Below are 144,179 nucleotides of genomic sequence, written 5' to 3'. Positions count from 1 at the left end.
GACCACTCACTCCATGGCCACCACCGAAAGTCGGCAATTGCCAATATTAGGATCAAAGTCAGTGTCCTGGAGAGATAGATCCAATACTAAACACACAAGAAAAACTCCAAGACGTGGAAAATATTGAGAGGATAGAGGAACTACTATGTTCTGAATGATCAAGCTTAAATGTTACTTTTTCAGCGTGCTATGAAGTCAAAAAGTGCCTCAGAGCAAGTTACAGAAGATGTGGCCTCATCTGAAATTGGGAACAAGATGGGCAGTGATCAACAAAGCAGTTTATCAGGTAAATACAGGAATAATACCTTTAATGTTAAATGTATTATTGATGTTATTAATGACCTCGGAAGATGATTGCTAATTTCAACAAAATGTAGTTGAATATTGAACATATATAGTGGAAAGATCTGACATGTTAATTGTGTTTGATTCTGAAAAAATGTTTGTCCTGTTTTTTAAATCTTTAAGTCTTGTTAATAAAAGGGCAGTGCGGTGGCCATGCTAAATTGCCCCTTAATTTGAAAAAATGAATCGGGTACGCTAAATTTATTTTTTAAAAGCCTTGTTAAAAAAAGATTTTTCCAGGAATTATGAAGATGCTTTTTGAGGTATCTCTTTAATCCTCCTTTTCCTTTCTGCTGGGTTCTTCCATTTCAATTTTTGTCTGATTTCACTTTTTTGAAGTGCTTTGGTATGATATAAGAACAGTGGCAGGCAGAGAAAGACCTTCTGTTCCACTTCAACCAGACAATCAGAAGGAGTGTAGCAATTTGGCATTCAATGCATATCACAACAGCTTCATCCCAAAATCTACTATTCTCTGGGGAAAAGATGGTGTCCTGGCTGCTAACCTTGATCTGGCCTTATGCAAAAATTGTGACCTTTGGTCCTCTCCAACCCATTTAAATAGAACAAACTGTCAACTGGAACAGACTATGTTCCCTGCATCACCATATAAATCTCAATTGGATCACGCTGAAGGCTACACTTTTCTAAAGTGTAGAAACTCAACTCTTCAAACCTATATTTATAACTAATATACATAATATTGGAAATTAGTCTACTGGGCTCCATCTGCACCCTTTGCAAAGTCTCAAAATTACCCAGCATGCGAGGAGGCCTGACCAAGTCCTTGTACCAAGATAAAATAATGTACTTAATACATATTCGGTTGTCCTTTGAATGCACCCCAATACCCTATTTGACGTAGCTATCACTAAATAGCATTTCTTACATGACTTTTGAGATGTATGCATTGGAACACCCAGATTGCTTTTTTTTCTCCACCTTCGGCCTTTAAATGCAAATTGTATTTGCACTGTTGAAGAAGTTACAGTATTATATTATTGTGTTGTCTGATGCAGCAGAAACTGACCGAAGGCCATGAAACATGTTATGTTCTTAACGGAAGTGTTTTAATTGAATGTAACTTAGGGTTATGTCAACAAACAGCTATTGAAGAGCGGCATGGTGGCACGGTGGTTAGCATTGCTGCCTCACGGCACCGAGGCCCCAGGTTCAATCCCAGCCCACGGTCACTGTCTGTGTGGAGTTAGTACATTCTCCCTGTGTCTGTGTGGGCCTCACCCCTTCAACCCAAAGATGTGCAGGGAAGGTGGTTTAACCACACTAAATTGCCCCTTAATTGGAAAAAAAATGAATTGGGTACTTTAAATTAAAAAAAAACAAACAGCTATTGAAACTAATAGAACAGATTTTGCCCACTCTCAGACACAGGCAGGAATTTTTATTTTCAATTTTTAAAGGGCTGGTGGTTTAAACAACTTGAAAGCTGGATAATTTTACAGACCATATCCACCTTTCCAAGCCTTCATAACTTCTCTAAAGATTCGTAAGTCACACTGTGGGATAAGGCTCTTGCTGAAGTGAAAATGGAAGACTGTTGGAATTGTGCACTGACTTCAGGGTCTCCCAAATGTGAGTTCTAGTGTATCACCGGTAGGAGATCTGGATTAGGCAGTTGTAGGGCCGGAAGTGTTGTTCGCAGGTCCCTGTTCATCATCAGTTGAGCCGGTAACATACCAGATGCTAAGGGAGCAGCACAATACGAGAGTAGTGCTAGATGAATGTCGGATGCAAAATCCAAGGCTTTGTTGATGAGCTGTTTGACTATGTACACCCCCTTTTCCACCTTGCCATTGGACTGGCAAGTCTCACAGCTCAAGACCATGTCCGTGATATCCTGATTGATGCCAGGCCAGTAGACGGCTTGTCGACCCCTTCGTCTGCATTTTTCTATGCCCAGGTGGCCCGCGTGGATCTGACGAAGTATCCTGGGCCTGAGACGCAGCAGAATCAGTATTCAGTCCATTCTCAGCAGTATACCAATGATGACTGTCAGGTCGTCTTTGATGTTGTAGAATTGTAGGCATTGCCCTTTCTGCCACCCATGGTTTAGGTTGTGAATTACTCGTTGCAGCAAGGGATCTGCGCCGGTCTCTGCTCGGATGAAAATTATCTTTTCGTCCTTTGCAGGAAGGTTGTCTGCGTACATTTGTACCTGGGCTTCAATTTGTCAGATCACCACTCGTGGTTCATTTGGTGAAGTGACTGAGCGAGACAACGCGTCGGCAATGATGAGATCCTTACCAGGCGTGTATATAAAATTTAAGTCATACCTTCTAAGTTTAAGTAGAATTCGCTGTAGCCGAGGCGTCATGTTATTGAGGTTCTTCTGTATGATGTGTACCGTCTGATCTGTTTCAACGGTGAATGTTGGTAGGCCCAGGATGTAATCATGACATTTCAAAATGCCTGTGAGAAGGCCTAGACACTCCTTTTTAATTTGAGCGTGGACATTTCAAAGCTACATTTGGATCCTGTACCAGCCTCCCCGGACAGGCGCCGTAATGTGACGACTAGGGGCTTTTCACAGTAACTTCATTGAAGCCTACTCGTGACAATAAGCGATTTTCATTTCATTTCATTCATTCATTTTCATTTCATTCATTTCATTTCATCTACTTAACCTGAGGCCATGCTCTTGTATGCATCTGAATAACCTCTCCAGTCGCGGCACATGTTCCTCTGGAGTCAAGGACCGGATGATAACATCATCCACGTAGACACGAACTCCGTCTATCCCTTCCATCATCTGTTCCATGATGTGGTGGAAGATTTCAGATGCCGAGATGATCCCAAATGGCATTCAATTGTAGCAGAATCTGCCGAAGGGCGTGTTGGAGGTGCAGAGCTTTCTGCTGGATTCTTCTAGTTGAATTTGCCAGAATCCTTGGCTTGCATCTAGCTTGGTAAAGAAACGCGCGTGTGCCATTTCGCTTATGATCTCTTCTCTTTTTAGGATCAGGTAGTGTTCCCTCATGATGTTTTTGTTGAGAGCCTTGGGATCGATGCAGATTCTTAAGTCCCCCGAGGGCTTTGTGATGCACATCATCGAACCGACCCAGTCAGTTGGTTCAGTGACTTTGGAGATGATGCCTTTCTTCTGAAGACTTGCAAGTTCTGATTTTAACCATTCCCTCAGGGGAGCTGGCACTCTCCTGGGTGGGTGAACCACTGGTTTCGCATTAGCACGCAGCAGAATCTGATATTGAAATGGAAGTGTGCCCATGCCACTGAAGACATCTGAGTATTCTTTCAGTATTCCGTCAATGCTGGCTGGAGAACGTGATGAGAAGACGTCATGGTGTGGACTCTTCGAATGAGGTTCAGTTGCTTGTAGGCTTGCGCACCTAACAGCGATGACTTGTCAGGTTGAACAATCTCAAACGTCAGGCTCGCCTCCCTGTCTTTGTTGGATACAGCTAAATGGCATGATCCCAGTGAGGAGATTGCGTTGCCATTGCAGTCCTGGAGTTGGCAGGCAGCTGGAAGGATTTTGGGAATGTTCTTGATCTTCGTAATGTCGAGCTTCGAGATCAGGTTAGCGGAGGCACCAGTGTCCAGTTTGAACTTAATGGGGCAGTTGTTTACAGTTAACACTGTGTTCCATTCAGCTTCAGCGTCAATGGCATGGATTGACTTCACTTTCGAAGAGTTCTGTGCGGAGGTTTCAAACTTGGTGATGATTCCCACTTGGAATGGTTTATCCAGGTATTCCTCGTCTGGATCCATTGCACTACCTTGATCAGACTCATCCGTTTGAAATTGCACACTTCTGATGCGACTCTGCTTTCAGAGTAGTCTTTGATATCTGGATTGAGGTGCAGATCTGCACTGGGCTGCATAATGATTAAGTTTCCTGCAGTTGAGACAGTGTTTGCCGGTTGCAGGACATTTTTTTCTAAAGTGGGTGGTTCCACAGTTTGTGCACGTCATCGTCATGACATTCCGTGCGTCTTCGCGCATGCGCGATGCGGTTTTCGGCTGTTTCATACCTTCGTTCGTGGTGTGCCTGCGCGGCATGTGCGGGGCCCGAATTCGCGCACGCAAGATGGCTGCCGTCAGAAATGGGAACGCTGCAATCGGAAGATGGCCTGGACACACTCGACCTCGAGGGAGGTTTATTCCACCATGTTCAGCGCTCTTATACTGTAGGTAGCGATGTTTAGAGTGTTCATGCACCGTGCACGTTTCTATGGCGATATCTAAAGTCATTTGTTTGAGCTTTAGTAGTTACTCTCTGAGCGGATCAGAGTGGATTCCAAAAGCTATCTGGGGTCTCTGATCATCAAGTCAGTTAGTGCACCAAAGTTACAAGATTGGGCTAGCTGTCTGAGGTTAGTGAAAAAACTGTTGAAGGATTCATCTGTTCCTTGCATCCTTTTCTTAAAAATGTAGCGCTCAAAGATTTCATTTTCCTGGACCTCGCAATGGCTATCAATTTTTTTAAGGATGGTTTCATGGTTTTGTCCTGCCCATCTGTATAGTTAAACGGTATTGTAGATCTGTAATGCGTGATCACCAGCTGTATTCAATAAGAGAGCTAATTTCCGAGCATTGGTCGCGTTTGTTAAATCAGACGCCTCTACATACAGTTGGAATTTTTGTTTAAACAAGCGCCAGTTAACACTAAGGTTGCCGTTGGTCCTGAGATGATGAGGAGCTTGTGGTTTGTCCATCGTGCCTGGATTCTACAGGGTCGTTCCGGATGCCTCTGTTGTCGAATAGCTGTCGATTGTTTCCATAAACGTACTGAATTTACCTAGGTAGATACAGCAGCCACTACCGGTACCATGTTTTTTTTTGTTTTTTTTTATAAATTTAGATTACCCAATTATTTTTTCCAATTAAGGGGCAATTTAGCGTGGCCAATCCACCTACTCTGCACATTTTTGGGTTGTGGGGGCGAAACCCACGCAGACACGGGGAGAATGTGCAAAGTCCACACGGACAGTGACCCAGAGCCGGGATCGAACCTGGGACCTCAGCGCCGTGAGGCGGTTGTGCTAACCACTAGGCCACCGTGCTGCCCTACCGGTACCATGTTATGGTATGCTGTTTGATTAACATAAGTTGCCACTGACCATAGACGACATTGAAAGATACTCCAGTCCTTGAAGTAAGTTGAAAGGATTTATTCTGTAATAACAACTAGATAAATGAGTTTGACACTCTGCTGATCTAACTAGTGATAATGACTAACTGTACAATTGGGATCTAGGCCACCTGTAGTGGCCCAGCCTGAGATCTAAACTATTCTGGTGCTAATCCTACAGTCCCTGCCAGGAGTGAGAGGGAGGGGCTAGTGTGTGCCTGGTGTTATAATGAGTTGTGTAGTACCCTCTAGTGGTCGTGCCACAGCCTGGTATTGTGATGAACCCCTTAGTTTCATGTCAGTCTACATATCATTACAGTGGTTAGCACAGTTGCTTCACAGCTCTAGGGTCCCAGGTTTGATTCCCGGCTTAGGTCACGGTCTGTGCGGAGTTTTCACGCTCTCCCCATGTCTGCGTGGGTTTCGGTTTCGCTCCACAGTCCAAAGATGTGCAGGTTAAGTGGATTGGCTATGCTAAATTGCCCTTAGGTTAGGTTAGGTGGAGTTACTGGGTTACGGGGATGGGGTGGAGGTGTGGGCTTAAGTGGGTGCTCTTTCCAAGAGCCGTTGCAGCATCGATGGGCTGAATGACCTCCTTCTGCACTGCAAATTCTATGATTCTATGAAACTCCGTGTTACTGGTCATGGGTCCTTGCATGGCTGATGAGTCAGATCCTAGAGCAACATCTTTTTTTTTTAAAATAATTTTTATTGAAATTTTTACAAAATATAAACATCTTAACTCTATTAACAACCACCCGCGGTAACACCCCATGAACAATACCCCCCCCCCCCCCCCAGCTTCAAGAGCAACTTCAAACAAAAGGAAAGAACAAAGACAAAAACAAAAAAAAACAAAAGAGCACCCAGACAACGAAAGGGAAAGATATATCACCCTCCACAAACCCATGTGCACAGTTCTCCATCCCCCCAATCCTTACCCCCCCCCCGTCCGGTTGCTGCTGCTGTCGGCCTATTTCCCTACCGTTCCGCCAGGAAGTCCAGAAAAGGCTGCCACCGCCTGAAAAACCCTTGTACTGATCCCCTCAGGGCAAATTTCACCCTCTCCAATTTAATGAACCCCGCCATATCAGAGATCCAGGCCTCCACGCTTGGGGGCCTCGCATCCTTCCATTGGAGCAAAATCCTCCGCCGGGCTATGAGGGACGCGAAGGCCAGAACACCGGCCTCTATCGCCTCCTGCACTCCCGGCTCCACTGCAACCCCAAAAATTGCGAATCCCCAGCCTGGTTCGACCCTGGATCCCACCACCCTCGACACCGTCCTTGCTACCCCCTTCCAAAACTCCCCCAATGCTGGGCACGCACAAAACATATATGGGCTTGGTTCGCTGGACTCCCCGAGCACCTAGCACACCTGTCCTCTCCCCCGAAAAACCTGCTCATCCTCGACCCAGTCATGTGGGCCCTATGCAGCACCTTGAACTGTATGAGGCTAAGCCTCGCACAGGAAGAGGAGGATTTCACTCTCTCCAGGGCATCCGCCCACGTCCCCTCCTCAATCTCCTCACCCAGCTCCTCTTCCCATTTACCCTTCAGTTCCTCCACCAAGGCCTCGTCTACCTCCTGCATTACCCGGTATATGTCCGAAATCCTCCCTCCTCCGACCCACACCCCCAAGAGCACCCTGTCCCGTACCCCCCTTGGGGGACACAAGGGGAACCCCTCCATCTGCCGCCTGGCAAACGCCCTAACCTGCATGTACCGAAACATGTTCCCCGGGGGGAGCCCAAACTTCCCCTCTAACGCCCCAAACTCGCGAACCTCCCCTCCACAAACAGGTCCCTCAACCTCCTAACCCCTGCCCTATGCCAGCCCAGAAATCCGCCATCAATGCTCCCTGGGACAAACCGATGGTTCCCCGTACCGCCAGTGACAGCGGTAACATATCCCACCTCTTAAACGCTTCCTCCATCTGCTCCACCAACCTTGTGAGGTTGAGCTTGTGCAGGGCCCCCCAGCTCCCTGCCACCTGGACCCTTAGGTACCTGAAGTTCTTCCCTGCCTGCTTCAATGGGAGCCTACCAATCCCCTCCTCTTGATCCCCCGGATGCACCACAAACACCTCACTCTTGCCCAGGTTCAACTTATACCCCGCGAAACCCCCGAATTCTCTAAGAATCCTCATCACCTCCGGCATCCCCCCCACCGGGTCCGCCACATACAGCAACAGGTCGTCCACGTACAGCGACACTCGATGCTCCTCCCCACCCTGCACCAGGCCCCTCCAGTTCCCCGACTCCCTCAATGCCATGGCCAGGGGCTCAATCGCCAAGGCGAAGAGCAAGGGGGACAGGGGGCACCACTGCCTCGTCCCCCGGTACAGCCGAAAGTACTCCGACCTCCTCCTATTTGTGGCTACACTCGCCATCGGGGCCTCGTAGAGCAGCCTCACCCACCGGATAAACCCCTCCCCAAACCCAAACCTCTCCAACACCTCCCACAAATACTCCCACTCAACCCTATCGAAGGCCTTCTCCGCATCTAATGCCACCACTATCTCCGCCTCCCCTTCCACAGCCGGCATCATAATGACGTTGAGGAGCCTTCGAACATTTGTGTTCAGCTGCCTTCCCTTCACAAACCCCGTCTGGTCCTCATGAATGACCCCAGGCACACAATCCTCTATTCTAGTGGCAAGGATCTTTGCCAGCAGCTTTGCATCGGCGTTCAGCAGCGAAATCGGCCTATATGATCCACACTGCAGGTCCTTGACCCGCTTCAGGATCAAGGAAATCAGCGTCCATGACATAGTTGGGGGCAGAGCCCCCCCCCCCCCCCCCCTCCCCCCCCTTCCCTCGTTAAAGGTCCGCACCAACAGGGGGCCCAACAGGTCCAAATACTTTTTATAGAATTTCGCCGGAAACCCGTCCGGCCCCGGCGCCTTCCCCTACTGCATGCTCCCTATCCCTTTGACCACCTCCTCCAGCTCGATCCAGCCCCGAGTCCCTCCATCTGCTCCTCTTCCACCCTCGGGAATCGCAGCTTGTCCAAGAAGCGCCCCATTCCACCCCCCTCCACCGGGGGTTCAGACCGGTACAATTCCCCATAGAAGTCCCTGAAGACCCCATTGACATCTACCCCCCTCCGCACCACCTTCCCAGCTCTATCCATCATTCCCCCAATCTTCCTGGCCGCGTCTCGCTTCCGGAGCTGGTGCGCCAACATCCTGTTCGCCTTCTCTCCGTATTCATACACCGCCCCCTGTGGTTTCCTCCACTGAGCTTCCGCCTTTCTGGTCGTCAGTAGGTCAAATCTGGCCTGAAGGCTACGTCTCTCCCCCAGCAATCCCTCCTCTGGGGCCTCCGCATATCTCCTATCCACCTGCACCATCTCCCCTATCAGTCTCTCCCTCTCCCTCTGCTCCCCCCTCTCCCTATGGGTTCGGATGGAGATCAATTCCCCCCTCACACCACCTTCAATGCCTCCCAGACCGTCCCTACTCGAACCTCCCCGTTATCATTGGCCTCGAGGTACCTCTCGATACACCCCCGAACCCTCCCGGCCACCTCCTCATCTGCCAACAGCCCCACCTCCATGCGCCAGAGCGGACGTTGGTCCCTCTCCTCCCCCAGCCCGAGGTCCATCCAGTGCGGGGCATGATCCGAAATGGCAATGGCGGAGTATTCAGCATCCTCCACCCTCGACACCAGCCCCCTGCTCGGACAAAAAAAATCAATCCTCGAGTAGGCCTTCTGTACATGGGAGAAAAACGAGTATTCCCTGGCCCTTGGCCTCGCAAACCTCCAGGGGTCCACCCCCCCCCATCTGGTCCATGAATCCCCTCAGCACCTTAGCCGCCGCCGACCTCCTACGCGTCCAGGACTTGGATCGATCCAATGGGGGATCCAGTACTGTGTTAAAGTCCCCCCCCATGATCAGGCCCCCCGCCTCCAGGTCCGGAATGCGGCCCAACATACGCCGCATGAACCCCGCATCGTCCCAATTTGGGGCATAGACATTCACCAACACCACCCGCTCCCCCTGCAGCTTGCCACTGACCATCACGTACCTCCCGCCACTGTCAGCCACCACCTTCAACGCCTCAAACGACACCTTCTTCCCCACCAGGATCGCCACCCCCTTACTCTTCTCATCCAGCCCTGAGTGGAACACTTGGCCCACACACCCCTTCCTCAGCCGGACCCGGTCCGCCACTCTCAGATGTGTCCCCTGGAGCATGGCCACATCCGCCTTCAGTTCCTTCAGGTGCACAAATACTCGGGCCTGTTTGACCGGCCCATTCAGCCCCCTCACATTCCAAGTTATCAGCCGGATCCGAGGGCTCTCTGCCCCCTTCCCCTGCCGATTAGCCATACCCCATCCCTTGCCCACCCCCGGCCAGCGTCCCACGCTCTGCCCATTTCCCACGGGGGGCAACTCCCCTCCCTCCAGCACCCCCTGCGTCCTCCAGCTCCTTCCTGACCGTTTCAGCAGCAACCCGGTACCCCCCCCCCCCCCCCAAAGGCTAGGACCCCTCCTAGCCGCGCCCCCCCCTCCTGCGCGGGAAAAGAAAACACGCCCCCACCCTCTCACAGCGCGGGAACCCCGTAGAAAGCCCGCGCTTTTGCCCTGCCAGGCCCCGCCTCCTCCAGGGCCACTCCCATTGTCAGTCCCCCCCACCAGCTTCCCGAACTCCCCGTTTACCCCTCTGCCCGAACCCGTCCACCTGACCCCTGCTTAAAAACCCATATAGAAAAAAACCGTACGACATCACCCCACCCACCCTAAAGCCACCCCAGATCTTAAACTAAACCAAGCAAATACAAATACAGTATTATACAGCACCCCCATCAAGGGGACCCTCAGTTTGAGTCCAGCTTCTCGGCTTGCACAAAGGCCCACGCCTCCTCCGGGGACTCAAAATAATGGTGCCGATCCTTATAGGTGACCCACAGACGCGCCGGCTGCAACATTGGGGCAGCACAGTAGCATGGTGGTTAGCATAAATGCTTCACAGCTCCAGGGTCCCAGGTTCGATTCCCGGCTGGGTCACTGTCTGTGCGGAGTCTGCATCTCCTCCTTGTGTGTGCGTGGGTTTCCTCCGGGTGCTCCGGTTTCCTCCCACAGTCCAAAGATGTGCGGGTTAGGTGGATTGGCCATGCTAAATTGCTCGTAGTGTCCTAAAAAGTAAGGTTAAGGGGGGGTTGTTGGGTTACGGGTATAGGTTGGATACGTGGGTTTGAGTAGGGTGATCATTGCTCGGCACAACATCGAGGGCCGAAGGGCCTGTTCTGTGCTGTACTGTTCTGTATTCTGTATTCCAAACTTCATCCTCCGTCTGTGTAGCACCGCCTTCGTCCGGTTAAACCCGGCCCTCCGTCTCGCCACCTCCGCACTCCAGTCCTGGAAGATCCGTACCTCCGTGTTCTCCCATTTGCTGCTCCGCTCCTTCTTGGTCCACCGGAGCACACACTCACGATTCACGAACCGGTGGAACCTCACCAACACCGCCCGCGGTGGCCCGTTCGGCTTGGGCCTCCTAGCCATAATTCTGTGGGCCCCCTCCAACTCCAGGGGCCCCTGGAAGGACCCAGCCCCCATCAGCGAGTTTAGCATCATCACCACATAGGCCGCTAGGTCCGACCCCTCCGTGAGGCCCAGGATCCGCAAATTCTTCCTCCTCGACCGGTTGTCCAGCTCCTCGAACCGCTCCTGCCATCTTTTATGGAGCGCCTCGTGCATCTCCACCTTCCCCGCCACGGCCACGACCTCGCCTCCCTTTCGGAGGCATGCTGCTGCAGCTCCCGGATCGCAGCCCCCTGGGCTGTCTGGGTCTCCATCAGTTCCCTGTTGGTCACCTTGATGGACTCCAGCAGCTCCAACCTCAGCTCCTGGAAGCAGCGCAGCAGAATCGTCTGCTGCTCCTGGACCCACTTCCTCAGCTCCTCGAAGCCTTCGCCGACCGCCATTTTGTTTTTCTGTCCCCGATTTTTCCTAGCTGTTTCCGACGGTTTTCTCGCTGCCCCACTTCTGGTCTGGACCATGGGACCGTTGGGGTCGACTCCTGGGCTCTTCCCCCGTTGGAATTCGCCGCCTCAGCTCCGTTGGGGGCCCTGAAAAGAGCCCCAAAGTCCGTTATTCGCGGGAGCCGCCAAATGTGCGGCTCAACTGCGCATCGCCGCCACCGGAAGTCCTAGAGCAACATCTTCAACCAGAAACTTAGCAGGTGTTTCTGCAAGGTGGGATTGGTGCTTGGACTCTAGGTTGCCAGTTCCTTCCTCAGGCTCCTTTTCCGGGCCTCCCCTTGCAGTCCGGTGTCATAGATGTCAAAGCATGGGAGATCTTTGCTCAGAAGAGATCTACTTGGAGGAACCTCCTGATTCAAAGAATAAGGGCTATTCCATATTTTTCCATGGTAATTTACTATTTTTATTGATTTATTGGTTACTTACTTACTAGGGCAGACGAATGGAACTACCAGAAAAGTGTTAGGACCACTGCGAGTGCCAGTGAGAGGAGAAGAAAAACCTTTGCCTTCAGAAATGGGAGAAAAGACGGGACACCAAAGTGATGCAGCGGAGACTTGGCTACAGCAGGCAAAAAAAGAAGCAGGAATTTCAGGTTCTGTTCTGGTAAGTGCAGGATAACTGAATTCCATTTGAAGTAAAATCTAAAAATCAGAAATCAGGCAAGAATCAATTCACTGAATTTATTTTTCTGTTTCCAATAACAATCTCAATTACTCCCTTCTTCACATCCTATTCTCTGTACAATGGGTAGCTTGAATCGCTGGCTTTTAAAGCAGACCAAGGCAGGCCAGCAGCACGGTTCAATTCCCGTACCAGCCTCCCCGAACAGACGCCGGAATGTGGCGACTAGGGGCTTTTCACAGTAACGTCATTGAAGTCTACTCATGACAATAAGTGATTTTCATTTTCAAATGGGGGAGAATCAGAGCAAAGCTGTTTTGACCAGAGCTACATGGTGTTACATGGCAGCTGCCTTACTATGCATCACCCCCCACATCATTAATACCTTTCTCCGTTTCAGGCTCCATTTTCAGGTATTTTATCTACATCAGTCACAATTGTGTGCTGTTCCAATATCCTATCAAATAATGAGGTCCAGGCAATTATTGCCAGTTTTTGTTTTTTCTAAACTTTTAGCAATTTTTATTCAGAGATTTAGGAAATCTTGACTAAAAGCTAATATTTGCCTGGTATAATCTCGGTAGAGACCAGTAATGTTTTAAATATTTTTTGTTTGGAAAGCTAAAAACCCAAGCATTCAGTAAACAAATGAAGCCATACGGATCATGGTTTGAAACGTAAAAATTTTACGACACAATCAAAGAACATGAATAATAACTACGATCTATCTTAACTATTCATAGAATGATCATGACACAGAAGGAGGCCATGCAGCCTGTTGCGTCTGTGCTGGTCCCTGAAGGAGCAATTCACATGGTTCTGTTCCCCTGTGGCTCAGTAAATCTTTCCCTTTCGGATAATGATCCAATTCTCCTTTGAAAACCTCAAATTGATCCTGCCTCCACAACTTTCCGAGACAATGCATTCCAGAGTCTCAGCACTTGCTTCGAACAGAAGTTTTCCTTCATGTTCCTCTTGCTTCTTTTGCCAATTATCTTAAATCGTGTCCTCTGGTTCTCAGTCCTTCCACTAATGGGAGCAGTTTCAAACAATCTACTTTGTCCTGATCCCTTATGATTTTGAATACCTCTATCAAATCTCTCAACCTTCTCATCTCCAGGGAGAACAGTCTCAACCTCTCCGATCTTTCCACGTAATTGAAGCACCTCACCCCTGAAACAATTCTCAAAAATCTTTTTTGCATCCTCAAATGCCTTCACATCCTTCCTAAAGTGTGGTGCTCAAAACTGGGCACAGTATTCCAGTTGAGGCCAAACCATTGTTTTATGCAAGTTCAAAATGACTTCCTTGCTTTTGTACTTTATGCCCTTATTGAAAAAGCCCAGGATGCTGTATGCATTATTAACCACTCTCAACCTGACCTACCACCTTCAATGATTTTTGAACATAGGCACCGCAGCTTCACCTGCTCCTGCATCCCTTTTAGAATTGTACCCTTTATTTTATATTGCCTCTCTACTTCCAACTAAAATTAATAATTTCACACTTCTCTGCATTGAATTTCATCTGCTACATTTCTCCCATTCCACCAACCTTTCAAGCTCAACACTCTCCTCACGGTTCACAATACTTCCAAGTTTTCTTTCAGCTGCAGTTTTTGAGAATTTGTCCTGTGTATCAGGAACAGCAGGGGTCCTGACAATAATCCCTGAGAAACCCCACTATAAACTTTCTTTCAGTTTAAAAATTAACCGTTAACCACTCTTTGTTTCCTGACACTCAGCCAATTTCCATGTTGCTACTGTTCCTTTTATTCCATGGTCTCCGTCTTTGCTCGCAGGTCTGTTGCACTGCACTTTATCAAATGCCTTTTGAAAATCCATGTATATCACATCAACAGCATTACCCACATCAACCCTTTCTGTGACCTCATCAAAAAACTCAAGCAAGTTAGTTAAAATTAACAAATCTGTGCTAGCTTTCCTCAATTAACTTGCATTTGCCCAAATGACTATAATTTTGATTGATTGATTGATTAGTTTATTGTTATATGTAACGAAGTACAGTGAAAAGTATTTTTCTGCAGCCAAGGGAATGTACACTACTTACTTACACAGGAGACAAAAAGAATAATCGACAAAGTAGATCGACAAATAGTGATTGTTTGTATTGCGGAAAAAAGGCCAAACAAAACAAATACGTGAGCAAGAGCAGAGGGGCTGGTTTAGCTCAGTGGGCTAAATAGCTGGCTTGCAATGCAGAACAATGCCAGCAGCGTGGATTCAATTCCCATACCGGCCTCCTTGAACAGGCGGCGGAATGTGACGACTAGGGGCGTTTCAGAGTAACTTCATTGAAACCTACTTGTGACAATAAGCGATTATTATTATAGTGCATCATGAATAGCGTTCTTACAGGGAACAGATCAGTCTGAGGGAGTGTCGTTGAGGAGTCTAGTAGCTGTGGGAAATAAGCTGTTCCTTTGTCTGGATTTGGGGGTCTTCAGACTTCTGTATCTTCTGCCTGGTGGAAGGGTCTGGAAGAGGTCAAAGCCTGGTTGGGAGGGGCCTCTGACAATGCTGTCAGCCTTCCTGAGGCAGCGGGAGGCAGACAGAATCAATGAGGGTGGCAAGCTTGTATGATGCGTTGGACTGAGTTCACCACACTGCAATTTCTTGTGATCTTGGACTCAGCAGTTGCCATTCCAAGATGTGATGCAGCCGGATAGGATGCACTCTATGGCAAATCTGTAGATGTTTGTGAGAGTTGATGCAGAGATATCAAATTCCTTTAGCTTCCATAGGAAGCTCTCTTGACTGTTGCATCAACGTAGGTGGACCAGGACAGACTGTTGGTGATGGCGACCCCCAGGAACTTAAAGCTATCGAGCATCTCCACTTCGGAGCCATTGATGTAAAGGGGGGGGGGTGCTACACTTCCTGAAGTCCATGATCAGTTCCTATGTCTTGCCGACATTTAAAGAGAGGTTGTTTTCGGTACACCATGCAACCAAGTGATCTATCTCCCTTCCGTAGTCTGATTCGTCATTGTTTGAGATGCAACCCATCACAGTCGTATCATCAGCAAACTTATAGATCGAATTAGAGTTAAATCTTGCCACACAGTCGTGTGTGTATAAGAAGTACAGTAGAGGACTATATTTTATCCCCAATAATTACTGCTCCCCTGCAGCAAAGCCTCAACAATCCTAGTATCTATTGGAGAAGAGATTGCACGAATGCTGTGACATCCTTCAAGCGCCTTTGGACAGGATAAGCCACAAGCCTGTTGACGACAGTCTCTGCTTACATGGTAGCACTCCGACATTGGGTGGTTGCTGTGTGTGCTGCAATGAAAGCTGCAACACCAGACGACAGATGCTGCAATATGGTTCAGCCCACAAGTGTATAGAGTTGGGCATCACTCCCATGCTGGAAAGGATGTGGTAAAAAATCTGCCTAAAGCTGGGGCGACACTGTGGTGCAGTGGTTAGCACTGCTGCCTCACAACACCGAGGACCCGATTCGATCTCGACCGGTTCACTGTCCGTGTGGAGTTTGCACTTTCTCCCCGTGTCTGTATGGGTCTCACTCCCACAACCCAAAGATGTGCAGGGTAGGTGGACTGGCCACACTTAAATAACCCCTTAATTGGAAAAATAAAAAAAATAAAAGAAGTAAATATAAATTTGCCTAAAGCCTAGTGCCTACTTGGTGCTGAAATAATTCATGCTCCTCGACTTTGGCAACAGGCTTCCCAATGTGTCAAACATTTAGTTGTGCATGAATTTTATTTTAGCTGCCCTATCAGAGTGCTCATCTAAATCCATTGCTGCCCGTGTATTATCTCGCCCTCCAATGAGCTGGCACTTACATTATCATTACCTACTGCTCTGGCTGCAGCCCACTGTTGCCTGATGTCTCACCAAATGCAGATCCCACCTCTAAGGCAGGATTGTCCAACCATTTCACTCAGGGTCGACATTTGCATTATCTTCTCAATAAAGGGGCTGAATGAGCAGATTTAAAAACAGTGGGTGTGATTATCCGGCTTCGTTATGCTCTCGCACAAGCGAAACAAGACCAGTGAATAGCGAAAGAGGCAGAAAATGAGAACTGCGCCAGGTGCCAAACAGTTTGCGAAGCAACTGGCCCGCTCCCGTAAACAAAATCCGGATCTCGCTGTAGCGTGGGGAGAAACCAGTTATCACCACTTAAGCCCTATTTCCATAGAATTAACAGGAGCCACCCCATATCTAACGGCCTCCCATTATTCAGCAGCCTTCCCAGCAAGTGGTCATGCTGGCACCGATTAGTACTCCTTTTGAAAAACGTGAACCTGGCAGAAGGGCTTCTGTGGGGAGCTGAGGAGGCGAGTAGCTATCTTTGTTCACAGGCAAAGAACTGGGGGGCGTTGGGCTTGCCACCTTAGTGCTGGGGGGGGGGGGGGGGGGAAACGGGACACCGCATGCAGCACTACCACGCCAACCCCTGGACAGTGTGTACCCGTTCCAGGGGCAACTCCTGTTTCTGCCCCACTGAGCACCCATAACCCCACCCACTGCTGAGGCCACTGGCAGTGCGGCTGAAGGTGATTGCCAATAGGGAATTGGCAATGGTGGTTAAGTGAGTACCACACAACCCAAGTGGATTCCTATTGGTGGCTGGGCCATGTAGCATTTGAGAGCCATTGCCGAGCATCCCAATCATAACTTGATGCTTGGACATTGTGCCTGAACACTGCGGGAGGCAACACCACACACGCAAGAGCCAACATCCGAACACCCAGGGAATGGGACACATCTCCAGGGATATGTTCATGGCCAGAGTATGGGTGAGTACCTCGGGGACAGGGGGTGGGCCACGGATTCGGCACTCATTGAGGAAGTAAGTGACAGAGGCATCATACTAGTTGTACACAAATGTGTTCTTTGTGTTTTACAATTCTTCACCCTCCCAATGGCGCTCCTCTAAGCGGCTATGGATCTGCTGGAGTGGTGCTGACATTTTCCCTCTGAATGATCTGGCTGCACCCTACTGTCTTTATCAGCTCCAGGATGACCTCTTCCACAGGCTCGGCATCGGGCTGGGACCCAACTGGGTCCTGGGATCATCAGACCTCCGACGACTGTCTCACCTGGGGGTTCCTGCCTCCTCCTGATGTGCATCAGCAGCAGTGTGGTGCTCGCCAGATTGTGTCCCAGAAGCCTGACCACTAACATTTCCCACTGAGGTGCATGTATCTGCGCTGGTGGAGGCTGGGGATGAAAGCTGTGACTCGACTATTACGATGGCATCCACAGAGCTCTCGTCCGAGGTGGCCTCATGAGAGTCTGGAGAGGGGGCCACCCGTGATGGGCGGCGCCTCCGGCTGGAGGACGTGGGAGAATGGACATGTGGTCAGTGGGAGGAATGAGGCAGTCAGTAAGGCAATAATGACTCCCGTTTGACAGGTTCCCTGGGTGGGGCCTGGTGTTTCCTCACCTCTGCGGCATCAGCCAGCCTCCACGTTGGTAACTGTCCTTTCCTCTGCCTCACCGGTCACCTCCAGCACAAGCTTGTCGAAGGTGGTGAGGATTCTGATGTATAACACACCACCGCCAATCTGGGCCCTCTCCCAGCGATTGTGAGAGAGCATTTCCTGAGGAGACACAGAGAGGGCATCGTTAGCCACGCGCGTGGTTTACAGTGGTGGGAGGTGTGAAGGAAGGGTGGGGGAGGGGGTTGAAGGGAGAGGGAGGATTGGGGGTAGATGCTCCCGTGGGGGCGGAAAGGTCTGTGGGGGTGGGGAGGGGGGGGGGGGGGTGCTCATTGGTATCTACTCACAGTGTAAGTCATTGAGCTATTTCCTGCACTGGAGGCCAGTCCTCCTGGTCACACTCACAGCTGCCGCCGCCTTGTCCCAAGTACCACTCGCTGCCTATGGCGGACCCTCGGAGGAACAGGACATCCCTCCTGGTCTCCACAGCATCTAGCAGCCTCCCCATACTGCATCCCCGAATCTTGGGGCCGGTCTCCTGGGTGCCATTGTTGCGAACTGGCTGGAGTTGGCTGAGCAAGTGCTGCTTAAGTTCTGCTTGATCTTATTAGCGGAGGCTGGCGAGCACAATGCCCCAAATCAACTGGCGAGCCTTCATTTGTGACAAGAAGCCAGTGAGGCCTCATTATGTGGACCAATTAACATTGAATGGCGTTGCTGGGCCGAGCGTCGGGAAGCTCACGGCAGTTCCTACTCGCTACCACACTTAGAAATTGTTCCGAAGAATCCCGCCCAATAACATTTGGCCCAACAATTAACTGAATTTCAAAGAAAGGTTGAGGTATTAAGAAAAGTTAAAAATTGCTGAGCATAAGTAAAACAATGTCATAACATTAATTTGATAAGTTTAAAAGATTAACTGATCAGGTGATTGTTTGCGTGTCTGTCTCACTCACAATCTCAGTGTGCACACTCACCCACACTTACCCACTGTGAGTTGCTGCATTTGTATATGTTGGTGTAGGGTGGTGAGAGTGAGAGAGTCCTGAGACTGGGAATAAGGCTCACTCGCTGTCCCACACAGTTGCTCAGTCACTCTTATTGCACCACACACTTGCTCACTTACTCTCATTTCACAGACTCGTTCACTCACTCAACACACTGTCTCACTCACTCTCACTGCCTCACATACACACTCACTCACGCACTCAACTCACAATCTCTCACTGCCCCACACAGCTTCTCCTTTCACGTGCCCGCCACAACTTTTCTCTCCCCAGGCCCATGTAACCTCTGGTCATTACCAGGCCCGCCGATCTGACCATCCCGTCTTGCCCTCCTGGAGTTTATTAAAGTAGAGGGTGTCTGAAACCTCCTGCGGTCTGGCTAGGCCAGGTGAGCTCTCTGCCACACCCCTCACACCCCCAGTCTGCTGCAGGTGCAGCTGTTGCTCTCACACTGAAACCAAGAATTTATACCAGTTATTTTCAAACTCGAGGTCGCGACAAGTGGAGTGAGCAAATCCCTTATCGTTAAGACTAAGTGCCCAATGGCCACAACCAGCTTTTAAAAATGCCGGCCGCGACCGGCTTTCAGAATGCTGGCCGTCCAGCGCATGCATGCTTCTTTATCAGTGCGCAGGCTCGGAGCCCAGCAAGGCACACCGCCTCCTCCTGACGTCAGGGTGCTGACCCAGGAGCAGATTGTTTTTTTTTAAAATTGATGGAGTCTTCTCTCCAGAAGCAGCGGCAGAGAGCAGGTAAGCTGGTGTCACTCTGGAACAAAGTGGTGTTGAGATGATTCCTTAGGTATGGGTTTGGTTTATTAATTGTGCCAGTGCAAATGAGGATGCAAAGTTCATGTATGTTATATGCAGAGAAGTACTGGCAAATGAAATATTAAAACCCTCAAAACCTCAACGGCATTTGAAGATTAAGCATGGCATGTTCGAGGACAAACCTTTGATTTTTTTTGAATGGATGCAGTGAGAACTTAAATCATCAGCTGAAGTCCTTCGCAGAAATGCAACATTGAATGACAAAGCAAGTGATGTTGTGAGGACCAAACAGACTCACCTGTCACATTAAAGGGAAGCGAAAATGGTGGGTTGCACATTTTGTGCATGGGTCGCAAAGTTCAGACAGCATGGCTCGTGAAGGTAGGCCGGCATCGGTCTTGAAGGTCAGCTGTCATGGGCCCTGAAGGATGGCTGGTTGGTAAAAATGGCTCCAGGGCAAAAATGTTTGAAAAACACTGATTTAAACCAATCCAGCAACTGACTAAGTTGTTTATCCAATCACAGACTGATTATTCCCTGCATTGGTTGCTAATAGGCTCACTGGTAATATTAAGTACAGAAGGCTGTAACGCCTAATTAGAAGATGAGGTGTTGTCTTCCAGTTTCCTTTGGACATCACTGGAGTAGTAGCAGGCCTAGAATGGGCATGTGGGCATGAGAGCAAATTGAAAGGGCAAGCGAGCGGAAGGTTGGGATCATGCTTACTCAGCACGTCACAGCCTTTGGGCTCAACATTGAGTTCAACAACTTTAGTGTGACACCACCCCCCCCCCCCCCCCCCCCCCCCCCCACACCTACACACACACTCTCTCTTTTGAAGTTTGTTGTTTTTCAGTTCCCTTGGCCTGCCCAAACATAACCCAACCCTGCCCTACATGGCCACCTGTCCCTTGTTCAATTTTGCTCTCAGTATTACATTCTGCTATCTTATCTTTTGGCTAAGATCAAGAGTCAGACCAAGCGCAAGATGGAGGTGCAATGCCTTTTCTTGTCAGTTTGGATCTTGTCTGTATCTCTTTTGGAGATCATGAATTGGATTCAATTTGATTTTGAATTGGTGGTTTTGGAGCAAGCAATGAGATAGATTAAGGACTTGCCCTGTCCACTCTGTGTATTGGCAATGTAATTTTAAGGATGGGATTAAAAAAAAACACTCTTCAACTCTTAATGGCACCATGCCATAGTCCATGACACCGTTGTCAATCTCTCCTTTGCCCGGATCTGTCCCTGTTCTTCTATTCTGCCCCACCTCCTCCATCCACCTCTCCTACGATATAACTCATTACAATTCTACTTTTCTTCAGTTCTTTGGAAAGATCATTTGGACTTTAAACGTTAATCTGTTTCTCTCCACAGACCTGCTGAATTTATCCAGCATTTTCTCTTTTTATTTCAGATTTCCAGTATCCAGTGGGCAGCACGGTAGCATTGTGGATAGCACAATTGCTTCACAGCTCCACGGTCCCAGGTTCGATTCCGGCTTGGGTCACTGTACGGAGTCTGCACATCCTCCCCGTGTCTGCGTGGGTTTCCTCCGGGTGCTCCGGTTTCCTCCCACAGTCCAAAGATGTACAGGTTAGGTGGATTGGTCATGATAAATTGCCCTTAGTGTCGGGTGGGGTTACTGGGTTATGGGGATACGGTGGAGGTGTTGACCTTTGGTAGGGTGCTCTTTCCAGGAGCCGGTGCAGACTCGATGGGCGAAATGGCCTCCTTCTACACTGTAAATTCTATGATAATCCACAGTATTTGCTTTTATTAGAGGATGAGCACAGTCTGGGATGCAGGAAGGGGTGAACATCCTCAGGGGTGGGAAGGAAGCACTGTCTGTTGGTTGGGAGTGAGCAATGTTCCGGGCATGGGAGAGGATGCGCACTACCTGTGCAGGGGCGGGGATGAAAATTGCCAGGACAGGGAAGGGGAATGATTAATATTGTCTGGTGGTCGAGAAGAGGCTGAACATTACCGGGATGGGGAGGGGAAAATGGTTAACATTGTCTAGTCTTGAGGGAGGGGTGAACTTTTCCTGGAAGGGGGTGGAACATTGCTATGGGTTCTGGAATGCTTTGACCCTCCAGCTGATTTACTTAGATTTTCACTGGTTTTGTACCTGCTATTAAGTGAATCCATATAAAAACACAGGGTAAATGTAGCTTGGAGAGCCCAAGTTTCTGGTGTTCTGGTCACCTGATCCTACTGTCATTGGAATGACAGAGCTATTTGGGCAAGGTAAAACGAGCAATCAGAAGGTGCATGCTGGGACATCTCGGGATCCAGATGGTCAGGCCTTGCCCCATATCAGAAGATAATCACTAAACAATTGGGGGATTTCTCAATATTGAAGCTTTCAGATGTGGGCTCTTTAAGATATGGAAATATTATTTCCACATGGTAGCATAGTGGGTAGCACTGTTGCTTCACAGTTACAAGGTCCCAGGTTCGATTCCCGGCACTGTCTGTGCGGAGTCCACACATTCTCCCTGTATCTGTGTGGGTTTCCTCCGGGTGCTTCGGTTTCCTCCCACAAGTCCCGAAAGACGTGCTGTTAGGTGAATTGGACATTCTGAATTCTCTGTGTACCCGAACAGGCATCAGAATGTGACAACTAGAGGCTTTTCACAGTAACTTCATTGCAGTGTTAATGTAAGACTACTTGTGACAATAAAGATTATTCTTATTATCCTTATTCTTATCTGTGAATATGTACAAACTGAATTCATTGATTGATTTTGCACCTTTTACAAGAAGGCTTTTTCAAAACAGAAAGAACTTATCAATTTATTTATTTCCTGCCTAAATCTTTATGGAAAACATTACTGTTGTTTTTTTTCTGTAAAATATAGATGGTTTCCAGTTTATAAAAAAAAGAATAGGTTTTACACCGATTCCAAAATGATTAGATTTGTATTTGAACAATTATGTGGGTTAATTTATAACTTTTTTTAAAATAATTTTATTGAAATTTTTACAAAATACAAAATATAAACATCTTAACTCTATTAACAACCACCCGCGGTAACACCCCATGAACAATACCCCCCCAGCTTCAAGAGCAACTTCAAACAAAAGGAAAGAACAAAAACAAAAACAAAAGAGCACCCAGACAACGAAAGGGAAAGAGATATCACCCTCCACAAACCCATGTGCACAGTTCTCTTTCTCCTCCTTCCCCCCTCCCCCCGGGTTGCTGCTGCTGTCGGCCTATTTCCCTACCGTTCCGCCAGGAAGTCCAGAAAAGGCTGCCACCGCCTGAAAAACCCTTGTACTGATCCCCTCAGGGCAAATTTCACCCTCTCCAATTTAATGAACCCCGCCATATCAGAGATCCAGGCCTCCACGCTTGGGGGCCTCGCATCCTTCCATTGGAGCAAGATCCTCCGCCGGGCTACTAGGGACGCAAAGGCCAGAACACCGGCCTCTTATCGCCTCCTGCACTCCCAGCTCCACTGCAACCCCAAAAATTGCGAGTCCCCAGCCTTGTTCGACCCTGGATCCCACCACCCTCGACACCGTCCTTGCTACCCCCTTCCAAAACTCCCCCAATGCTGGGCACGCACAAAACATATGGGCGTGGTTCGCTGGACTCCCCGAGCACCTAGCACACCTGTCCTCTCCCCCGAAAAACTTGCTCATCCTCGACCCAGTCACGTGGGCCCTATGCAGCACCTTGAACTGTATGAGGCTAAGCCTCGCACAGGAAGAGGAGGAATTCACTCTCTTCAGGGCATCCGCCCACGTCCCCTCCTCAATCTCCTCACCCAGCTCCTCTTCCCATTTACCCTTCAGTTCCTCCACCGAGGCCTCGTCTACCTCCTGCATTACCCGGTATATGTCCGAAATCCTCCCTCCTCCGAAACACACCCCCGAGAGCACCCTGTCCCGTACCCCCCATGGGGGCAACAAGGGGAACCCCTCCATCTGCCGCCTGGCAAACGCCCTAACCTGCATGTACCGAAACATGTTCCCCGGGGGGGAGCCCAAACTTCCCCTCTAACTCCCCCAAACTCGCGAACCTCCCCTCCACAAACAGGTCCCTCAACCTCCTAACCCCTGCCCTGTGCCAGCCCAGAAATCCGCCATCAATTCTCCCTGGAACAAACCGATGGTTCCCCCGTGTCGGGGCCTCCATCGAGCCCCCCATTTCTCCCCTGTGCCGTCTCCATTGCCCCCAAATTTTGAGGGTAGCCGCCACCACCGGGCTTGTGGTATACCTCGTTGGAGGGAGTTGCAACGGCGCCGTTACTAGCGCTTCCAAGCTCGTGCCCACACGAGACGCCGCCTCCATCCTCTTCCATGCTGCCCCATCCTTGTCCATTACCCACTTACGCACCATCGCTGCGTTGGCAGCCCAATAGTACCCACAGAGGTTGGGCAACGCCCCCCCCCGGACTATATAGGAAAAAACCGTACGACATCACCCCACCCACCCTAAAGCCACCCCACATCTTACACTAAACCAAGCAAATACAAATACAGTATTATACAGCATCCCCCATCAGGGGGACCCTCAGTTTGAGTCCAGCTTCTCGGCTTGCACAAAGGCCCACGCCTCCTCCAGGGACTCATCCTTATAGGTGACCCACAGACGCGCCGGCTGCAACATTCCAAACTTCACCCTCCGTCTGTGTAGCACCGCCTTCGTCCGGTTAAACCCGGCTCTCCGTCTCGCCACCTCCGCACTCCAGTCCTGGAAGATCCGCACCTCCGTGTTCTCCCATTTGCTGCTCCGCTCCGCTCCTTGGACCACCGGAGCACACACTCACGATCCACGAACCGGTGGAACCTCACCAACACCGCCCGCGGCGGCTCGTTCGGCTTGGGCCTCCTAGCCAGAATTCTGTGGGCCCCCTCCAACTCCAGGGGGCCCTGGAAGGACCCAGCCCCCATCAGCGAGTTTAGCATCATCACCACATAGGCCGCTAGGTCCGACCCCTCCATGAGGCCCAGGATCCGCAAATTCTTCCGCCTCGACCGGTTGTCCAGCTCCTCGAACCGCTCCTGCCATCGTTTATGGAGCGCCTCGTGCATCTCCACCTTCCCCGCCACGGCCACGTCCTCCCTTTCGGAGGCCTGCTGCTGCAGCTCCCGGATCGCAGCCCCCTGGGCTGTCTGGGGTCTCCATCAGTTCCCTGTTGGTTACCTTGATGGACTCCAGCAGCTCTAACTTCAGCTCCTGGAAGCAGCGCAGCAGAATCGTCTGCTGCTCCTGGACCCACTTCCTCAGCTCCTCGAAGCCTTCGCCGGCCGCCATTTTGTTTTTTCTGCCCCCGATTTTTCCTAGCTGTTTCCGACGGTTTTCTCGCTGCCCCACTCCTGGTCCGGACCATTGGGGTCGACTCCTGGGCTCTTCCCCCGTTGGAATTCGCCGCCTCAGCTCCGTTGGGGGCCCTGAAAAGAGCCCCAAAGTCCGTTATTCGCGGGAGCCGCCGAATGTGCGGCTCAACTGCGCATCGCCGCCACCGGAAGTCGGTTAATTTATAACTTAATGATCACTGCATACTGTGGACCAAATTGTGAATTTGCTCTTATTTATTTAAGGAGATTTTGGTTACCTTACCCAAATGTTCAGAGTAGACACTTTTATTAATCCATGCAAACTATTTTTGCAGGCTATCACTTATTAGTGACTTTAACAAAATAATTTACTACTTTCTCTCGAGCAATGAGAACTACATTGTTGATGCAGAGGATTGTATAAAAAAGATAGGAAACATTTACCTTTTAACCATAGGCTAATAGTCAAAATGTTTTGAGGAGCCTTTTTTAGACCATTTATTTATGATGTATGTTCATTTATATTAATTGAGCTGCCTCACAGCACTGAGGACCCAGGGTCGATCCCAGCCCCGGGTCACTGTTTGTGGGGAGTTTGCCATGTCTGCATGGGTCTCACCCCCACAACCCAAAAAAAGATGTGCAGGGTAGGTGGATTGGCCAAACTAATGCCCACACCCCACCGCAGATGCCATGTTGACTCAACAATGGAGACTACAATTACTAAATATTCTGTTTATTCTTCATTGACAGGAACTTTCTGAGAGTGAGAGGAGGCAGCTTCATGATCGAGCAACATATCTTAAGGAACAGAGAGATAAATTAGTGGCTATGAAGAAAGAACAAAGGGAGAAACATCTAACAAAAAATCCAGAAAACCAGAAACCACAACCCCCACTAGAAACCAAAGAGGTACTCTTAGTAGATAATGCTGCCAAGCAAATTCATTTACAGTCTGCAATGTGCTTCATTGTCATGCACATGCATCCCCTAAATGTAAAGTTTTCATATTCAGCATCAATCTCTATTAGGATCTTCCCAATTTTAAAATAAAGACTCTACATAATCCAAGCTTTGACCAGCATAAACATTTCACAAAGCCTGAGAGAAACTAAGTAATGGGTCCACATAAATTCCCCTTAAGAGTTAATTGCTGAACAAAATAGGGGTGAACATTAAATTGTACAGTTCATTTTACTTCTTCTCCGTAACATTTAGCAGCTGCACTAAAACTATATTTAATTTCCCTGACTTTTAGGGTGGAATTCAGAGCCGGGGCCAAGGATCTTAAGGCATAGCCACCAATGCTCCATATCATGGAACAATTATAATTGGAAATGGACAAGATGCCAGAAGTAGAGGAGCACACACATCTTGGAGGGTTGTGAGGTTGGAGGCGATTACAGAGATGCTGAGAGACAAGCTACAGAGGGATTTGAAAATAAGGATGAGAATTTTAAAATCAAGATTTGTTCAGCCAGAGCCAATGAGTGAGCACAGGAGTGAAAGGAGAATAGTAATTGCTGTGAATTAAGACATTGATAGCAGAATTTCCCATGATCTCAAGTTTTTATAGAGGGTAGAATGTGGGAGACCAGCCAGGTGTGTGTTGGTAAAGTGAAGTCTAAAGTAACCACGGTGAAGGTTTCAAAAGCACATAAGTGGAGATGGGTGAAGCCACAGGGATGGAATAGGCACACTTAGTAATGGCACTAATATAAGACCAGAAGTTCACATTGGAATCAGATGCGGTGGCACAGCACCAGAGACTGGGGTTCAATTCCGGCCTTGAAAAACTGTCTGTGTAGAGTTTGCACTCTCCCCACGTCTGCATGGGTTTCCTCCGAGTGCTCTGGTTTCCTCCCACAGTACAAAGATATGCAGATGTTAGGTGGATTGGCTATGCTAAATTGCCCCTTAGTGTCCAAAGATGTGCAGGCTAAGTGGGGTTATGGGGATAAGGCTGGGGAATGTACCCGAGTAGGGTCTTTCTGAGGTTTGGTGCAGACTTGATGGGCCGATTGGCCTGCTTCTACACTAGGAATTCTATGTTTCTATGTGTAACCAAGATGACACAGTCAAGGGAGTGGCAATGAAAAGGGAATAGGGAGTTTACATCAAGGGAGAGATTTAATTGAGGGTAAGAGGGAAGCGGACCCAATGGAGAAGGAACTTGATGAGTTGTGATAGAGATTGAAATTCTAGTTCAAGGTTAATATCGCTGCCAAGGGGTCTGCTCTCTAATTACAAGAGAGATTTGAGCGAGAAGATTGAATGCACTAAGAGCAGCTTGAAGTAAAGTCTAACAGACTGCCCCAGACATGTCAGGTTTTGGACAGACTTCTTTGAGGTGATTTCCAAGGTTGTGCGGCTAAGGGTGGAGCCAGGCTCAAGAGTTGCAGTCTTCGGGGTTTCGGACCATCCAGAACTAGATATTGGGAAAGAGGGCCGACACCATGGCTTTTGCTTTCTTAATTGCTCACTGGAGAATCCTGCTCGGCTGGCAATCAGCAGCACCACCCACTGCTGCAGACTTTTCGGCGTCAAATTAGTTATAGTCGCAAAATGTTTGTGCAGCCCATTTCTTGTATCTTTTCCTTCCAGCCGCCTCAGGTATCGTGTTTGTGCACCAAACCGGGTCTCTTAAAGAAAGGCACCAACATTAAACTCTTAAAGAAAGCCGGTGTTACTGAAAGTATTGAAGCAGCTGCCCAGTGATCTACACTGCTGTCTGACTTAACACATTGTGTAAAGTCACAATATCTTCAGTAACACCGGCTGTATAAAGTCAGACCCGGTTTGGTGCTCCGCGGAGGAGCTTATGGACCCCAACTGTCAGTTGTGTCAATTTCAGCGGCCGGCTCACTTTGATCCGGAGAGGGAAGCTGCTCTCTCACTGAAGCAATCAGCGGCCGCTGAAATTGACACTGCCGGCTGCTCTCTCCCTCCAATCAGAAACATTAAAACTTAAAAGTTGGATTGGAGAGAGAGAGCAGCAGGCAGTGTCAATTTCAGCGGCCGCTGATTGCTTCAGTGAGAGAGCAGCTTCCCTCTCCGGCCGCTGAAATTGACACTGGTTTAATTAGATCCACGATGGGGGTTTTAAATTTATTTAAAAATCTATGCTAGTGCTTCCCATTGAGAGTCTACGGGGGTCTGACCTCTCCCCCCGCCCCCAGTAGACTCTCAATGGGAAGCGCTAGCATAGATTTTAAAATAAATTTCCGTCCCTCCGCCGAAAAACTCCTCCGCCGAATCGGCCACGCCGGAACGTCCCATTCCAATCGGCTACGCCGAACTGGCCCCGCCGAATCGGCCACGCCGAAACGTCCCATCCCCTGGTAGTGTTGAGGCAGTTTTCAGGGTAATGCCTTGACCAATCAGAGTCAAATCTACTTGGTTTAAATTTCAAACAATGCCTAGCAGTTAATATTTTTTTTAATAAATGTTTTTATTCTCCATTTTCAAATTTTCCTTAAAAATTTACACCCCACCCACAGACAGTACACGGTAACAAATACAAAATCAATCCCCTTAACAATGACAATGATCCCATCCTCCCACCACCCCACACAAAAGGCCCACCTGTCAATATACACATCTAATAAAACAAACCCTCCCACGGTGGAAACAAAAAACAAAGGAGAAAAAGAAAAAGGGAGTCCGGGGCCGCCCATGGTCACCATTAACCTATAGCATCCACTCCTCTTCTTCCCCCCCCCCCCACTCAATGCCATCCAACCTCTGAAAGAGTACCGTACATGATACCCAAGAGTTGTAAACACCGTGTCCCCCCCTCTCCAACCCCTCCCTTCCACTGCCTCTTGTAAAGCTCTTCCCCTTTCCCCCCAAACCTCGGTTCCTTCCCCCAACTTTCCACCCCGGCTAGACCCCTCGGACCCTGTTCTGCCAGGCTCCGATGGCCACAGACCCTCCCCCCACCTCACCCGTTCACTGGCCGGCTTAAACCGGCCAGCGTGGAGGCCCCCGCTCAGGTCCCTTTCCCCCTTGCCCGGCCCTAGGGAAGCCCAGAAATCCCCTTTTAGCACACAGACCCCGCATATCCATCTACACCCCAAAGAGCCCTCATTTCGAGTGAAAGTCCCATCACTTCCCTTGTCCAAATATATACAACCTTGGCTCCTTTAGCCCATACACCCGCACGCAGTGAAACAAAAATGGAAGAAAATACAGTCATGCAGTTACATCGGCACGTGGCCATTTCTCAGTTCTGCCACAGTCCTTCTGCTTTCGCAAACTCCTCTGCTGCTTCCGCCGTTCCAAAATAAAAGTCCTGAGCTTGTAAGTCACCCTCAGCTTTGCTGGATATACAATGCCGCACTGCACCTTGCTAATATACAGTGTCCTCTTCACCCGGTTGAAGGCAGCCCGCCTCCTCGCCAGCTCCACCGTAAAGTCCTGGTATACGCGTATACCAGCTCCAGCCCACTGCACCACCCGCTTCTGCTTAGCCCAGCAAAGGACCTTCTCCTTCACACTACCTACGGAAGCACAGAGTCACTATCCTTGGCGGCTCACTCGCCTTTGGTACAGGCCTCCACGACCGATGAGCCCGATCCAGCTCATATCGGGAGGGATCCTCCCCCTACCCCAATAGTTTTGCCAACATCGTGGCAAAATACAGTCGGCCTCGGTCCTTCAACTCCTTCGGGCAGCCCCACAATCCTCAAATTCTGTCGCCTGGATCTGTTTTCCAGGTCTTCCATTTTTCCTCACAGATCCTTGTTAATCTCCATCACCTTCCGCATCTCCTTCCCCATCGAGGTAAGTTGATCACCGTGCTGTCTCCTCCACTTCCTTCAGCGCCTCCCCTTGCTCCCGCACCTCCGCCACTGCGCTCACCGCCACCGTCGTCCCCGGGGAAATCGCCTCCTCCACCAGCACACTCAAAACCTCCCTCATCTCCTTCCTCATTGTCTCCATGTATTTTGCAAACTGCCTTTCAAATTCTGCAGCCATTACCTTAGTAATTTCTTCAGCCGTAAGCAATGCGGCCTTCCCTGATGTTCCAGCCTCCATTTTCCTTGGTGACCCCATGGTGACCTTTCCACTCCCCGACGGACCTTCAGCTGTTTTTTTTACGGCCGTTTTTTTGCTCACCCTCGACATTTTCCTTCACTGTGTCTCCTCTGTGCCTTCTCCCTGCTTTTGCCGCCTCCGTGGACCCTGGGACCGGGCTTAAAGCCCCGAAAATGCCGTTCCCGAACGGGAGCCCTCCATTGTGCGGCTGCCTCCCGCCCGCCGTCACCGAAAGTCCCGCCTAGCAGTTAATTGTCAGTCACCATCAACTGGTGCATTCTCCATGTCAACACCTCTACCAATCAGAGTCCACTTGCCAAGCAATCAGCACTCTCTTCTCAGTTACATTTGTTGATATCCCTTATATTGTATTCTTATGAATGTCCTGATAAGTGCAAGATGAAAAGCTTTGTCAGAAAATGTTTTTTTTTGAGCAATGCTCAAGTTCTGTATTACTAAATAACTATATTTAGGAATAGTGTACCTTCAAGCCATGAAACTAGTGATCAAAATACATATGTTAATTTTTTGTAGGTCAGTTTTAACATGTCATGTAAACTTTGACTTGTCAGTTTCAGGCTAGGTTGTTATATGGAACACTTTGCAAAGCAGTATTATTGTTGGTGATGGAGATGGTTGGTGGTGGGAAGAAAAGGCGTATTTCATAGCTTACCCCAATCAGCTTGCCAAATGCCTTCAGTTGCACAGATTTCACTGGAGGAAATTATTGAGTGACTGATGCATGTGAAGAAGATATCTTCATATAACAGGGAAAACAATTCATATAACAGGGAAAACAATTTATTTATATTGTTATGGAATCGCATCATAGCAGTCTTGTGGAGAGTCTAATTACGCTTTATAAATAATACAAAATAAAATGGAACATTAATTTACATTCTTGTTTTTTTTTTAATTGAAGAGTCTTTCTGAAGAAGAAAAGCAGAAAATTCAGAAAAGGAAACATTTGGCAGAAAAACTTAAACAGGAAGTTATCAAAAAATAAAATGTTGCAGACGGCACACTTAAAAGAAGGATCCAAAACCTGATATTCTGACTCCGAGTTCTTTGATTCAACTGCTTTAAAGTATAAGCACTACTGTATTACTCGCAACTGTGACCATTTACAAATATTTACAGGCTACAAAAGCAAAATTAAATTCTTTACAACTTAATATGTGATGGTAGTTGAATTTTGTACCGTCAGCCTTATACTCAAAATAGTTCAAAAATATTGCCTGTAAAACACCAGAAATTACAGCCATCTCATTATTTACTATGCGCTTGTATAATAAACCGATTTGTTCAGACTCTTTGATCTAGTTTAGGACTGATGTGTAAAGTGTTAACAGGTGTAAACATAGAATGCTTACATGTTCATGGAATCCAGATGCTTTGACAAACAGTCATCCAGACTCAAAACGTTAGCTCCGTTCTCTCTCCACAGATGCTGTCAGACCTGCTGAGATTGCTGCCAAAACTGTAATGTGCAAATACTGGGAAGTTGACAATTCTAATTGACAGAATGAGTTTTGGGGGGAAATAAATCACTTTTAAAAAATGGAATTCTGTTAAATTGAAAATATCTTTTAATCAAATTCTTAAGTATAAGGGAACCATCAGATCTAATAGTCAAAGTATTATTTTATTTCAACTGTAAAAGTTAGCCTGTCATTTGTTCCATCCAGTGTCCATCTGAAGCAGATTCCAGAACCAAAGTACCCTTGTAGAGTGTTACCATGAAACATTTAGTCAGGGTTTGTTTTAAAGATATTGAATGAAGTCATCTGGATAATGAAATGAAAATCGCTCATTGTCACAAGGAGGCGTCAAATGAAGTTACTGTGAAAAGCCCCTAGTCGCCACATTCTAGCGCCTGTTCGGGGAGGCTGGTACAGGAATTGAACCCACGCTGCTGGCCTGCCTTGGTCTGCTTTAAAAGCTAGCAATTTAGCCCTGTGTTAAACCAGCCCCCAACAGCTAAATATTATGAGCACTTAATGAATTGAATACCCAAATATGTTGAAGGCTGCCCATTGTTGCCCTCTTTAAATGTACTGATTTAATAATAATAATCTTTATTAGTGTCACAAGTGGGCTTACATTAACACTGCAATGAAGTTACCGTGAAAATCCCCAAGTCGCCACACTACGGCACCTGTTCGGGTATACGGAGGGAGAATTCAGAATATTGCTCCTTTAATGGAGTAGAGTTTTTGTCTGCTGCAGTGACAGCCCATCTCACTCCTTCACGTTGACTATAAATTTTAGTTAAATAGCAAGTAGGTGATATATTTGGCTAGCACACAACCCTTTTTCCTTTAGGGAGATGGATTTGAATTCAGTGCATTCCAAAATCTACTGTTTCTATTTATTGTTAAGTGCAATTAATGTGATCACTCCTCGGCTCTTATTTGGAGCTTAACAAAAAACCACCTAGAATTTGACAAATTGCCAATTTAGTGTTGTAGGCGTTCTTTGTTTATGGCTAAAGCACTAACCAAGGACAAATGGAATTTACATCCCTCAGTTCCATCAGACCAAGCAGCCACAGAATTAAACTTCTGATTTAGACATGGGGATAGTTTCAGAGAAGCAAGTCTATTTTTTCAAACTCATGATGTCTAACATAACCAATTTAATTGGACCAGTAGAGGTGATTTACATAAGAAATCAGTACCTTATTCCTTGGATGGGGAGAATATATTTTGAGGGATGTTGACATACTTCATTATGTCATACAAGACTTGATTTTAGGCTAGGTTTTTGTAAACGATTGAGGAAGTTATGGTCTGCATCTCTTTAATCAGTTGTTTGAACAACTTGTGGTATATATGTTACTCACTTGTCTCTCTCTAGATTGTAATGCTTGAAACAGAGATTAATACACTTGGGATGAGTAGAAAGACCCCAGGCTCTAGAGGAAAGAAGATGACTTCTGAACTAAGTCCTTGTTTTTTATATTACTTTAGTTGAATGATTAGAAATGATTGCAGCATACAAGATGACCGTTGTTAAATTAATTGGTTCAGACGATGAACTACAATTCACTTAATTGTTTCCTGAATTTAAAAATAACCTGTGGAGAAGTTAGTGGTTCAAATCAATTTTAAAAGGTACATTATGAGAGTTGGAGAGAGGGAGTCAGGATGTGTAGTTGTAAGAGGGAGAATTGTTTGCAAGAGGAAGGAATATCCAGGAACCCACAAAATTTGGCATGGTCTTATTAGCATATGGTACTTTTCCTGCCCAGTAGTTGGCCAGAATGAGAAGCTGGCTAACAACCACAGTGGAAAAGAAGAATTAGGAGGCAATTGGAAAAAAAATCAAGCCATGATACGGACTCCTAAGAGCAAGGCAGCAAAGTGGGGGGGGGGGGGGGGGGTTGCCAGTAACAACTCACCCAACAGATAGATTCATAGAATTTACAGTGCAGAAGGAAGCCATTCGGCCCATCGAGTCTGCACCGGCTCTTTGAAAGAGCACCCTACCCAAGCCCACACCTCCACCCTATCCCCACAACCTAGTAACCCGACCCAACCGAAGGGCAATTTTCGACACTAAGGGCAATTTAGCATGACCAATCCACCTAATCTGCACATCTTTGGACTGTGGGAGGAAACCGGAGCACCCGGAGGAAACCCACGCAGACACAGGGAGAACGTGCAGACTCCGCACAGACAGTGAACCAAGCCGGGAATCGAACCTGGGACCCTGGAGCTGTGAAGCAATTGTGCTAACCACCATGCTATCGTGAACGTAGATTGCAAGTGTCTCTTAGTTGAATTAACAGAGGAATCTTGTGCTGAATCAGGGATTTGACACTAAATATTAATATATCAAGGACAGGGTCCTTAAGATTCTATTCTGTATCCCAGATCTCTTATGTAGTATACATAGTGAATTCATGAAATGTATTTGTGACAAAAAGGTGACCCTTGAACAGATTTGCTAGAATTACATAATAGGAGAAATTCCAATTCCTAACTGTGCCAAAATGTAGGATGGAGACAGCCACCACTCATTTTACCGTTGTGACAGAACAGAGTGCAGGGATTGTTGGGCTGCTCCATATGATAATTAAAATGTTTCAGTTAATTTGAGCTTTGAAACTAAGATTGCTTTGGATTATTCTTGACAGCAAACCTGCAGTTCAGGAAACAGCAGCTGGCTGATGGATGCTTCTCATGCTGATGGATGTTTCGAGCTTCTAATTCCTTTGATTGTTTCCTAAATACAAGATAGTCATTCCAATTTTTACAATTTAAATGACAGAGAATTCAGCATGATGGAAAAGGAAATGTTTACTCCCAATGACATCAACGCTTTAAAAATTATTGTATTTCTTTGTGTTGTATGTTTTCATATTAACTGGACCCTTTAGCACAGAACAAATTAGGAACTCAGGATGCAGAGGAATAAGGTATTCAGGCTCTATGGAAACCTTGCAGTTTTGCCTGATATTGTGGTGTGTACCTTTCCTAGGAACATGGCACTGTACAGGTCTAGAGATGACTCTCTGGTCCAAGTTCAAAACATAATTCATGGTTTACTAGCTATAATACTACAATTGATTTTCTCACCAAGAGCCTGTCCAACTCTTAAAATTACTGGTGACATCAGCCTCAATTAACTTCCTGGGCAATCTCTTTCAAACATTCACCACCTTTGGTAAATTAGTTGTATCTGATCCAGACATTCAAATTCCCTCTTCCCCAGTCTCCGGGCCTACAGTAAACAGTTACTCCATGTTCATCTTGTCCATATTTTGAAGTCCTCTTTTCTAGTGTAAACAAATTCAGCTTTCTCTACTTTCTCCTCATTTGATATTTGATGTCAGGCATCAGGAAAGTTGCATTTTGCACTTTGTCTTGCACCATGATGCTTCTTTTCCTGTAAGGACTGAACAAGGGGTGAAACAAAGCCTTGTTAGATTGCATTGAACTGCATACCTGATCAGGCAGTTATGGTGAGAAATGACTTTTGCAACAGCTTCGATCCACAAGTTGAAATGAATGTAAAATTGAAGTCTGCAGGACCATAACTTCTTGTCACTGCTGTTCTTCACTGGGAGCATCTGAAGGGAAATTAGCTTTGATTGCACCCAATTCCTGTTCTATACTGTTAACTACATGACCCAAGATCCTATTTGCTATTTTTAAACATCATTGCCTGCCGCACTTCAACATCCACAGTTGTCTTCTGCACTGCATCCTGTGGACTTACACAATTTATTTAATAGTTCCATTTACTCTCTTGGATTCATCTCATAATTTTACCATTGGCAAAATTAAAAAGTAATTTGCCATTTCTTAATCCAACTACCCAAATCTCTTCATATATTATCTGCTTTATCTTGATTGTTTGCAGCTCTCCCCACCGTTGTGTAATCAGTAAATTGATGCAGTTGTCTTAATTTCAACTTCTGAATTATTAATGTACATTCTGACTAGAAAAAGTTTCAATTTAGGCAATTTAAATTAATTTATAGAGCATAAATTCTAAACGGAGGTACACATTGTAACATACTGGAAACCGAAGGAGAGAAAATATGTATAATGTTTATTCCACCTTATGTGCTGGAAAGCAGTTAAAGACATTGGAAGATGCTTCAGCACAGTTAGACTGAATAGTCTTAATTCGCACTTCCCAGAATACAAACTGGAGCAACATTTTAACTATTTATAACTGATTGAGAAAGGAGAAGAAATTGCTGTGGTAGCATTCCCAACCCTATTTTAATAGCTGAATGCCACAATATACACCAATTGTATTTGCCTGCTTGTGATTTGTAAGTATATTGTATTTCACACAACTTTCTTTATACACAGTAATTGTATTTTACTGTAATGCATCTTGATGGTAAATTAAAAATGGCTCTCTAAAAAGCTACAAAGCACTCACCTTTACTGACACGTTATTTTGTTAGTATCTTCACTGTTCCAGATTTCATGAAATGTTGGACAGGATTCTTTCTATAAAAGCAACTGGTAACATATATTTTCCACATTCAATTCTATGGCATGTATTAGGTAGGAGAGGCATACCTCATACGGACCGACTAGCAATCTTGCAATCATTTAATAGATTTTCACTTAATGTTCAAGCAAATTGTTTCAATCAAAATATAATTGATAAGAAAATATAGTATCTATGATCAGCCGGGGAGGGGGGGGGGGGGGGGGAGTGTACTGTAGGCACCGCCAGAGTGGTCCAGGCATCAGAATCACCTTTTGTATCTGGAAGGAATTGAAGGGAAGACCGACAATCAGGGTTCTATCCTGGGACCCTCAAATCCCCCAGGCTCTCCTCGCCATGACGGTTGCCTCAGCATGCCATCCAGCGAGCCAGTTGTGCTAGCAAACCGTGCTCTACCCACTCAGTACTGGCCACAGCAGAAGCCCCTAGACCTCAGACCTCTGCTGGGAACATTAGGGTGGCTGTGCTCAGCTGCCCTCTGATCATCCAGACACTTACCCTTTGGCCACGAGAGAGTCCTCAGTGGTGAAGCCCTGCTCTTTAGTATTTGATTGTTGGCAGCTGTCTCTACAGTGATGATGTTCCTTGAGCTCAGGCACACTTTTCAGGCATCAAAGATTGCTAGGCAAGCAGTCCACAAATCATCCTCCAAGACATGGCACCTGTGCCTTAGAGGAGGCAATTGAGGAACACGAAGTGCTGTCCCAACTAACAAGGCTAATTCCTCATTTGAAATAATCTTCAGCTGTGAAGCTAGAGGTTGCTCACAATCAAAGGAGGTGAAATTGACTTTCAGGAGAGAAGCTTCTGCATGGCTCAGTCCTTTGGTAGTTCAGACAGGCTGCAGGTGTGGTTGCACCTGTCATGAATCTCCACGATATTTAAATATGGTTTGAAGGCCTCATAGATGCTTAGCGCCTCCCACCCCTGCCCAGGGACAACTTCTGACCTGGAATGCTCCAGTACCCCAAATAACACCTCTCTTCTCCGCCCCCGCCTTCCCCTTCCCTTCAGGGCACCAGCTTTGGCACCCTTGAGATGCATGTCAGTAAATGGAGAGGGCTGCTCACCTCTTCACTTCCCCTCAGTAGCCATTGCATCAACTTCACGTTTTTGAAAAGGAGCACTAAACAACACCCGTGTAACTTCCCATCTGGGGAGTCAGGAAATGAATGCAAATTAGGCTTAATGAGATTCTTACCATTTCTGGCGAGGTCTGGAACTCGCCATCAGGAACAGGTTGAGTGCATCATAAAATGGTTTGTGACGAGCGCGTACCTCTCCCGCTATTCACCCAGCATGCCTGGAGCCCCTGGTGGCTGAATTGCGCCCTAGATATTCAGAATTCAAACTACTTATGATAAAAACTCTCAAAAATATTTCCCATTTATGTGGAAAAAAACCAAAATATATTGCTAATGAGAGGATTATAAAAAATAGACAACATCTGTCGTGCTGATAATTAATGACCCTTTGAGTGGCTCACTTTACAAAGTTGAATTAAGAATGGGGGAGGGGCACAAGACTTTCTTGCACATCACTGATTGGTTGGTTAATTGAATAAATAGGTATAGGGAGGAACAGGGTCCACATCTACATAAACAAGTGCAGAAATAGGTGAATAATCGGCAACGAATAGCCAACCTATAGCAAAGCAGCTTGCGTAGATTCTGCATACTTTAAGAGGGCTGGACCACTTCCAGGTTGGGCCAAAGATCAAATTATACAAAAGCTTGCTGTAATACTGTAGCAATATAACTCACAGGCAATGTGATCTGCTGCACTAATTTTGATCCCAAAATATTGATTAGGTTTTTATAAATTTTCTTCAATTGAGATAGCAACTTGATGAGTTGGACTGTAAAACATGCTGCTTAGGGCATCACTGTATACACAATGGCAAAATTGATCATTCAGTGTCCATTTTCAATGTTTGTGAATGCAAATATCAGTTTAACCTTTTAAATGCTCATCATCTGGCAACTCGAGGAAATTTTGGAGTAGAGATTAAGCCTGATTAGCATGGTTTCATATAAATTGCTGAATATGGATCAAGAGTCATATAATGGTCTGTAATGAATACTTTCCATCACGTCTTCACCAAAAAGAGGGGAAATGATGCAAACATTGAATGAGGAATATTCAATTTGATAAACAGTGAGGGAAAAGATCAAAGGGCTTAGTATCTTTTAAAAAGTGGATAAACTGCCAGGTTCTGTGAAATTTGTCTCACGCTAAAAGGGAGGAAAGAGTAGAAAGCTTTGTCCAACACTTTTTGAGTTCCCTCTACATAGATTCTGAATAAATTCTCTTTTGTCAAATCCGCTCATGAATTTTATATGCTTCAATGAGATCACCTCCAGTTCTTCAAACTCTTTGTAGTGTAGACCTATCTAATCTCTCATGGGGCAGCTGTCTCGTCTCAAAAATCAACCTAATGACATTTTCCTTCCTGAATCCTAAAACTTTGTTTTAACCAATGGAACAATGCCACAAAGTTTCACTTTTAAAATCAAATTTTATTTAAAATAAAATTGGAACAACACACTATGGTCTATATCTATGTATGCTACGTACTCAGGTTTCTTTCTTACACCCCCAATAATTATTTTATAAGCCACATCAATCTCAGCTACTTCCTTCTGTAGGAAACACACATAGTATGCCACAGTCCTCTGAAAACTATCTTTAACCCTGCTCTGCTCCAGCTATTCCTGAAGGTAAAGCTATCATTTGCCATCCCGTAATGGAATGTCTCAGACCCTTGTTTTGGTTACTTTTTTTAATACTCCCAGTTAATTCAACTGAGTCCAAAAATGTGCAAGTTAGGTGGACTGGCCACACTAAATTGCCCCTCAGTGTCCAAAGGTTAGGTGGGGTTACTGGGGTAGGGTGGCTTAAGTAGGGTGCTCTTTCAAGGGCTGTGTAGACTCGATGGGCTGAATGGCCTCCTTGTGCACTATAAATTCAATAAATTCTATGATTATCATGCAATAAAACAGATCTATTGTAGATTCTCCCACTCATTTCAATAGATTCTCCCACTAGTCTCAAACGTGGCAATCATAAAACTTCTGTTAACCCACAGAATTCAAACTGAGATTAAACCTTACTCGCATTCCACACAAAGTAGCAGTTAGATTTTTTAAAATATTGCTTCTATGCAGATCTGCATAGATCCAAACTGCAACTCCCAGCAAACATCCAGATAAATTGAGACCAAGAATATCCCTAAACTCACCCATTTCCATGACAGCATGGCAGGCTCTAGGATTTACTCAAACTGATCTTTAGGCTAATTATTCCCAATTTACAATTTCTTCTTTGGTCTGGTAATGCAAATAGGTTTTCACAACCATGCAGAATTCACTTTAAACTAATCTAGTTCTAACTCTCAACAACAAAAAGCCCACCTGATCTTTTATCACTCTCTCTGTTCTAACTTTATTAATCAAACATGGATCAATCATCTTTTGAACTCCCATTTCTCAGGGTGTTCTGGCAATCTCCAATGCCCAGAAATTTAATTATCTTCCCTTTGCAATTTTAATCTGCCCAGACCATAGATCTCGGACACCCTCCCCTCCATCAACCACGGAGATAACTACATACATGGGCGAAGCACAAAAGGGAGAAAGCAGCCTTCTTGCGCAAAAGGTTTACCAGCCCAATAGCAGTTTACCAGCACGGTAGCAGAGTGATTAGCATTGTTGCTTCACAGCGCCAGGGTTCCAGGTTCGATTCCCAGCCTGGGTCACCGTCTGTGCAGAGTCTGCACGTTCTCCGTGTCTGCGTGGGTTTCCTCCAGGTGCTCCCGTTTCCTCCCACAGGTCCCGAAAGACGTGTTGTTAGGTGATTTGGACATTGAATTCTCCCTCTGTGTACCCAAACAGGCGCTAGAATGTGGTGACTTGGGGTTTTTCCACAGTAACTTTATTGCAGTGTTGATGTAAGCCTACTTGTGACAATAAAGATTATCATCAAGTCTCGCACCTGATAGTACCAAAACTGGTGACCTCTTGGGGGCTGATACTTCTCTAGCCACTCCTCAAAACTAGCAAACTTACTACCAACAAACAAGCCACCAAACTACTCAAACCTTTCATCCTTCCAAGCTCCAAAGGACAAATCTCTGGTTTTGTCGGCCCTGAGTCCCTCCATGCCAATTAGATTCGTCTCCAGGCTACCAGGTAGGTAAAAACCAAGACGTTGGCCTCTCTCACGCCCTGGACTTCCGGGTCTTCTGACACTCCTAAGATTTCCACAGAACATAGAACATTACAGCGCAGTACAGGCCCTTCGGCCCTCGATGTTGCGCAGACATGTGAAACCACTCTAAAGCTCATCTACACTATTCCCTTATCATCCATATGTCTATCCAATGACCATTTGAATGCGTTTAGTGTTGGCGAGTCCACTACTGTTGCAGACAGGGCAATCCACGCCCTTACTACTCTGAGTAAAGAACCTACCTCTGACATCTGTCCTATATCTATCTCCCCACAATTTAAAGCTACGTCCCCTCGTGCTAGACATCACCATCCGAGGAAAAAGGCTCTCAATGTCCACCTTATCTAATCCTCTGATCATCTTGTATGCCTCAATTAAGTCACCTCTTAACCTTTTCCCTAGCGAAAACAGCCTCAAGTCTCTCAGCCTTTCCTCATAAGATCTTCCCTCCATACCAGGAAACATCCTTGTAAATCTCCTCTGCACCCTTTCCAATGCTTCCACATCCTTCCTATAATGCAGCGACCAGAACTGCACGCAATACTCCAAATGCAGCCGCACCAAAGTTTTGTACAGCTGCAACATGACCTTATGGCTCCGAAACTCAATCACTCTACCAATAAAAGCTAACACACCGTACGCCTTCTTAACAACCCTATCAACCTAGGGGGCAACTTTCAGGTATCTATGTACATGGACACCGATATCTCTCTGCTCATCCACACTACCAAGAATCTTACCATTAGCCCAGTACTCTGTCTTCCTATTACTCCTTCCAAAATGAATCAACTCACACATTTCTGCTTGAACCTTCATTTGCCACCTCTCAGCCCAGCTCTGAATCTTATCTATGTCCGTCTGTAACCTGCAACATCCTTCCGCACTGTCCACAACTCCACCGACTTTAGTGTCATCTGCAAAATTACTCACCCATCCTTCTACGCTCTCCTCCAGGTCATTTGTAAAAATGACAAACAGCAGTGGCCCCAAACCAGATCCTTGTAGTACACCACTAGTAACTGAACTCCAGGCTGAACATTTCCCATCAACTATACCCTCTGTCTTCTTACAGCGAGCCAATTTCTGATCCAAACTGCTAAATCACCCTGAATCCCATGCCTCCGTATTTTCTGCAATAGCCTACCATGGGGAACCTTATCAAACGCTTTACTGAAATCCATGTACACCACATCAACTGCTTTACCCTCGTCCACCTGTTTGGTCACCTTCTCAAAGAACTCAATAAGATTTGTGAGGCACGACCTACCCTTCACAAAACTGTGTTGACTATCCCTAATCAAATTATTCCTTTCTAGATAATTATAAATCCTATCTCTTATAAACCTTTACAAGACTTTGCCCACAACAGAAGTAAGGCTCACTGGTCTATAGTTACCGGGGTTGTCTCTACTCCCCTTCTTGAACAAGGGGACAACATTTGCTATCCTCCAGTCTTCTGGCACTACTCCTGTAGACAATGATGTCATAAAGATCAAAGCCAAAAGCTCAGCAATCTCTTCCCTAGCTTCCCAGAGAATCCCAGGATATATCGCATCCGGCCCAGGGGACTTATCTATTTTCACACTTTCCAGAATTGCTAACACCTCCTCCTTATGAACCTCACACCCTTCTAGTCTAGTAGCCTGTATCTCAGTATTCTCCTCGACAACATAGTTTCACGCAGGAAAAAGACAGATGAAAAATATTCATTTAGCACCTCCTATTTCCTTGGACTCCACACACAACTTCCCACTACTGTCCTTGACTGGCCCTACTCTTACCCTAGTCATTCTTTTATTCCTGACATACCTTAAGAAAGCTTTAGGGTTATCCTTGATCCTACCTGCCGAAGACTTCTCATGTCTCCTCCTGGCTCTTCTCAAGGTCCTTCCTAGCTAACTTGTAACTCTCGAGCGCCCCAACTGAACCTTCACATCTCATCCTTACATAAGCCTCCTTCTTCCTCTTGACAAGTGATTCAACTACTTCAGTAAACCACAGTTCCCTCACTCAACCACTTCCTCCCTGCCCGACAGGTACATACTTATCAAGGACACGCAGTAGCTGTTCCTTGAACGAGCTCCACATTTCAATTGTGCCCATTCCATGTAGTTTCCTTCCCCATCCTATGCATCCTAAGTCTTGCCTCATCACATCATAATTGCCTTTCCCCCAGCTATAACTCTTGCCCTGCGGTATATACTTATCCCTTTCCATCACTAAAGTAAGCTTAACTAAATTGTGGTCACTATCACCAAAGTGCTCACCTACCTCCAAATCTAGCACCTGTCCTGGTTCATTACCCAGTACCAAATCCAATGTGGCTTCGCCTCTTGTTGGCCTATCTACATACTGTGTCAGGAAACCCTCCTGCACACATTGGACAAAAACGGACCCATCTAAAGTACTCGATCTATAGCGTTTCCAGTCAATATTTGGAAAATTAAAGTCCCCCATAACAACTACCCTGTTACTTTCGCTCCTATCCAGAATCATCTTTGCAATCCTTTCCTCAGCATCTCTGGAACTTTCCGGAGGCCCATAGAAAACTCCCAACAGGGTGACCTCTCCTTTCCTATTTCTAACCTCAGCCCATATTACCTCAGTAGACGAGTCCTCATCAAACGTCCTTTCTGCTACCGTAATACTGTCCTTGACTAACAATGCCACCCCTCCCCTTCTTTTACCACCTTCCGTGAGCTTACTGAAATATCCAAACCCCGGAACCTATAACAACCATTCCTGTCCCTGCTCTAGCCATGTCTCCGAAATGGCCACAACATCGAAGTCCCAGGTACCAACCCATGCTGCAAGTTCACCCACCTTATTCCAGATGCTCCTGGCGTTGAAGTAGACACACTTTAAACCACCTTCCTGCCTGCACACTCGTGCAACCTTGAAACCTTACTCATGACCTCACTACTCTCAACTTCCTGTATACTGGAGCTACAATTCAGGTTCCCAACCCTCTACTGAATTAGCTTAAACCCTCCCGAAAAGCATTAGCAAATTTCTCCCCCACTTCTGGACTCGGGACCATCTACACCTCAAACATAACGTCAGCGAAACCCTGCCAGAATCCTTTCAGATTCGGACAGGCCCAAAACATGTGGACATGATTTGCGGGCCCACCTGCGTTCTGCCCACACCTATCCTCCACCCCTACAAAAAACCTACTCATCCTGGCCACAGGCATATGTGCCTGGTTGACCATCTTGAACTGAATAAGGCATATGTAGAGGACACGGTCACCCTCCTCAGAGCCTCCTCCCACAGCTCAGCCTCCAACTCCCTTGTCAGCTCCCACTTACACTTCACTACCCCTACCAGGGCTCCCTCCCACTCCATTAGCTCTTTATAGATTTTCAACACTCTGCCCTCACCCACCCCCAACTGTCTTCCCTTAACAAACCCTGTCTGCGCCTCTGATTATTATGACCCCTGGGAGGCAAGGTTCCATGCACCTTGCCCAAATCTTCGCCAACAGCTTTACATCCGCATTCAATTATGAAATGGGGTGGTATGATCCACACTCCGTCGGGTCCTTAACCTTGGTTGCCTACGTCAATGAGGATGGCAACGCCCCCCCCCCCCCCCCGGAGCCATAGAATCCTCAAAATCTCAAAGCAGCTCGGTCCAGCAACCCAGCAACCTTCTTATAAAATTCAGAGACCCTGGCGCCTTCCCTGACTGCATCAGATCCACACACTCCTCCAAAGTCAGAGGAGCCTCGGATTCTTCTGTTTTCACCACCGCCCTAGCCAAACAGTCTAAAAGCTCTAACATTGAGGATCCATCCTTCTGGGGCTCAGATTCATACAGGTTCAGGTAAAACATCTCGAACACCTCATTAACCTTGACTGGGACAGAGACCAGTCCATCCCCTACGTTCCTGACCCGGGCAATTTTCAGAGAGGTCACTTGTCACCTCAACTGGTGTGCCAACAAGTGACTAGCCTTTTTCCCATGCTCATACAAAACCCTCCTTGAATGTCGCAATAAGCGCACCGCACTATCCAGAGAGCAGCCCAAACGCCATCTGCAAGTTCTTCCTACTGGTCAGCAATCCGGGTGTCTGATTGAGCAAGCATTGTCCACCTCCAAGATGGCATCCGCAAACCTCTGCCTCTCTTCCCTTTCATTCCTCTCCTTGTGCGCCTTGAAAGAAATCTGCCCTCTAACAACCGCCTTCAACGTCTCCCACAATGTTGAAGGAGAAATCTCCTCACACTTAATAAATCTCAAATACTCCTCAATGGCAGTGGAGACCCTCTCACAAAAGCTCTTATCTGCCAATAGCGAAGTATCAAATCTCCATTGGGGGGTGCCGACCCAACCACAACGTCCACACAATGCGGAGTATGATCAGGGATCAGTATCGCCGAGTATCCCGACTCCACCAAGCCCCAGTAGCAGGGCTACCTACAATCAATCCTGAAACAGACCTGGTGGACCTGGGAAAAGAACAAAAAATCCTTGTCCGGAGGGTCTGGAAATCTTCAAGGTTCAGCACTCCCATCTTGCTCCAGGAAGGTCAACAGAGCCTTTGCCATCCCAGAAACCTCCAACACCTGAGGCTTCAACTTATCCAGTTGGGGATCTAATACGCAATTAAAGTACCCACTCATGATTAGCTGGTGCAAATCCAGGATCAAAGCCAACACCTTGTTAAAACGGCTTATACTTTGACTAGCGCAACTGGCGCACCCACTAGCAAACCACTAACCACTAGATACCTCTATCCAGATCCGTCAAAATCATTCCCGCTGAAAAGGCTGCCATCTCATTAATCAGCATTGTTGCTCCCCCAGCCCTACCATCAAACCCTGAATGAAACACTGCCCCACCCAGCCCTTCTGCAACCTTATCTGATCTCTAACCCGCAAAAAGGTCTCGTGCAGCAGCAGCACACCAGCCTTCAAATTCTTACGGTGCGTAAACACCCTGGATCTCTTTACCAGGCCACATTACATATGACCAGCCGGATGGGGGATTATTTACCTCCCCCTTCTTACCAGAGTCAGCCATTCTCACCTTGTGGGGCAGTCCAGCAACCGTCCAAAAGCCAACACCAGGCCTACCCAAGCTGGCTTCAGATTCCCCCCATATAACCAAAGAAAAGCCCACAGCCACCATCAGAAAGCTGACCGAGCACCCCCTTCCCACCATCACACCCAAACAATCAAGTAAACCACAACCAAATCCCCCCATCTCCCACCCCACCCCCCCCAACCCACACCAAACTACACCCACCCAATACCTTTAACCCCCACGCTCATACCAATAAACCGCCCATCACATGAACCGCAGATAACCCCATCACTTCACTTAGGCTAACTAATCTACTTAGCGGGGTAGCTCCCGTACAGAGAACTCTCAACAAACCAAAAGTCCTAAAACACCAAACCAACCATCCCTGCCCAAAACCAACTTTATTAATTTCAAAGGAGAAAACATTAACAGTAAACATCTGTCCCACTACCCCCACAGAACAATTCTACATGTAAAGTTATGAACAGCCCCATCTACACTTTTCCCACTATTAACAAGGAAAGACAAATAGAAAACTTGAGCAACTCCCACCCACCTCTAAACATCCCTTAACCCATACAAAATACAATTATTTCGATCCCAGTCCATTTCTTTGGATGAACACCTCAGCTTCCTCTGGAGTCTCAAACTAGTGGTCCTTATTTTCTAAGTCATAGCCTCAAAATAAGGGGAAGTAGATTTAGGACTGAGTTTAGGAGGAACTTCTTCACCCAAAGGGTTGTGAATCTATGGAATTCCTTGCCCAGTGAAGCAGTTGCGGCTCCTTCATTAAATGTTTTTAAGGTAAAGATAGATAGTTTTTTGAAGAATAAAGGGATTAAGGGTTATGGTGTTCAGGTTGGAAAGTGGAGCTGAGTCCACAAAAGATCAACCATGATCTCATTGGTAATGTCCAAAGTGGTGGGAGTGAGGGTGGAGCCATGCCCGATAGTGGCGGTCTTCGGGGTTTCAGAACAGCCAGATCTATTCCTGGGGAGGAGGGCGGATGCCCTTGCCTTTGCCTCCCTGATCGCCCGCCGTAGAATCCTGTTTGGCTGGCGGTCAGCAGCACCGCCCAGAGCTGCGGACTGGCTGTCCGACCTCTCGGAATCTCTCCAAATGGAGAAAATCAAATTTGCCATCCGAGGGTCGGACGACGGCTTCCACAGAACGTGGGAGCCATTCATGCAACTGTTCCGGGACCTATTTGTGGCCAATGTACAAGAGGAAGAATAGTCGGGGGAAGGTAGCGGGAGGGGCTACAGGTTCGGTACGGGGGTTCGATGGCTAGCTAAGGCCCAAAACCAAACTAAATAAACATGTTGGGGGGGGGGGGGGGGGCGGGCGCAGTTACTACTACGAAGATGCTTACCTGTAAATATGTATGTTAATTTTTGCGTGTTTGTTTGTTGTGTTTTTTTTTTTTTTTTTTTTTTTTTTTTTGTTCTTTTTCTCTCCTAACAATTTGTAATTTGTTCAATATAAAATATGAAAACTGAATAAAAACATTTATAAAAAAAAAAAACCATGATCTCATTGAATGGTGGAGCAGGCTCGAGGGGCCAGATGGCCTACTCCTGCTCCTAGTTCTTATGTTCTTATTAAGTCACCCAAAGACCTGCGGGGAAAATCACACTTAACCAATTTTGGTCGTTTTGCCTTGGCCTTGTTAAAAGCTGCACGACTCCTGGTCAGCTCCGTGCCAGCATCCTGGTATCTTCTCACCTTGTGGCCTTCCCAACTGCCACTCCGATGCTCCTTTGCCCACTGCAAAATTCTCTCAATCTAGCTGCGGAATCATACACTAAACACGCGAGATGGCTCCCCAGCCTGAGGCCTCTGCCTCAGCGACCTGTGGGGGCGGGCGAAGGGGGGTTGCCATTTCCCCTCCCCCATTCCCCCACCACCTTCCAGAGTAACTGCACCATAAATATTGCCCTCCAGCACTGCCTGCAACCAAACCACCCTCAGTTTTTGCCTTTCTGCCCGATTTTCAAGGTTGTCCACCTTGGCCCTCAAGCTCATATTGTTGACCACTGTCTTTGCCATTTCCACCTCCAGAGAAACAATCTGGCCTCAACCGATCAACCTCTACCTCCTGTAGCTCAGCGCCCTGCTGCTTCATCACCTCACCCGCCTTCGCCAGGGCACCACGGTTCGAGATCACTACCTCGATCGCTTTCACGTCGTCTGCAGAGACCTCTCGATGCAATTCTGTAGTTCTACAGCCAGAATTTCTGTGGTTAGTGAAATTGCCTTCGCCATTTTCTTTTCCTCTGGTTCACAGGAAGCCTCCACTTGTGAAGCCATTTCCCTTTTCTTTTGATGTCTAGTTTGCATCCCTTTACTCTGGGGGATATTGTTGTATTTATCCAATCACCTTTGACCAGTTTACTTACTCAAAGGTTTTACTTACATGTCTTAATAAAAAGAGCAAACACAAGTACAAGTTCAACAGTCTTTCTTAAAGTTAACCTGTAAATTAACCCAAATATATATACACAAGAAACACCCAAGATTCTGTTATACTACATGCAAAGATGGTTTGGTTGAAGGGTACGTCCTATTCCAGAGTCTCTCGTCACAAAGATGGGTCTTGTTGGCAGCTTCTTCCGGTCAGTTCTTCGGATGGTCAAGGTCACCTTCCACGTCAAGTGTCCACTCCCCATGTGCCACAAGTGTCCATTTTTATTCCATTTTCCTTTGCATCCTTTTGTCACTTGCCCTGGCTCCCTGCCACTGAGACCTTGGGAGAGGGTCCCAGCAGCCAATGGTCCGGTTTAGACCTGTTCACAGGAAACCTGGACCCACCGCAGGTGTACATTTTCGATAAGTGTGGCCTGCACATACCCTTTGCCAAATAAGGTAACAGCGTGAACTTTGGGCACCCAGGAGTCTGGCTCAGTCTAGGCTGCGGACAATAGGCCGGTGCACATCAATAGAGTGCAATGATCTCTTATTCGAACTTGGCCAAGTCCGAATTCCCAGCAGGCCATTTTCTGGAGCTGACATGGCTTAAGTTAAAATGTCCAATATTTTTTATTTTGGATATTCAATTTCGTTTGGGCTCAAAACTAGGCCGCTAGGTCACCGCAACTTAAACCATCAAGTTAAACAATTTTTGGTACGGTGGAAAGGGTTTTAAATGCGATGTCTGGCAGGAGCTCCCATGTGTGCTGCCGCTCCATTACATGCTGCACCAGAAGTCCCACTCAGTTGTATGCAACCGCTACAAAAGACCAATAGAAGTGGTTTTTGAATCTATTGGTGCATGTTCGCAAACTTTTGCATCTTCTGCCTGATGGGAGGGGTTGGAAGAGAGAATAACCAGGGTGGGAAGGGTCTTTGATTATGCTGCCCACTTTCCAAGGCAGCGGGAGGTGTACACAGTCAACGGATGGGAGGCGGGTTTGCATAACAGACTGGGCTGTGTTCACAATTCTCTCTAGTTTTTTGTGGTCTTGGCCGGGCAGTTGACATACCAAGCTGTGATGCACCCATAGGATGCTTTCCTTGGAACATCTATAGAAACTGGTAAGTGTGGTTGTGGACAGGCCAAATTTCCTAAGGATAGGCGCAGTTGTCCTTTCTTGTTCGCAGCGATAAATAAGTTGAGGATGCAATTACAGAGGGAGGAGCCGAGTCCTAGGTTTTGGAATTTTGATATGACCGTGGCTGTGATTATGGTGTTGAAAGAAGAGCTGTAGTCAATAAAGAGAGGTCTGATCTAGGTGTCCTTGCTCCAGGAATGAGTGTAGAGCCAGGGAGATGGGTGAATTGCAGTGGATCAAGATCCAGATCTCTTATTTAAAAAAAACATTTGATTAGGGTATTTGTTGTTTTTATAATAATAACGATAACAGCAACATAAACATGGTACATAAAACATTTCCATCAATTAAGCAATAGCCTAGACCCCCCCCCCCCCCTCTAGATTTCTGCCTCTGCTGACATTTTTATTTTCTCTGAGAAAGTCAACGAACGGCTGCCACCTCCCGATGAACCCTAACATTGACCCTCTTACAGCAAACTTTATTTGCTCGAGACAGAAACCCAGCCATTTCACTGACCCAGGTCTCTAATTTCAGGGGCTTTGAGTCCCTCCACATTAACAGTATCCGTCTCCGGGCTACCAGGAACGCAAAGGCCAAAATATCAGCCTCTCTCTTCCCCTGTACTCCCGGCTCTTCACTCCAAAGATCACTACCGCTGGATTTGGCACCACCCTTGTTTTAGTCCCGTAGACAGAACCTTAGCAAAACCCTGCCCAAACCCTCTAAGCTTCGGGCATGCCCAAAACAAGTGGACATGATTTGCTGAACCTCCCGCACACCTATCCTCTACCCCAAAAAATTTGCTCATCCCGGCCACTGTCATGTGCGCCCGGTGGACTACCTTAAATTGTATCAGGCTGAGCCTGGCACATGATGAGGATTTGTTAACCCTGCTTAAGGCATCCGCCCATAAACACGCCTCTGTCTCTCCCCCCTAGCTCATCTTTCCACTTGCCCTTTAGTTCCTCTATCCGAGTTTCCTCCGACTCCATAAGTTCTTTGTAGATATCTGATACTCTCTCACCTGTTCTGGAAACTACCCTGTCCTGGAAACTACCCTGTCCTGTACCTCCGGTGGTGGCAGGAGCTGAAAGGTCGGAACCTGCCTTCTTAGAAAATCCCGTACCTGCAGATATCTAAACCTGCTGGCTGTTCAAATTTCTCCTCTTACTTCTTCAAGCAAGGGAAGCTCCAGTCTATAAATAGATCTCTCTCCTCTCAATTCCTACTCTCTGCCAACTCAGAAACACCCCATCCATTCTTCCCAGCACAAACCGATGGTTGTTGTAAATCGGCCCAGGCCGATGCTCCCTCCGCTCTCCTATATTTCCTCCACTGCCCCCAGACTCTCAGAGCCGCCACTACCACCAGGCCGCCGAGAACAGCAGAGGTGTCGCTGTTAGTGCCCCCAAACTTGTGTTCTTACACGATGCCGCCTCTACTCGCTCCCACACCGAATCCCCCCCGCTCCACCCCCTCCCCACTTCTAATCATGACTATATTAGCCGCCCAGTAGTAGTTACAAAAGTTTGGCAGTGCCAACCCACCCTCCAACAACACTTTCTTCACTTGCAGGGTTCTACCCGCCCACACAAAGCCCAAAATCACCTTATTCACCTGTTTAAAAAAGGCTCTCGGCATAAAGCTGAGGAGACACTGAAAGACAAACAGAAATCTGGGGAGGACCGCCACTTTCACGGTCTGTACCCTCCCCGCCAGTGACAGCGGGAGCATGTCCTATCTCTTAAAGTCCTCCTTCATTTGTTCTACAAGCCAGGACAAGTTTAACTTGTGCATTGCCTCCCATTCCCGGGCCACCTGGATTCCCAGATAGCGAAAGCTTCTTCCTACCATTCTAAACAGCAGCTCTCCTAGTCTCCTCTCCTGGATCGCGAACATCTCGCTTTTCCCCATATTCAATTTATACTCCGAAAACTTTCCAAATTCCCCCAAGTTCCGCATAATCTCCCCCATCCCCTCTAACGGGTCAAAATGTACAGGAGCAGGTCATCCGCGTAAAGCGAGACCCCGTGCTCCAAACCCCTCCAGCTCCCCAGACCAGCCCGTTCCAGTTCCTAGATGCCCTTAACGCTCTAGCCAATGGCTCTATGGCCAGAGCAAACAACAGCAGGGAGAGGGGACACCCTTGCCCTTACCCTCAGTGCAGTTTAAAATAGCCAGACATGCGCCAATTCGTATGCACACTTGCTACTGGTGCCTGATACAGCAACCGCACCCAATCAATGAAGCCCCGACCAAACTCGAACCTTCCTAATACCTCCCACAAATAATTCCACTCCACCCAAAGGCCATCTCCGCATCCATCGCAGCCACCATCTCCACACCCCCCCCCCCCTCCCCCTCCCACAAGAGGGCATCATGATAATGTTTAAGAGCCTTCTAACATTGGCCGTGAGTTGCCTGCCCTTTACAAACCCAGTCTGGTCTTCCCCTATCACTCCCGGGACATAGTCCTCTATCCTTGTGGCCAATATCTTAGCAAGCAGTTTGGTATCTGGCGTCGACATTCAATAGGGAGATCGGCCTGTTTGACCCGCATTGCTCAGGGTACTTCTCTCGCTTCAGAACCAATGAGATTGAGGCCTGCGACATTGTTGGAAGAAGGACTTCCCTCTCTCTTGCCTCATCAAATATCCTCACCAGCAGCGGGCCCAATATCTCCACGAACCTCTTGTAGAATTCCACCCAGTAGCCATCTGGCCCTGGGGCCTTGCCCGGCTGCATGACCTCCAGCCCCTCAATTATTTCCTCAATTTCAATTTGGGCTCCCAGCCCTTCCACCAGTTCTTCCTCCACCCTCGGGAACCTCAGCTGACCCAAGACCTGCCTCATCCCCTCCACCCCAGCCAGGGGTTCCGACTCGTATAACTTGCTATAAAAATCCTTATGCACCTCATTCACCCTCACTGGGTCCAGGACCGCATTCCCACTTCTGTTCTTTACTCTCTCTCCCTGGCCGCCTCCCTTTTCCTCAGCTGGTGTGCTAGCATTCTACTGGCCTTTTCCCCATATTCATACACCGCTCCCCTTCTCTTCCTCAGTTGTTCTACCGCCTTCCCCATTGATAACAGCCCATCTCCACCTGAAGCCTTGCCGCTCCTTCAGTAGCCCCTATCCACCTGGAGTATGTACCCAACCAACCTATCTCTCTCTGCTCGTTCCACCTTTTCCCTATGGGCCCGTATCAAAATTACCTCCCCTCTAACCACTGCCTTCAGAGCTTCCCACACCGTTGCTGCCGAGACTTCCCCCGTATCATTTATTTCCAAATAGTTCTGGATGGACCTGCTCACCCGCCCGCACACCCCCTCATCTGCTAATAGTTCCACATCCAACCTGCATAAGGACACTGCCCTCCCTCCATACTAGCCCATAGATCCACTCAACGTGGGGCATGGTCCAACACCGTGACTTCTGAGTACTTGGTATCAACGACCCCCAGCAGTAGAGCCCTGCTCAGGATAAAAAAGGCATTCCAAGTAATCAGCCTAGTTGGGGTGCTTCCCCCCCCCCCCCCCCCCCCCCCCCCCCCCCACCCCACCGCTGATTAGCCATCACCCCTCTTAGATGAGCCACCAGCTCGCATCTCTCGCCTCCTCGGGCCCGCCCTCGGGGATCTGCCGTTCTTGACCTCCCCTTTGTCTCCCAGCAACAGCGTCTCCCGTCAGCAGAGCAGCTCCCCCCTAGTAACAGCACCAGAAACCCAAACCCCCATATCAAACTTATCACCTGCTCACCTCGCACTGCGCTTCCATGAGCTAGCTAACCTAGCTTGGACATACATATTCAGAGCATTGCAGTCCCCAGTAAACAAACAGTAGAAAACATCCCTCCACCCAACTGCCAATAGAAGAGTAAACTGTACAGTTCTGAGCAACTGCTCAAACATCTTATCACATTGAAAACCAAAGAAAAAAGGAACAAGAAACAAAATAACTCCTTGTTACAGAGAGCACAGCATGTTGAAAACAACACAGACCAAATCGCCACCGCAATGCCCTCCCCCAGGGTTCAGTGAGCTAAATCCCCTGCTGGCCTTTTGTCCTTGATAAAGTTCACCGCTTCATCCAGTGATTCAAAATAAAGTTCCTGGCCCTCAAACGTGACCCAAAGACACGCTGGATACAACATCCTGAACTTCACCCCCTTCTTGAGGAGGGCCGATTTTGGCCTATAAAATCCGGCTCGCCTTCTGGCCAGTTCCGCGCCTAGGTCCTGGTAGATGCACAACTCACGGTTCTCCCACTTACAGCTCCATAACTGCTTGGACCACCTCACAATGTGGTCCTTGTCCAGGAACCGGTGCATTTGCACCACCATCGCCTCGGCGGTTCATTCGCTCACAGCTTCCTTGCAAGAGCTTTATGGGCTCTGTCCACTTCCAAGGGTCGCGCAAATGCCCCATCTCCCATCAACTTTTCCAGCATACTTGCCACATATGCTCTCGTGTTCGATCCCTCACTGCCCTCAGGGAGGCTGACGATCCTCAGGTTCTGTCTCCTGGACCTGTTCTCCAAGTCCTCCAGCTTCTCCTGCAACCTTTTCTGGTGATCCTTCATCAGCCCCACCTCGGCCTCCAAAGTGGTTCGATAGTCCTCGTGCTCGGCCACCTTCCGAATTGCCCGTCCGTGGGTTTCTAGACCCTGTTCCACCCAATCGATGCAAAGAACTTCACCAGCTGTACCACCACCCGTCAACCACTGTGCCACCACCCCAGGATCCTCCGCCATGTTTTCCTGCGCTGCCGGCTCTGCACGTGTCTTCCTTGCTTGACTATGTCTCCTTACACGACCACTTATAATCCACTGCTCCATACACTGGTGGGGGATTTCCCCTCACTGTCTCACTCTCCACCGATTTATCAAAGTAAAATTCTGAAACAACCGGGAGAAAAACGTCCAAAAGTTTTGTCATAAGCGGGAGCTACCAAATGTGCGACATCCGACTCCATGGCTGCCACCTGAAGAGATCTAGATCTCTTTGTATACTCCACTTAACTTCCTAAGTAGCTTTGTATCAGCAGATTTGGCTACAATGCAGCCTTTGGTAGTTTGCCAACCTGAAATGACCTATTTATCCTGATCCATCTTCCTTAGTTAGCCAATCCTCTATCCACACTAATATATCACAGCCAATACCATGAGATCTTACCCACCTTTTATGTGGCACCTTTTCAAGTGCCTTTTGGTAAACCAACTGTACCCTGCTTATTTCATCCTCAAACAACTCTTAATAAATAAATATATTAAATGCAATTTTCCGTTCACAATACCACCTCGATTCTGCTGCTACCTTTGCAGCATTGTACATCTTTTCTTTCAATTTGATGTCATCAACTTCCTCATTTAATCACGAAGGATGCATCATTCCTATAGTGTCTTACTTCCTTCTTTTGATAAACATCTTTGTTGAGCGTATGAAATATTTCCTCCAATGTCACTGCTTACGTGCCATCTTACCTTTTAACTGGTTAAAGAAGCACTTCTTCACTCTAAGGGAGGTAGAGGTCTGGAACTCTCTCCCACAAACAGCAGTTGAAGCTAGAACAGTTGTTCATTTTAAATCAGAGATAGATTTTTGTTAAGCAAAGATATGAAGGGGTATGGGCCCAAAGCAGGAATATGGAGTTAGGTCACAGATCAGCTATGATCTCATTTAATGGCCTACTCCTGTTCCTATGTTCCTAACATATTTTCCCAATCCACTTGAGCCAACTGACAAGGGCACTGGTCTCAGTTCCAAATTTCTCGCCCTTAAACTGAATGTGAAATTCTATCAGGTTCTTCTCACTCTTGCCTAAAGGATCCTCGATGATGAGATCATTAATTAATCCCGTCTCATTGCACATTACTGGATCCAAATAGCTTGTTCTCTAGTTGGTTCCAGGATGTATTGTTCCAATAAACTTCCCCAAATACACCAAACACATCCTCCATGCTACCTTTACCAGTTTGAAATGTTGAATTGATGGATATGATTAAAATCTTTCACAATTATTGCAGTACCTTTCCGGCAAGCCATTATTTCTCGATTAATACTGCATCTTTAATATGGCCATCAGGGAACATATAAACATATAAATTAGTGATTTATTTCCATTGCAATTTACCTCCACTCTAACTAATTCTACATTTTTACCCTCTGAACCAAGATTTCTCACTACTGAAGTAAAAGTCGCCATGGTCCCAGATGGCCATGGACTGTTTTCCCGTGAGGGGGAGCTGACTGAAGGTGATTTAACCGTAGCATCTCCACATCTCAGGCAAGGGGCAAAGTTGAGTGCATCACCACATCTCAGGCAAGGTTGAGAAGGCATGGCCTTCATGAATAATCTTAGCCGGTATGCTGGCAGAGATTAGCACTGCTGTCTCTCAGCCCCAGGGACCCAGGTTCAATTCCAGTCTCGGGTAACTGTCCGTGTGGAGTTTGTATGTTCTCCCAGATTCTGCGTGGGTTTTCTCCGGTTCCTCTCAATCCAAAGATGTACAGGTTAGGTGAATTGGCCATGACAAATTGTCCCTCAGTACCCAAAAGGTTAGGCGGGGTTATTGGGATAGGGTGCTCTTTCAGATGGTTGGTGCAGGCTCAATGGGCCAAATGGTCTCCTTCTGCACTGTAGGAATTCTATGATTACTGTACTGATTTCATCCTTTATTAGCAGAGTTCACCTCCTTCTCTTGTTCTTCCAGAATGTCAAATACTCTGAATATTCAGGTCCCAAATGTGTCGCTGTAATGGCCAACATATCATGCTTATTTCTCTTCTGCGTTATTTCATCCATCGTGTTACAAATGCTGCATGCATTTAGATAAAGCTTTGATCTCCCAACTCTGAACTTAATTGCTGGTGCACTCATTGTATTCTGTCAGACTATTATCTTCACCTGTCCTGCACCTTTCTCCAACTTTCCAAATCATCCTTCACATGAATCCTTCCAGTACTATTTAGTTTCATGTCCATGCCGCAACTCTAGTTACTCGATTCGCCAGCACACTCATCCCAGCAGTTCTAATGAAGGCCACCCAACAGAAAGTTCTTTCTTTCTCCAGTGCAATGTCCCGTGAATTGAAACCCATTTCTCCCACACTAATCTCTGGGCCACATATTCAGCTCAGTTCTCATTTATCGTATGCCAATTGCTCGTAGCTCAGGTAGCAATCCAGCGGTTATTATGCTTGTGATTAAACATTTCTAGTCTTAATTGTAATCACATTTTCCTCATTGTGTAATCTATCCTAAGCTCCACCTTATTGATATCCAAGGGAATTGCTGAACTAAGAACAAAAATGTAAACTGTGACAGATACCAGATAATCAAGAAAAGATTCTGCTGGAAGCTGAGGAAATGCCTGGGAAAAACATGTCAGCTGGCATCTATATTAACTGGATTCTAGGGAAGGGCTGCAAATGTGATTTTTCCTACTATTGGGGCGTCATTTCTCCCTTTGGACTGATTAGCTCCCATATTATTAACTTGCCTGCAAATCCAGGCTTTAGGTTATGCAGGGGAGATTGTGGCATAGTGGTAGTCACTGGATTAGTGATACAGAGATCCAGGGTAATAGTCCATAAGACCTGGGTTCAAATCCCACCAGGGCAGATGGTGAAATTTAGATTACATTTTTTTAAATTTGGAATTGAAAGTTTGACGTTAAAAACCCATCTGGGGGCAGCACTGCTGCCTCACGGTGCTGAGGCTGCAGGTTCGATGCCGGCCCTGGATCACTGTCCTTTTGGAGTTTGCACATTCTTTCTGTGTCTGCGTGGGTCTCACCCCCACAACCCAAAATATTTGCAGTATAGATAGATTGGCCACGCTAAATTGCCCATTAATTGGAAAAAATAAACTCTAAATTTAAAAAAAAAAAATACCCATCTTGTTCACTGATGCCCTTTAGGGAAGGAAATCTGTCGTCCTTACCTGAGCTGGTCTACATGTGACTCCAAACCCACAGCAATGCGGTTGACGCTTAAATGCGCTTAGGGATGGGTAATAAATGCTGGCCCAGCCAGCGATGCCCAGATCCCATGAACAAATTTTTTAAAAGTCGGGGTTCTGCTTCATGTAGTTGCTTTGAAATTCCAGGAGGAATGGTACTTTCCCTGCTCAGAATTACTTGACTTCTGGTGCTTGCTCATCACTACTTGTGCTTCCAAAAGGAAGATGCATTAAACCAAGGCCAGCTCAGGCAAACGTAAGAATAAGGTGCTATTCAAAAGCAATGAGTTCTCAGAGGGCTCTCACCAACATCTTTATACTCAAAAACACCAAACATTATTGGGCAAATCTTTGGGACATTGCTCTACCCCAATTCTCTGATCAAGCAAAAGCTCCTGATATATCAAATTACACCAACCTATTACATTATACAGGTCTTGTGGCGCAGTGGGTAGCATCCAGCCTCTGAGCCAGAAGCTCTGGATTCGAATCCCATCCCAGGGCTTGATGGCCAAGGAATGTGTGTTTATAATGACCAACGGGTTAAGTATCAACCTGCAAAATCCTTCCAACACATGCCAATGGCAAGTAGAGGAGCTGGAGAAACTCCTGTTCAGCCATGCTTTATGCAGAGTGGCGCTCCTCAAGCCTCTGGCGACAGGGACCTGTTCTAGGGAAAAAAAGCTACGGAATCAGATGAAAGTCTGCCTTGTGTACCACAAGGTGCAGGAAGCGAAACAACAATTTCATTCTATGAATGTCACACTATAAAAATAACTGAAACTGTTATCCCTCTCATGTCAAATGCAAAAAGAATAAAAGCTTTATATATATATATATATATATATATTTAAATAATATAGCAAACCTTTTCTGCATCATTTTCAAGCCGTTTGAAATGTAACATGTAACTCTGGCATTTTCATAACAATTTTTGAAGTAATGAGATTTTCAGGTGTTCATGAAAGAATTTACTCTTAATTCCTCACTCATTAAAAACTGGTGTCAAGTAGTACAGCGAATTTTTTTATTAAACAAATGTTTTAATTAAATTATTAATTTAATAAAAAATCCCTACAATTGTTAGGTTGGCACTCTGACAGCAAGAGCAATAAAATCATTAACTAGGAATATTCAACAGGTCATTCTAAAAAGATAGCACTATACAATATCCCAAAACAGTTACAAGTACTTGGGCCAACACGTGGAGATTAATTGGATTATGCACAACATTTGTAGAAATCTGAATCAAAAACAGAACTAAAATTTCAAATCACTGTTCAGACTTCAATATTTTGATTTACTTTAACAAAGTATAGAAGTAATCAATGCTCACAAAATGTCTCTCAATAAAGTGCAGTGATTCTGAAAAATCAATCTTAAAAAGTGATTGGAATGTAATGGGAAGTGCAGTGCTATCTCAGCATTTACAATTGAACCAAATACTATTCATGAGCTACAATAGTGGCCACATGATAAGTTGGAAATGCATTTGATTTTATGGAGTTTATTTAATCAAGCAGCTTAAATGGAGATATTTTGAATATCAGGTTTACAGCTGAAAGGTTGAATTGAATAGTTACTACTAAACTGTTTGCTGTGCACAGCAGATTCTATCCACTAGTTCAGAATTCCTATCATCTGTAAAGAACGCAACAGGTATTTGAGGATTATTTCACTTGTGATAGGGGGTTAAAGTGCATCACCTGAATAAGTCAAATATTCTACAATGTCCTAAAACCGAAAGACGTGGCCCATCACTGGACAAATTCAACTGATGCCAATAGATTTCAAATTATTCAAAAGGCTAAATAGAGGGATACACGTTACACAAGGAATTTTAATTTTGTTCATTGGTAATTCTGAATATAAAAATGCCAAATTCACCAAAACAAATTTAAATTCTTGGCATATCAAAGTGGGTGTTGCTTGAAATTAAAATAAAAAGCAGAAGTGCTCAAATTACTTTGTTGGCAAACAAATTAAAAATCTCTCCTTGGTATTTAGATTGCAAACACAGCAAAAACGGATATGAAAGTCACTTCCATTTCAAACTAACTAGTTATAAAAGAATACCTGTTTGGTAGGATGCAGGTAGTATGTAAATTCAAGCTCTTGTACTGCATGAACATTTGGTATAGTGCATGTAAAACTCAATTTGAGGGAGGAATGTTCATGCAGTTTTGCATAGTTTAGAAGTGTAATGCTCATTTGCAAAAAGAATCATGTCTGAAGGTATATCTTCTGTAGTTAAATGCACCAAAGGGAAGAAAATAAGATCTAAATACATGTTAATCAAGCACATCTCCACAAAACAAAACCATAAGAGACAGCCATTTAAATAAGCTAAATGTCAATTGAAAATCAACCTTGATTAGCATGAACACATTTAGTTGCTGCTTTGGTTTATTTTTTTAAAAACATTGTGCGTAATCCTATAAATAAAACTATGTCCTAAAACAAACAGTCCAATCAAACAGTCCAATCGATCAGTTAATTGATTCTCAGTTTACAATTCAGCACCATTAAAAAAGTTCATTACCTTTACCAGAAAATAGACACAACAGCATTATGTTTATGGAATTACAGGGTCACATTTTAATTCCTGAATCTTACATTGCCTCATTAATATCAACACATGTATACAAACAGTGTAAAATAACAGTTACAGTGGTGGTTATTCATCCATACAAAATAAACTTCTGTTTTATGGAAAAACTATACTTCATATCTACATGACAGACGGCCCATTTTTTTTCCAAAGAATGTTTAAGTTGAGCTACAAAACCTCCAAAATACCAAGGGATGCAGATGACCTCAAAAAAAAAAGCTTTAAAAAGTTGTGATTTCAGTTTGTAACACACAGATTGCCAGTTGGCTATTTGGCTACAGCTGGTTTAACAACCTGCGTTAACCACTGTATTAAAAATGATCTAGAACACCATACTGTGCAATAAAAGCATCTGGAACCTAACGTGAGCCTTCTACTGTGCTTGAATCTTAACTACTTCTGCATAGAGACAACTGTGACCAACAGGGCAAAGGCAGACTAGTTAAAATTCATGTTTTGTTGTGACTTTCTGTTAAACTCCCCAGCATTACCATCAGTCAGCTGTTAAAATTAGTGTTCCCTAAAAGTAACTTGCCTAACAGCTATAATGAAATGTTAACCTGTAATACAATACCCAAAAATATACATAAAAATCAGATTGGGATAAAACTTTATCTTTTGTTAAGTGGCATGTTTGGCCTGGGGAACTGCCACAACGTACATTAGATGAGATAGAAGGAACAGTCTTGCTCATGAACCGCTCTTGCAGCAGTCACCAACATCAGCTTTTACACCAGTCTTGTGAAACAGTCTATCTGTATTACAGTACCTGACTGAGGTGCATACTCTTCTGTGCTTTTCCAACCATTCACCATTTTGATTAGAAAATGCTTAACAGGCCCAATGGATGCCCAAAGATCCAGTGAACATGATGGCAATCTCATCATTATGGTCCCAGTAGTAGATGGAGATTCTTCTGCTCAGAAAGATATTGGCAGGTTTCCTTTCCCCCAATTTAAAACTTGGAATTGGAGGCAAACAAAAAACAAGGATGAGGATAAACACATGGGACAGCACCTAATTCATTCAGACCTCAAGGATTTCCAACTGTTACGTACGCCTATCCCAGTTTTTGTTTTCTGGCAAAAACTCCAAAATATCATTTTTGTGCAGCTCCTGCTCCCTTGTTCAAGCTTTCCCTAACCCGCCCCAAATCTGAACCTCTTCCCCATTTGGGAAACTGTTAATTAGGCTCCCAATTACTAACTGCTAGCCCTGCCAGCCTGATTGGCCGGTTTTCCTTTCCAAGTTTATTCCAGAGAGATCCAGTTCCTCAGTGGCATGTTGCTGCCACATAGAACTCAAGCCCTCTAGTTGAAACATTGGCACACTGTTTGCTACTCCTTGTGTTGCATCTTTTGTATTCACAGTGAAGCAGCCATTCCTGATTCAGACCCTTAGCTTATGGAACAGTTGCACCATTGTACCAGACCCCTAAGTAAGCAGTTCCATGCGTCAATTATGAGCCTAGTCGAGGTCGCTTTCTTGGTGATGCCTCTTCTTCTTCCTCCTCCTCCTCATCATCAGGATAATCTACAAGTCCCACAAGACCTCCCTGAAGAAATAGAGGGGAAAAACATTTACATCAGCATGTAGCTTCCCTACATCAACATGCAATTAAGCAGACAATTTGCACCCAATTTAAATTGCAAAACATAAATGTAACTACTGCAACACCCTGGGCATTTTCCACTACATTAGCTTAAAGTTTTAAACCAAAGGTTAAATGACAGTACAACTTCACCTCATTCAGATTTACTTCAACCCACTACCGTCATTTATTAATAGTGCTCATCAGGACAGGTTTGTTAACAAATTGGTACCATCACAAATTAGTCTATTGGAGACTTTTTAAATTCAAATCTGATTAAGAGTTCAAATCACTGCATCCACCTAAAGTTAAAATGAGGATCTCAAATATCAATGCCTCGGTGGTTAGCACTGCTGCCTCACAGCTCAAGGGACCCGGGTTCAATTCCGGCCTTGGGTGACCGTGTGGAGTTTGCACTTTCTCCCCGTGTCTGTGTGGGTTTCCTCCGGCTTCCTCCCGCAGTCCAAAAGATGTGCAGGTTAGGTGAATTGGCCACGCTAAATTGCCCCATAGGTGTCCAAAAGGTTAAGTGGGGTTACTGGGATAGGATGGAGATGTAAGGGGCTGGTTTAGCACACGGCTAAATAGCTGGCTTTGAAAGCAGACCAAGGCAGGCCAGCAGCACGGTTCAATTCCCGTACCAGCCTTCCCGAACAGGCGCCAGAATGTGGCGACTAGGGGCTTTTCACAGTAACTTCATTTGAAGCCTACTTGTGACAATAAGAGATTTTCATTTCATTTCATGTGGGCTTAAGTAGGATGTGCTTTCCAAGGGCGGATGCAGACTCAATGGGCCAAATGTAGCACTGTATGGATTCTATGATTCCAAAACTATACTAAAAACAAATTAAAGACTCTGCAACAGATTGACTTGAAAACAAGATAACTCAAACCTTTGTTGTCATTGCAGATGGACTGGTATGCTTTGAAGAAGAACTAGTGGAACTGGCTGGAGCCGTCTGAGCTGCTGTTGATTTACTGTTGGTGCCATTTGTTCCATTTGCTGCACTAGATGCACAGGTATGTGAAAATGTAAATTTGAAGCTGGGGCTCGAGGAACGCTTTGGAAGGTTTTCTTTGTCCTCACTTTCTTTAGCTACAAAAGAAACATCCAAATTAAGGTGGTTATATCAGTTAAACAATAATCTTAAATCTTGTACCACCTTAGCATCTACATTAAGAATGGCACACTATCACATCATGTTATTCTGCTTCCATGGCCATCTACGAAAAGGAAAATTCTACACTGCTATATGCAGAGCTGCACTCAGTGGCAGCCTAGGTCAGTGAAATTATTGTTTTAGAATTGGTCTTTTCAACAAGTGCAAAACCAGGATGATTTTAAAATATTAAAAAAAGCTTGCTACACCCCAACGTTGTATTGTAGCTGGAATGAAGCTGAAGAAATATGTTAGCAAAATCAAAGCCCATTGGTAAAGAGACAGCAGCAGCAGAGATAATCAATTACGTGATAGAAACAGTAACGGCAAATGATTGTTTTTCCAGACTCAATGTAAGCATATGGTGTCCCCGTTCACAATGCATTTTGATGTGCAGTATGATGTGCACTTGGATGTAGGGAACATTAATGTAAAATCTGGAGATGGGAAAACTTTGGAATGTGCAAAAGTTAGGAAAACAGCAGATTCTATAAGGTAATAAGATTATAAGAAATAGGAGGTCATTTAGCCCATTGGGTCAGCTCCACCATTTGATAATTCATGGTTGGACTGACTGTGGCTTTAATTCCGCTTCTCTGCCTACTCCCCATAACCCTAGACTCCTCATCAAACATTTATCTGACTCTTCTTTCATGCAGTTCTGTGGAAGGAAATTTCAAAGACTAGCAATTCTCAGAACAAATTTCTCCTCATCTCCATCTTAAACAGGAGACCTCTTAATTTTAAACTTGTGCCTCGTGGTTTGCAATTTCCCCCAAATGGAGAAACATCCTCACAGCATATACCCTATCACGTTCCCTTGGAATTTTACATATTTGAATAAGATTATCTCTCATTCCGTTAATCTCCATTATTATAGCCCCAAGCTGCCAACCTTTCTTCGCAAGACAATCTCTTTATTCCAGCAATCAGTCAAGTGAACCTTTTCCGAGCTGCTTCTGATGCGAATATGCCCATCTTCTTTGAGACCAAATCTGTAGTTTTCCCATGTAGTCTCACCAATGTCTGTAGTTAGTTGCAAGACTTCTCTACCTTTATACTTAATTCCTCTTGCATAAAGGGCAACATTCAATGTTCCTTCTCAATTACTTGCTTTGCCTGCATGCTAATCTCATGAGATTCATGTACAAGGCTACTCCAATTCCTCAGTACTGCAGCATTCTGTATTTTCTTCCAATTTAAATAATATTGTTTTTCCATTTTTCCTGCCAAAATTGTCAACCTCACATTTTTCCACATTATTGGCTTCATCTGCCAATGTTTTGCCCACTCACAAACTATCTAAATCTCTTTGAAAACTCTTTGTATCCTCCTCACTTGTTCTTTATATCAGCAGCAATTTTGCTACAATATAGGTCAGTCCTTCATCCAAGTCATTAATACTGACCATAAATAGTTGAGGACCCAGCACGGAGCCCTGTGGCATGCCTTAGTTACAGTTTGCCCACCGAAAACGATCTGTTTCACTCGCCCTCGGCTCTTTACCCAGTTCACAAATCTTGGTCCATACTAATATATAACTGCTAACACCATGAGCTCTCGTGCAGTAATCATCTGACACTTTATTGAATGCCGTTTGCAAATCCAAATACAGTGCCACTACTGGTTCCCCTTTACCTACCATGCTCATTACAGCATCAAAGAACTCTTAACACATTCAACATGATGCACTTTTCACAAAATCCTGTTGACTCCGCCTGATTGTATTAAGATTTTCTAAATACCCTGCTACTACCTCTTTAATAACACATTTTAGCATTTTCCCAATGACAAATGTTCGACTACCTGACCTACAGCTTCCTTTGTGTTTCTCAAATAGTGCTGTTACATTTGTAGTTTATGATCTGCTGGGGCCTTTCCAGAATCTAGGAAATTTTGAACGGTTATGAACAATGCATCCACTATTGCTGCTTCCTTAAGACCTTATGATGCAGGCCGTTAGTTCCAGGGGACCCGTTAGACCTTAGTCCCATAATCTTTCCTAATACTTTTTCAAGTTCCTCCCTCCTTTTTGGCCCTGCTTTTCTACTATTCTTGGGATGCTTTGAAGACAGATACAAAATATTTGTTCAAAGTCTGCCATTCCCAAGTTTCTTATTAATTCCCCCGTTTCACCCTCTACGGTTCTACTTACTGCAGTAAATATCTTCCTTTTTATACGCTCATAAAAGTTTAAGATATGCTATTATATTTCTTACCTGTAATTATCCCTCACTCCACTCACATTGTTAGTACCTGCAAAGACTTGTTCACCTGTAAAGACTCACATTCCAATCTGAAATTATCTTGCAATTGTGTCTTTGCCTACATATGCTGTGTTTGTGAACTTGCCTCCACTTCACCTGATGGGAGGAGCAGCGCTCCGAAAGCTTGTGATTTCAAATAAACCTGTTGGACTTTAACCTGCTGTTGAGACTTCTTACTGTGCCCACCCCAGTCCAGTGCCGACATTTCCATATCATTATACTTTGACGGTTTTCTCTCAGACTCCAATTTCTCCCTCTATTATCTTTATAATCATCCATTTCTGATTTCTATCATTTTCCCAATTTTCTGATTGGCCATTAATCTACATCTTTCATTTTGACACCATTCTCAACTTTCTCAGTTAGGCACAGATGATTGTCCTTGTTCTACTTTCTTTTTTAATGGAATATATATATTTGTTGAGTTATGAAATATCCCTTTAAATGTCTGCGACTGCTTCTCTACTCTTACCATTTAACCTATTTTCCCATCCCACTCAAGCCAAATCAATCCACATAAACTTAAGTAATGACAATTACAAGGATAAGACACTAGTTTCAGACTCGAGTTCCTCGCCCTCAAACTGAAATGTGAATTCTCTCGTTATAATCACTCTTGGCTAAAGGATCCTTTACTATGACATCCTTAATTAATCCTGCCTTGTTGTACATTACCAAGTTCAAAATAACCTGCTTTGGTTTGTCCCAGAATGTGTTGTTCCAAGAATCCATCTGAATACATTCTACAAGCTCATCTTCCAGGCTACCGTGCCAATTTGCTTTGTTCAATCAGAGAGATTAAATTTCCCAAATTATTGCAGCACCTTTCTTTCAAGCCCCCATTATTTCTCGATTTATAATACACCCCAAAGAGTAGCTACTGTCCAGAGGCCTACCAATCATTCCCACAGTGACTTGTTTTGTTTGCTATTTATCCCCAGCCAAACAAATTCTACAGTTCTGTCCTCTGAACCAAGATTATCTCACTACTGTACTGACCTCATCCTTCAACAGCACAGCCCCACCTCCTTCCGAAATGTCAAATACCCCAAAATATTCAAGCCCCAGCAATGGTCATGTTGCAACCATATCTTTGTAACGGCCATCATAACATTCTCATTTATTTCTATTTGAGCCAACAATTCATTCATCTTGTTATACATATGGGTGCATTCAGATAAGAGTTTTTAATTTTGCCTTTTTACCATTTTTCTCTACTCTGCCACCTTTTTTGCCAGTGCAGCCAGATGTTATCTCGGTCCTTTCCAGTCATACTCTGTTTACCATTACCTGCACTGCACAATTATCTTGCCCTTTGTCTTTAACTTTTCAATGTTCCCTCACATGAACCTTCCCCTCCTGCTATTTTAGGACACAGACTGACAAATTTGGGCAGATATATTGCAGGTAAAATGTTGGTCACAAATGCTGTGAAGTGGAAGTGGGTGCAAGAATAGGGATACCAGGAGCTTCATATGCACAACTCATTAATGTTGTAGGGCATGCTGATAAAGTTGTTCAAAAAACATGAGGATTCTTGGCTTAATAGAGGGCAGAGTACAAAAATTAGGAAAAGCAATTATAAATCGCTGCCTAGGTCTCAACTAAAGTACTGCATCTAATTCTGTGCACCACACTTTTGGAAAGATGTAAAGGCCTTGCGGAGGAAATTCACCAAAATGCCAGTGATGAGAGACTTCAGTGTTTACAGAAGCTTGGATTGTTCTCCTGAATGCAGAAAGTGTGTCAAGAAATTTAAGTTAATACAAGATTTTGATTTGAGTTAAAAAAAAAAGGGAATGGTTTATACTTGCGGCTACGTCAGTTGCCAGAAGATAAAGATTAAAGATAGTTGGCAGAAAGACTGGAGGAGCGGAGGAATCTAATGGAATTTGGAATCTAATCTCTGGAAAGGGTGAAGTAGATTCAATACCTTTGAAAGAGCCAGACTAGACACATTGGGCTGAATGGTCTTCTTACAAGGCTTCCCTAAATCAGGCATTTTCAAAGTGGAGGCCATGACCCACGGGTGGGTCACGGAGCCGTCCATCGCGCCGTTTCCGATCGCGTGAATTCATGCGCAACAGCCAGCTTTTAACAATGCCGGCTGCGGCCAGATAAAAAAATGTGGGCGCACTGCGCATGCGTGCCCACTCATTGGTGCGCATGCGCAGAACCAAGCGAGAAGCATCGCCTCCTGATGTCAGCGCACTGATGCAGAAGATTTAAAAAAAATTAATTGTAATCTTCCTGCCTGAAGCGAGGCAGCGAGCAGGTCATGCGGCCCGAAAGCGGATGTCACGCAGTAGCAACCAAGTAAAATTTAAAATGGATTGTTTTGTTATAAGGAAGAGAGGGCCAGAGACACAAAGAACAAAGAAAAGTACAGCGCAGGAACAGGCAATTCGGCCCTCCCAAGGCCATGCTGCCCGACTAAACTACAATCTTCTACACTTCCTGGGTCCGTATCCCTCTATTCATATATTTGTCAAGATGCCCCCTAAATGTCATTATCGTCCCTGCTTCCACCACCTCCTCTGGCAGCGAGTTCCAGGCACCCACTACCCTCTGTGTAAAAAAGCTTGCCTCGTACATCTACTCTATACCTTGCCCCTCACACCGTAAACCAATGCCCCCTAGTAATTGACCCCTCTATCCTGGGGAAAAGCCTGACTATCTGACTAAACAGGCCAGGATCTCACAACTAAACCTGGAGAGAGTGGCTCGGGAGAATCCACAGCAGGATAAAGCAGTGGTGGTGTGAGCTGTTCAGGAGAATCCACAGCAGGACAAAGGAGTACTGGTGTGAGTTCCAGGGCCACTGGGGAACAGCCCATGAAGGAGAAGCTGAAATCAGGTATGAAGCAGTAAAGATGATTTTTTTACGGTATGGATTTATTAATTGTGCCGATGCAAATCAGGATGCAAGGTTCATGTGTGTTATATGCAGGGAAGTGGTGGCAAATGAAGGTTTAAAACCCTCAAAATTTCAAAGGCATTTGAAGACTAAGCAAAGGATCGAGGAGAAGCCACTTGATTTTTTTCAAAGAATGCAGAGAGAACTTAAATCGTCAGTTGAAGTCCTCAGCAGAAATGTTACATTTGAATGGCAAAGTACAATTAGCCTCTTACACGATAGCTTACCGTGTAGCTAAAGATGTGCCCCAAACTGTAGCAGAGATTAATTCTCCCTGCAGCATTATAGTTCGTACAGTCATAGATGGGAGGTTCGTTGAAAAAGTGAAATTGATCCCACTTAGTGATAACACAGTGGCTCATCGAATTTGTGATATTGCTGAGAATTTAGAAGCCCAGCTTATTTCTCGTTTAAAATCAGGGCAGGAATTCTCAATACACCTGGATGAAAGTACAGACGTTTCAGATTGTGTAACCTTGCTGGTTTACGTTTGATATGTTTGGCACAATGAATTTGTTGAAGATTTGCTGTGCTACTTGACTTTACCAACCCATACAACCGGCGGATAAATTTTTGAAGCGTTGAACAGTTTTGTGGTTGGAAAGTGCGGGCTCGACTGGGTACGTTGCAGAGGAATCGCAAGTGATGGAGCAGCCAACATGACTGGAAAAAACAGTGGAGTTATACTAAGGATTAAGGAGGCAGCTGATCAGGACATTGTTTGGAATCATTTTTTATTCACCGTACGTCACTGGCATCAAAAGGAATTCCATCTGATCTTGAAGTGGTGTTGAAAGGAATTGTGAATTTCATTAAACACAGCCCACTCAATACCAGAATTTTTTACACTTTTGTGTTCCGATATGGGGACTGAGCACACACATTTATTGTTCCACACAGAAGTACTTCAGCTGTCAAGGGGTTGGGTGCTACTCAAGAGTTTACGAACAGAGGTACGAAATCTATGTTTTCCTCCTCAAGAAATTATCCTCTCTGGCTGATTTGTTTGCTCATGAAACTTGGATGCTAACTATGTCTTTCCTTGCAGATATCTTTTCAATTCTAAATGAACTGAACCTCAAATTGCAAGGGAAGGATGATGATTGCTTTCGGCACTGTGAAGAAATCAAAGCTTTCCAAAAGGCATTGAAAGTTTGGCAATTGCGAAAAGCCAAAATTACTACATGTTTCCCACACTGCTTCGAAACATCGAAGAAAACAGCATTAAGTAAGAAAACTGTAAATGGACTGGCAAGCCTTATTCGTTTGCATTTGGTCGCTATTTTCCAGAGAAGTTATAAGATTTTGAGAGAGAAGAGGAGTGTCAAAAATCCCTCGAGTTTGAGACCCAGAATTGGTTCTCAACTCGCAGCGGACTCCAAATGAAGAAACTGAGTTTCTGAGCCTCAGCTGTGACAGCATATTAAAAACACACCACAAGTCAATGAGGCTATCAGCATTCTGGAGTAGAGTCTCTGAGGAGTATCAAGAGCGGAGTAAAACAAGCACTTTGTTGCTTTTCCCCTACACAACGACCTACATGTGCGAGGTCGAATTTTCCGTCCTCACAAAGATGAAGACGGCACAAAGGAACCGGCCGAATCCTGCACGGGATATGCACATAGCCTCTCTTCCTGTGAGCCTCTCTTCCTGTGAGCCTGATTGGAGTGAGATTGTGAGGACCAAGCAGGCTCACCTCTCGTATTAAACGGTAAAAGAAAATGGTGGGTCACGAAAGTCGGTCGCGAGTATCCCCAAGGTGGCCGGTTGGTAAAAATAGGCCTCCAGAAATTTTTTTTAAAACACTGCCCTAAACAATCAGTACAAATCAACACGACCAGCTGCCCCTTAAACTATTTATATTGTATCAGTTGCAAAATTTACGTTATAACTGATCGAACAGAAAGGCAAATGAGTAAATTTCAATCCTAGGTTCCCATGTTCTGCAAACAAATAAAATTTTCACCAAAGCAAAAAAAACAATGTCTAAAGTATAGATAAACAGAGTTTTAAATGCCAAACTCTTCGAGGAAGGGTCGGAGTGAAACAAAAACAAAGCTTCACAGAATTCTGTGCTGCAACTCATTATATGATTCTATTTACAGGTAGCTTCTCAAGTACACTTTGTTTTAAACAGGCCATAATCTAATGGTTCACGCAACCAATAACCCAAAAAATTCTGTGTTTAATGCAGTTGTGCAATTACCATGGAGATTCCACATTTAATCAGAGAGCAGGTAATATTTCTGTAACTTGAATATAATTAAAAATGCATCAACAGCTATTTACACAGATTAAAGCTGAAGAGTTTAAAAATGCTATTTTCACTTTATGAACAAATACATCAATCATAAACGCATTATTATCTAAAGATTAGAATGACAGCGGTTTTTACACCAAATGTAAAATTTTGAGCTTATAAATAACCAGTAGAAAATTTGAATATAAACATTAAAATGATATAGTTTTGCCAATTGCACTAACATTTTCAAAGAAAAATGCACAAAACTAGATTCTCAGATCACAGAAAAAAATGCAGTTTGTATATCAAGGCCATTCCAATGACAATGTCCAAAGTGCATATTGAAAAATGCTCAAATTTACAAGTATTTTGCTCAGTTTTATACTGTTAATAACAAAGATAATTCCAGCAAAATGGACAGTTGCTTACATTAAAACAATGTTAGTTCAAAATTGAACTCTCATTCATTCTCTTCCAACTCAATATTAGCACATAAGCTTTATATTGCTCGTTGACAACATTCAGCTATCTGGAAATAAGGTAATTTAAGTGCACATGGAAGCAGCTTGTACACCCCCCTTTTCTTTTGGCACTTTAGGAGATATTTAAACTCAACTACCGTATAACTAGAATGTACTGCCAATCAATGTACCTGAAAATCACTATACCTTTTTTAGTCTCCAGAAATTTCCCATAACTGTCTGGATAGTCATCCTCCGATTTGGATTTCTCTACATGCGGTACTAGAGCCTCTCCTTCCTCCTCCTCCTCATCCTCGTTAAACCACATCTCTTCATCTTCCTCCAACGCTCGTGCATCTCTCCGATACCGATTATTACGCAATATGGATGGTACACTTAATTTAAAAAACACATTAACAACTATTAATCAACAAGTTCGACCAAAGTCAAAAAAATGTTAACTGGAATGCTAAATGTCTTTTCAACTTCCAAACTGAGATAGTTATATTTGTTTATAGACAGACATATTTACAATCACATCAGCTAACCTGAATTATGCATACTGTCAAGCCCCAATTTTATTCCACGCAAAATCCTTTCATCATTTTCTCCTTCTCCTCTTCCCTCCTTGTCCCCTTCGCCAGAAGGTGCTGATCCTCATTGGTGGCTTGGCTTTGTGTGTGGCTGCAGCCCTCCGACACATTGCCCAAATCGTCATACTTCATGCATGAACCTAAACAGTGTGCGTTGGCAAACATTCTATTACAGGAGGCATCAGAGCCAAGCCTGATCCTTGGCTTACCTGATGTTGACAAACAAGTACTTTGTACCTTACATTCATAAGTTGATTTAGGAGTAGGAATACTTCCTGGTTTGGCATGGAAGTCAATTGAAACATTCCAAAGTTGATTCTGCTGAAATCAATTAACAATACAACTGGGAATTGAATGTGGAATTTCCTGGTTTGCATGGTTGGGTGCTACGAGAATGCATCTCTACCCAAAGAAAATATCAACACTGCCAGTTTGTTTAGCTATTTTATACAATTTTTCTGTCAATCACAAGAAGTGCTCAAAAACATTTTTTTAAACATTATATCAAGTAATACAGCATAAGCAAATTAATGCAAACCAACACTTTTCACTCTCTTGGGAAAATGCCATTATTTTAACATCCTCAAGTGCAAATAAATTATCCCCATTTCCCTACTGGGACTACTTTCCTCTGCATTGTCAATAGTTTGGTTCAAATTACAGTATGTCAGTGTCTGTGGACCAGCACCTTACATTCATCCCCCAATACAGCTCCTGACAGCAGAACATTGTGAGGGGGTATATAAACACTGTTCTGGTACAAACTAAGCTAACCCAAATGTGAAAAGATCATATAGAAGTTTCAACCTTTGCCAGAATCTGCATTTTATCTTGATAAAAATACTTTCCCTTATCAAGAAAGAAAATTTTCTGCCAGGGAATAGATTCTCTATAAAACTAGAGCTATAATCATTGCCTTATGTGTCAGTACAATAAAAAATCCTACTAATAAGTCATTGTGCTGCTCATTTATGGAACTAAACTGTACATAGCTCGATGTACTTGCATTTTATACAGTTATTTGACAAGAACAAAGAACAAATTCAAAATTGTGGAATATCGATTTTTTTTTTTAAAAAAAAAGAGTAATCACCAGTGCAAATGTGACCATGCAAATAGTTCAAACTTGCAAATCAAGGGTTTTCTCTGCAATCCTGGATAATCAGTCCCTGGAATTTACCTCAGACACCATAAACCTCGATAGGTCGAACAGTTCGGATAGGGCAGCTTTTGTACAGTGTGTGCAGGACGGTTTCGTGACACAATTAAATGAAATGAAAATTGCTTATTGTCACGAGTAGGCTTCAAATGAAGTTACTGTGAAAAGCCCCTAGTTGCCACATTCCTGCGCCTGCTCGGGGAGGCTGTTACAGGAATCGAACCGTGCTGCTGGCCTGCTTGGTCTGCTTTCAAAGCCAGCAATTTAGCCCTGTGCTAAACAGCCCTAATATGTGGATAGGCCGACAAGAGGGGGGGGGCACATTGGATTTGGTACTGGATAATGAACCGATTTGTTTGTGGGAGAGCACTTTGGAGATAGTGACCACGATTCGGTGTCTTTCACTATTGCAATGAAGAGGGATAGGGCCATACGGCAGGGCAAGGTTTGTAATTGGGGGAGGGATAATTATGATGCGATTAGGCAAGAATTAGGGAGCAGAAGATGGGAACAGAAACTGTCAGGGAAAGGCACAAATGAAAAGTGGAGCTTGTTCAAGGAACAAATACTGCGTATCCTTGATAGATATGTCCCTGTCAGGCTGGGAGGAAATGGCCGTGTGAGGGAACCATGGTTCACAAGAAGTTGAATGTCTTGTCAAGAGGAAAAAGGAAGAGTATGTATGAATGAGAAAACAAGGTTCAGTTGGGTCACTTGAGGGTTACAAGGTATGAGCTAAAAAAGGGCTTAGGAGAGCTAGGAGGGGGCATGAGAAGTCCTTGGCGTGTCGGATCAAGGAAAACCCCAAGGCTTTTTACTCTAATGTGAGAAATAAAAGAATGACCAGGGTGAGGGTCGGGCTGGTCAAAGTCAGTAGTGGGAACTTGTGCATGAAGTCAGAAGAAATAGGAGAGGCGTTGAATTAATACTTTTCTTCAGTGTTCACCAAGGCCATGTTTTTGAGGACGAGTGTGTAATACACGTGGGTAGGCTGGAGGAGGTAGATGTTCTGAGGAAGAACGTATTAGCAATTTTGAAAAACCTGAGGGTTGACAAGTCTCCTGGGCCCGATGGGATATATCCAAGGATTCTTTGGGAGGCAAGGGATGAGATTGCAGAGCTTTTGGCTTTGATCTTTGGGTCCTCACTGTTGTCGGGATAGCGCCAGAGGACTGGAGAGTGGCAAATGTTGTTCTTCTGTTCAAGAAAGGGAATAGGAATGACCCTGGTAATTATAGGCCAGTTAGTCTTACTTCGGTGGTCGGTATGTTAATGGAAAAGGTCCTGAAGGATAAGATTTATGACCATTTGGAAAGATGCAGCTTAATCCGGGATAGTCAACACGGATTCGTGAAGGGTAAGCATTGCCTCACAAATTTGATTGAATTCTTTGAGTAGGTAACTATTAAGTGTGTAGATGAAGGTAGAGCAGTTGATGTCGTATACATGGATTTTAGTAAGGCGTTTGATAAGGTTCCCCATGGTCGGCTCATGAAGAAAGTAAGGAGGTGTGGGATAGAGGGAAATTTGGACAATTGGATAAGTAACTGGCTATCACATAGAAGAAGAGGGTGATGGAAAATTTTCAGACTGGAGTCCAGTTACCAGCGGTGTACCACAGGGATCAGTGCTGGGTCCTCTGCTATTTGCGATTTTTATCAATGACTTGGAGGAGAGGGCTGAAGGGTGGGTCAGTAAATTTGCTGATGACACCAAGATTGGTGGAGTAGTGGATGAGGTGGAGGGCTCTTGTAGGCTGAAAAGAGACATTGATAGGATGCAGAAAAACGGAAGATGGAGTTTAACCCTGATAAGTGCGAGGTGATTCATTTTGGTAGAAAAAAATTGAATATGGATTACAGGGTCAACGGCAGGGTTCTGAGGAATGTGGAGGAACAGAGAGATCTTGGGGTTCATGTCCACAGATCTCTGAAGGTTGCCACTCAAGTGGATAGAGCCGTGAAGAAGGCTGATAGTGTGTTAGCGTTTATTAACAGGAGGCTTGAGTTTAAGAGCCATGGGGTTATGCTGCAACTATACATGACCCTGGTGAGATCACATTTGGAGTATTGTGTGCAGTTCTGGTCACATCATTATAGGAAGGATGTGGAAGCATTGGAAAGGGGGCAAAGGAGATTTACCAGGATGCTGCCTGGTTTGCAGGATAGATCTTATGAGGAAAGGTTGAGGGAGCTAGGGCTTTTCTCTTTGGAGCGGAGGAGGATGAGACGCGACTTAATAGAGGTTTATAAGATGATGAGGGGGAAAGGTAGAATGGACGTTGAGAGACTATCTCCTCGGGTGGATGTAGCTGTTACAAGGGGGCATAACTATAAGATTCAGGGTGGGAGATATAGGAGGGATATCCGAGGTAGGTTCTTTACTCAGAGTGGTTAGGGTGTGAAATGGACTGCCTGCTGTGAGTGGAGTCGGACACTCTAGGAACTTTCAAGCGGTTAGTGGATAGGCACATGGAGCACACCAGAATGACAGGGATTGGGATAGCTTGATCTTGGTTTTGGACAATGCTCGGCACAACATCGAGGACCGAGTGGCCTGTTCTGTTCTATAAAATCTGTATAAAAGCTGTGATATTTCAGTATATAAATTTTTTAAAAACTGAACTAAGCTACATGCAAATAGCTATTCACAGCTCAGAAGTATTTCCTCAAAGAGTTTAAACATTTAATCTCCCTCCAGTGTCAATTTAGTGTATGATATTTTTGATACAAACAGCTATCTGTCCTGCCATTTATTCCTCGCCCTCTTTTATCAGGTTAAGGACCTACATCAGCAGGAACTTTGCTGATATATAAATTAGGAAACAATTTTAAGTATTCCATTTGTGCATATTGTTACACTGCAGCGCTTTTAATTACTGGTTAGTCGATACTTAAAATACCGATGCTTGATCAGCATCGTGTTATGTAGATTTGGTGGGCAAATTGACAAAACACAAATGCTCACTGTGAAGTCAGCAGGATCACTGAAGTTAGGAAAGCACAGACTGCAGCACGGCAGCACAGTGGTTAGCACTGCTGCATCACAGCACCGAGGTCCCAGGTTCGATCCCGGCTCTGGGTCACTGTCTGTGTGGAGTTTGCACATTGCCCCCGTGTTTGCGTGGGTTTCGCCCCCACAACCCAAAGATCAGCAGGGTAGGTGGATTGACCATGCTAAATTGTCCCTTAATTTGAAAACATGAATGGGGTACTTGAAATTTTTTTTAAAAGGAAAGCACATAGGGTGTTGTGAACTGGTGGAAAAATATCTGTGACGTGCAGTAATCAGATTGTGGGACTGGTAATGTCATATAGTGTTCATCTCTGTATGGTTTCCATAAATGCTATCTGGGTGCCCACATTTAAACACCCTGAACATATTCTTGCTGATATTTTGTTCTATTCTTCACATCAGAGTATCAAATTAGTCTGAGTGACTTTAATATTTCATTATATGCCAAACTACAATAAGGCTAATAAATTAGAATATATGCTGTTTAAGATCATTAAGGCACATACTACAACATGCACAATACGGAATTTAAACTGACATTTATTTTTAGGTGTAAGAGATTTAAAAGTAATGATCTGAGGCTCAATTGCCAGTCGAACATACACAATCTTCAATTAATTCTCCTACCTGTTCAGCTTCTGATTTTGAAGTCTATCCCTTTCCTGTTCATATCTCAGCTTCAGTCCTTTAAACGTTTGCACATACTCTATATGTTCAAGTGCTTTGTAGAAGTTGTCAACTATGTGTGTTGTAAGTGACTTGATATCCTCCTGTGATAACATGTATGTATAAATAAATAAATGGATAAGACACCACTCAGACTGGAAAATCATAACCTGGAGGAAAGCTCAAGGCATTTTTATAATTAGAAATTTTACCATAAACCAAAAATAGAAACTTACCACTCTGATAAATTCAAAGAGTTCAATTATTGCTGAATTAAGTAGATTATATCTGGTTCCATTATCCAAAAAGGCATTTATAACTGGTTCAAAGAGGTTGCCTTTAGTGATGTATCGATTATAGAATTCATCCTTTAGTCCAATGATCCTCCTCATAAAACGCAGTGCACCTGTTTTCAGGAAAAGTAACTATTTACTTAGATCAGTTTGGACTACCTCCAACAGCTGCCATTCTTGTTCTAGGGTCAAATCTTCCCATTCCTCCAGAATCATCATGTATGCCAAAACCATCTCAAATCCAAACACCTTGGAGCAATTCATGAATTGAGATCAAGAGAGACCACTACTTCATCTCCTCCCAGCACCCCAACCAGATTTGGGCTCTGTGATGTTCTTTGCTTTCTGAATGAGGATGGCTTCGAAATGTAGTGTCTCACAAAGAACATCAAACTAAGTTTTGAACAAAGCTAATTTATTCACACTACATCTAAATAGATTTGACTTGCTTGCTCAGATATAAAAGATTACAGATTCACTACAACTATGACTTAAATTAGAGTTCCTGATAACATGAATATTCTCTACCTTGCCTAACAATCTTCTCCCCGAATCAAAAGTATCACACGATCCACGTATAGGCACTTGATTGCCATCTAGTGGTTGGATGCAGTTACAGTAAATTGTTATCCCTTCATTATTCATACAATATACATACTGTCACAGGCTCCAGCACACCACAGCAGTTTCTCCCCCCACTACCGCTCACCAAGTTCATCTCCAGTCGTGGAAAAACTTTAGTGCCCTGCTCTAATCTTGTCAAGCTTCCTACCTCCTTTCCATTGACAATGCCACATTCTTTATGCCAAACTCTGTTGGCTGACAAGTCAGTGTTTCAGAAATCTTTAATAAATGCTTTCATTCAGAGGATCGCCTTTGTGAAATACACTCCAAATTTTAACTCATCCCGAAACACACATCTTCATGTGTGTAAGGAAACTTTGCTCCTCTGTCTAGATCAGTATTAATTTCATCCACTTCAACTAAAACGTTTCCACCCTTTGGATTTTGCAGCCAAAACCATTTTGCCTCTCTGACTCCCCTACAAATTGGACAGATAGTAATTCCCATAGACATGAACATAAAGTTTTTATATTACTTGAAGAATTTGCATTTTTATAGCCCTTCTCAAAGCACATGCTACTGAAATTAAATTGAGCAGAGATGACAATCAGCTTGCTGCTTATAGAATTTTCCGATCAACAATGAGTTTAGTGGTCTTCGTTAAATGAAGAATGTTTCCATGCATTGCTTGAACCCTAGGTTCAGCGTCGAGAGAAGTAACAACTGAGCCAAACTGTATGCTGGGCTATTACCATATACCAAAGCAATATAAAACTATAGTGATAAACTATTAAACAGTAATCCTCAATGGCTACAGGTGAAGTTCGTTCTAGAGGTCTGGAGAGTAGACAATGTTGTTCCATTGTTTAAGAAGGGCAGCAGGGAAAAATCCAGGAAATTATAGGCCGGTGAGCCTTACGTCAGTGGTAGGTACATTATTGTAAAAGATTCTTAGAGATAGGATTTACTCACATTTGGAAGATGGACAGCATGGTTTTGTGAAGGGGAGGTCGTGCCTCACTAATTTGATTGAGTTTTTCGAGGAAGTGACAAAGATGATAGATGGGGAAAGGCAGTAGATGTTGTAAACATGGATTACAGTAAAGCTTTTACAGTAAAGGTACCTCATGGTAGACTGGTACAAAAGGTGAAGTCACATGGTATCAGAGAAGAGCTGACAAGTTGGATACAGAACTGGCTTGAGCAGAGAAAACAGGGTAGCAGTAGAAGGGTGTTTTTCTGAATGGAAGACTGCGACTAGCAGCATGCCACAGGGATCAGTTCTCAGGCCTTCGTGTTCGTGGTGTATATAAATGATTTGGAAGAAAATTAAGCTGGTCTGATTAGTAAGTTCGCAGACGACACAAAAATTGGTGGAGTTGCGGATAGTGAAGAGGATTGTCAGAGGATACAGCAGGATATAAACTGGTTGGAGTCTTAGGCGGAGAAATGGTAGATGGAGTTTAATCCGGACAAGTGTGAGGAAATGCACTTTGCAAGGTCCAATACATGTAGGAATTACACAGTACATTGTAGACCTCTTGTGAGTACTGACAGGCAGAGAGATCTGGGCGTGCATGTCCACCGATCACCGAAAGTGGCATGCATGTGGATAAGGTGGTCAAGAAGGCATATGGCATTTTGGCCTTTATCGGTCGGGGCATTGACTATAAAAATTGGCACGTCAATGTTTGGCAAAATCAACTGGGGCTGTTTAGCACAGGGCTAAATCGCTGGCTTTGAAAGCAGACCCAGGCAGGCCAGCAGCACGGTTCAATTCTCGTAACAGCCTCCCCGAACAGGTGCTGGAATGTGGCGACTAGAGGCTTTTCACAGTAACTTCATTTGAAGCCTACTTGTGACAATAAGCGATTTTCATTTCATTTCAATGTTGCAGCTCTACAGGACCTTAGTGAGGACTCATTTGGAATATTATGTACAATTCTGGTCGCCACACTACCAGAAGGATGTGGATGCTTTGGAGAGGGTACAGAAGCGATTTACTGGGACGTTGCCTGGTATGGACGGCATTAGCTATGAGGAGAGGTCGTTCTCACTGGAACGAGAGGGTTAAGGGGCGACCTGATAAGAGGTCTACAAGATTATGAGTGGCATGGACAGAGTTGATAGTCAGATGCTATTTCCTAGGGTAGGAGAGTCAAGTACAAGGGGACATAGCTTTAAAGTTTAGAACAGATGAGCAAAGCAAGTTTTTTTTTATATACACAGAGGGTGGTAAATATATGGAACACACTGCCTGGGTAGGTGGTGGGAGCAGGTACGATAGTGCTATTTAAGGGACATCTAGATAAATGTATGAATAGGGTGGGAATGGAAGGATACGGACTCCGTAAGTGCAGACGGTTTTAGTTTAGGCAGGTACCATGTTTGGCGCAGGCTTAGAGGGCTGAAGGGCCTGTTCCTGTGCTGTATTGTTTTTTGTTTCCATTTCATTGACATCCTATTCTTAACTGAGTGGTGACAGGAAAATAGAATAAATGGGCTGATGTCACAACTCGGATTTCGGAGCTAAAATCCAATGGCCTTCATACATATGAATTAGTAGTATATTCGGCACCTCAAGCCTGCTCTTCCATTCGATTAAAGCATGGCTGATCTGATCATGGCCTCCATCTACGTCTGATGAACTTAAAGACTCCCTTGTTACTGAAGAATCCACCTACCTCTGGTTTTAAAATAATCACAGACCCTGCCTCCGCCACTCTCGTGGCAAAGGAATTCCAAAGATTCATAGCTCAGAGTAAAAAAATTCTCACCTCCGTTTTAAATGAGAGAGCCCTTATTTTTAAACTATGTCCCCTGTCTCTAGCCTCTACCACAAATGGAATTTTATTAATGAGATTTTTACTTTGAGCACATAAATACTTCCTTGACCCTGGAACTAACTGCAGCAGTGTTTTGATGCACATTTACTGTCACTGAAGTGTAGTTACTCTGGTAATGCAGTAAATCTTCACTAAATCTTCCCCCCCAAAAGAAACAATCCTACTCTTATCAAATCTTTCCTCATCGCTAAAATGCTCCATTCTGGCAACAATCTAATAAATGTTCCTAACGCCCTCTCTACTCATATCCTTTCTGCAATGCAGTGTCAAAACTGCAACTTGGGCTGAGGCCTAACTAAAGTCTTATACTGTTCTAGCATAACTTCCTTGCTCTTACATGCTGTCTCAGCTAATAAAGGGAAATATTCCAGATGCCTTCTTAACCACCTTATCTACCTGGCCTGCTACCTTCAGCAATCTGTGAACATACACCCCAAAATCCTCTTCAAATGCTGTCCGGACCTTGGAGACACTTTGGAAGACTATCGGGTCATGTCAAGACTTTAACACCATCAACACCTTTCATTGAAAATCTCTGAGGACTCTGCCGTAAGAGAGTGAGTGCTGTGATACTGTGCATTATTGAAGACCTTATAGGCATCACCATGATTAAATGAGCGATGTCCCTCTGTTTCACATTTCTCAGTATCCTACTAGCTATTGTGTAGTCTCTTGCATTGTTTGTCCTAAGCAAATATATTATCTCAATTCTCTGGACTGAATTTTATTCGTCACTTTCTGCTTGTGATCAGTCCATTGATATCTTCCTGCAGTTTGCAGTACTCTTCTTCACGATAAATCTCTCAACCTATTTTTGCACCGGCTGCAAATGTAACTATGCCCATACATTTTATTTTAAATCATTGATATGTATCACAAAAAAAGATCTAGCGGAGTAGAACTCCACTGGAAACATTCTTTCAGTTGACCATTACCCTTTGCTGCCCTGAGTCAATTGTGAATCCAACCTGCGTTGGATCTAACACTATTCCAACTCGTCTGTCATACAGGAAGGAGACCCTGTCAAAAGTCTTACTAAAATCTTGTAGACATAAAATATATTACCATCATCAACCTTCCTGGTTATTTCCAAAAAAATTTAGTGACATTTAGTGAGATATCACCTTCCTTTAAATCTTTGCCTACTGTCTAACTGCACCCAAGTGACGATTTAATTTGTTCCTCAATTTTTTTTCCAACAGTTTGCCTACCACCAAGGTTAACCGTACTGGTCTGCAATTACTATCTATCCCTACCTCCCTTTTTTAAAAAAAAAGTCAACACTTGTAGCCAGAGAGGATTGGAACGTGATGGTCAGAGCCCCTACTATTTCCTTCCTTGTTTCTCTTAGCAGAATGAAATATATTCCAGGCTGCAGGGTGATTTACCAACTTTCAAAGATGCTAAACCCCCGAATATTTCTTTGATTTTGCTAATATCATTCAGTATTTCACAGCCCTCTTGAACTGCAATATTAGTTTTGTTGCATCGCTTTAGTACCCATCAAAAACCTTGGCCCCATCTTTCAACTCCATATTCAAATTACCTTTTTGGTTTTAAACCGTCCACAGCCATTATATCTTTCTTAAGGTTTGATGTGCAGAATTCTCAAAGTACTTCAGTGTGGTCTAACCAGGGCTCTGTATAGTTATAGTATGGATTATACTCCTTGTATTCTAGTCGGCAGTCAAATATTATGCTTTCCAATAATGTTCTAAAGCTAATTTATACATTTTAATGTTATATGTTACTGAATTCCCAATTTTTTGAACCTCCAGTGTCTCTAGCTTTGCACCATTGAGAACGTATCTGTTCAATCTTTTTAAAATACACAGTGAATGCCCTCACATTTGCTACATTGAAATTCATTTGCCCCAGTTTTGTTCAATCACAATCATCAATATTGGTGTAATTTTACAATTTTGTCTAAACACTGTACACAATCTCACCTATCTTTGTGTCCTTGGGCAATTTGGATATATGATTTTCCATTCCATCATCTAAGTTGTTAGATAAATATGGTGCATAGTATCATACATTCTCTGAAATGTAAGGTACTAACTTGTTATAAACAATGAAAGAAACAAGGCATGATGTTGCTGTTTGGATGGATGCTCGTTTGAGAGACAATAGTCCAGATCTCCCAGAGATCAACGGTATGGAAGTGGAGAGTCAGGCATAATCAGTTATTTAAACTATAGGGTCCTTCAACTGTGTTACAGAATTCACCAACTTTCTGAAGAATCTCTTCCCTGCTTGTTAAATCCTGGTCCTAATTTCAGTGTAGTCCCAGGTAAAGTACTGAGACACATTTCTCATTTTCTACCTCATCTTTCACTCTTATGCCCTTCAGCGGTGTTATCAAATACCTCTGGTAGGCAGAAATGTGGACCCCAGGAAACATTTGCCATCTCCACTGCACCAGAACAAAGTGGATTTCCAATTGCAGTTTTGACCAGGTTGTCTGAGTTTATTTTACAATTATAGATCTGCCATCCAATTCTAATAAAAAGCAACAGAAATCTGGTATAAATTGTTAAAGAACATGGTAGCAAAAGACAGATACATTTTCAGACTAAAGTAATTCAGACTCAAGTTATTAGTTACACTTTTACCAGTGTTCACTTACATAAGGCTAGAAAAGTGTGTTTTGAGTTCATCAGTACCAAAACCCTTCGCAGCAAATCTTTGTTCATGATGTAGTTCTTGATGTGATACGTGTGATGTTCCACACAGAAAGTAAGTAACTCAAGAATCAAGGCCAACAGCTGAGCTGTCTGGAAGTTATCTAAAAAAAAAAAATTCAAACTTTTTGTAATGTTTTTATTTCATTTTGAAAACTAATCTGAAACAGGATGAGAGAAGTAAAATTCTTAAACTGCATTTTAACTGCTGGGACTTTGGTTCAGAACCATGCCAAGCTGATAGAAAGTCAGCCTCTCAAAATAAATCTGCCTAGTTGCAATCTCAATGGAAAGTCAGGGCACCACAAAATAGAAACTGGCCAAATAGAAACTGACCTTAATTTAAGGTCAGCAGGCATTTGGTTTTTGGCATTCTCAACAAGTCGTAAGGATACCTACTTTGCAAATAAACGTTACAAAGATAAATTTTGTCTGATTAAACAACATTTTTGGGAATATTTGAAACTTTAACTTTACTTATCATTAGTGACCAAAAGGCACTCACTGCATGCAACAGTAAAATGAAAGCTACATTCTTACTAGGTGCCACAATTTCCCTTTCCTGAATTTTTCGAAGATACACACAGAGTGGGGCACAGTTACATAGAACATAGAACAGTACAGCACAGAACAGGCCCTTCGGCCCTCGATGTTGTGCCGAGCCATGATCACTCTACTCAAACCCACGTATCCACCCTATACCTGTAACCCAACAACCCCCCCCCTTAACCTTACTTTTATTAGGACACTACGGGCAATTTAGCATGGCCAATCCACCTAACCCGCACATCTTTGGACGGTGGGAGGAAACCGGAGCACCCGGAGGAAACCCACGCACACAGGGGGAGGACGTGCAGACTCCACACAGACACACAGTTCTGCAAACACTGCCTGCCACATGGGCTGGATTCTTCCGAACAGGCGAGCCACATAGATTGGAGAACACCATTGACCTCGGGCGGGATTCTCTGGTTGCTGGGCAAATGTGGCTGGAAAATCCTGCCCTATATCTTCATTCTTCATAATAGTTCGGAAGTATAGGCAAACTACTTGATTCTACAATTTTGCAAGGGCTGGAGGAAGAGAGACCTGAGAATGTATGAACACAATTTTTTGACGGTGCCAGGACAATTTGAGAAGGCAGTTAAAGCAAACTTGCACTTAGCTTTATTAATTGAGGAAGAAAAAAAAACCCCAAATAAGTTGTACTAAACCTTTATAAAACACTGGTTAGCCATAGTTGGAGTATTGTGTTTAATTCTGGGCATCACACTTTAGGAAAACATTCAAAGGCCTCGAACGGGGTGCAGGAATGATATACTAGAATGATACCAAGGATGGACAACTTCAGTCCTATGGACTGACTGCAGAAACTGGGATTGTTCTCCTTAAAGCACAAACGTTAAGAGATGATATGATTTTTTTTTTCTTTTTATAAATTTAGTGTACCCAATTATTTTTTTCCAATTAAGGGGCAATTTAGCTTGGCCAATCCCCCTAGCCTGCACATCTTTGGGTTGTGGGGGCGAAACCCACGCAAACATGGGGAGAATGTGCAAACTCCACACGGACAGTGACCCAGAGCCGGGATTGAACCTGGGACCTCAGCGCCGTGAGACTGCAGGGCTAACCCACTGCGTCACCGTGCTGCCAAGAGATGATATGATGAGAGTAAATAAAGAAAGACTGTTTCAGCTGGTAAAAATGTCAATGGCCATAGGACATGGGTTTAAAGTAATTGGAACAAGCAGAGGAACTTGCTACATTTTTAAAGTTATGATCCGGAATGGAAGCAGGTTCAATAGTGACATTCGGAAATACTAAACATACTAAAAGGATTGGGTTAGGGTTGTTCTCGCTGGAGTTAAGAATGAGGGGGGGTTCTAACAGGACTAGACCGGGTAGATACAGGAAAGAAGTTCCGATGATGGGTGTGTCAAGAACCAGGGGTCACAGTCAGAGGAATCAGGGTAAACCATTTGAGACAGAGACGAGGAGACATTTCTTCACCTAAAGAGGGGTGAGCCTGTGGAATTCATTACCACAGGAAGTAGTTGATGCTAAAACATTGAATATATTCAAGAGGCAGCTAGATATAGCACTTGGGGCGAATGGGATCAACGGTTACGGGGAGAAAGCAGGATTAGGCTATGGAGTTGGATGATCTACCATGATCTCCTCCTGCTACTATCTTCTATGTATCTATGTAAACAATTTACAGGGCTATTTGAAAAGAGCAGGGAATTAGGATTAATTGGATAGCTCTACCAAAGTACTGACACAGGTAGAAAGAGCCATCTCCTATGCTATATCATTTTCGTGATCATTACTTAGAATAGTTACTACATCAATCCTGTCCAACACACAGGAAAGGCAGAGGCGCAGTGGCATTATTGCTGGACTACCAATCCAGAGACCCGGGGTAATGCGGAGGATCGAGGTTCCAATCCCACCATGGCAGATGGTTAAATTTGAATTCAGCAAAAATCTGGAATTAAAAGTCTAATGATGACCACGAAAAACAGTCGATTGTTGTAAAACCCCATTTGGTTCACTAATGCCCTTTAGGGAAGGAAATCTGTCACCCTTACCTGGTCTGGCCTACATGTGACTCCAGACCCACAGCAATGTGGTTGACTCTTAACTGACCTCTGAAATTGCTGTCTCACTGCCCTTTGAAATGGCCTAGCAAACCACTCAGTTCAAGGTGCAATATTCCCATGGATTAAAAAAAAACCCAGAAATGTGAGCACATACATGCTTTCTAGCAGGTGAAAGATGGTAATTAAGAGCAATAATCTAGCCAATTCGTTGCCTATATAGTCCAAAGTCACCACGCCAAATATTAAGATCATAATGGCCATGTTAGTTAGTATCAGTAACTCAACACAGATCCATCATTTATTTGTCCTCGCCACTCAACCACAAAATTCAATTGGAACAGCATGGTAGCACAGTGGATAGCATTGTGGCTTCACAGCGCCTGGTTCCCTGGTTCGATTCCCCACTGGGTCACTGTCTGTGTGGAGTCTGCACGTTCTCCCTGTGTCTGCATGGGTTTCCTCCGGGTGCTCCGGTTTTCTCCCACAGTCCAAAGACGTGCAGGTTAGGTGGATTGGCCATGATAAATTGTCCTTCGTGACCAAAAAGGTTAGGCGGGATTATTTGGCTATGGGGATAGGGTGGAAGTGAGGGTTTCAGTGGGTCGGTGCAGACTCGATGGGCCAAATGGCCTCCTTCTGCACTGTATGTTCTATGTTAACACAATGCTTCGAAATCAAAAACTTCAAAAATGTTTAAGTGAATACAAGTTAACATATGCTACATGGTATAAATACAGGAGACAACATTTGTGCAAATAGGACAAAAAAAAATCACCCAACCATAGATATTTTATACAGGTGGTAACAGCCTGGCACACAACTGGCTTCTTCAGAAACAAATCAACTGCTTGTGAATTGCTATAATTTTAATATTTAAAGACATATTCCATCCGCAAAATCCAGCAGCTTAGTAAATGAATGTCAACTTACCAGAACAAAAAGCACTATTCCTATCGGATCCATCTATTACTGCATCTATTAAATAAAATCAAGCACATGGTAATGTTAAAGACAATCATTGCTAATATAGTTTACAAGATTAAATTCGGAAACCATTCAGCCCATCTCAGTTCACACATTCAGAAAGACCCTGAAATTCCCATATTGTAACATTTATTCTTCAAATTATTCCACTTTCATTACTCTAATTAATTCTTGCCATGTTAAGATCGCACCATTGAGAATTTGATACTAGTTCTAAACTTATTTTACTATCAATTTTATCTCATCTCCTAAGGAAACAATGCAATTCCTGAAAAACTAATTTAAAACTTTCAGCAGTAGTAAAGCATCACTAACTTAAATTAGAAAGGGAGATATGGACATTTCGACGATTTCAGCAGTCCGGTGCTCCACATTAGGCTAGGACTGCAATATGCTCCTAGCTAGGTTCAATCTGCAGGTAAATAGTTCCATCCCTAAATTAAGATTAGCATGTGCAAGTGTTGCTTATGCTAACTTTGTTAACAATCGCCAACAAGGCTAAGATACCAGGTCAACTTGCCTTTAGACTTTTGTCGCTCCCTAACACAGAGGTATACAGAGTGTCAACCTGGATAACTTGGAAAAGACAGCAATAAATTCAGTGATTTACTAAAGCTCAAGATTCAAGATACTTCCACCCACCCTACTTATCAAATCACAAGGGATATATAATTTACTCGTCCATTATTAGATAAGAGTTCTAATCTTCATATGATTTTCCATTGCACAAAGACCAAAAACATATTTTAAGTGTTATTTTTGCAATGGGCCCCCATGTCTAATCTCAGAGCATTTTTCCTACAAACAGTTGGCATAAGAAACTTTGACCAGAAAAGTCAATCAGGCTAGAAAAGTCAGTGATCCCCAAAGGTATATCCCCAAATATATAGCAACGTCTCACACAGAATATCCTGGGTACAACAATCGGCACTGGGGCCATGTTTTAGGGCATTTGGCGGATGTGGAGCACAGCTGCAGGCTCAAAAGACTAGTAAATAGTGCCCAAAAAAACAATAATTGTCAAGTATCAAAGTTCAACAAAAATATCTAGCCCAACACCAGACTTTTGGGAGACGCAAGTAAAATGTTAATGAAGTCATTATCACAAGACAATTCAATGGATAAATTTAATGGTATTGTTAAATTTCTTTTTCACGGTTACTTTGTTTCAATTAATCTGGACACTAAAAATTTCAGTATTGAAACAAAATGTTGGTTGCAAAATTTTCAAATCAAGTGCTACCGAATCTTTCTATCATGGTATAGTTTCTCTTCAAAAAAAGAAGACAGTGCTCTTGAAAGTTCAGGAATCATGGATTCGTTAAAGCATGCCTCATTGGTGAGGGTCAGATCCTGAAGCGTGTGGAATGATTGCCGAAGAACATTGGAGGTTTTGATCCGGCATGGCAAAGATAAGTGAACCTTTTCAGGAGCTGGGAGTGACTTTGGAACCGTTCCTCTAATGCTACATCTGTGCTAGAAGCATGGCGGTGCGTAAAAGTGGTTTTAAGGCATATTTTGGTTGCATCAATTAGCTAATGAGAAACATAGCTTTTTCCTTTGACCATTGTTTGATTTAAGCCGATTTGGTTGTTTCGGTAAAATTCCCAAAATGTGAAATCTCATCCATCGGTTTATTTCCGTAAGCAGCATGGGGATTTCTTTTTTAAAGCAAGTTATTGGTTCCCAGGGGGATCTTAACACACACCATCTTTTGACAAGGGTCTGTAGGTATATGTGAACTGCATCCAAGGGGCAGAGCTTCCATTCAGTTGCACTGGCTTATTCACCCGAAAAATAGCATAGCCAATGCAAAGATCATAGAATTGAGCAAATTATGTTTAGCACAAACTTTAAGCCAATAAACAATGTGTCGCATGTTGGTTCCACCCACAAAACTAGACGCACCCTCAGAATACATTAGCTATCTTTGGAAATTACAGTATTTTTAAGTAATTTAAAATAGGTTTACTTGCAAGTAGTGGACTGACACTGATTAAATATGCCTGCTATATGAGAAAACCCCATTTTCAGTTCTATTGATCAAACTGCACCAAGTTACCACTTCAGCAGATCAAGGATGTTTTGAAACCTGATTTCTTTAGAAAACTAAGTTTGCAAAGACTGCACAATTGCACTAATTAATGGGCAGTTTTCAACCAGCGACATGCAAACGAATTTGAACAGAAAGCATGTTGGGGAGGGGTTTGACACAGTCAACACAATTTGCTGGAGAAATCATGTTGCAGTTGACTTGCTGCAGTCGGAGAAGTCTCTTCATTCAAATAAATGTTGTTACTGAGTAAAAATTGGTTTGTTTTACTGCTCTAAAGTACACAGGCAGTCATAAATCCCCTCTTGCCTTAAATTGGCTATTTAATATGGTGCCAATCAACACTTCAATTTTTAATAGGGAAATCATCGTCACTGGGCTTGTGTAAAAAACATGCTCACGGGTCAAGGGTTAAAGTGCTCCAAATGAAAAAACGATAGAGTCACTTACAAATAGCACAGAAAATGACAATGTAATGGAATATAGACACAATTAACATTCAAAAGATCATCAGCATTTACAGATGACACGACAAGTGAACATTAATATAGATGAGTTTGAAACTCACCTTTACTGCTATGTTTTTCATCTGTGGTATTAGCCAGTAAAGGAGCGCTGAGAACATGCATACAATGCTTGTAAAAAAAACTGAGGAATTCTGTCTTCTCAGTTTTCTGAAAAAGATGACAGAACACATGTTGGTAATTACTGAAGTTCTGAAAGGTGTTTTCTTAAAAAAACACTTACATTGATATTCCATCAACAGCAGAATTATGTCAATCCAAAATTTAAGACATTAAAAAATAATTTAAAACTTATATGAAAAGTAGAAACATAAGTACCCAAGAACAGTTATGCTAACATTTCTTAAATGTTTGTTTCCACAAACAAATCTAGCAATCTACACTAACTAGGGTTCAACAAATAAACCACATGAATTACATCACACAACCAGGTAGTTTTATAATGCTGCTTCCAATCTTGTATTTTAATATGTATTGTTATGTTAAAAGTGCTATATAAATGCATGCTGGTGTGCCTTCCAGAGTATATAACCAGAATTATTGATGCTATGATGTTAACACGACCTATTGATTCAATAAAGTCACTGAAATCAAGTTGAAATTCAAGGTAGAGGAGGAAGAATTTTGAGGAGTTCTAGAAGGGTTGAGACAGCTGAAGATTTTGCCATGAATGATGGAACGATAAAGGGTATGGAGGACAAAAGAGATGGAAGGCTTAGAGCAGAACAAGCCTGTGAAGAGACTTGTAGGTGGTAAAGCTATTAAACTTGGTTTTAAAATTAAGAGAGTTTAGTGCGAGACAGGATGAGAGAAGCTGCATTTTAGAATTTAGAGAGGAAGCCAGCAAAGACAACACAGAACTAGCCATGAGTCAGCAGTGAGAAAAAATTGAATAAGGATTTTTCCAGTGTGAAGATGGGGTAGGAATAGACACAGAAGTATTCTGGTTTCTCAGTCTGAACAAGTGACCAAGAAGGGCTAAAATGAATGATGCGAAGGAACTTGAATGAAAGATGGTAGTGGTTATTTAGTTGGAGAAATGTTGACAATGTCAGACGCAGTCTGATTGAGTTAGTTCATTACTTTCAGGGAGGCGAGTTATACAATCAGATGTTAGCATACCAGCATACCTATGGAAACAAACTGCCCCCCCCCCCCCCCCCCCCCCCCCCCCGGGGTCCGATCGCCCCGCGCCACCCCCAGGACCAAGGTCATTAACCGCAAATCAAATTGGGCAAATACAATGGGCGGAATTCTCTGACCCCCACAGGGTCGGGAATTGCCTGCGGCCACGCCCCCGCCGTGTCCGGAATTCTCCGCCACCTGGGAATCGGCGGGAGCGGGAATCACGGCCCGCCGATCGGCGTGTCCCCGCGGCTATTCTCCGGCCCGCGATGGGCCCAAGTCCCGCCGCTGACAGGCCTCTCCCGCCGGCGGGAATTGGAGCACCTCTGGTGCTGGCGGGATTGGCGGCGCAAACGGGCCCCCGGGGTGGCACGGGGCGATCGGACTCGAGGGGGGGGGGGTTCCCCCCACGGTGGCCTGGCCCGCGATCGGGGCCCACCGGTCGGCGGGCGGGCCTGTGCTGTGGGGGCACTCTTTTTCTTCCGCCGCCACCATGGCCTCCACCATTACGGAGGTGGAAGAGACCCCTGACGCACCGGCACATGCGCGGACCACGAAGGCCTTTTGTCCAGCCCCGATTCCGGGCACCAGCCGGCGGAGTGGAAACCACTCCGGCGCGGGCCTAGCACCTAAAGGTGCAGAGAATTCCACACCTTTGGGGAGGCCCGACGCCGGAGTGGTTGGTGCCACTCCGCTACGCCGGAACCCCCCCGCCCCGCCAGGTAGGGGAGAATCCCGGCCAATAAATTGTCGTTTCTCCCCCAGGCCCAAGAGTTGTCAAAATATTTTCAAGTGCCTTACATTTGCTGTAGCTAACATATTCTCAGGGTCAATTAAAGTTCTCAGTAGCCCCATTAGCTGAACTGCTCCACCAAGTTCAGGATCAGCATCGCAGATCATCTGTTCAATTATTACATTAATTAGTAGAATGTCCTGTATGGAAACAAATTAAAATTTGGACAATATTAAAATTAAAGTAATTGGCAGATGGTTCAAAACAAAACACAAATCAGAATATAGTCACAGAGAAGTTTGGTGATCATGAAAGGCACTTCATCAAAGTCAAGTAATCAGACTGCATTTGAAGTACTCAAGAATCATGCCGTGCGCTGCTGACTGCTACATTTAGAAAGTATCACAAGTCCAACCATAGTCAATGCAAGCAGAGTTTAAGAGAGATATCAAACAGGTACATGCTGGCTGCTTTAGCTCTGCCTGTACCAAAATACCCTCACTGTTGTAGACAAACACAATATGCAACAAATACTTGGTACATAGAGCCACTTTGTGATTTGAAGTTATTGCCATAATACCAACGCAGAAGCAGGAAAACCCAAAACACAAGAACAAAATGCAACAAACCCTAAAATCAGATGCAGTTAGTAGCATCACATCACAAGGCAAACCTTTGATCAAACTTGAGCCTATTTGGCCTAATTTTGAAAAAATAGAAAACTAACATCTTTCAAATGTTTGGGACTGATATTCAAATCCCAGACCAATTTCCGTAGACAGCTTAATTTTTCAAGTAATTAGAATTAATTTTGCACCCAATATCTGATGCACAAATCTCAGACAGCAATCCACAATAAAATGGATGACAAAAATCTAAGTGTAACTAAAGCTAAATATTACAGCTCCTTGTTTAATTAACTTAATAGAATTCGGACTTACACTTGACATTAGAATTTAAGAGCAGATGCTTTTCACAATGAAATTACATATTTATTCAAGCCCTATTTTCTGAACAGACTTTGATACCCCCATAAAATTCTGGCAAAAGCTTTCAAGATCATTTATGCATGGAGTGTACAAAGAATTTAACAAATAAATAGACCGTTTAAAAAAAAAATCAACAGAGCAACCAACTCTATTTTCAAACAGAATTTGTTTATTCACTATGAGGATATATACTTACATCATCACTCTGCTGAGCTTCCTGCATTACAAACTCACGTACCATTGATGGACTATATTCTACAAGATAAGAGAATATGTCTGTAGCGGCAGCTCGCACTTGGACATCATCCATACCCTGTAAATTAGCAAGTAAGATAAGTGTAAATTTTAATTAAAAGATTGATGAATTATATAATTCTGTTTGGATAGAAAACCAGTTGCAGAAATCAACTAAAAATCTATATAAAACACTAAACCCAAGTTACTATTTTTAAAATAAGCTAGGGCTAGAATACACAATTTAAAATGAAGCATTTCAGTATTAGCATCAAGCACAACAGGTGAATCACTAGATTATGCCAACTTTGTACAAAATTCAAGGGTGTAAGGATACAGTTGCTGTAGTATTTCCTGCATATTAAAAATGCAATCTCCACTGTGCTCTGTGGTAGGTCACACATGTTCAACAATTAATGAAAACGAACAGAGCTTCAGCAGTACAATGGTGAATTATCCTAGCTCCAGCTCAAGAGGATTAGCAGATTTCCACGGGTAGGTTCTCTTAAACCCAAGTTAAAGATGAGGTATAAACTCAAATGAAGCAAAAATATTTTCAATTTCTGGGCTATTTAAAACAGATTTTCTATTCCATAATATACATTAACCATTACTCAAATCTGTTTAATATTCAAAAGCAAATTTTACTGATCTGGTATCTTAGAACAGACGAGCAACATTTTGATAAATATCATTTACTAATCTGAATGACAGAAAATGGCAGAAAACATATTGCATTTGCAGAATTCTACACAAAATCTGACAGAAATTGTGCAGTGCAATATGGATGTCACAGACATAAAACTACTTTTCGTGTATTGACTTTATTCCATTGTCTAAACACAGGCAGTAACTAGTTTTTTTCTTTTAAAAATGGATCAAAAGCTATTTTGGGCCTTTCTGGAACATGCAATAAGATTTAAATCTATTCCATTAATTTACAAATTTCTCAAGCTACTGTTACACACAGATCTTGGTACTACTGAATATTTATCTACTAATGAGCTAACACCAGTATGTAAGCTTTTCGAACTTCCAAGTTCTTAAAATTCAAACAGGGCAAACAGCAGCGAGTAAATAATTTCCATTGTAATGTGCATTCCTTGAACACACTGCTCTAGGACTCAGGGGCCTTGTGACCAATGGGTCATGACTGAAACACCCATGCTGTTAACACCTCTGCTAAAACAAGGAATGTCGTACAAAAGGATCAAGAGCTAGTTCATCCTACTGCTGTGTTTCTAAATATTTAACAAATTAGTGCTACAAAACGAGACATGGAAACTTCTAATAAATGTAATCTTATAAAAGTGATAATGTTTGACAACGTGTTAACAAGTTTTGACATAATGAAAAACCATCCCACATCAAGATGATCAAAATTCTGTACTTTAACCAAGTTAAATAGGATTTTTAAATATACAGCAATGCAGAGTATAGAATGTACTTTAAGATGATTTCATAAGAACAAAAAAAATAATGTGACTAAACAATGGGTATGGGCGACAATAGCTTGCACATCCTTCTTACACAAAAGTACTCAATTTTGCGCAAGCTGGCAATCTCACTTGGAGGCCCCAACAATTACTGAAACAGCAAACAGGCAATACAAACATGGCACTTCTTACCAAGTTAGATTGGGTTGAGGCAAAGTAATTTATTGGATTAGTATTCATGTAACCAGCTTGACCAGTGCAGTTATACAGTTTACACACACAAATAGTCAGGATTTTAAGAGGAGAAATCCAAGTTGTAAAGTATATGCAATGCATAAACTACTGACTTCCTGTCCTCAAGGTACATCTTTTGATCTCATCAAAACTCGCCCTTGTAAACTTCTTCCATCCCAATGGTACAGCTGCTCTATCCTGAAGAGAGATGACTTATTTTTTTTAAATATTTTTATTGGGTATGCATTTAGTTGTAAAGACATTTCAAGGAACGTAAAACAGAAATAATGAGAAATCGACAAAATGGAAATACAAAAGAATAGACAGATATGAATGCAAAGGTAACATATATACAGATATGCCGCCCGCCCCCCCCCCCCCCCCGGCATATCATGGTGTTGTTTACATGGTTGCACCCATGTGCTTTCTTGCCATTGGTCCCCTCTGCCCTCCATACCCTGTACGCTGGCTGGTGAATCCCCTTTCCTCTCTCCCCTCCCCCCCCTCATCTTCCTGCACCCATTATGGTATCTCCCCTCCCATCCTCCTTATTGGTTGCTGGTCACAAACTGGTCTTTGAACAAGCCAATGAATTGCTTCCATGTGCTGCGGTAGGTTTCTTCCAATCCTCTAATGGTGAATTTAATTTTTTCTAGTTTAAGGAATTTTGCTAATTTGGACAGCCAATCTGCTGCCTTGGGTAGCGCTGTTAATTTCCAGCTCAGCGGGACTCTCCAGCGGGCAATCAGGGAGGCAAAGGCTAGGGTGCCTGCCCCTCTCCCCTTAGAGTTCTGGCTGTTCAACCTAGCAGGCATGGTTCCACCCTCACAACCTTTGACATGGCTTCGAAAAAGGTGGGCCAGTACCCAACAAGTCTGGGGCAGGATCAGAACATGGCAGGGCCTCCCTGGCACCGTTCACATTTGTCCTCTACCTCCGGGAAGAACCTGCTCATGCGTGTTCTGGTCAAGTGTGCCCTGTGCATTATCTATAACTGCGTTAGGCTCAGCCTTGCGCTTGAGGCGGAGTTCACCTTATGCAGTGCTTCGATCTGACTTATGACAAATTGTATTTCCTTGTTCCCAAAAATAAACAAACTTTCAAAACCCATAGCTTGCGCCGTCTAACCGTTTCTTCCTGCTCTACTCCATATCTTTTCAATCAGCATGGTCTCCTACACCAAGGCTAAATCAAATCACCCTCGACCTGGGGAAGCTACTTTGAACATTTAAATCGGGCAGACTGAAGAGAAACCATGAATTTCGAGATCCAACTAATTGGTCCTGGTGAAAAGATAGAATACGTGAAGTAGCCGGAGCTGGCCCTTGTGCACCATATTAGAAGATCAAGAAGATTGTGCTGTATTATGTGATCTTTGTGGTGAACCGAGAAGGGCTGCAGCTCCCCATATTTGTGGAATCAGGCAGATTGTTAGTCCAACTACTCACAGGTACAACAGAAACATGGATAACACTGCTCCCTTTCAAGCTGTCAAGGTTTTAGTGCAACAAAAGGAGCAACATCTTGGAGGCTGCAAAACCACCCTCCAGTAAAATGTCACCGAGTTGCCCTGAACTGGCTGCTGGAAGATTAGAAATATCAGTAGAAAATGGAGGCACATGCAAGGTGAAGAATAAACTTGTGGATCACACAAATCAGCAGGATAAGCTTCAGCTGCTAAATGCTTCCTTCTCTGAAAGATACCATATGAAGTCCCATAGACAAATATTGCCCTTCTGTAACACTTTTATTATGCATGATGATCTTGCAGATGGAGTTGACAACTGAGGATCAGATAATAAGAAATTCAGTCTGTTTTTTGCTTGGTTCAGCATTTGTGGATCCAACCATCAAATATGGGCACCATTAATTCTCACATGAAACCATGAGGGCCATTTTGCTGCATAACAACTACAGACTTGGCCTAATGATGTTCTTGTGGTCAGACAACACCCGAATAGCAATTGAGTGGATGCGCAAATTTAAAAGAGAATTTGGAAATAAATGTTCAGCTACAATGTAAATTAAATGGATATCTACTAAAAAGGAAAAGTTGATTCTTACCAGAACTATTTCTAGGGCGGGAAGAATTCCTAAATTTGCCAGTGTCTTGAAGAATGCATCGCGGTTCTGAGGTTGCAGTGTTTGAGAAAATGCACAAAATTCCTTAAAGAAGTTCACCTGTGTTTCAGAAAAAGTGTGTGAGATATGCCATTATTTGCAAATGCACAACTTTTGAAGCTGAACAAGTAACTTACTAATTCACGTCGTTTGTCATCATCTGTTGCTTCATCTGTTAACTGTGCAAAGAGTTCTGTCAAAAATTTCTCATCTTCCTGTATCAAAATAGCATGTTTCAGTATTTCAATGTTACCACATTTGAAATATGTATAATTTGCCCGTATAGGATTGGCTTGCAAAAGTTCAAAAACACAAAAATAAGTCAATTATTTTAGCTCCATTACAGGTCACCATTTAGAGAATGTCGAATCTCTTAATACTTCTTTTTAACCACATCAATCTCTCAGCACCTCCAAAGCAACTTAATGAAAAACATTGCTCTTTACATGTTTCAATGCAACATAGGCTACTTGGAAAGTCAAGCAATTTGGCCGCCCATGTACACCTCTCAATCTCAGAAATCTGGACTACGTACAGAAGTAACCTTAAGGCCCTGGAGTGGTACCATCAACGCTGCCGGAGAAGTATTCTCTGCATCAGCTGAGAGGATGGCCATATTAACATTGTGTGTTTGAAGGAGCCAAGAGCACCAGCCCAGAGGCCATGAGCGTCCAAAACCAACTCCCTTAGTCTAGCCGTGTGTTGTGGATGTCACACGGGTCCTGACTGCCAAAGCTAATCTTCTTTGCCTAGCTCAAGGAAGGCTTCCAAAGAGGACAAAGGAAGCGATTCAAAGACACTCTAAAGATTTACCTCAAGGAATGCAACATCTCGTCAACGCCTGGGAGACACTTTGGGGAGTTGATAGCGTAGTGGTATTGTCACTGGACAAGAAATCGAGTGACCCAGGTTAATACTCTCGGGTCCCGGGTTTGAATCTCACCATGGCAGATGGTGAAATTTGAATTCAATAGAAAATCTGGAATTAGAAGTCTAACGATGACTATAAAAGCAGTGACGGTTGTTGTAAAAACCCATCTGGTTTATTAACACCCAGGGGAGGAAATCTGCTGTCCTTACCCAGTCTGGCCTACATGTGTCTCCAGACCCACACAGCGATGCAGTTGACTCTTAACTGCCACTGCCCCCACTGGAGTGGCCTAGCAAGCCACTCAGTTCAAGGGCAATTAGGGATAGGCAACAAATGCTGGCCCAACCAGAGATACCCACATACCAAGAATGAATCTAAAAATAAAATTGACTCTTGCAGTACATCACTGCTTACATCTCACTACTTAGCCACCACTCGTGTCCTTAAATTAGACTTGCCAGCTGCATTCTCTTTAATATTACATGCATTTATTTTAGCCAGAGAAATCATACACACAAATGAATTAAATCAAATTATAAAGTTCCTATGCATATATGCAGAAGGCATTTCCCCATCAAAAATCTAATTTATTTCGGGAACTCTACTGAATTTGTCAGACGCAGTTTAGCTTTTCCAAATCCATGCCAGCTGTCCTTAATTAACTAGTCTACATTACGGCTGCTAGACGTTTACCCACCACAGTTAAAGTCTGACAATAGAAACCAATTAATGCTCTATCAAAATTTACAAGTCCAAGGAGTTTGGAATAAATCATCAGAACCTCTTATTTTCTGATCTGACTACTGCAGCTTATGGAAGATGCATGCTGTCGGAACATGGCGTCAATTTTTACAGTACTCCTTCTGGATATCAAATGTACAAGTCCTCTTCTTATACCCATTCATTTACACACACTGAAAATCTGAGGCAAAGTGTTCAATTTACATCTACATAGAACAGTACAGTACAGCACAGAACAGGCCCTTCATGTTGTGCCGAGCAATGATCACCCTACTCAAACCCACGTATCCACCCTATACCCGTAACCCAACAACCCCCCCTTAACCTTACTTTTTAGGACACTACGGGCAATTTAGCATGGCCAATCCACCTAACCCGCACATCTTTGGACTGATTCTTTCTATGATTCCTTCATCTATTTGGCCCTGTCCGTACAAATTATTTACTCTACGTGCTTTTTCCAAATATGCCTTTTTAAAATTTTATCTGCATCCTAATCACCTCCTGTTTATATTTCTCTATTTGAGTTTGATCTTATTTACCAACTTTCCTGGACTAATGTCTTTTCACCGTGCACTTTTACAAGCATCTTTCTAGTCCAGAATCTGAAGGTCGGAGAGAAAAATTTTTAAAGTCTAAAATAACTATGTTGTGGTGTTTACTCTCTCAACTTACTTATTTAGAACTAGATTCAGCAATGTTTCTTTTCTTATTGGGTTAAAGATAACAGCTATTTAGAAAAACACACAAGAGTAAGCAACATTTGATGCAGACTGGATGCATGCCAGATAATTTCAGATGATATAGTAACAATCATGAGTAGGCTACACAGCCCTAAATGCCTGCTCTATCATTCAGAAAGATTGTGGGAGATATTCTACCTCAAGTCCATACTCTTGCCGATATCCATGACGCCCTCAGTACCCAAACAACTAACAATCTTGAACATGCTCAAACAAGGGCATCCTCAGCCCTCTGGTGTAGATAATTTCAAAATTCACAACCATGAGTAAAGAAATTTCTCATCGGCCCTAAATAGCTAGCCACTTATCTGGAGTTTGTAGAGGGTAAGTGGACAGTGAGTTAAGGTGGGCACTGGAGGTGAAGGCAAAGGTATTCAGCAGTGTAAATGCAGACAAGAGTTGCATTAGAAGTGGAATTAGCTGATATTTGTGCTAGAGGGGGTGGAGGAGGAGGAGGAGGAGGATTAAAAGCAGGGTAGATGCTCTATGATTAAAATAGTTAAACTGCATACAACGGCAATTATATAGATCAAGCTGAGGTTCCACAAAAAGGCAGGAGGACGACAACACATTGTGGTCATTGTCAGAATTATCAATTTGACAGAATATATGACATTGTAGATTTCCATAAGTACCAACTGTTATACTATATTTATTCAAATCTATTAGTTGGTAATTGAATTGATTTGCAATTTTGAACTGAAGTCCACCTCTAAAGAAAGGTGAATAAGTTCATAATTGACAATGATCCATAGGAGAAACAAAAAGATATTATGGATGGTTTTCAATCCTCTTGCAAAAAATAGGGTCTGAAATTAATGAGAGTATGACTGATTGAACGCAACTTTAATAGCGACTGTATTCACGGAAAGTGTTTTTCTAAATCAACAGATACTTCACTTCCAATTCTGCAAATAAAGGAACTGACAGTTCCATTTAAAACTTAGGTGGATAAATACACCAGTCACACAGCTTTATGGTGCCTACTCTACGTCATTGCGAAAGAAACCGGTATTCTGATAGCAATGCCAAACTGAATAACTCACAGAGGTGACATGTTAATAATCAAGTATTCTGCTTAGAAGTGCACAGCAAATATATTAATCGTTTGCCACATATGTACTTCAATAAGTGCTTGAAGAGATCATCTTCAACTTGGCCAACGTTGTCTACCTCATTAGCTGCAGGAAAGGATGTTCCGAAGCGTGGTACATTGGCGAGATCATGCAGACGCTGTGACAATGGATGAACGGACATCGCGCAACAATCGCCAGGCAGAAATGTTCCCTTCCAGTCGGGGAACACTTCAGCAGTCAAGGGCATTCAGCCTCTGATCTTCGGGTAAGCAGCCTCAAAGGCGGCCTTCAGGACGCGCGACAACGCGGAATCGCAGAGCAGAAACGTGTAGCCAAGTTCCGCACACGAGTACGGCCTCAATCGGGACCTTGGATTCATGTTGCATTACATTCCTCCCCCCCCCCCCCCCCCCCCCCCCCCCCCCCCCCCCCCCCATCGCCTGGGCTTGCGAAATCTGACCAACTGTCCTGGCTTGAGACAATTCACACCTCTTTAACCTGTAATTATCCCTCTCTCCAGTTGCTCCGTCTAGGCCTGTAAAGACTTAATTACCTGAAAAGACTCGCATTCAAAGTATCGTCTTGCATCATTGACTTTGTCTATACCTATGTTTCTGGAACCCACCTCTTCATTCACCCGAGGAAGGAGCTGTGCTCCGAAAGCTAGTGATTTGAAACAAATCTGTTGGGACTTTAACCTGGTGTTGTAAGACTTCTTACTGTGCTCACCCCAGTCCAATGCCAGCATCTCCACATCAAGTTTTTAATGGGAGTTATGACTGGAAATGCAAAAGGTTCAATAGTAACCTACAAAAGGGAATTTAATTACATACTTGAAAGGGAAATTTGTACGGCTACAGGGTAACAAGGGTTGTGGGATTAATTGGTTGCCAGACAGGATGGGCCAAATGGCCTCTCCTGTGCAGTGTGGTCTATGGTGTGGTTCTTTGACTGCCAACGTGCTTTGGATGATGTGGTCTGGTCAATGGTTTATTCATAAACCATTTGCTGTCAGCCAAAAACTTTACATCAAAAGGCAAGTTTTCACAAAATTATTCCTACTTTGAATGTCTTCCCTAGAAAATTCCAATATAAACACAGGGCAGAGTGCAGCTCAATATTCTGAGACAAGTAATCATGTAATCGCAGCACTTGGGATCTGTAGTGAAATGTAAACATTTCTAGGTCACTTCAAGTGGGTGGAATTATTAGATTTCCAAGTAGGTAGAAACTTTAGTTTCCCCCTTTATCTTCTATTACCAAAAAGACTATGGACCAATGTATATGTATAAAATCAGCATTTCAACATAGTTAAAGTATTTAGAATGACGCAAGTACTAATAATAGAACATGACGGTGCTGGATTATGTATATGCGAAGCAAAGACCTCTCCAGCACCTTCTCAAGGGCAATAGGCATGGGCAAATGTTGGCATTGCCAGCAACACACATATCCCATGAACAAATATATTTAAAATTACTACCCAACAAAAGCAGCAGCAAAAGGTAGCATTGTAACATTGCATATTGACATTTATAAATATTATATGTTTTTCCAAGCGCTTGGTAAAAATGTTATTTTACGGGCGGCACGGTGGCACAGTGGTTAGCGTTGCTGCCTACGGCGCTGAGGACCCGGGTTCGAATCCCGGCCCTGGGTCACTGTCTGTGAGGAGTTTGCACATTCTCCCCGTGTCTGCGTGGGTTTCACCCCCACAACCCAAAGATGTGCAGGTTAGGTGGATTGGCCATGTTAAATTGCCCCTTAATTGGAAAAAATGAATTGGATATTCTAAATTTATTTTTTAAAAAATAAAAAAAATGTTATTTTACGTACTCATGCAGATTTCAGCCAAGCTCTCAATATTCCCTGACAAGAGACTCTTCCCCCCTGCCCCCTCCACACACTTTGTAATCAGTTCCCCCACCACATACAGACCACTATCTCAAAAACTCTCTCCTGACACAGCCATTTTTCAAATCTGCTCCCCACCCAATTTGCTCAGCAGTCTCACTTCAGAAAGTTAGTTGGCAGCCTGCCCTTTCCAACAGTCTTACAGCAACAATAGAGCTGTAGGGCCACACGGGCCTCTTCATTACAAAGCCACTGTGCCTGAAAGCCAGTGCAAATTCATTGCAATCAATGGAGATTCTGGCCTCACTGTTCCCTCACGCCTGGCTTGCTGTATCCCATCCCCACTTCTTTCAATCCACATGGCTCCATCAAGCAACCAGCAACAAAGCACACTCTCCTAGTGACAGTAGCTGAGTTTCATGTCCAGGCGCAAGCTGCGATGGAAATTTCTCCTCCCTCTACACACCTTCACGAGATTGAAATATGCATTAATATATTCCTGTTATGATTGAAGTTCTTAATACAAACCTAGAATTAATAGTTCAATTGATCAAACTTGAATATTTTATAACTGCTTTGACTCCGCATGAAGTTCCACGGCTTGTTCACTGAATGATGCTGCGACTATTTTAAATTTTCTGACAGCCATCCTTACGTGAGCTTAGTTTGCAGGTAAATGTCGCCTTCTTTTTAGCTTCATAAATTTAGGACACTCAATTTTTCTTTTAAAACTTGCCCCTCTTATTGTATTGGGTCACTGCTTTCCACCCACTTACTCCTTTGCCTTCATTTCATTCCAGGGAAGTAGCACTGAGTGAGAACCTTAAAGCTGTGTTTTTCAAAGTGTGGGTCTCGGGTGTTTGAAAACAGGTTGCCAAAAATAATCCCCAAAGATCATCTGATCTTTCTTCCCGTTTTCTCTTTGGGAAACTTTTTGCTGCCTTAATGTGATCCTGTTCGAAAATAAAGTTGGCAAAAGTGGGTCGCCAGGTAAAAAGTTTGAAAAACACTGCCTTAAGGAGACTGTATGGGGTCATTTTTTGACTTCTTTATGTGGTGCCCTGAGACAGAGACAGAATTTGAGGCCATTTGGCCCATCGAGTCCGCACTGGAAATACCAACCCACTGAAGCCCACACCTCCACCCTATCCCCACAACTCGGTAACCCCACCTAACTTTTTTGAACACTATGGGCAATTTAGTATGGCCAATCCACCTAACCTGCACATCTTTGGACTGGGAGGAAACCCACGCAGACACGGGGAGAACGTGCAGACTTCGCACAGACAGCGACTCAAGCCGGGAATGGAACCTGGAACCCTGCAGCTGTGAAGCAGCAGTGTTAACCACTGTGCTACCCATTTCCGCATTTCACATGATCAGTGTCAGCTGGTTTACTGTTGAATGGATCTATGGTGTTCCATGTGTATGCTAACAATTAGTCTAATTTCCCTCTCTCCACCAGCTTAATCCTGCCACAACTTCTATAGTCATGGAAAATTGAGACTCATCTCCACCTTGCCAGGAAAAAAAGCTGTTGTTTGAACCCCCAACATAAAATCTGCTTGCTTGCCAGCCATTGTTTCCTCTCTACATTTTGACTATGTACATAGATTAAAAGATATTTCTTCCTCCACCAGTAAAACAGTTGGTTATAGCCATCCCGTAGACATGATTACTCTAATCCCCTTCATGTTCCCCTCACATCCTCTTCAAAACATCTCCAAAATGCAGTTGTCTCTATTGCACCAAGTCCTTCCTGCTCACCCTCATTAAGCTATAGCATCAATTTCTGCTTTTCAGCTACACTGAATCTGCAGTGTAAATATAAAATCAGGGTCCAACCAGTATCTTCATCAAAATGGAGACACTCCACGCCCTGGGAAGAGGAAAGTTCATTATTTCCATTTGAATATATGGAGTGTAAAGCCAATCAACCCATGTTTAAAGGTGGTTGGAGATTCCTTCAACCATCTACACTTTTAAAACTACCTGAAAATCAATGTAAACACTGAGATAGGCCAGACATTAGCATCAGTAGGAAACAAGATTTAACAATATGGAGAAGTCACATAAATGCAAGTAAACTTGTTCCTGGAAAAGAAAATTAATGTTTCATCCAGGCCAAGTAAAATAGGAAAAAATAGAAAATGCTGGAAATCTGAAATAAAAATCTTTTAAAAACAGAAATCACATAGGTCGGTCAGCATCTGTAGAGAAAAGGAAAATTTTAATGTTTCAGCTATCTACCCTCCCAGCAGGGTGTAATGCAAATGCACCTTAAGTCAGGCTACTGGAACAAAAATTTCCATTCTCCATTGTAAAACCTTTACCAGTTTTGTTACGAGCAATCAGCAATGTTGCTGGGATAGACTATAATTGGTCAGGGAAAACTAATGTAAACACATCTCAACCAGGGATTAATCACTCAAAGAACACAAGAACAGAAAAAATAAAGTGCCTCTTGTATTGTATGATCATCTGTCATTGCCAAAGTGTAGAAATTCATTTACACAAGAGGGAAACCCCAAGATTTCCTGAATTGGAGAGCAGGGTTTAATCTATCCAAAATGTTTTAGCAACTAAATCTGTAAATCAAATTAATGTTAATATCTTCATAAAAGTAACTCACCTGCAACATACTAACAATCTCCACTTTGTTGAAGAATATAAATGATGTTAGCGTGGATAAAAAATTCTCCTCAAATACAGATGGGGTGGGTAAAATGATATCCTGGATATACTGCACCCGGTATGTTTGGTGAATTTTTTGTTTCAGTTCAGTGTCTGTGATAGGTATAACCTCTTTAAATTTGGCTGTTTTTGTCAAAAATTCTCTGTGCTTTCTGGGATGAGGTAAGGAAGGATCATACTCCAAACACCCTACCACGTCCATAATGCACTCATCTGAAAACATCACTTCAAACAGTGCTGCTTTATTGAGGAACAAAATGCCTCTGATAATTTCATACAAATGATGTAGACCTTCTGTGTTCTCCAGGTCCTCACAAACTTGGAATAGCTGCAACAGTTTTTTAATGTAACCCTCATTTTCCAAAGCCAGTGCTAACTTCTCTCTGCGGATAGGAGAGGAGAGAACTGAGGTTACCAAGTCGGCAATCTCTTCCAGTTTGTTTAGTTCACATGGTGGAAGATCAACTGTATGAGTAGTTTCAGGCATTTCTTCAAATCGCTCTTCTTCAGACTCATCAATGATGTCCTGTGTGATATCTAGTGACGGGTCTCGTCCCTGCACCTGTGAATGCCAATAAAGGGTTCATTTGAAACTTATTCTGCTACTGCAACCTGCAAGTTAAACACATTTAATATTGATCTACTGCTCACTGCAAACCTGCTGGAAAAAATGCCTAGGAACAGTTAGTCCTAATTGTGCATCGGTTGTTAGATATTTAGCATTCTTAATTTTTTCTTTACATATGGGGTGCAATTTCGCAAAATGCAAAAACAGCAGCTGATATGCACACCATTTCCAGATGTTCACTATTAACCAGGGGACAAAAGCTTGCTATCTTATGCATTTATTTAACTAATAAATTGCCCATGGTCAATTAGCAAAGACAAGCTTGGTTACAGAATCGAGATACTTCTGAAAATTGGTCCACAAAAGCTGACTGGCTAGAGCATGCAACACCATGACAGCTGATTATAGTTTACAATAGCAAAATGTGGCAAAGCTGTGACCAAAAACATGACAGCAGGAAGTACAGGAAATCAACTAGTCTTGTTGCCACCCACTCTTCTCTCAAAAAAGGTTGCATAGAGTCTTACCTCTAATGCTCAGAAGTGGTCAACTTTAAGATCTTCTGCAATGTCCCTTTCAGCCAACCACTATGAAATTCAGGTTACTATCACTGAATGCTCATGTTACTCCCCAATCAGCTTCAGGACCAAAGGGATATTGCTCACATTAAGACCAACCAGAATTGGGAGGGCTGAATCCCATATCCTCTATTCCACAGCTCTATCCATTACTGCTCCATGTTCAGCATTTTTGTGACCCCCTACACTTGTGAACAACAATTTAAATTTAACAGGTGAACTTTGAACTAAACAAAATCATTCCTTTTCAAAACTAAGATCCTTCATAGAATAAAATTACATCTATATTAGGTTTTAAACCCTTCATTGAATGAGAAGGAAACTGGTAGAACAGGGATACAGGAAGGGCACTAACACACAGCGTAACAAATAAGCGTCCACAGCTATTTTCTCCCATGCCATTTGAATGGAAAAACTAAATCATAACTAATAGGCTGGCGGGGGCGAGCCCCACTGAGAGCAGGCATGCAACAACACGCAGGAATGAAAGCGAGTAAGAGAGAGAATAAGGAAAGGAGTATACAAACACGAGTGAGCGGAAAGGGAGATATTAACTTTGGGCACCACGGTGGCGCAATGGTTAGCACTGCTGCCTATGACGCTGAGGATCCAAGTTCGATCTCGGCCCGGGCCACAACCCAAAGATGTGCAGGTTAGGTGCATTGGCCACGCTAAAATAATTGGGTACTCCAAATTTATATTAAAAAAAGAATTCATGAACCATTGCATCCAATCACTTTGAAAACAAAAATGGTTTCTAGATGTCTTTTGTACATGGCAATATCATGAAAATATTGCATCAGTTAATTAACAATTTCATAGATTTAATGAACGAGAACATATCAGCCAACATCAGTACCAATAACACTAGAAACTAGACACGAACATGGATTGGTTTTACATTGGAAACCAACACTGCCCTCACTTGGTAAATTACTATACTTTAGGCAATTTCAATTTTCTTCACAAAACTTGGGTACAGTGGTGGTGGCTTCTGATTTCATTATCATCTTCTATATTACAGTATCTAGTTACTACTTAAATAAATGGTCATGGTAAAGATGTTTGACATAAATTACCTCACATAAGTATCACACACAAACAAGTATGGGCTGGAGCAGGGGGAAATGTTTAGATACATGCAGGTTCGAGATTTTGCCAGAAAGGAGATACAGGGCTTCTTGGTGGAGCCAGCCTCCACATTGCTGGAGGAGGTGCTGACAAAAGGGGGGACTGGAGCAGGGGGTAGTGTCAGCGGTTTACGGGGCTATTTTGTAAGAGAAGGCACCGTGGGAGGAAGAGTTGTGAGAGAATATGGAGGGGTGGTTCTGGTGTGAGGTTGGGGCTGATACAGCTAGTACACAGAGCGCACCTCACGAGGGCGAGCCGATTCTTTGAAGGAGGAGGAGATGTGTGTGAACGTTGCGGGGGGGGGGGGGCGCTAATCACGTTCATATGTTTTGGTCCTGTCCAAAGCTAGAGGATTACTGGAAGGAGATTTTTAGGGTAATTTCTAAAGTGGTGCACGTGAAACTGGACCCGGGTCCCCGGATGGCCATATTCGGAGTGTCGAACAGGCCAGGGTTGGAAACGAGTGCGGAGGCAGATGTTGTAGCCTTCGCTTCGTTGATCGCCCGAAGGTGGATCCTGATGGGTTGGAGAGCAACCTCTCCACCCTGGTGTGGCAGGGGACCTGTTGGAATTCTTGACTCTTGAGAAGATTAAGTTTGAACGGAGGGGAAGGATGGAGGAGTTCCACAATTCATGGGCATTATTCATTATGCACTTTCAAGAACTGGATAACATCGAACATTAGTTGGGGGGGCGGAAGTGTTAATAATGGCTATGGGTGATCCTTGATTCCTTTTTGTCATTTGTTTATGTGAACATGTGGGCGAATGTTTGGGCATCGGTGGGAGGATGGGATTGTTATTGATATGGGGATTGATATATTTGGTACTGATTATTGTTTGTGGTTGGGTGTAAATTTGGGAGAAAATGTGAAAAAGGAGAATAAAGAAATGTTTTTTTTTAAAAAAAGTATCACACCCAAACATTGAATATACGGATCTAACAAAAACTTTGTAAAATACTTTGAAAATTTTAAATTTAAATCTGTAAGATTCTTAAACAGCTCATGAAAATGGTACTATCAGTAGGACAAAGCATTATAAAAATAATTTAAAGGCACATAATAAAAAGCTGTCAGTTGTAAACTGAATCAATCCTGCAGACAGTTACATCAAATTGGCAGGCAGTACCACAGGGATCGGTGCTGGGACCCCAGCTATTCACAATATATATTAATGATTTGGATGAAGGAACAAAACGTAACCTCTCGAAGTTTGCAGATGATACCAAGTTGGGTGGGAGGGTGAACTGTGACGAGGATGCACAGATCCGACAGCATGATCTGGACAGGTTGGACGAGTGGGGAGATGCAGTATAATTTGAATAAATGTTAGGTTATTCACTTTGGAAGCAAAAACAGGTAGTAATCTGGTCGTAATCCCCCTACGCACCCCCATCTCTCCCCACCACACGCACACACTGCCCATCTTCTCCCCCCCCCAAACACACGCATACCCTCCCCATCTCCCCCCCACACACACCCCACATCTCTCCGCACACCACACCACCTCTCCGCACACCTCCCCCCCCCCGTACCTCTCCACACACCCGCTGCATCTCTTTGCACGCACACACCCTCTCCGTATCCACCCCCACCTCTCCACACACACACACCGTATCTCTCACACATCCCCCTGCACCTCCACACACACTCCCCCCCCCCCCCCCCCCCCCCGTACCTCTCCACACGCCCACACCTGCTGCATCTCTTTGCACGCACACACCCTCTCCGTATCCCACCTCTCCACACATCCCCCTTGCACCTCCCCGCACACCACCCCACATCCTGCACCTCTCCGCACACCACCCCACATCCTGCACCTCTCCGCACACATAACCCCCGCCGCACCTCTCCATACACGCCCACACCTGCTTCATCTCTTTGCACGCACACACCCTCTCCGTACCCCCCCGCACCTCTCCCCACAACCCCCCCGCACACCACCCCACACCTCTCCGCGCACCCCCCCCACACCTCTACGCACACCACATCCCACACCTCTCCACGCACCCCCCCACATCCCGCATCCCCCCCCCGCACCTCTCCACACCTGCTGCACCTCTTCGCACGCACACACCCTCGCCTTATCACCCCCACCTCTCCACACACCCGCTGCACCTCTTCGCACGCACACACCCTCGCCGTATCCCCCCCACCTCTCCACACCCCCCCCCCACACCCTTGCGCCTCTCCACACACACATTCCCATCTCTTTGAACGCACACACCCTCTTCATATCTCCCCCCCCCCCCCCCCACACACCCCGCACCTCTCACACACCCACACCTGCTGCGCACACACATTCCCATCTCTTTGCACGCACACACCCTCTCTGTACCCCACACACAGCCCCTCGACGCACAGTAGCATCAGTTACCTACTGTTAACCCTGTATCTCTTCTTTCCTGGCATTCTCCAATACAATTATCAAATATTTATTTCCTGCTTAATGTTGCCATCAACTCTACTTCTACTGAAACGCATACCAAAGCACTGCATATCACAATAATTGTGGGTTTATAAATTCCGTCTAATTTTCTTCAAGCATACGGTTCTTTCATTGACAAGTGGATACTTTTCACTACTTACCCTGAATCCCAAGACTTATTTCACACATCAACTTGTAAAGCTAAGTTTATCTGTACACCTCCAATGCTCTTCTACTGTTGCACCGACAGCCCCATGTGTAAACCAGAATGCCATATGCCCTTCTACAACTACAATTTTCCCTTTCAAGATTTAGTCGTTCTACTATTCCATTAAGAATGTTTTTCCTCAAAATATATTGCAATCTGTTCTTAGCGCCCAAATTTTACTCTTCACAATAATCGACATATCAAACTATGTTTGTTGCATATTTGCCAACTCCACTAACTTGGGAGGCGGTCAAAATCATTACAGCACAGGAAGTGGCCATTTAGCCACGTAGTGTTCATGTCAGCTCTCTGCAAGAATTCAGCTAGTACCACTCCTCATTAGCCCTGCAAATTTCTCTTCAGGTGCTTATCCAATTCCTTTTTGAAACCCATAATTGGATCTTTCACCATCAGGCAAAGTATTCTAGATCCTGACCACTCGCTGTGTGAAAGTTTTTCATGATATGGAGATGCCGCCATTGGACTGGGTGAGCACAGTAAGAAGTTTTAGAACACCAGGTTAAAGTCCAACATGTTCGTTTCAAACACTAGCTTCCGGAGCATCTGAGGAAGCAGTGCCCCGAAAGCTAGTGTTTGAAACAAACATGTTGGACTTTAACCTGGTGTTGTAAGACTTCTTAAAGTTTTTCATGACGCCTTTGGTTCTTTTGCCAGTCACCTTAAATCGGCAATTGGTCTCTTTGGTTCTTAGCACTTACATCAATGGGCACAGTATTCCTTATATTTTCTGTCTAGACAAGATTTTGAACAGCTCTTAAATCTCTTACTCAAGGAAAACCTAGTTTCCGCAACCTACCAATACAACTCAAGTCCCTCATCCCTGGAAACACTCAAGATTTCTGTGCACCGTCTCTAAAGCCTTCACATCGTTCCTCAAGTGCAGTGCCCAGAATTGGAAAAAATACTTCAGTTGATGTTGAAAGTGTAGAATCAACTTCCTTGCTTACTTGTTATTTAGAGGTCAGACAATATCACAGGGTTATTATTACTCGTCTTCATCTTTGAGAAGATTGCTTAAAACAAACAATTGAACAGCATTATGTATGAAGTCTGACTGATGTTCGCAAAACTTTTGAATTATATGCATCTAATATCAGGTATGTTTGCTCCAATTCATCTGCAGATCCCAACTCAGATTCAGAAGGTATTTATTAGGATTCCAATTATAACCCATTTTAACATTAAGATAATATGACATAATGTACACCCCTTAACGTGACTACTATCGTGTTTAGCTATAAAACTTGCAATATATCAAGGTCAACCATTGTTACCCACATGGTACACCTCAAAATCATAATGTCCTACCCCCTCAAAAAGCATGAGAATTTAAAGTGAAAAATACTAATGCTCAATCATCAGATTCTTTTTAAAAGTAATGAAAGTTAGTTTTCATTGCGATTTCACCCCTGCCATTTCCAGTACATTATTCAAATAAGACAGGAGCACTCATGGAACCTCATGTATAACTAGTACCTTCAACATAAAGAAAAATTGATTATAAAATCCATTCAATTAACCTCTCTGTTTTTAAAGACAAACAATTTTGAGGTATTTTAGGCATATAGAAAAAGTGACATTGTACAGTACAAAAAAAAGTCAAGACACAAATTAAACAGTGCAAACCACGGCTCTGTTCACGCATGGATCTGCCTCAATATCCCCCTACTCTACTCTAGCCCCTCCCCCCGGCCTCCCTCCACCTGCTGACGCTTATTCCTCTGCCACCTTCGGGCGAACCCTAATAGCGAACCTCTCAAGACGAACTTGACTTTGTCCAGGCCAAGAATGCTCGCCATATCAGATAGTCATACCTCAGCCCTCGGGGGCTTTGAGTCCCTCCATGCTGACAGTATTCGTCGCCGGGATACAGGGAAGCAAAGGCCAGAACGTCATCCTCCCTCTCGGGTCCTCCGAAACCCCAAAGCTCAGCGCTCATTACCACCCCAGTTTTCAATACCCGGGACATGACATCTGTGAATCCCTGCCAATACCCCCGAGTTTAGGGCATGATCAGAATATGTGGACATGGTTATCCGGCCCTCCGGCACATCTAGCACACTTGTCCTCCAGCCCGTGTCTGCTCATCCGGGCCCCTGTCATGTGGGCCTGGTGAACAACCTTCCCCCCCCCCCCCCCCACCACGAGCTCCTCTTCCCAATTAAACTTCAGGTCCTCGGTCTGCGTATCCTCAACTCCCATTAGTTCCTTTTAGACATCTGAGACTGTACCCTCCCCCACCTCTCCCCTAGAAACTAACCTGTCCTGCCTCCCCTTTGGCGGGAGACGTGGGAAGGACGGCACCAGTCTGCGTACAAAATCCCGCACCTGAAAGTATCTAACGTCATTCCCTCTCGCCAGCCCAAACTTCTCCTCCAGCACCCTCATGCACAGAAAGCTCCCTTCCAGGAACAGATCCCCCATCCTCACAATCCCCCCCCCCCCCCCCCCCCCCCCCCCCCGGACAATGTTCCCCAGAGCAAATCGGTGGTTGCCGAAGATTGGGGTCCACACCGATGCTCTTACCTCTTACCTCCCCTACATGCCTCCTCCACTGGCCCCAGATTCGAAGAGCCGCCACCTCTATTGGACTGGTGGAGTACTGTGCCGGCGGAAGCGGCAGAGGCGCTGTGACCAGGGCTGCTAAGCTCGTGCCCCTGCAGGATGCAGCCGCCATCCGCTCCCAAACCGACCCCACACCCACCATCGATTTTGTTATCATCGATATGTTGGCTGCCCAGTAACAGTTGCTGAAGTTTGGCAACGCCAGCCCCTCTCCTACTCTGTTCCTTTCAAGCATCACCCTCTTCACCCGCAGGAACTTCCCTGCCCATACAAATCCCAGAATAATTTTATTCAGCCTCTTAAAGAAGGACCGTGGGATAAGGATGGGGAGACACTGAAAAACAAACAAGAACCGCGGGAGATTTCTCATCTTAACAGTCTGCACCCTCCCCACCAATGACAGCGGGAGCATATCCCACCTCCGGACCTCCTCCCTCACTCGTTCCACCAGTCGGGACAGGTTGAGTTTATGCAACCTGCCCCAGTCCCATTCCACCAGAATCCCCAAATATTGGAAACTCTCCCCCACTAGCCTGGACAGCAACCCCTTCAGCCTACTCTCCTGCCCCCTCGTCTGAATTACAAACATCTCGCTCTTAGCCATGTTCAATTTATATCCTGAGACCCAGCCAAATTCCCTCAGGATTTCCATAATACCATCCATCCCCACCATTATATATATATATATATAAAAAAAACAGCAGATCATCTGCATATAACGAGACTCTAAGTTCCAGCCCCCCTCCGGACCAGCCCTTTCCAGCCCCTAGCTCAGTGCAATTGCCAGCGGTTCCATGGCCAGCACAAACAGCAGTGGGGAGAGAGGGCAGCCCGGTCTTGTCCCACGGTGCAGTCTAAAGTAGTCCGATGTCGTCCTGTTTGTCCTTACACTCGCCCCCGGGGCCTGATATAATAGCCTAACCCAGTCGATGAACCCCGCCCCGAACCATCCTAGTACCTCCCACAGATATTCCCACTCGACCGGGTCAAAAGCCTTTTCAGCATCCATGGCTACCACTATCTCTACGTTCCTACTCCCCGGGTGCATCATAATCACGTTGAGCAGCCTTCTTAGGTTGGCCACCAGCTGCCTCCCCTTTACAAATCCGGTTTGGTCCTTCACAATTACATCCGGTACACGGTCCTCAATTCTGGTCGCCAAGATCTTGGCCCAGTAACTTGGCGTCTATGTTGATCAAAGAGATCGGCCTGTATGACCCACAAGCCTCCGGGTCCTTATCCCGTTTCAGAATAAGCGAGATGGTGGCCTGCGACATAGTCGGGGGCAAACTCCCTCTGTCTCTTGCCTCGTTAAAGACCCTGACCAGCACCGGCCCCACTATCCCGGCAAATTTTTTGTAAAACTCCACTGGATACCGGTCCGGCCCCGGGGCTTTACACGACTGCATGACCTTCAGGCCCCCCAATACCTCTATAAAAGTCCCTAAAGACCTTGTTCAGCCCTGCCGGGTCATCCACTAGATTATCCTCCCCATCCACTACCCTCCCTATTTCCCTAGCCGCTTCCCTCTTCCTTAGTTGTTGCGCAAGCATTCTACTGGCCTTCTCCCCATGCTCATAAATTGAGCCTTTTACCTTTCTGAACTGCTCTGCAGCCTTGCCTGTCGTCAGCACCCCAAATTCAGCCTGCAGCCTCTGTCGTTTCCTGAGTAACTCTGGCCTTGGGGATTCCTCGTAACTCCTGTCCATCCGTAGAATTTCCTTAATCAGTCGGTCCATCTCTGCGCTGTCTGTCCTGTCCCTGCACACCCGGATTGAAATCAGCTCCCCTCTCACCACTGCCTTCAACCCCTCCCAGAGCACCGCTGCCGAGACTTCTCCAGTATCGTTCACCTGCAGGTAATTCTGCATGCATTTCCTCAGCCTCTCACACATCACCTCGTCCGCGAGTAATCCAACTTCCAGCCTCCATGGTGGGCGCTGAAAGCTGTCCTTACAAAACTGCAGGTCTACCCAGTTGTCCGATATGGCAATTGCCGAGTATTTTGCCCCCACCATACCGGCCAGCAGGTCCCTACTCACAACAAAGTAGTCAATTCGGGAATACACCTTGTGGACGTGGGAGTAGTAAGAGAACTTGCTCGCCGTCGGCCGGCTAAATCTCCACGGATCTGCCCCCCTGTTTGCTCCATAAACCCTCTCAGTTCGTTTGCCACCGCTGGCAACCCGCCCGTTCTTGAACATGACCAGTCCAGGCTCGGGTATGGGACTGCATTAAAGTCCCCGCCCATGATCAGTTTACGCGAGTCCAAGTCGGGGATCTTCCCTAGCATCCTCCTAATAAAATCCACATTACCCCAATTAGGGGCATACACACTGACCAGGACAACTCTCACCCCTTCGAGCTTACCCCTCACCATAACAAACCTGCCACCCCCATCCACGACTGCGCCCTCCGCCTCAAATTGTACCCTTTTATAAATCAGGATCGTCTTAGAATCAAGCCCTGAATGAAAGACCTAATTGACCCAGCCCTTCCATAACCTAATCTGGTCTGCCACTTTCCGGTGCATCTCCTGCAGCATGACTACGTCCGCCTCCAGAACCTGCAGATGCGCAAACACACGCGCCTTCTTCGCTGGCCCGTTTAACCCTCTAACATTCCAGGTGATCAGCCTAGGTGGGTCTAGCAACACCATCCTATTACCTAACCCCTGCTCTAATCTAACTATATGCACACCCCCCACCTCTGCTTCCATTGACTAGCCCCACTCAGCTAGCCTGGGGCTCCCAGCCTCGGCGCCAGTGCGTCTCCCACCCATTGTTCCCAGTCACCCCTCCTCCGACCCATCCATACCACTTCCCCAGATCAGCCCTACTTAAGCAAACAGTCTATACAAGTAATAAACAACCCCCACAATAGCACAATTCAAGTTAAAGACAAAAAAAAGATAAGAAAAAAAGGCACTCAGTCCTTCCCCTACAGACACAGAGAAAGATTGCACAAAGTTACCCAGAAGCATCCATCTTAACCCAACCCTTTTAACTGTTTTCTTTATTATTTTCCCCCCAGCCAAGCTCCAACTAACCAAAGAGCCCAAAAAGGAAACATTCAGGTAAACCACACAAAAAAAAAACCCACATCCCTACTACCTTCCAACCCCCTAAAAAGTTCGAAAAAAGAAACGACAAAGATGGACACAAACATACAGGCAATTTTCAAAACGGGAGAGACACCACATATACTTAAAAGTTCTAACCAGAGTCCAAACGCCCTCAGCTCCGGGCCAGCCCTTGCTTCTTAACAAAGTCCATCGCCTCTTCGGGTTCCTTGAAATAGTGATGCTGACCCTCATACGTAACCCACAGTCGCGTGGGAAAAAGCAGCCCGAATTTCACCTTGTTTTTATACAGCATCTCCTTCACCTGCCTGTAGCCTCCCCTCCTCCTGGCCACCTCAGCGCTCAAATCTTGGTAAACACGCAGGGTGGCATTGTCCCAAGTACAGCTTCCTGTGCTCTTTGCCCATTGCAGCACCCGTTCCTTGTCCAGGTACCTGTGAATGCATACCACCATTGCTCGTGGGGGACCCCCTCGTCGCGGTTGCCTCACCTGCACTCTGTGTGCCTTGTCCACCAGCGGCGGGCGTGGGAACATCTTGTTCCCCAGCAACTTCTGAAACATACCCTCCACATACACGGCAGCCCCCAGCCCCTCTGCCCCCTCCGGGAGGCCCACGATTCTCACGTTCTGCCGGCAAGATCTGTTGTCCAGGTCCGCCAGGCTTTCCAGAAGCACTTTTTGCTGGTCCCTCAACCTCCGAATCGCCACATCCGCCACCGTTTGAGAGTCAGCCTGCTCCTCCACTGACTTCTCCAACTGCTGGAGCTTCTCAGCCTGATCATCCAGCCTTTGTTCCATCCGGTCTATCGACTTCTTTAGCGGCTCCAAGTTGTCACACTTGAGAGCCAAAAAGCCCTCCTGCATAGTCTGCAGCAGCTACTCCATTGTGGGCTGGGCTGTCGGCACCTTGTTCTGAACTCCAGCCTCCACTGTGCCCTTACTCGACCACCTCTTCTGCTGTTTACTGTCCCTCCGGCTTCTTAGGTCCATACAATTCTTTATGGGTCATGTGCCTGAGTACTATTGCTTTCCAGTTCCGCGCTCAAGTCCAAAAAAGTCGGGGGGGGGGGGGGGTGTGGATACGTCATGGATAGAAGTAGATTTGAATGTATATTTACTAGGATGACAAGGTGAGAGGATATTGTCCAGATGAGAAATTTTAAAACACTGGAAGAGGTTAAAGGCGAATAAACGTTCAAAAGTGAAGTATTATGTCTACTGGTCAATGTATCAGTAACGGAGTTAGAAAATTCAGTAGCTAAAATAAAATTAATCACAACATACAAGGAGGAATTAAAATACTTTTGGGGGGGGGGGGAAAAGAGAGAGAGAGAGAGAAAATATCAATGTGGACAGGCGAATACGATTAGAGAGGACGTGGGCCTAGCCCATATGGGTAATGGGCCACATGAATTCCCGTATTAAAATTCTAACAGCTTTGAATAATCTTCAATTACTTGGTTTTGAAAGCACTTTGTTTATAACTACAGAATACCTTGAGGTTTCAATGCCAACACATTAAACAGAAATGGTCGGACAAAACCAAAACATTCTTGAAGTTATTTGATAGGTACAGGACAAATACAAAAGATCCTTGTGAGAATTTCTAGTTGTCGCGATTAGTATAAAATAGATACTGACATATCCAACTTTAGAACACAGCCATTAACAGCTAAATTTGAAGAGTAGAGTGGATTTAGAATAGTCCTTTTCGGCATGAGGCCTTTTTTTAAAAAAAAAATGACCTGAATAGAAGATCACCACTAAAATATAGATGCAAAACAATGTTTTCAAAATATGACCAACAACAGACCGCATAAATGAGGTTGGTAGCATTACAGAAGTATGGCTTTGTGAAATTTAATGTTGAGCAAAGGTTAATTTCTTTTCGGATTAAAACAAAAATTACATTCAGAACGTAAGCATTTGGATCTCTATAGGCAACAATTAAGTGGTCTACCCAGACGACAGTGTCAATCGTCATCTATCCTCGCTAATGGTGTGCAAATGAAACTTGAATTGCAACCGGATAACTTAATTTTATTCGTTGAAGGTTGTCAGGTACAGTTCAAATTGGTTCCAGTTAAACCAGAGGTGATGGTTTATTGCCTAAATGATAAACATTCACTGGAACAGCAATTAAAAGTCTGTAAGAGGAAAATTGATTATTTACATAGGTCAGTCAGCAACATGTGGGCACAAAGGCTATTGTGAAAAGGACAAAATGGGGAGGTGGAATTTATTAACTCTGCCCCCTCCCCTATTATGAATTCCTATGCACACAGTTAATAATAGGAACTTGTCATTAAACAATCAATTTCCCAGAAATTGTACAAAATGCTCTGAATTTGTTCCCGATGTGTCGACAGCAAGGGGTAGAGGAGATGAGCAGATAGAAGAGGGTGGAGCAGTGATAGTAGTGAGAATCGGCAGTGAGGGTAAAAGTTATAGACAGACTCATAAAGAACTAGGGATGGAGCCAAAGGAAGTACAAGTGATGGAAGGAGTGAATGGTATGGGAATGGGTGGCAATTCCCCCTGAAAATCCCACTTGAAATGTAACCTTGCAGCCATTAACGGCTCCTTGCTCTCATCTCAGCCACTGCCTCCTACCTGAAAATGTTGAAGATGTTAATGAAGAGAGAGAAAAACTGGAGAGTTGACAACATAAATAGCTGAGACCATAATAACTTGCCATATCCAATATCATGGGAAATAAATTAGTATATACAGTTAAATCATTTTCAGCTCAAAATTCCATGGACTTTTCAGTTAATTTTTCCCATACCAAAGAAATTCCAATGAAAATAAAAATTCAAACTGCTGAGTTAATGCCATTTTTAAAAAATTCATGTTGTATCATGGAAATACCTTACTCAAAACGCTACACAGCACATGTACAAATTATTCTGTATATAATCCAACGGATTAATTAAAGATTTCAATTATCTGCAAGCAGGATTGCGTCAGGAGTTATACTGAGCATTTTTTAAAAACTGGTATAAACCCCCATCAGATTTTACCCGTCTTCAGCTCTGTGGAAGAGTCACACACTCAAAACATTCAGTGTTTCACTCTCCACAGATGCTGGTGGACCTGAGCTTTTCCAACATTTTGCTCTTAGCAAAAAAAAGTTGCATTTATATAGTGCTTTTCACAACCATTGGCCATCTCAAAGCACTTCACACCCAAAGTATTTTGGAAGTGTAGTTATTGTTGAGAATGGCAATGGTTGACATTTATTTTTAAAAACTCTTTCAGGATGTGGGTATTGCCCACAAGGGTGGAGTTCATTAACTCAGTAATATTTATTATTGCCACAAGTCGGCTTACATTAATACTGCAATAAAATGACTGAAAATCCCATAGTCGCCACGCTCCGGCGCCTGTTCGGGCACACTGAGGGAGCATTCAGAACGTCCAATTTACCTACAAGCACGTCTTTCAGGACTTGTGGGAGGAAACCAGGGCAAACGGAGGAAATCCACGCAGACTCGGGGAGAACGTGCAGACTCCGCACAGAGCGACGCAAGCGGGAATCAAACCTGGGACCCTGGCGCTGTGAAGCAACAATGCTAACCACTATGCTACCATGCGCAGCTTCGGGATGTTACCTGAAGGAAGAGGAGAGATGGTACCCTCTCTTATAATCATCTCTCATTGCAGTCTGATGCTTCTTTCAAACTAAAAGATCTCTAATAATAAATCCACAGCCATTCGAGATTTAGTACACTTTAGTGATTTGCTTGGCCAGCACAGTGGTGGGGGACTAAAGACATTTAAACCAGAACATGTTTACCAGCCTTTTTTTTCCCCATATAAATTCTAAAAAAGGCCATCATGGAATTTCAGTTTACGTTCGCTGGATTTTTGACTACTTTATTAACGATCACACCAATGCATGCAGAACCATATAAATAAATGCAGAATTAATCTGAATTAAAACACAAGTCAAATCACTGAAAATCTCTGAAGTTCTTAAAGCAACAGATACAAAAATACAGGAGGGGTAAAACACTTGCAATAAGAAACATAAGGTTAAGCTTTCAATTTCAGTCTCAATGTCAAAACGCAATTAACACACCATGGACATTGATCAGAAACATACTTGCTTACACAATAGAAAAACAATCTTCCAATAATGCAGTTTTTGCAAGGGAGAATGAAAGACAGTAATGAAACAAAATGTATTTCCCTTAATATGTCGATTTTATACACTGGGTTAAAAAGGACTCACACACCATGTCACCTGTCTATAAGCTACTTGCAAAGTTCCAGTTTGTCTCTCAAAGCTAAAATTGGAATGGCATAACTTATATCTATTCAACCAGTTAATTTAGCAGAGTATACAGTACCTGACAAATTTTCTCCCAGATTTCATCACATCCAGCCTTTTCTTGGAAACTGAGTGCCAAATCGTAATTGTCTGCTTCTGACCAAACAATCAATGTATCCTATTTTACAAGAGATCACAAGCGATTGTTAATCTGCAAAGCATTAACTTTTTTAAAAAATACTCAATGCAAAAGGCAGTGAGCAATCTCGCAACTATTGAATTCTGCATTACCATATTTTTAAATAATCAAGTAAACGAACACATTACTGTGCAATTTAAAACGAGCAAATAACCGAGTTACTGTAAGCTCTGCACGTGATTTTAAATGACAGTTTTCTCGGGTTGTCTCCCTTTTCCCCCTTCATGCTTAAAAATGTTTTTTTTAAAACCTTTCCAACGTGTGCAACATTTTACACAGCTTACTTGCTGCTTCTGGTACGCAGTGTTCGGATTGATTTTCGATTCCAATAAAAGCGAACCTAATAGGGACGGAAAACAAAGAATTAACACATTTTGTTCACATTCCCTGCACACTAGCTTCTATAGTAAATATAATTTAAATCCACATCCCCTCCCCCCCCCCCCCCCCCTCTCTCTCTCTCTCTCCACACACACGTCACATTCACACACTTTCCTGGCCTCGCCACAATGCGAACGCTTGGCTCATCTTTCACTCGGGGTCATTTGGAAACTCACGATTAGTGTCTAGGAAAACAACAACGGCTCGGAGCAAAATAAGGCTCTCCCTCTCTCCATTTGGCTTTTATAAAAACCAGCCGATTGCTCCTTTTACAAAGGGGACGTAGCTATACATACAGTGCAGGGGTGAAACGGTCCGGCTCCAAGCTGTTTCCCTTCTTTCTTACCGTCGGACTCGGCTCGGACCAACAAGGACATTCCATTCAGGCGATCGACATAGGTCGAAGACACATGCCCCGTGCCCCGGTCGTCCCATTGTCGGTCCTCGTTCAGCGTGTACACTTTCACCCGCCTCCGCGTATCCGACATGTTTCCTTCGCTCCGCTTCTTTTATCTCTCCTGCTTTTTTTTTTGTTGCCACTGGGCGGGGGGAGGGGGGACCGCCGTCGCGCTCGGTCCTTTCGCTTCTCGTCTTTTTCTACACCGTCACCGCCGCGATTTCACAACGATGGAAAACACAAGCAGAGAATGGCGCGACATGGTACTGCAAATAAATAAAGGAATGCGGCGGAGAAGGAAGAAAAACACATTAGGTCCGAAATCGTTAATGTTCGGATGGGTAGGCCAGGCCAGGCCCGCCTGCCTTCCTTCCTTCCTTTTCCTCCCTCAACGACTCCCCTCACCACAGCACAACATCCGCCATCTTGTAACCCGATCCGGGCGATTCAATCGCCGCACGGGGTTTCCTACTCTAAGGCGCAGGGTCAGAGCGCCGCCACTCCAAAATACTGACGTCACCAACGCTTAAAGAGATAGCAGCCTCCATGCCGATTTGCATTTTTTTAAAGGGGCCACACTTCCCTCTTAACCTTCCCAACGAAGTTCATTGTCATTTTCCTCCAGGCTTGGGAGTCCGTGTTTTTTGCATTGTTCAGAGAGCTTGACTGGAAAAATTCCAAATCTCTCAATACTTTTTTGCATTCTTCAAATAATGTAGACCTATGTGGACTTGGTGGGACCGGTACTGGTACGAGCCTTTAATGAGGCGCGAGAGGGGGGGGTTCTGCCCCCGACAATGTCGCAGGCTCTGATCTCCCTGATATTGAAGCGGGATAAAGACCCCGTGCAGTGCGGGTCCTACAGGCCTATCTCGCTTCTGAACGTGGATGCCAAGTTGCTGGCAAAGATCCTGGCAGCTAGAATAGAGGATTGTGTGCCAGGGGTAATCCATGAGGACCAGACGGGGTTCGTGAAGGGGCGGCAGCTCAACACGAACGTGCGGAGATTGCTGAATGTAATTATGATGCCGGCAGTGGAGGGGGAGGCTGAGATAGTGGTAGCGCTGGACGCGGAGAAGGCATTCGATAGGGTGGAGTGGGAGTACCTGTGGGAGACGTTGAAACGGTTTGGGTTTGGGGAAGGGTTTATTAAGTGGGTGAAGTTGCTCTACTCGGCCCCGACGGCGAGTGTAGTGACAAACGGGAGGAGGTCGGAGTATTTCGGGCTCCACCGAGGGACCAGGCAGGGATGTCCCCTATCCCCCCTACTTTTCGCACTGGCGATTGAACCGTTGGCGATGGCACTGAGGGGTTCAGGGGGGTGGAGAGGACTGACTAGGGGAGGGGAGGAACATCGAGTATCGCTGTATGCGGATGATCTACTGCTGTACGTGGCAGACCCAGAAGGGGGAATGCCGGAGATAATGGAACTATTAGCAGAGTTTGGGGACTTTTCGGGGTACAAATTAAATTTGGGCAAAAGCGAGGTTTTTGTGATACACCCGGGGGACCAGGGAGAGGGTATTGGGAGACTCCCCTTCAAGCGAGCAGGAAAGAGCTTTAGGTACTTAGGGGTGCAGGTGGCAAGGAACTGGGGGACCCTCCACAAGTTGAACTTTTCCAGGCTGGTGGAACAGATGGAGGAGGAGTTTAAGAGGTGGGACATGGTACCGTTGTCGCTGGCGGGGAGGGTGCAGTCAATCAAAATGACGGTCCTCCCAAGGTTCTTGTTTTTATTTCAGTGCTTGCCCATCTTCCTCCCTAGGGCCTTCTTCAAAAAGGTGACGAGTAGCATCATGAGCTACGTGTGGGCGCATGGCACCCCAAGGGTGAGGAGGGTCTTTTTGGAGCGGAGTAGGGACAGTGGAGGGCTGGCACTGCCCAATCTCTCGGGGTACTACTGGGCGGCAAATGTGTCAATGGTGCGCAAGTGGATGATGGAAGGGGAGGGGGCAGCTTGGAAACGAATGAAGAGGGCGTCCTGTGGCAACACAAGCCTGGGGGCCCTAGTAACGGCACCATGGCCGCTCCCCCCCACGAGGTACACCACGAGCCCGGTGGTGGCGGCCACCCTCAAGATATGGGGGCAGTGGAGGCGACATAGGGGTGAAATGGGAGGTCTGTTGGCGGCGCCAATAAGAGGGAACCATAGATTCATCCCGGGGAACATCGACGGGGGATTTCAGAGCTGGTACAGGGTGGGCATACGGCAGCTGAAGGACCTGTTTATAGAGGGGAGGTTTGCGAGCCTGGGAGGGCTGGAGGAGAAGTTTGAGCTCCCCCCGGGAAACATGTTCAGATATTTACAAGTGAAGGCATTTGCTAGGCGGCAGGTGGAGGGGTTTCCCCTGCTCCCCAGTAAGGGGGCGAGTGATAGGGTGCTCTCGGGGGTCTGGGTCGGAGGGGGGAAGATATCAGACATCTACAAGATAATGCAGGAGGCGGAAGCAGCATCGGGGGAGGAGCTGAAAGCCAAGTGGGAAGGGGAGCTGGGAGAGCAGATAGAAGACGGGACGTGGGCGGATGCACTGGAGAAGGTCAACTCTTCCTCCTCGTGTGCGAGACTGAGCCTCATTCAATTTAAGGTGCTGCATAGAGCTCACATGACGGGGACAAGGATGAGCCGGTTCTTTGGGGGTGAGGACAGGTGTGTCAGATGTCTGGGAAGCCCAGCGAACCATGTGCATATGTTCTGGGCATGTCCGGTGCTGGAAGGGTTCTGGAAGGGGGTGGCAAGGACGGTGTCGAAGGTGGTGGGGTCCAGGGTCAAACCAGGATGGGGGCTTGCGATCTTTGGGGTCGGGGTAGAACCGGGGGTACAGGAGGCTAGGGAGGCCGGAATACTGGCCTTTGCGTCCCTAGTGGCTCGACGAAGGATATTAATTCAATGGAAGGACGCGAGGCCTCCAAGCGTTGAAACTTGGATTAACGATATGGCTAGCTATATTCAGCTAGAAAGGATCAAATTTGCCCTGAGAGGGTCGGTACAGGGATTCGCCAGGCGGTGGCAACCTTTCCTTGACTTTTTAGATCAGAGATAGACGTTCGGGGTCGTGGCAGCAACAACCCGGGGGGGGGGGGGGAGGGGGGGGGAGGGGGGGGGGGGGGAGGGGAGGGGGGGGGGAGGGGGGGGGGGGAGGGGAGGGGGGGGGCAGCAAGGGTCGTGGGGGGACACGCACGACTGTAACGCGGGCAAGCCTGCTCGCTGCTCATGTCTGAAACTGTAGGCTGCCTTGGTTGTTAAGGTCGCCTGGGGGGGGGGGGGGGGGGAGGACTGGTGCGCGCGAGAGGGCGGGCGAGGGAGGGACATTTGCCTAGAGGGATTGTGTTGTAAATAATTTAAAAATTAGTAGGGGTAAATGTCTGTATGGAAAAACTCTTTCAATAAAAATTATTTAAAAAAAAAAAAAATAATGTAGACCTGATTGTATAGTTTCTTTATTTGGCATACGTTTTCAAGAGCTATGACATTCACTCATTTCTAATGCAGAATATAAATGTGAAGTGTATTGGGTATAAGAGCGATGCTGACTTTACCCCAACCACTGAAAGTTAACAAATACTGTTTAATTTTTCAAGTATATGCATTTGGCAAATAACAGCTTGATTGCTTAAAAAAAGGACATACAGTTGAAGCTATTAATCCTGCACTCCTCAGGACAGGTATAAGAGTGCAAAATTTCAAAGGGATTATGAGAAAAACAGTGCTGATACTTGGCAAATCGGTTCTGATTGGTTGAGATGTTGCCATGACAATAGAGAGCGATTGCCCCATGCTTTGGTTTATTCAAAAAAGGTGCAATGCCTGGACAAATTCCAATTGCTTGCAGAGGACAGACCTCTGTATATGAATATATGAAGCTTCTAACAAGTGTAAACGAGCCACAATTGCAAGTCAGACTGATAATCTTGAATTGATCGTTGGTGTAATTCTTGGCACAGTCGGCGTTGCAACCCCTGGCATATTTCCGATACATGGATGACAGGTTTTCTATATTTGCCCATCAGACGCTCAAATGTACCTTTGAAATGGAACAGTCTAACAAGCTCCCTTTCCTCCACACACTTGTTGAGAAATTCACTAATGGGTTCTCTACTGCTGTCTACCGCAAGCTGAGCTTCATTGGTTAATCATGGAGAGATGCTGGCATTCGATGGGGGATGGATGGGGGATGGGGGATGGGGGATGGGGGGGGGGGGGGTTGGTGGTGTGCACAGTAAGAAGTTCAACAGGTTTGTTTTGAATCACTAGCTTTTGGAGCGCTGCTCCTTCATCAGGTGAGTGAAGAGGTGGGTTCTACAACCACATATATAGACAAAGTCAATGATGCAAGATGATACTAAACCGCATCAACCTCCTCAGAAGACAAACAAGGGACAAAACCGACAGAGTACCATTCGTCGCCCAGTACTTTCCCGGTGCAGAGAAACTATGACATCCTGTTCAGTTCATAGCTTTCAACACATCATCGATGAGGATGAACATCTTGCTAAGGCCATCCCCACACCCCCACTACCGGGAGCGGAATACTCCATAATCATCATCTCCGACCACGCTCCACATTACATGGATGTGAGGTTGAAGACAGGCTGTGTCCTCCAGCGCCCCACATGGAGGCTGGGCACGGACCTCCTGGCCGACAAGGCCTTCAGCCAGAAAATATCGCAGGCCATAGGCGATTACTTTAGTGACAACCAAAACGGGGAGATCTCACCCTCCACATTTTGGGAGGCACTGAAGGCCATGATTAGAGGAGAGATCATAGCCTACAAGGCAAGCAGAGAGAGGGTAGCCAGGCAACAGCTAGTGGACTCCATTCTGGAAGTCGACAGAAAGTACTCCGAGGCCCTAACCGTAGAGCTGCTGACGGAGAGGAATAAGCTGCAAATGGACTTTTACCTGCTATCCACCAGGAAAGCAGTGCACCAACTCCGCCAGACACGGGGGACCTTCGACCAACACGGAGGCAAGGCTGGCTGCCTATTGGTTCACCAGCTGAGAAGGCAGGCAGCCACGAGGGAAATAGCGTAGGTTAAGGATAGCAGAGGCAGACTGGTAATAGAGCCAAAGGAGGTCAATCGGGCATTTGAAACCTTCTACCAGGAACTGTACACCACAAGCCACCCAGTGGGGTTGCAGGAATGAAACAGTTCCTATACAGACTGGAACTACCAGTTGTGGGGGAAGACAGAAGGGGGAGCTGGAAGCACCAATAGATATGGGAGAAATCATGGAGAGCATCAGCTCCATGCAGGCGGGGAAGGCACCGGGACCCGACGGGTTCCCGACGGACTTCTCCAAAATGTTGCACCAGTCCTGGCCTCACACCTAAGGGACATGTTTGCGGACTCACTGGCAAGGGGCACCGTGCCCCCCACGCTCACGCAGGCCACAATTTCACTGATACCCAAAAAAGATAAAGACCCGACGGAATGTGGATCATACCGCATGGTAGCATAGTGGTTAGCACAGTTGGGCAGCATGGTTGCATAATGGTTGGCACAGTTGCTTCACAGCTCCAGGGTCTAAGGTTTGATTCCTTGCTGGGTTCTTGTCTGTGTGGAGTCTGCACGTTCTCCCCGTGTGTGCGTGGGTTTTCTCCGGGTGCTCCAGTTTTCTCCTGATGCACGGTCAATGACTACTAAAGCGAGGTTGTAGTCCAACCGAAGGCTTTAATAAGCTAGATGTTTCCCCCAGCAGCTCAGGTACAGAAAGGAAACGGCTGGGGCGGCACGGGCTCTTGTACCCCGCCTTGCAGGGCGGAGCTACCGTACAGGCTCGACCAATGGAAAGCATACATTATCTACCAATGGTGTTCCAGCATTACTAGGTACCGTAATACCTCTACACAGACTACCGCATTCACCCCCTGTTAAAAAGAGAGTCCGGCGAGGGTGGTGGCTTGGTATTACAACATGGTAACGTAGTTGAAGTTATGGTTATGCAGGTACCGTAATACCTCCGTACAGCGTTTTGCCTTATTATCATAACTATTTACAATTTTACAATTAACTATTGTGGTGGGAAAAAGGAAAACTCAGATACAATCAGTCATGGATATGAGCAAGTCGTTTATTTCTTACTCTGCAGAGGACACGTTCCTCTAACCACAGGAGAGAGAGGAAGGCGCCCCGAGCGCAGCAACCTTCAGTCTTTATACATTCAAAAGATAAGCAGGTTAAACTCAGGCATTCATGTAGACAATGGCTGGCTTTGCTTCTTACTAGTATTTCTCCATTCCATATAAGGAGTTGTTTTTCTCCTGGCTTTACTATCTTGTCCTTCATACAGCTGGCATATCAGTTTTGCAGCTCCTCTATCTAACCTTGCACACACACATCACAAACAAACGCCTGCAGCTTTGGTTAATCACACTATTAAGCAGTTATTCAATATTAAGTATTAAAATTGTCCATTACACTATATACACGTTAAAATTAAGCAATCAGTCGATCGGGGGGCCCTGGTCGTCCTCTGTGATCGTCGAAGCTTCGGTGGTGACGCCGGTGGAGGTTCGGGCGTCTGTGACTCCGGGAGCGTGGTTTCAATCTCTGTGGCAGCTTCAACACCCCTAGACGGTGCTGGTGGGGAAGCTGATTGACCTGGGAAGGGAGCAGTCTGCGGGGTGCGTCGGTAGGCGGGGAGGCCTAGATGGGGCTGTCGGAAGAACAGATCCTCCTGGGAAGGGGGCAGCTGGAAGGTGCACCGGTGGGGTGGGGGGTTGGACTGATGGCGGGAGTGTGCGCGGGGATCCGGCGGGCGCTAGGTCTCGTAGGGAGACCGTATCTTGTCAGCCGTCGGGGTACGCCACATAGGTGTACTGGGGGTTAGCGTGGAGAAGATGGACCCTCTCGACCAACGGGTTCGACTTGTGCACCCGCACATGTTTTCGGAGCAGGATGGGTCCGAGGGCTGCCAGCCAGGTCGGGAGCGGGGACCCTGAGGAGGACTTCCAGGGGGAAAACAAGGAGACGTTTGTGAGGTGTCTGGTTGGTCGTGGTGCTGAGCAGCGACCGGATGGAGTGGAGGGTATCCGGGAGGACTTCCTGCCAGCGGGAGACTGGGAGATTTCTGTACTGTAGGGCCAGTAGGACGGTCTTCCAAACCGTTCCGTTCTCCCTCGTGCTCCCAGAGTCGATTAAGCAGGACGTCTTGTGTCCGTTGATTAGCACCGTTGTTGTAGCAGTTGAGAGTGTTCGAGGCCGAGACTGGTCCAGGGTCACCAAGGCTAATCGTGGTGGGCGGTGTGTGGTCATCTGCACCGAGGTCCTGGGAGTCCATCCAAGATGGCGGCGCCCACTGGTCGCACGTGGCTGTGGGTGCACAAAATGGTGGCGCCCATCCCTCACACGTGGCGTCAGCGGAACAAGATGGCGGCGCCCGGAGACCACACGGGGCCCGTGGAGAGGGTTGTAGTGGCGGTCCGCATTCGCTTCCGGAGACCGCAGCGACCGCCCGGGCCTGGCATACCACCACAAAGTGGCCCTTTTGCCGCACCCTTTACAGGTGGACGAACGGGCTGGTCAGCGCTGTCCACCTCCTCTTGTCCCCCCAACCTCGGTTCCTTCCCCCAGCTTTTCACCCCAGCTAGACTCACCGAAACCCAGGGGGGGGATTCTCCAACCCCCCCGCCGGGCTGGAGAATCGCCGGGGGGGGGGGCGGCTACGTGAATCCCGCCCCCGCGGCTGCCGAATACTCCAGCGCTGGGGTTTTGGCGGGGGCGGGAATCGTGCCGCGCTGGTCGGCGGCCGCTGGCAGTGGCACCCTCGGTGATTCTCCGGCCTGCAATGGCCCGAGCGGCTGCCCGTTTTAGGCCAGTCCTGCCGCGTAAATTATACCTGGTACTTACCGGCGGGACCTGGCTCTGCGGGCGGCCTCCGTGATCCTTGGGGGGGCGCGGAGGGATCTGGCCCCGCGGGGGTGCCCCCATGGTGGCCTGGTCCGCGATCGGGGCTCACTGATCCACGGGCGGCCTGTGCCGTGGGGGCACTCTTTTCGTCCGCACCGGCTTCTGTGGACCTCCGCCATGGCTGGTGCCGAGAAGAGCACCCCTGCGCATGCGCTGGGATGACGGCAGCACACGCTGGGGCTCCGCACCTTCCGGGCGGCCCGACGCCGGAGTCGTTCACGCCACTCTTCGGTGCCGGGACCTCCCGCAGCGCCAGGTAGGGGAGAATCCCGCACCTGCTCTACCAGGCTCCGATGGCTGCAGCCCCACCCCCCACCTCCACCTCACTCTTGTTCACTGGCCGACTTAAATTGCTAGCGTAGAGGCCCCCGCCCGGGTCTCCTTCCCTGGTCCCCGAAAGAGTACCGTGAATGACACCCAAGAATTGTAGATATCCCCTCACCCCACTCCCTGACTCCTCCCCTCCACTTCCTCTTGTAAACTCCTCCCCCCAACCTCGGTTCCTTCCCCCAACTTTTCACCCCGTCTAGACTCACCAAAACCTGTTCTACCAGGCTCCGATGGCCGCAGCCCTTCCCCTACCTCACTCCCGTTCACTGGCCAGCTTAAACCGGTCAGCTTGGAGTCCCCCCCCCCGGGTCTCCTTCCCCTTGCCCGGTCCCAGGAAAACCAAGAAATCCCCTTTCGCACACAACCCCCGCATACACACCCAAGCCCCAAAGAACCAAGCCCTCAAACGGTGCTTGGGGTTCTTTTCATACTACACCCAGTGGGTCCCCCAATATGCGGACAAAGCCCGCCCACTCTTTAAGGCCACACGATTTCCCCTGTCTGCTGAGGCGCGCCAGGCCTTCAGCTGCATCAAGGAGGACATCGCCAAAGCAGCCATGCGGGTGGTGGATGAATCCACTCCCTTTCAGGTTGAGAGCGATGCCTCAGAGGTAGCTCTAGCAGCCACTTTATATCAGGCAGGGAGGCCCGTTGCATTTTTCTCCCGTACCCTATCCGCTTCAGAACTCCGACACTCCTCAGTCGAGAAGGAAGCACAAGCCATCGTGGAGGCTGTTCGTCACTGGAGGCACTACCTCGCAGGTAGGAGGTTCACCCTCATCAACGACCAACGATCGGTTGCCTTTATGTTTGACAATTCGCAAAGGGGCAGAATAAAAAATGATAAAATCCTTCGGTGGAGGATCGAACTCTCCACCTATAGTTACGATGTTAAATATCGACCGGGGAAGCTCAAAAAGCCCTCGGATGCCCTATCCCATGGGACATGCGCCAGCGCGCAGATCAGCCGTCTGAAAGCCATCCACGTTGACCTCTGCCATCCAGGGGTCACCCGGCTCGCCCACTACATCAGAGCCCGAAACCTGCCTTTCTCCAACGAGGAGGTAAAAGCGGTCACCAGGGACTGCCCGATCTGTGCAGAGTGCAAACCGCACTTCTACAGACCAGACAGGGCCCACCTGGTCAAGGCTTCTAGGCCCTTTGAACGCCTTGCGATCGATTTCAAAGGGCCACTCCCCTCCACTAACAAGAACATTTATTTCCTCAACATCATCGACGAGTTCTCCCGATTCCCTTTTGCCATTCCATGCCCTGATATGACCTCCCAGACAGTCATTAGGGCCCTGCATAGTGTCTTCACCCTGTTCGGTTTCTCCAGCTACGTGTACAGCGACCGGGGTTCGTCCTTTATGAGCGACGAGCTGTGTCAGTACCTGCTCGACAAGGGCATCGCCTCGAGCAGGCTACAACCCCAGGGGGACCGGACAGGTGGAGAGGGAGAACGCGACGGTCTGGAAGACCGTCCTGCTGACCCTCCGGTCTAGAAAACTCCAAGTCTCCCAATGGCAAGAAGTCCTCCCAGACGCGCTCCACGCAATCAGATCCCTCCTCTCTACAGCTACAAATCAAACCCCTCACGAGCGACTCTTCATTTTTTCTAGGGGCACTACCACGGGAGTCTCACTTCCGGCGTGGCTGAGGACACCAGGCCCGGTCCTCCTGAGGAAGCACGTCAGGGGGCACAAAACTGACCCCCCTTGTTGAAAAGGTGCGCCTCCTCCATTCCAACTCCCAGTATGCATTTGTGGAGTTCCCAGACGGTCGCCAGGACACAGTATCCCTTCGGGACCTGGCACCCGCTGGATCCAGCCCCCCCCTACCCCCACTGAGGAACCCCTTACCCCGTTTCCTATGCTGCCGCCCCCTCGCGCCCCCGATTCCACAAGCTCACCCCACCGGTTCCACGCGCCAGAACCAGCCTGCCCCCAGCGCTCCCAGTCTCCGGTCGAGCCAGAGGGGAATAAGGTTCGGACGAGACCCGCCACGGAGTCCGCCATTGTACCTCAGCTCTCAACACCCACCCAGCCACCGCAAGAGGCTGCAACCCTGGTGCTCCGCAGATCCAAAAGAACAATTCGTCCACTGGACAGACTAACTCTGTGAGCCACCACCCCCGCTGGACTCGATTTTTTTCACAGGGGGTGAATCTGGTGAATGTGATTCACACGGGATTATAATCTGTATACTGTATATATGTGTCTATATTGTAAGTGCAGTTGCACTACCTGACCACCAGGGGGAGTAGCTCTGGGAATACTCGAGAGTTGTACTGGGCTTCTCCCTTGGCTCCGCCCAGGACTCCTCCCCTGGGAGCTGCTGTATAAAGATCAGTGCCACAGGGTCAGCCAGCCAGTTCACCGAAAGTTCAATGGCTAACAGGCTGGCTCTGTTGTAAGTATATTAAAACCGCTATTCTAATCCTACAAGCACGTGTCTGTAGAATTGTTGGTTCCAACAATTGGTACACGTCCCGCTCTCAGTCCCATTTCTCTGCCACAGTTCTTCTGCCTTCGAAAATTCCTCCGCCGCTTCCACTGTCCCAAAATAAAAGTCCTGGGATTTTTAGGTCACCCTCAACTTAGCTGGATATACTATGCCGCACTGTACCTTGCTGATGTACAGTGCCTTCTTCACCCAGCTGAAGGCAGCCCGCCTCCTCGCCAGCTCCACCGTAAAGACCTGGTATATGCGTATACCAGCTCCAGCCCACTGCACCTCCCACTTCTGCTTTGCCCAGCACTGGGCCTTCTCCTTCATGCTGTACCTATGGAAACAAACAGTTACTACTCTTGGCGGCTCACTTGCCTTTGGTATAGGCCTCCATGACCTATGAGCCCGATCCACTTCGTATCAAGAGGGATCGTGCCCCTCCTCCAATAGCTCCGCCAAGATCGTGGCAAAATACTCCGTCGGCCTCGGGCCTTCCACCGCTTTGGGCAGACCCACTGTCCTCAGATTCTGCCGCCTGGATCTGTTTTCCAGGTTTGCCATTTTGTCTCGCAGACCCTTGTTGGTCTCTATCACCCTCCGCAGCTCCTTCCCCATCGAGGTAAGTTGATCGCTGTGCTGCAATAATGCCTCTTCCACTTCCTTCAGTGTCTCACCTTGCTCCCGCACCTCTGCCGCTGCACTCGATACCGCCACCCCCACTGGGGCAATCGCCTCCTCCACCAGCACTTTCAATACTGCCCCCCATCTCCTTCTTCATTGCTTCCATGTGCTTTGTGAAATGTTTTTCAATTTCCACGGCCATCACATTGGTCATTTCTTCTGCCGTGAACAATGCGGCCTCCCCTGGTGCCCCAGCCTTCGCTTTCCTTGCAGTCCCCTGACGAACTGCCATTAACCACTTTTTTCACAACCGCTTTTTCCACAACTTGGACATTTCTCCTCACTGTGCCTTCTTACTGCTTTTGCAGCCTCCCTGGCCCCTGGGACCGGGCGTTAAGACCCTGAAAATTCCGTTCCAGAACAGGAGCCCTCCAGTGTGTGGCAATCTGCCGTGACCGGAAGTCCCCTTCGGGCTATAAACTTAACCTGGGCAAAAGTGAGACATTCCCAGTGAACCCAAATGGGGGAGGGGCAGAGCTGGACGGTCTCCCGTTTAAAACGGCCCAGAGCAGATTCCGTTACCTGGGGATCCAGATAGCCAGAGACTGGACACAGATCCACCAGTGGAACCTGACCAGCCTGGTGGAGGAAGTAAAAAAGGACCTACAGGTGGGGCTCACTCCCACTCTCCCTGGCAGGGAGAGTGCAGACGATCAAGATGAATGGACTGCCGAGGTTCCTGTTCCTGTTTGGATCCATTCCAATCTTCATGCCCAAGGCCTTTTTCCAAAATGTAGACAGTGTATTCATGGCGCTTGTGTGTGTGTGTGTGTGTGGGGGGGGGGGGGGTAAGAACCCGAGAATTCCCAAACCGACACTGTGAAGAAGGAAAATCAAAGGGGGCTTGGCTTTACCGATTCTACAATACTACCACTGGGCAGCAACGGCAGAAAGAGTGAGGGGATGGGTACACGAACCCGACACAGAGTGGGTAAAAATGGAGGAGTCCTCCTGTAAAGGAACGGCCCTCCGAGCTCTGGCCACAGCAGCACTCCCATCCCCCTCAGCAAGATACACAACGGGCCCAGTGGCAGCGGCCACACTGAGAACGTGGACCCAACTGAGACAATACTTTGGGCTAACTAAAATGGCCCCCCATCTGTGGCAATCACAAATTACCCCCAGCCATGCTAGACATCACCTTTAAGAGATGGAGGCACACTGACTGTCGGGGACTTTTACGTCGGGCACAGACTGCCGACACTGGACGAACTGACGAGGAAGTAAAAATTAACAAAAGGACAGGAAATGAGACACCTCCAAATAAGGCGCTTCCTACGCAGGGAGACAGTAGGGTACCCCTGGGCCCCAGAAACCAGAGGACCTGATAGGCACAAGCGGGAAGGAGGGGAGACTATGTGGGAAAATATATGGACAGTTACTGGACAGAGCTCGAACACCACTGGATAAGACCAGACAAAAATGGGAGGACAAACTGGGGACAGAGGTAGGGTGCGTACTCTGGAGCAAAACATTGAGCAGGGCCAACTTCACCTCCTCCTGTGCAAGGCTAAGCTTAATGCAGCTCAAAGTGGTGCACAGAGTGCACCTGACCAGAACCCGAATAAGCAGGTTCTTCCCGGAGGTGGAGGACAAATGTGAACGGTGCCAGAGGGGCCCGGCCAACCACACCCACATGTTCTGGGCTTGTCCCAAATTGGTTGTATTCTGGACAGCCTTCTCCGAGGCAATGTCCAAGGTTGTGGGGATGAGGGTGAAGCCATGCCCAACAGTGGCAATCTTCGGGGTATCGGAACAGCAGTTACACATGAGGAAGGGGGCTAACGCCCTTGCTTTTGCATCCCTATTCCCACGCCGGAGAATCCTGCTCAGCTGGCGATCGACAGCACCACCCACAGCTGCAGACTGGCTCGCTGACCTTTTGGAATTTCTCCATCTGGAGAAGATTAAGTACGCCACCCGAGTGTCTGAGGAAGGTTTCCTAGATATTTGCGGGCCGTTTGTCGGCCTTTTCCAAAACCTGTTCAAGGCCAGTAACGAGGAATAAGATAAGAATAAAAAAACAAGATAGGTGGGGAACCAAAGGACTGCGAAGGTGGGAAAACCACATAAGAAGAGAAGAGGAGGGATGGGAGGGTAACCTCCCCCCCCTGAAAATAAAAGCGAGCGTAGCTGAAGACAACGTGGGGGGAGGGGAAGAGACAGGGGGAGTACGCAAGGGGGGGGGGGAGGGCAAGGGAGGGGAGAGCGACCATAGACTGACCCAGAGGGCAGCAAAATGTAAGATGGACCAATTAAAAGAAAGACAAAATAAACCTTTCTGTACAATAAAGTAAATTAACGCGGGTAAGAAAAATGTGATGTACATATACAATTGTTTATAAATATGAGAAATGCCAATAAAAAGATTTAAAAAAAAAAAAATTCAAAAAATATATATTTCTCATAGCAGCAGACTATTATTCCCACTAGGTGGAGATGCAAAAGCAATTTGGTCTCACCTCTGATTCCATTCTGCCTCTCTGAAGAGGATATTTTCCACACAGGGCATTCTGCATATTGTCATCTCTGAAAATGGGAAACAATTTCTCAATGAGTGCTTCCGATATTTTGAAGCATCACATGGATTTGTGCACGTCATGAGTTCCAAACTGGGGCTAAGAAAGGAATACGTACTATAAAGTTAAAAGAAGATATGAGGGGTGGAATTCTCCTTTTGCCGACACCAAAATCGGGAAAGGCGATTGGGCGGAGAATCGGTCTTGACACCAAAATTGTGGCAGACACCCTCTTCAGAGAGGCAGAATGGAATCAGAGGTGAGGTCAAATTACTTTTGTATCTCCATCTAGTGGGAACAATAGTCTACTTCTCTGAGAAATACTTTCTCTTTGAATAGGTCCATACCAAGGTGTCCCCATTGCCTCGATGGGAAAGGGAAGGGTGGCTCTTCCTGCCCCTGGGCGAAATTCTCTGCAGACCGTCGTAACGCCGATTTCCGGCGAGCAAAATTGGTGCAGATGACTCCGGCGTGGGGGCCTTCTTTTAGGCGGCTATTCTCCGTTCCCGGAGGGGCCAGCAGCGGACTGACGCGATATGCGTCAGTTTCACCAGCTGCGGAAGTGGTGAGGCCCGGCGTTTTTTGGGGGGGGGGGGAGGAGGAGGAGAGAGACTGACCCGGCGTTTGGGGGGGGGGGGGGGAGAGAGAGAGACAGACCGGCATTGGGGGGGAGGAGGAGAGAGACAGACCGGCATTTTGGGGGGGGGGGGGGGGAGAGAGACAGACCGGCATTGGGGGGGGGGGGGGGGGAGGAGGAGGAGAGAGACAGACCCGGCATTTGGGGGGGGGGGGGAGGAGGAGAGAGACAGACCGGCATTTGGGGGGGGGGGGGAGGAGGAGAGAGACTGACCCGGCATTTGGGGGGGGGGGTTGCGGCATCGGGGGGGGGGGGGGGGGGTTGCGGCATCGGGGGGGGGTTTCGGCATCGGGGGGGGTTGCGGCATGGGGGGGGTTTGGGGGCAGCAGCGTGCAGAGAGGGGGGGGCGACGGATGCCCGGGGCCAACGCACCGCAACCCCCCCCGATGCCGCAACCCCCCCGATGCCGCAACCCTCCCCGATGCCGCAACCCCCCCGATGCCGCAACCCCCCCCGATGCCGCAACCCCCCCCGATGCCGCACCCCCCCCCCGATGCCGCAACCCCCCCCCATGCCGCAACCCCCCCCCCGATGCCGCAACCCCCCCCCCCCCCGATGCCGCAACCCCCCCGATGCCGCAAACCCCCCCCCGATGCCGCAACCTACCACCCCCCCCCCCCCCCCCACACTGAACGGCATCAACCATCATCAATGGTTGACGCCGTTTTAAAGGTACTGTGATTTTCGCCGACGTGACCCGTGGCCACGTCGGCGGGACTTCGGCCCATCCGGGCCGGAGATTTGTGGAAACAAAAATATAATGACATCCCGCCGGCGCCAGCTGTTTTCAGAGGCTGCCGGCGGGATTTGCACAGCGCCGGTTTTTGGCCGGTCAGAGAATTAAAAACCCTGCGGGAGCGGGATTAACGCCGCTGCCGGCCGATTCTCCGACCCTGCGTGGGGTCAAACAAAGAAAAGCGGCGGTGATGCGTTCCACTCCATATGTACAGTAAACCCTGTTGGCATGTCATTGTAATGATATGTATATATGAAGATAATTAAAGGGTTAATTATTACATCTCAGCGCAACACAACCACTAGGTGGCACCACTGCATCCCGCTATAAATAGGGGCTGGTTTAGCTCACTCAGCTAAATCGCTGGCTTTTAAAGCAGACCAAGGCAGGCCAGCAGCACGGTTCGATTCCCATACGAGCCTCCCCGGACAGGCGCCGGAATGTGGCGACTAGGGGCTTTTCACAGTAACTTAATTGAAGCCTACTCGTGACAATAAGCGATTTTCATTTCATTTTTCATTTTCAAATAAGAGCACCTGGAGGATCTTGGTCTCTTTCTCTCTTCCAACCAGGAGTGACTAGACAATAGAGTGTAAAATAGATAGATCACAGCATAGTTTAGCATATGTAGTTTGAATTAGTTAATACTTTAATATAAAATACTTGATTACTAGTTATAGTTCTGTGGAGTGTGCAAATTCAATATTAATCAATCGTTACTCAATAAATTAGTTTGCTTTAAGTTGGAGACTCGTGGTTTCTTCAGAATCACACCATCAGACCATTCTAGATAAGAAGTAAAGAATTATGAGATATATTACCAAAAGAGTAATAAAACAATCATTAGCGAGCCTGACCCGGCATTCACCGGGGCCGCTGCGATCCTCCGCCTAGGAGAGTTCCTGATGGCGAGATTCACTTGTGCTTTTAAAAATTGGGAAACATTTGATGGCACAGTGGCGCAGTGGTTAGCACTGCTGCCTACGCCGCTGAAGACCCGGGTTCAATCCCGGCCCCGGGTCACTGTCTGTGTGGAGTTTTCTCCCTGTGTCTGCGTGGGTTTCACCCTCACAACCCAAAGGTATGCAGGGTAGGTAGATTAGCCACGCTAAATTGCCCCTTAATTGAAAAATAAAATTGGGCCTTCGAAATTTATAAAAACAACAAACCAGATAAAAAGGAACAAAAAAAAAATTTTTTTTAAAAATCGGGAAACAGGCTCTGTGGCTGATGAGGGAGAGAGAGTAGGCAGGACATGCAGGGGCGTGACCATGGGCTGCCGGTCCTGACATTGTTCGTGTTGGCTGGGGGGGTTACCAGGAGGCGGGCAGACCCCCCCATGGGACCGCAATGTCCATTGCCTCGGTCTACAAGGCAGCCACCTTGCTGCGCATCCCACTGACTGCCCTCCATGGCCCGTGGTTCTGCAGAGTGACGCCGGCCATATGGGTACGCACCATCCACTCCGCAACTCCTGCATTCCACCACCCCCATGCACCACCCCTCACACCCCAGCCCCCACACCACCCCCCCTCAACTGGCTGCCACCCACCGGTGGGAGAGCACATGGCCCACTCAAGGACAATGGCCACAGTCGCCCCCTCAGGGGAGGTGTCGGACGGAGGCCGCGGAGCGTATCTCTGGCAAGTGCAGCGCCAGTCGACGGTACCCGTGACAGCAGGGATGGATGCCAGGAGCAGAGGCCCCCACGGTGTCGGGCACCAATGGGGCCAGGGGTGCGATTTATGGAGGGGGGGGGGCGGTTTGCTTGGTCAGGGGCCTCATTGTAGCCTGTTGAACCTTGTTGGGCATGAGTGTACACACTATGTTTTTTTTAAATAAATCTTTTTATTCGCCTCATTTTCCACATTTTCATCAAATACACAATTGAAAACAACAATAACAAATACAGTACCAATCCCCCAAACAGCATCCCTTTAAAGATACAAACCCCAACATTACCTATACACTCCAAGTAAAAAACAAAAGAAAATTAACAGTCATCCCGTAAACAATGTGCTCAACACTACCAAATGATATGCACCATGCTAACATGTCGGCCTTTCACCCCCTGCAGATAATGGATATTGGAATTCAACCAGCAATGGTGGCCTTCCTCCTAGTTGCTGCAGCCTTGGGGTTTGCACTGCGGCTGTATGAGCTGGAGCTGCTCGAGGAGGAGGACGTTGTAGCTGCAGAGCCTGTCCCAGAGGAACAGAAGGCAGCCGGTGAGGATGGAGAAACTGCTGCCTAACAAGATGAGGAAGAGGCGCCGCATGAGGCCTCGTGTGTACCGGCAATGCCTGTCATTTGAGGACATGCCGGGCCGGGCATGTCAAGACACCGGCTGTGCAGGGAGACAATGCAACATATCTGCCAGATCATGGTGCACCTAGCACTGCCGGGGAATGGGGGAGGACACCCGCTCCTGGTGGCCTTCAACCAAGGCCATTACTCCGAAGCAATGGAGCTCCTGAAGGGACATTACGTTTGGCCAGGCAATCAACTATACGCCAGGCACCGCCTGTCCAAGAGACAGCAACTCCCCGGTGAGTCCCTAGATAATTTCTGGTGTGCCCTGCACATCCTGGGGAGGAACTGTGACTGCCAGTCAGTTTTGGCAGTCCAGCACACAGAACTTTTAATCCAAGACACCTTTGTTACGGGCATGAGGTCTGCGTACGTCCGCCAGCGCCACTTGGAAGGGGTATGCTTGATCTTGCAGGAATCCGGCAGCTCGCAAACTCGTTAACAGTGGCCTCCCGTAACGTCCAGTCGTACCCCCCCCCCCCCCAACCGCACGGCACCCTCATGGGCATCATGGGTCCCACCAGCTACAGACTCCAGCTCACTGCAAGCCTACACCGCGCAGCAGCCAGCCAACCCTGGGGGGCCCAAATGCTATTTTTGACGGCAGAACAAACACCCCCGGCAGCGCTGCCCGGCGTGGAGTGCAACCTGCAACGAATGTGGGAAGAAGGGACACTTTGTTTCTGTGTGCCAGGCCCAGTCGGTCACCACTGTTTCTAGGCCCAGTGTTCCTGCACCCACCACGTGCGGCCCACGGGCACCGCCATCTTCTTCTCCGCAGGCCACGTGCGGCCAGTGGACACCGCCATTTTTAATGCCGCCCGCCATGTACGCCGTCATCTTCGGTGCCATTTTGGACGGCGCCTCAGGACCCTTGCTCGCCTGGAAGCTCGTCTGGCTGTTCATCGCCTGCCGCTACCTCCACCACCGCTGACCAGCCCGGGGCCTCCCAGCATCTGCCGCAGCTCGCCTCGATCGCCCTGGACCAGTCCTCGTAACCGCAACAACGGTGAAAATCGATGGGCACAAGATGTCCTGCCTTTTAGACTCCGGGAGCATAGAGAGCTTCATCCACCCCACGACAGTAAGGCGTTGCTCCCTCGTGGTCCACCCCGTTACCCAGAAAATCTTCCTGGCCTCTGGATCCCATTCCGTGGAAATCTGAGGGTACTGCATCACGACCCTCACCGTCTAAGGCATAGAGTTTAGCAACTTCCGGCTCTATGTCCTCCCCCACCTCTCCGCTGCCCTGTTTCTCGGCCTGAACTTCCAGTGCCACCTCCAAAGCTTAACCTTAAAATTCGGCGGACCCCTAACCCCCCCACCGTATGCGGCCTCACGACCCTTAAGGTCGATCCACCTTCCTTGTTTGCGAACCTCACCCCGGATTCCAAACCTGTCGCCACCAGGAGCAGACGGTACAGTGCCCAGGACAGGACCTTCATCAGGTTGTAGGTCCAACGGCTTCTGCGGGAGGGTATTATCGAGGCCAGCAACAGCCTCTGGAGAGTCCAAGTGGTAGTAGTAAAGACTGGGGAGAAGCACAGTATGCAGACCATCAATTGGTACACAAGGCCCGCCCACTCATTCAGTCCACAGTTTTTCCCCTGACGGCTGAGGCCCGCCAGGCCTTCAACTGCATCAAAGCAGACATCGCCAAGGCCACGATGCACATGGTCGACGAGTCCCTCCCCTTCCAGGTCGAGAGCGATGCATCGGACGTAGCTCTGGCCGTGATCCTCAACCAAGCAGTCAGGCTGGCCCGTGGCCTTCTTTTCCTGCACCTTCCATGCCTCCGAAATTCGGCACTCCTCTGTCGAAAAGGAGGCCCAAGCTATTGTGGAAGCTGTGCGGCATTGGAGGCATTACCTGACCGGTAGGAGATTCACTCTCTTCACTGACCAACGGTCGGTTGCCTTCATGTTCAATAATACACAGCGGGTCAAGATCAAAAACGATAAGGTCTTGAGATGGAGGATCGAGCTCTCCACCTATAATGACGAGATTTTGTATCGCCCCAGGAAGCTCAACAAACCCCCTGACGCCCTATCTCCATTGTGCAAGTCCCTTAGTATCAGCTCCTGTCCTTTTTCCGGAACAATCACATGCGTCCCCCACAAGAGGATACCGTCTTCCACGCTAAATTCTGACAGCTTGGAGGAAGTTGCCCGCAACTCGCCTGGGGGCTGTCTATGCTGCCCACCATACAGGACTATGTGCCGAACCTTTGACAGGGCTGGCTCCGTCTGGGTCCACTCACGGATCTGGGATGCCGTGACAGGCAAGGAGTCCATAAAATTTAGGGTTGCAACGACCTCACCGGTTGTCGGGGTTGACATGGGGCTGGTCGATAAAGGCAATTGCCTCAGTGCGTCGGCATTCGCTATCTGGATCCCTGGTTTATGCTCCAGAGAATACTCGTAGGCAGCGAGCAACAAAGCCCAGCGCTGGATCCGTGTGGAAGCATTGGGCGGTATTGGCTTATCCTCTCGGAAAAGTCCCAGCAGAGGCTTATGATCAGTGAATTGGTGGCCATACACATGCTGGTGGAAACATTTCACCGCAAAGATCACCGCCAGGCCCTTTTTCTCGATCTGAGCCTACTTCTTTTCCGCTACAGTCACTGTGCGGGAGGCGAAAGCTATCGGCTGCTCGGCCCCTTTCTCCATCTTGTGGGACAGGACGGCCCCAATACCATACGGGGATGCATCACACGTGATGAGCAAAGGCTTTCCAGGATCATAGTGGGTTAGTAACCCAGACGACGACAATTGTTGTTTTACCCGCTGGAAAGCGGTTTCTTGCGGCTGAACCCAAACCCAGGTGTGATTCTTCTTTCGCAGAAGGTGCAACGGGGCCAGCATAATTACTAGATTGGGGAGGAACTTCCCGTAGTAGTGTACGAGGCCGAGAAAAGAATGAAGATGCGAAGTATCAGTCGGGCCGGGGGCGCACCTTCTCTGCGACGGGGTGCAAACTTTCGTGGTCCATCCGGTAACCCAGGTAGACTACTTCCTTTGCCTGAAAGACGCACTTTGTACGACGTGAACGGACTCCAGCCTCAGAAAAGCGTCTAAGGACAGCCTCCAAATTTTCCGAATGTTCCTGCTCCAATGTCCCTGTAATCAAAACGTCGTCTAAGTAGACAGCGACACGCAGTAAACCTCTCAAGATGCCCTCCATGACGCATTGAAAGACAGCGCAGGCAGAGGATTCCCCAAAGGGCAACCGTGTATATTCATACAGGCCCAGGTGTGTATTAATAGTTACATATGGCTGGGAGGCAGGTTCCAGCTCCAACTGTAGGTAGGTGTGATTCATTTCTAATTTCGTGAACGTGAGTCCACCTGCAAGCTTCGCGTAGAGATCCTCTATGTGAGGCATTGGGTATCGGTCGAGCTGGGAAGCCGTATTCACTGTAAGTTTATAGTCGCTGCACAAGCGAACTGTGGCATCTGGCTTCATTACAGGTACAATTGGTGCTGCCCAGTCAGCGAAACAGATGGGCCTGATAATACCCAAGGTCTCCAAATGAGTGAGTTCCCCTTATACCTTCTCGAGCAAGGCGTGCCCCGAAATAGCGTGGCGTGGCTCCTGGTTCGACTTGGATACAGGCTACGGCCCCTTTTATTTTCCCCAAACCGGGCTGGAATACATCTGGGTACCGTCCTAGCACCTCCAGAATTCAACCCTCCAGAATCTGTTAGGAGGATGTGCTGCCACTGCAACCGCAAATGGTGCAACCAGTCCCGACCCACGATAAGTGGGAAACGCCCCTCCTGGCATCCATAAACAACAGGGATCTTAGTAGTTCCTGCAATGTCCAATGGTTCCCCAGTGTAGGTGGCTAATCTGGCCTGTGTGTCGGTTAATGTAAGGGTCTGTATACCCTGCTTGATGTGGTCGAATGTCCTCTGGGCAATCACGGAAGCCGCTGCGCCAGTGTCCAACTCCATCTCAAGCGGGTGACCATTGACCCGTACTGTCACCTTAATGAGGGCCACATGGGGAGCTGCCACACAATGCAGCTGCAGGCAGTCGTCCTCCATCTCCACGTCCTCAGGAGTAGTTGCCGCAGGTTCATCCAAATGGAAGGTACGGCCCCTGGGCTGGCCCCAGTTTCTGTCGGAACGACGGCGCCTCTGGCGTCCCCAGGACCGGCGTCCACGACGGGGTCGGCGCCCACAAGTCCGGCACGGACATGGCTCCTCATCCATTGATTCTGGAGAAGGCTCCCTTCGGGGAGCAACGTCCGACAGCCACTGGCGTCAATCCGGACGTCGCCTCGCCCAACGTACTGCAGGGGTGCGGGGAGACTCTTATGGACATAAGGGGTTGCGTTCCAAGGCATGCACCTCCATTCCGTGTAGCTACTGCACTCCCTGTTCTGCGCTCTCTCAGAACAATACTATTTGAATGGCCTGTTGAAAAGTCAATGTTGGCTCAGCTAACAACTTTCTCTGGGTGGCCGCATTGTTAATACCGCAAGCCAAACAGTCGCGTAACATTTCTGACAAGGTCTCACCATAGTCACATTACTCCGCAATCCTGCGTAGGCTGGATAGAAACTCTGCAAGGGATTGTCCTGGGGTCCTCTCAGCAGTATTAAACTGGTAACGCTGGCCTATCGTGGACGGGGTTGGGTTAAAATGTTGCCCCACTAAATTCACAAGTTCATAAAATGCCTTGGTGTCCGGCACAGGTGGGTACATAAGGCTCCTAATCACCCCAAACATATGCAGGCCGCAGGCAGTGAGCAAGCAAAATGACCACTTGGCACTCATTTTCGGTGATGTTGTTCGCCCGGAAATTGTAACGCATCTGCTGTGCGTACTGGTTCCAGCTTTCCAGCACAGCATCAAAAACATCCAAACATCCACACAGAGGCATGGTGTAACAGAAAAACACCTTCCAACCTGTGTCCAACAAAAATCCAGGGAGGTGGCTTCAGCAACGTAGACAGCTATCCAATTTAACCCTCATCGCCAGTTTTGTGAGGGCCATGAAGAATCCAGCACGAGTTGAAGGATAGAAAGAAATAACATTTATTTACACAGCAACTCCCTTGCTGCTCACTCCTCTCTAGCTGGTTCCAAACTAGCCAGCTGTATTTATGCAGGGAATCTTCAAATGATTTCTCCGCCCCCCTCATTGGGGAAGCTCATACTCTCAAAGGATTGTGGGATTGCCATTAGTCCCCAGCCAGTGGTAAGCAGGGAGGTTATAACAAAACTCTACTATTGTGCTTTGTAGCTAGCTTGTGGAGCATTAGAAACATAAGAAATGGGAGCAGGAGTAGGCCATGAGGCTCCTTGAGTCTGCTCCACTATTTAATAAGATCATGATTGATCTGATTGTGTCTTAACTCTATTTTCCTGCCCACATTCCATTGACTCCCTTGTAAATCAAAAATCTGCCTAACTTGTCCTTGAATATATTCCATGACCCAGCTTTCACTGCTCTCTTGGGTATGAATTACTAATGGGAGACATTTTGTTTTGGAATTGAGCCCCATGACAGAAACCATCTGTGGTAGTCGGTATTTGGGGTATTACAGTACCCAGGTTGATGCTGTAAGACCATTGGTGTGGGAGGTACCTGAGACAGCAAGTTCATTGGTGAAGCCTGCCTGCTGGTTCCGCCCAGTAAGGCGTAGTATAAGAGCCTTTGTGTCCCTAGCAGCTGCATTCTGTACCTGCGCTGCTGGGGGAAACATCTAGTCCAATAAAGCCTTCAATTATCATCCACTCTTGCTTCTGGAGTCATTGATCGAGCTTCACCATCCTCTCAGCATCAAGAGGCACTTGTTCAGCAATGGCTTGCTCACTGACGCTCAGTTTGGGTTCCACCAGGGCTTTTCAGCTCCTGACCTCATTACAGCCTTAGTTCAAATATGCACAAAACAGCTGAACTCCAGAGGTGAGGCGAGAGTGACTGCCCTTGATCAAGGCCACATTTGATGGAGTATGGCATCAAGAATGTCTAGCAAAACTGGAGTCAGAGAATCAGGGGAAATCCATCCACTGGTTGGAGTTATACCTAGCGCAAAGAAAGATCATTGCGGCTGTTGGAGGTCAATCATCTCACTTGCAGGATATAACTGCAGGAGCTCCTCAGCGTAGTATCTGAGGCCCAACTATCTTCAGTCGCTTCATCAATGTCAAACACAATTTCCCTTCCGTAAAATCACAATGACTCTGTTTAATTGTATTATGAATTTCTAAATGTCCTGCTATTATTCTTTAATAATGGATTAATGGATTTATACAATGACAGATGTTTGGTTATATGGCCTATATTTTCCTGCTTTCTGAGAGTTATACAGGACAGAAAGAGGACCTTCAGTTCATTGTGTCTGTGCCAGCCATCAAACAACCTATCTATTCTAATTCCATTTTCCAGCATGCTTCTTAAATGTTGTGAGGGTTCCCACCTCTACCACCCTTTCAGGCAATGAGTTCCAGATTCCCACCACCCTCTGGGTGAAAAAGGTTTCCAAAAATTCCTCTAAATCTCCTGCACCTAATCAGAAATCTATGCCACCTGGATTTTGACCCCTTTGTGGTGAATGTGATTCACACTATATATAGTTGCCAATATCACTCCATGTATATATGTTCGTTATCTACCCGTTGTAAGATCAATGCTGTATATCACAGCTCCAGGGTCCCAGGTTCGATTCCCGGCTGGGTAACTGTCTGTGCGGAGTCTGCATGTCCTCCCCGTGTGTGCGTGGGTTTCCTCCGGGTGCTCCGGTTTCCGGTTTCCTCCCACAGTCCAAAGATGTGCGGGTTAGGTGGATTGGCCATGCTAAATTGCCCGTAGTGTCCTAAAAAGTAAGGTTAAGGGGGGGGTTGTTGGGCTACGGGTATAGGGTGGATACGTGGGTTTGAGTAGGGTGATCATTGCTCGGCACAACATCGAGGGCCGAAGGGCCTGTTCTGTGCTGTACTGTTCTATGTTCTATATAGTTGCCAATATAACTCTGTGTATATATGTTCACTATCCACCATTGTAAGTGCAGTTGCACTATCCGACCACCAGGGGGAGTCACGCTGGGAGTACGCGAGAGTTTGTACTGGGCTCCTCCCTTGGGTCCGCCCAGGAATCCTCCCCCTGGGACCGATGTATAAAGATCAGTGCCTTAGAGCCAGCCTGCCAGTTGCTGGAGTTCAACGACGACTAGACTGGCTCTGTTGTTAGTGTATTAAAGCCTCTGTTCAGATCCAACTACACGTGTTCGCTGAATTGATGGTTCCATCACCCTTAACAAAGAGGAAGTTTCTTCCTATCTACTCTGTTTATATCCTTCGTAATTTTGTACACCTCAATCAGGTCCCCACTCAACCTTCTCTTCTCCAAGGAGAATAACCCCAGCCTAACTAGCCTCTCTTCATTGCTGAAACACTTCAGCTGAGTAACATGCTGGTGAATTTTCTCTGCACCCATTCTGGTGCAATCACATCCTTCCTATAGTGTGGTGACCAGAACTGCACACAATACTCTAGCTGTGGCCGAACAAACGTTTTATACATAACCCTCCTTGTCTTATATTCTCTGCCTCAGCTAGTAAAGGCAAATATCCCGGGCGGTATTCTGCCCCCCACACCGGGTGGGAGAATCGCCGGGGCGCCGTGCGAGTCGCGCTACACCCCCCCGAAACCAGTGCCGCGAGAATCGCGCCGGGCCGGTTGGAGAATCGGCGCATACGGCGAGCGGCGATTCTCCGGCCCGGATGGGCCAAGCGGCTGCTCTGACACAACAGGTTCTTGCTGGCGCCATCCACCCCTGGTCGCTACCGGTGGGAACTGTGTGGGAATGCTGGGGGGGGGGGGGGGGGGGCGCGGCCTGTGGGGGGGGGGGCCTCCGATGGGGTCTGGCCCGCGATCAGAAACGACCAATCGGCGGGCCGGCCTCTCTCCCCCCCGGGGCTTACCTCCTCCCGCGGCCGGCCCCAGAACACCGCCGCCATGTTGGTGAAGGGCCGGCGCGCGTAAGAAGTTCCCCGCGCATGCGCAGGATGGCACGGCCCAACTGCGCATGCACAGGAATGAGCTGCCCCAACTGTGCCTGCGCGGGTTGGCGCAGCGCCCATGAGTCACAGAAAGTTGGCTTTACAGGTGCAACAGGTGATTAAGAAGGCGAATGGAATGTTGTCCTTCATTGCTAGAGGGATGGAGTTTAAGACTAGGGAGGTTATGCTGCAATTGTATAAGGTGTTAGTGAGGCCACGCCTGGAGTATTGTGTTCAGTTTGGTCTCCTTACTTGAGAAAGGACGTACCGGCACTGGAGGGTGTGCAGAGGAGA

The 144,179-nt window shown here is 46.0% G+C and overlaps 2 protein-coding genes across 2 annotated transcripts in view; one reads left to right on the top strand and one right to left on the bottom strand.

Annotated features, from left to right (window-relative positions):
* Positions 1 to 30,932, top strand: part of cfap36 (cilia and flagella associated protein 36) — a 241,130-nt gene extending 210,198 nt beyond the window's left edge. Inside the window, exons 8-11 of the mRNA XM_038809714.1 lie at positions 184 to 286; positions 11,881 to 12,053; positions 25,336 to 25,494; positions 30,545 to 30,932. Of these exons, the coding sequence (XP_038665642.1) occupies positions 184 to 286; positions 11,881 to 12,053; positions 25,336 to 25,494; positions 30,545 to 30,628 (519 nt within the window). The 3' untranslated portion in view covers positions 30,629 to 30,932. The remainder of the gene's footprint in view (positions 1 to 183; positions 287 to 11,880; positions 12,054 to 25,335; positions 25,495 to 30,544) is intronic.
* Positions 30,933 to 58,944: 28,012 nt separating this feature from the next.
* Positions 58,945 to 118,751, bottom strand: LOC119972560 (serine/threonine-protein phosphatase 4 regulatory subunit 3). The gene is made up of 16 exons (XM_038809470.1): positions 118,246 to 118,751; positions 117,803 to 117,858; positions 117,399 to 117,497; positions 102,398 to 103,021; positions 94,618 to 94,695; positions 94,424 to 94,540; positions 90,652 to 90,768; positions 89,535 to 89,666; positions 87,653 to 87,758; positions 84,978 to 85,022; positions 81,390 to 81,548; positions 75,294 to 75,463; positions 75,019 to 75,161; positions 69,832 to 70,019; positions 61,471 to 61,673; positions 58,945 to 60,541 (listed from the first exon to the last, which is right to left on the bottom strand). Exons 1-16 carry the CDS (start codon positions 118,385 to 118,387, stop codon positions 60,446 to 60,448), a joined length of 2,475 nt encoding a protein of 824 aa, XP_038665398.1. The 5' UTR covers positions 118,388 to 118,751; the 3' UTR covers positions 58,945 to 60,445.
* Between the last annotated feature and the right edge of the window lie 25,428 nt (positions 118,752 to 144,179).

This window comes from Scyliorhinus canicula, chromosome 1, assembly GCF_902713615.1.
Source record: "Scyliorhinus canicula chromosome 1, sScyCan1.1, whole genome shotgun sequence".
Lineage (NCBI taxonomy): Eukaryota > Metazoa > Chordata > Chondrichthyes > Carcharhiniformes > Scyliorhinidae > Scyliorhinus > Scyliorhinus canicula.
The sequence above is the reverse complement of the archived record's forward strand: the minus strand, read 5'-3'. Positions and strand labels throughout refer to the sequence as shown.

What these genes read in the sequence shown, in the direction of transcription:
- LOC119972560 (XM_038809470.1), bottom strand. Translation starts at nt 118,387, where the DNA reads ATGTCGGATACGCGGAGGCGGGTGAAAGTGTACACGCTGAACGAGGAC. An exon ending in TGAAAAACATAGCAGTAAAG is followed by an intron (nt 85,023 to 87,652) that starts GTGAGTTTCAAA and finishes TTTATTTAATAG; the next exon opens with ATGCAGTAATAGATGGATCC. An exon ending in ATTTCTGGAGACTAAAAAAG is followed by an intron (nt 61,674 to 69,831) that starts GTATAGTGATTT and finishes TTTCTTTTGTAG; the next exon opens with CTAAAGAAAGTGAGGACAAA.